A 144179-nucleotide genomic window follows, 5' to 3' on the forward strand; every position below is an offset into this window, starting at 1 on the left:
TATTGACTTATCAAGATATTAAATTACACGATTTATATGCCTGTCAATAAATCATTCAAACTACCAAAATAGTACATGTGTTTCATTTAATTTTTATTCTGTATTACTCTTTCTCAGGGGTGTATCGGGAACGGATTTGGGGGGGGGGGTGAGCCGTTCATTTCCCAACTCTCCCAGAATTTCCCGAGTCTTGAGTTCGGAAGGTGAAAACTCTAAGGTACGACGCACCTTGAGTTCGTAAGGTGAAAACTCTAAGGTAGGACACACCTTGAGTTCGGAAGGTGAAAACTCTAAGGTACGACGCACCTTGAGTTCGTAAGGTGAAAACTCTAAGGTAGGACACACCTTGAGTTCGGAAGGTGAAAACTCTAAGGTAGGACACACCTTGAGTTCGGAAGGTGAAAACTCTAAGGTAGGACGCACCTTGAGTTCGGAAAGTGAAAACTCTAAGGTAGGACGCACCTTGAGTTCGGAAGGTGAAAACTCTAAGGTAGGACGCACCTTGAGTTCGGAAGGTGAAAGTAGGACGCACCTTGAGTTCGGAAGGTGAAAACTCTAAGGTAGGACGCACCTTGAGTTCGGAAGGGGAAAACTCTAAGGTAGGACGCACCTTGAGTTCGGAAGGTGAAAACTCTAAGGTAGGACGCACCTTGAGTTCGGAAGGTGAAAACTCTAAGGTAGGACGCACCTTGAGTTCGGAAGGTGAAAACTCTAAGGTAGGACGCACCTTGAGTTCGGAAGGTGAAAACTCTAAGGTAGGACGCACCTTGAGTTCGGAAGGTGAAAACTCTAAGGTAGGACGCACCTTGAGTTCGGAAGGTGAAAACTCTAAGGTAGGACGCACCTTGAGTTCGGAAGGTGAAAACTCTAAGGTAGGACGCACCTTGAGTTCGGAAGGTGAAAACTCTAAGGTAGGACGCACCTTGAGTTCGGAAGGTGAAAACTCTAAGGTAGGACGCACCTTGAGTTCGGAAGGTGAAAACTCTAAGGTAGGACGCACCTTGAGTTCGGAAGGTGAAAACTCTAAGGTAGGACGCACCTTGAGTTCGGAAGGTGAAAACTCTAAGGTAGGACGCACCTTGAGTTCGGAAGGTGAAAACTCTAAGGTAGGACGCACCTTGAGTTCGGAAGGTGAAAACTCTAAGGTAGGACGCACCTTGAGTTCGGAAGGTGAAAACTCTAAGGTAGGACGCACCTTGAGTTCGGAAGGTGAAAACGTTTATTTTGCCAACTAGACCTGGATTTACCAACTCTTCCAAGCCTTTGGGGGGGAGTCTCCGCCCCCCCCCCCTTGGGGACGCCCTTGCTCTTTTTTCCGGAATATAAAATTAATACAGAGTGCAAAATTAGCATAATCGTATCGTCACTCTATTTCTTTCAATTCATTTGCATTTTTGCGACGACATTATAATTTGAACTGTTTTTTTTTAAAGAATTTTCAGGTTCCATTTCATCATTTTTTTCCTTTTATCTGTTATTTCGGAGATAGGGTAGAGGGTCATATATACAGCGCAAGAGAGAGGGGGGGGGGAAGAAACTTGCGATACAATCTTTTAAAATCGAAATAAAACAGGCGGGATTTCATTCTCCTTTCTCCTCTCTACAATAAAACAGTCTTTTGTACGAAAGGGGGATTTTTCCTTCGAATCTATCCAACCTGGCCCACCTCCGAGAGTTCTCCTTACTCCTATTCTTCCTTTTGTATAAGGAGAGAGGAAGCTCAAGAGCATGTATAAGGAGAGATGGAGAGAGTAGGGAAGCTCAAGAGCATGTATAAGGGGAGATGGAGCGAGCGAAGGGAAGCTCAAGAGCATGTATAAGGAGAGAGAGAGAAAGGAAGCTCAAGAGCGCTGGCGTGTCATAGAGAAGAGAGAGGGAAAGTTCAAATATGGAAAGGAAATGTTCGATCAAAATCATCGGAATTGGAAACAAATCTAAGAAGGTGGCGGGTGCGACGGGAGATCGGGGAAGAGAGCTAAATCTAGACATTCCTCTTCGCTTATAGATCTGCCGCCCTTTGAAGAGTGTTTCGCCGTAAGCCTTCGCTGCGGGGTATATTATAGAAAAGCTTATAAAAACTTGGGTCGCTCATTTCAAATGCAAAATGTTCGGCTAGTTTTCGCATCTTTTTTGGCCTTTTTGGCTGGCGCTCGCCTAGCATCTGTCGATAAGAATGCTGAACGATGAAAAAATGCGGGGGAAAACTTTTGCAAATTTGAACCAGGCTCTTTCTCTCTCTCTCTCTCTATTTTTGAGGAATTTCCGGATCCGCCTATTTTTTATTTATCCTGGCGTCTTTTCTCCCGTCGAACATCAGAATGCCAGAGCTATATAGAGAAACTTTTCGGAAGTTCGCTTCGAATTTTGTATGTATTTTTCTACTCCTTCCGCTATAGCCGCTGCTAAAGCGGTTCTCCCATTCTCTCTATCGCTGGGAAATCAAAGATTTCCTTTTCCTTTTTCTTTTATAGGCAAAAGTTTCCCCGTTTCTTCTCTCCGCGTCGAAAAAGTGATATTTTCGTTAGATTTTTTATATACATGTATAGAGTCAAAATTTTCGAATCTAGAATATGTCCAGACGTCCAATTCCAATATCCATCGATCCATTAACGATTTTTACTTGTATCATTCAATTTCTCTGTTTTTACCGAATTTATTTATCAATGCAAATACGTCGTTTCTTAAGAATTCGATATGCAAATTTAATTATTTGCAGTGTTCCGAGATTGGAAAAATCCAGTTTGCAAATATTATGGGGAATAGTAGATCTTTCCAGCTTGAACGATAAGAAGTTTACTACCAAATGTGGCAAATATATTTTTCATTGAATAATACCTTAAAAGTATAATGTTACTACTCTAAAATAAATAGTTTTAATATTTAAAACAAACTTTTTTAGCTTTTTACACGCACTATTTCTTTATTATCTACTATTTTCCACTTTTTTACACTGAACGTTTTTGAAAAAAGTTACCTTTAGGTAACACTGTCTAAATTTTAAATATATTTAATATTTTTATGTCGATTTTAATTGTCAAATGTTTACGCATAGTGTAAATATTCGAAAAATGTTTTGTCTTGAAAAGAATGCATTTATTTACTCTTAATAAGAATGACTGTCAGTCGATTGGCGGGCATCATGCTCAAATATCTTCTCGACACGAGTGAAGGGGGGAAGGAAATCCGTCACCGATGTTCGCTTCAATCGCTTCGGAAAACAACCCTTTTAGGGAACCAATTAGATAAAAGGTCTGATTGGATTTTGATTAGGGGAAGGAGGTATAAACGACAGGGTTGCCATTGTACCTGGAAAACCTGGAATTCCTGGAAAAGTCAGGGAATTTGAATATGGGTTTAAAAGTCAGGGAATTTGAAAAAATTAGCCAAAAAATTAGGGAAATGTCAAGGAATTTAAGTTCGATTGCAAATATGAAACTTTTACTAAAATCTAGGGTTAAAAAATATGGTCAGGGAAAACCTGTAAAAGTCAGGGAATTTGTACTTTTATTTTCCTTTTGGTTATAGCCAAATATAAATTCATTTAATCCGAGAAAATTTAAAATGACGTTGATAAACACGACATAAAACATATTTACATCTCATATTTGATTAATAGGCGATAGCGTAAATGGTTTTGGTCTTAGCTAACTTGTTAAAATGTTCCCGGAAATTCGTCAAAGCACTGCCAACGTCTATAACGTGCTTCCGAAATCGGGGTTGACCGTGGTCAAAACATAGGGGTTGCGTGACTTAGACTATAACACGTTTTTAACCTAGGCTAAGTCTTCACAATAATAATAAATAATACAGTCGTCGATAAATTAAGTTTAACAAATTTATCTTTTTTTAAAAACATAACTTACCACAAAATTTTATTTATGACTTTCTTTAAAAGTTAAACTTTTTAAGATTTATTTAATGAAGCTGTTCAAGTGCAAACTTTAAAGCAATTTCATAACCACGTGACTATTTTTAAAGGTTTCTACCGTTCAATGGCGCCCAAATGTTTCCCGAAAGAAATTTAACAAAGTATACCTTGCAATTTATGCAATTGCCTATTCATTATTGGCGAAAGGAAAGGTTAAAAAACCTTGGCTTTGGCCTAAAATTTAGGCGGTTGAATAAACGAAACTAGGTAGAGCTAACTCGAAATTTTACGGATAACTTAAATATTTATCTTAATTACATATTTTATAATCTCGTTATCTGAGTTACCCTCGTAACTCTAATTTTATCGTAACGTTATTACGAACATTTTCGAATGTATTTTGAGGTGACCTTCACCATTATGTACTTCATTTCATTATACCCGAGAGAAAGAGTCAAGCAAATCGAGATACGTGATTTTTGAAAAAATATCGATATAAAAATCCTCGAATTGTTACATTAGACTAACTCATTACTTAATTAAGCCATTGAAAACGTGTAATTTCACTATTATAAAAGTAGATTTACTTCTTAAAAATGTAGATTTAACCCTTAAAAATGTAGATTTAACTCTTAAAAATGTAGATTTAACCCTTAAAAATGTAGATTTAACTTTTAAAAGTGTATATTTAACTCTTAGAAATGTAGATTTCACTATTAAAAGTGAAGATTTAACCCTTAAAAATGTAGATTTATCTCTTAAAAGTGTAGATTTAACTCATAAAAGTGTATATTTAACTTATAAAAGTAAAATTTAACTATTAAAAATGTAGATGATTAATCTCTGTAAAGTGTAGATTTATCTCTTTAAAGTGTAGATTTAACCCTATGTAGATTTAACTATTAAAAGTGTAGATGGTTTATCTCTTTAAAGTGCAGATTTATCTCTTTAAAGTGTAGATTTATCTCTTTAAAGTGTAGATTTATCTCTTTAAAGTGTAGATTTATCTCTTAAAATCTAGATTTATCTCTTAAAAGTGTATATTTATCTCTTAAAAGTGTAGATTTAACTCTTAAAAGTGTAGATTTATCTCTTAAAAGTCTAGATTTAACTCTTAAAAGGGTAGATTTATCTCTTAAAGGTGTAGATTTATCTCTTAAAGGTGTATATTTATCTCTCAAAAGTGTAGATTAACTCTTAAAAGTGTAGACGTAGCGTTATTGTTACCATCTACACTCCTACAAGTTGCTTTTACACGACGGGTGGCTTAACTTTTTCTTAAGATATTTAAAACGTGCAATTCTAATTTCTCAGAACTTGGTTATTTCAAGATACGTTGTTTTTAAACTCAGATAACGATATTAGCAAAAATACACGTGAATGCCTATTTTTTTTAAACATGGTGACTTTTCTAGTTTTCTTAAAATTAAATCATTTTCCAAAACTAACTTTGGAAATACAAAAATGATATAATTTAGAATTTTGAAGTATAAGTAAACATACATTTTCTTTGAATAAACCCGTCTACGCTCTTGGCCAAATTTGATAAACTTATACAAACCCTCTTTCCTCTATTTCTACGAGGAAACTTTATATAATTTTATTTTTATTTTAATCTTTAATATAGTCTGGCGACTTCGGGTTTGTTTTCGTCAAATTAAACAAAAAAAGCGCGGGTGGGAGAGATAGGGGGATGAAATCTCTTTTGAAGTTTTGAAAGGGCGCAAAGAGCAAAAATGTAACGCGGTAGCAGCGCCAAAAACGGAAGCGGCGGCCACACACCGCTAAACGAATTCCCTCAAAAACCAGCTCGTATAAAATTGAATATTCTCGGCTCTCAATCACATTTTTGTAAATTTGCATAAATTTCTTCGACGTTAATATATTCCTGAATCCGCTTTTTTGAAAGAGAGAATATATAACACGTGAAAAAATAATAATACGTTTTCTCGGAAGCTTATTTTTTAATTCTTAATTCTTCATTCGTTTATCTTTAATGAAGAATAGGAGGTGGCTTCGATCCTTTGGGAGTTTGTTTTAAATATTAGGTCGTTAGTATTCGTAGCCTTATTGAAGAGAGCGCGCGTGGGAACAACTCCCCGACGTTATGTGTCAGAAGTTCTTTTTTCTTCCTGCATTTGACTAACTAAATTTATTCCTCTCAGCTTTCGTATTTCTCCTTAATTATGGAGGAAGTGTCTACGTGATCTGGCGTTTGTTTGCCGACTCCGAGAAGTCGTGCCGCTACAACTTAGCGTTTTACCGACTGCACGCCCGACGCGAGTTGTAATATATTTGATAATTGCGTTTTCCTTTTCTACGAAACAGCGATGGGCACCCTCGTCTCGTTTTAGACGGTTTCTCGCCATTTTGAGCGAAATTGAGCTGTAAAATTTATTTTTAAAGTGCGTAAATTGAAAAAAAAAGCGCAATTTACACCGCTCAAAAAAGGTCGAAAGGGTAAATTTTGCCGCCCAAAAAAGAGGGAGAAGAGAGTAACGAAAATTTCGACGCTCAAAATCATTAAGGAGTGAAAATGTTTCCGCTCAAAATAGGCTTAAAAGAACGATGTGAAAATTTCACTGTTCAAGAAAGCACGAAAAGAGAGGAGCGTAAAAGTCACCGCTCAAAAAGGGCGAAAAGAGACGAACGAAAATTTATCCGCTCAAAAAGGGCGAAAAGAGACGAACGAAAATTTATCCGCTCAAAAAGGGCGAAAAGAGACGAACGAAAATTTATCCGCTAAAAAAGGGCGAAAAGAGACGAACGAAAATTTATCAGCTCAAAAAGGGCGAAAAGAGACGAACGAAAATTTATCCGCTCAAAAAGGGCGAAAAGAGACGAACGAAAATTTATCCGCTCTAAAAGGGCGAAAAGAGACGAACGAAAATTTATCCGCTCAAAAAGGGCGAAAAGAGACGAACGAAAATTTATCCGCTCAAAAAGGGCGAAAAGAGACGAACGAAAATTTATCCGCTCAAAAAGGGCGAAAAGAGACGAACGAAAATTTATCCGCTCTAAAAGGGCGAAAAGAGACGAACGAAAATTTATCCGCTCAAAAAGGGCGAAAAGAGACGAACGAAAATTTATCCGCTCAAAAAGGGCGAAAAGAGACGAACGAAAATTTATCCGCTCTAAAAGGGCGAAAAGAGACGAACGAAAATTTATCCGCTCAAAAAGGGCGAAAATAGACGAACGAAAATTTATCCGCTCTAAAAGGGCGAAAAGAGACGAACGAAAATTTATCCGCTCTAAAAGGGCGAAAAGAGACGAACGAAAATTTATCCGCTCAAAAAGGGCGAAAATAGACGAACGAAAATTTATCCGCTCAAAAAGGGCGAAAAGAGACGAACGAAAATTAATCCGCTCAAAAAGGGCGAAAAGAGACGAACGAAAATTTATCAGCTCAAAAAGGGCGAAAAGAGACGAACGAAAATTTATCCGCTCAAAAAGGGCGAAAAGAGACGAACGAAAATTTATCCGCTCTAAAAGGGCGAAAAGAGACGAACGAAAATTTATCAGCTCAAAAAGGGCGAAAAGAGACGAACGAAAATTTATCCGCTCAAAAAGGGCGAAAAGAGACGAACGAAAATTTGTCCGCTCAAAAAGGGCGAAAAGAGACAAACGAAAATTTGTCCGCTCAAAAAGGGCGAAAAGAGACGAACGAAATTTTATCCGCTCAAAAAGGGCGAAAAGAGACAAACGAAAATCTGTCCGCTCAAAAAGGCTGAAAAAAGGGACGAGTGAAAATTAATCCGCTCAAAAAGAGCGAAAAGTTACGAGCTAAAATTTATCCGCTCAAAAAGGGCGAAAAGAGACGAACGAAAATTTATCCGCTCAAAAAGGGCGAAAAGAGACGAACGAAAATTTATCAGCTCAAAAAGGGCGAAAAGAGACGAACGAAAATCTGTCCGCTCAAAAAGGCTGAAAAAAGGGACGAGTGAAAATTAATCCGCTCAAAAAGAGCGAAAAGTTACGAGCTAAAATTTATCCGCTCAAAAAGGGCGAAAAGAGACGAACGAAAATTTATCAGCTCAAAAAGGGCGAAAAGAGACGAACGAAAATCTGTCCGCTCAAAAAGGCTGAAAAAAGGGACGAGTGAAAATTAATCCGCTCAAAAAGAGCGAAAAGTTACGAGCTAAAATTTATCAGCTCAAAAAGGGCGAAAAGAGACGAACGAAAATTTATCAGCTCAAAAAGGGCGAAAAGAGACGAACGAAAATTTATCCGCTCAAAAAGGGCGAAAATAGACGAACGAAAATTTATCCGCTCAAAAAGGGCGAAAAGAGACGAACGAAAATTAATCCGCTCAAAAAGGGCGAAAAGAGACGAACGAAAATTTATCAGCTCAAAAAGGGCGAAAAGAGACGAACGAAAATTTATCCGCTAAAAAGGGCGAAAAGAGACGAACGAAAATTTATCAGCTCAAAAAGGGCGAAAAGAGATGAACGAAAATCTGTCCGCTCAAAAAGGCTGAAAAAAGGGACGAGTGAAAATTAATCCGCTCAAAAAGAGCGAAAAGTTACGAGCTAAAATTTATCCGCTCAAAAAGGGCGAAAAGAGACGAACGAAAATTTATCAGCTCAAAAAGGGCGAAAAGAGACGAACGAAAATCTGTCCGCTCAAAAAGGCTGAAAAAAGGGACGAGTGAAAATTAATCCGCTCAAAAAGAGCGAAAAGTTACGAGCTAAAATTTATCAGCTCAAAAAGGGCGAAAAGAGACGAACGAAAATTTATCAGCTCAAAAAGGGCGAAAAGAGACGAACGAAAATTTATCCGCTCAAAAAGGGCGAAAAGAGACGAACGAAAATTTATCCGCTCAAAAAGGGCGAAAAGAGACGAACGAAAATTTATCAGCTCAAAAAGGGCGAAAAGAGACGAACGAAAATTTATCCGCTCTAAAAGGGCGAAAAGAGACGAACGAAAATTTATCCGCTCAAAAAGGGCGAAAATAGACGAACGAAAATTTATCCGCTCTAAAAGGGCGAAAAGAGACGAACGAAAATTAATCCGCTCAAAAAGGGCGAAAAGAGACGAACGAAAATTTATCAGCTCAAAAAGGGCGAAAAGAGACGAACGAAAATTTATCCGCTCAAAAAGGGCGAAAAGAGACGAACGAAAATTTGTCCGCTCAAAAAGGGCGAAAAGAGACAAACGAAAATTTGTCCGCTCAAAAAGGGCGAAAAGAGACGAACGAAATTTTATCCGCTCAAAAAGGGCGAAAAGAGACAAACGAAAATCTGTCCGCTCAAAAAGGCTGAAAAAAGGGACGAGTGAAAATTAATCCGCTCAAAAAGAGCGAAAAGTTACGAGCTAAAATTTATCCGCTCAAAAAGGGCGAAAAGAGACGAACGAAAATTTATCCGCTCAAAAAGGGCGAAAAGAGACGAACGAAAATTTATCAGCTCAAAAAGGGCGAAAAGAGACGAACGAAAATCTGTCCGCTCAAAAAGGCTGAAAAAAGGGACGAGTGAAAATTAATCCGCTCAAAAAGAGCGAAAAGTTACGAGCTAAAATTTATCCGCTCAAAAAGGGCGAAAAGAGACGAACGAAAATCTGTCCGCTCAAAAAGGCTGAAAAAAGGGACGAGTGAAAATTAATCCGCTCAAAAAGAGCGAAAAGTTACGAGCTAAAATTTATCAGCTCAAAAAGGGCGAAAAGAGACGAACGAAAATCTGTCCGCTCAAAAAGGCTGAAAAAAGGGACGAGTGAAAATTAATCCGCTCAAAAAGAGCGAAAAGTTACGAGCTAAAATTTATCAGCTCAAAAAGGGCGAAAAGAGACGAACGAAAATCTGTCCGCTCAAAAAGGCTGAAAAAAGGGACGAGTGAAAATTAATCCGCTCAAAAAGAGCGAAAAGTTACGAGCTAAAATTTATCAGCTCAAAAAGGGCGAAAAGAGACGAACGAAAATCTGTCCGCTCAAAAAGGCTGAAAAAAGGGACGATTGAAAATTAATCCGCTCAAAAAGAGCGAAAAGTTACGAGCTAAAATTTATCAGCTCAAAAAGGGCGAAAAGAGACGAACGAAAATCTGTCCGCTCAAAAAGGCTGAAAAAAGGGACGAGTGAAAATTAATCCGCTCAAAAAGAGCGAAAAGTTACGAGCTAAAATTTATCCGCTCAAAAAGGGCGAAAAGAGACGAACGAAAATCTGTCCGCTCAAAAAGGCTGAAAAAAGGGACGATTGAAAATTAATCCGCTCAAAAAGAGCGAAAAGTTACGAGCTAAAATTTATCAGCTGAAAAAGGGCGAAACGAGACGAACGAAAATCTGTCCGCTCAAAAAGGCTGAAAAAAGGGACGATTGAAAATTAATCCGCTCAAAAAGAGCGAAAAGTTACGAGCTAAAATTTATCCGCTCAAAAAGAGCGAAAAGAGACGAGCGGTTATTTCTCCGCTCAAAAAGAGTAAAAATATTTTGCCGCACGAGAAAAGAGGGAGCGAAAATTTCGAATCTCAAAGAAAGAGAGGTGTAAAAATGTCGCCGCTCAAAGAAAAAGGGGAAAGAGAGGAGCAAAAATGTATCCGCTCTAAAATCGCTAAAAGAGAGAAGCGCAATTTTCGCCAATAAAAAAAACAGCGAGAAGATATTAGTGCAATTTTCGCGGGTCTAAAAGAGCGAGAACAGGGGAGCTCAAAAACGTGCGGATGTTTAACAAAAAGGCGCATTATTTTTATTCTTTTCAAAGTCACACCGTAGTAGCCCGGCATTATTTATTTAAGTAATACTTTAATATTTGGTCCCTGGCAGTGAAGCCAGCGATTACTTCTAGTAGATCATTTTGTACATTTGTCCTGATGCAATAGCTATTGTAGAGATCTCCAAATTGGTTTAAATTTTAGCAGTATATCAGTTGAGAAAACCTTGCTTTGCTGTATAGTTTATTATTATTATCTAACATAATTTTGGAGTAATATATAATAAACCTTTTATGTACAATATTTTGTTTTGTAAAAAAATATGACTTGGTAAAAAAATATGAATAAATAAATAAATGCTTGGTTGTTTGGCTAAGATCAAAGAATATCAAAGAAAATATTAAAGAAATATTACTTTGTATAATATCACTTATTTTGAAATGTAATATTCAATAAGCTTCGTCGTTTGCCTAAGATCAAAGTGTAGAACCTTTTCCTATCCACGAAATATATGAGTTCGTATAATATAAGGTTTTGTGAAACGTCATCTGCCTAAGATCAAAGTGTAGCACATTTTCAAATCAGTTGCTAAACTTATCTATCTACTTTCACCATTAAAATTTTAATAATTGTGTCGTGGGTTCAACTATATTATCGTTTATGATGGTTGAAAATTGGTTGATTTCTCGAACAGATAACCGTTAAGTATCTTCGAACCTCATGACATACCATTTAAATACTATACATTTAAATAGGCGTAGTAAGTTAAATATTTAATATTTTACGACCTTTTGGTGACCAAAATGAAGAAGGGACATTAATATTGGTAATACAAAACTAAACTAAACAATTTACAAAACGTATAAAGTTACACTCGCTTAAATATTCCATTTTCGGTTTTTTATTCTAATAAGATATACATAATTAATTTTTAAAGTTTTTCAGAAGTTATATTATACAGAATCAACAGTTTGACGAAGCTGAATGTGAGTATCAAACTTTTCTTATCGCTTTTTAATGCATATTTCTAATTCCGTAATGGCGTGTTCGTTGAAGGATGGAAATAAGGGAAAAAGAAACCTTTACTGTGGATTTCCCCTCGCTTTCATTTTTTTGGGCGTCGAAGAATAAGACGCCGAGTCAGCTCGTTTATTGACTCTCTTTCGAGAAAATATTATAGTTTCGCTTTTGAATAATATAAAAGGCGGTGAACTATTATCGACGCACTCCTATGAGTGTATAGTCTCAGCGCTCATATAAATATCAAAGGAAATCGCTCTGGCCAATTGCCGCCTTTTTGTTTTCTAAATATTTGCCTCTCTCTCTCTCTCTCTTTCTCCAAGAAAGTGCCGTAATACCATTTCCCAATATTTTTATCCTTGACACCCTTCTATTTCAATTTGACGAAGCGTACCCATTTTCGCCTTTTGACTGTTGTAGACGTGTAGTTCTTGTAACCCATAAGGGCGGTGGCGCACTGGGAGATGTTAGCTCTGATCAAATGGTCCTATCTCCACCTCCGACTTCGGTCAGGTTTGGGCTGGATACTGAGCTTCGGCTCAGGCTAACGGAGAGGGTGCGTGCAAACTGGCCGCCTCGGCGGATTGGGTAGCCTGCTGTGGGGCGGCCGGCCTCCGTATGAGGGCATGGCGGTCCTGTTTCCCGGACTTTTGGACTCACACCGGGATCTCACACTTGGACCGCTGTGTGTCCGTCGTTCCCCTTTAGGAGCTCTCTCCAAAGGGTTTGACTCTTTACCTACGTAGGTAGGGTGTCGGCTGGAGTTGCTACAGCATCCACTCTTAATCCCACTGCTGTGTGCGAAGTGGGAAATGGTCCCCCCATTGCTGCACCTTCTGCTGGGTTGGTTGGCTCGCGTCTAAGGTGCGACCATCAGTAGTAGGGTTCTGCTACCCATGCTGGATTTGTCACCTGTCCGGGCTGTGGGACGCTGGCGTAGGGCACTATAATGATAGGCCTCCGGTGGTATGGTCTTTGTTACTAGGTACACCGGGCTATAAATTCTGACACACTGTAGACGTGTAGAGAAGATTTATAGTTTAAATCAATTGAGCCGATTTGTTCTGTTTATATAGTTATGTTGTTTTAAGCCTTGTTTAGATAGAAAAATGGGTTCAATATATTTAAGGGCATTATAAATCTGCTCCGGATAGTTCAGAACGTCAAATATTTCTTCTGGATTGTTCAGAGCGTCAAAAATCGGTTTCGTTATAGTACAGAGCGTGAAGAAAGTTTTACGGATATTCCAGAAAGTCAATAATGGATTCGATATAGTCAAGAACGTCAAGAATGGCTTCATTATAGTCCAGAGTAGAAACAATTGGTCCCGGGTACTTCAAAGCGTCAAGAATGGGTGGCGGAAAGTTCAAAAAGTCAAGATTCCATGGGTTTCTTATAATCCCGAACGTTAAGAATGGATTCGGGGTAGCCCAAAATGTTAAGAATGGGTTCGTTATAGTTCAGAACGTCAAGAATGTGTTTCAAAAAGTCCATAACGTTACGAATTGGTTCTAAATAGTCCAAAACGCTAAGAATGGGTTTTGAATACTCCAGAAAGTTAAGAAGGATTCCGAGTAGTTCAGAACGTCAGAAATGGGTTTCGAGTAATCCAGAACGTCAAGAAGGATTTTGAGTAGCCCAGAACGTCAAGAATGGGTTTCGAGTAGTTTAGAACTTCCAGAATGGTACCCGAGTAGTTTAGAACGTCCAGAATTGGTTTCTAGTATAGCCCAGAACGTCCAGAATGGACGCATTGTAACCCAGCCACCTGAATTAAAGGCTTTAAAAGTCGCTCGATGACTTAGGCCTAGGGTGGTGCCTTGGGTGTTAGCCTAGCTGATTATTATTTCGAGTAGTTTACAACGTTAAGAAAGGGTTTTAAGTAGTTTAGAACGCTCAGAATTCGTTTCGAGTAGTTTAGGATGTCCAGAATTCGTTTCGAGTAGTTTAGAATGTCCAGAATTGTTTTCGAGTAGCCCAGAAAGTCAAGAATTGATTTCGAGTAGCCCAGAAAGTCAAGAATTGATTTCGAGTAGCCCAGAAAGTCAAGAATTGATTTCGAGTAGCCCAGAAAGTCAAGAATTGATTTCGAGTAGCCCAGAAAGTCAAGAATTGATTTCGAGTAGCCCAGAAAGTCAAGAATTGGTTTCGAGTAGCCCAGAAAGTCAAGAATTGATTTCGAGTAGCCCAGAAAGTCAAGAATTGATTTCGAGTAGCCCAGAAAGTCAAGAATTGATTTCGAGTAGCCCAGAAAGTCAAGAATTGATTTCGAGTAGCCCAGAAAGTCAAGAATTGATTTCGAGTAGCCCAGAAAGTCAAGAATTGATTTCGAGTAGCCCAGAAAGTCAAGAATTGATTTCGAGTAGCCCAGAAAGTCAAGAATTGATTTCGAGTAGCCCAGAAAGTCAAGAATTGATTTCGAGTAGCCCAGAAAGTCAAGAATTGGTTTCGAGTAGCCCAGAAAGTCAAGAATTGATTTCGAGTAGCTTAGAAAGTCAAGAATTGATTTCGAGTAGCCCAGAAAGTCAAGAATTGATTTCGAGTAGCCCAGAAAGTCAAGAATTGGTTTCGAGTAGCCCAGAAAGTCAAGAATTGATTTCGAGTAGCCCAGAAAGTCAAGAATTGATTTCGAGTAGCCCAGAAAGTCAAGAATTGGTTTCGAGTAGCCCAGAAAGTCAAGAATTGATTTCGAGTAGCCCAGAAAGTCAAGAATTGATTTCGAGTAGCCCAGAAAGTCAAGAATTGGTTTCGAGTAGCCCAGAAAGTCAAGAATTGGTTTCGAGTAGCCCAGAAAGTCAAGAATTGATTTCGAGTAGCCCAGAAAGTCAAGAATTGATTTCGAGTAGCCCAGAAAGTCAAGAATTGATTTCGAGTAGCCCAGAAAGTCAAGAATTGGTTTCGAGTAGCCCAGAAAGTCAAGAATTGATTTCGAGTAGCCCAGAAAGTCAAGAATTGATTTCGAGTAGCCCAGAAAGTCAAGAATTGGTTTCGAGTAGCCCAGAAAGTCAAGAATTGATTTCGAGTAGCCCAGAAAGTCAAGAATTGATTTCGAGTAGCCCAGAAAGTCAAGAATTGATTTCGAGTAGCCCAGAAAGTCAAGAATTGATTTCGAGTAGCCCAGAAAGTCAAGAATTGGTTTCGAGTAGCCCAGAAAGTCAAGAATTGGTTTCGAGTAGCCCAGAAAGTCAAGAATGGGTTTCAAGTTTGTTGAGAACGTCAAGAGTAGCCTAGAATTCCAATAATGAGTTTCGAGCAGTCCAGAACGTCTAGAAAGATTTAGAGTAGCCCAGAACGTCTAAATTGGGTTTCGAGTAGTCCAGACGGCCTAGAATGGGTTTCGAGTAGCCCAGACCGTCACGATTGGTTTCCAGATAGTCCAAAACGTTTAGCGATACAAATTTGATTGCATCCTGTGGTGATACCCAAAGTTGTTCCCTCCACTTCAATCCACCGAAAAGCTAACGATATTAGAAATTGAACTATAGTGGCGCGAATCACTTCTGTGCAACTCGTGACTTGGTCGGATAGGCCTTCTTATTAATCGCTCCTTTCAGTCCTCCAAGATCGTTTCGCTTTTCATTATAAAGCTTTTCTGTTTGGCGCGCGGAAGCCTCCTCTGGCAAATCTTTTATTCATAACTTGGGTGGTAAATATAATTTCGGAAAGTGACAAAAGTTTTCCCCTATTCCACCGTCTTTCCCTCCGCGAGCCGAGCCGAGTCGAGTCCGTTTGCCAGCGCTGGTTATTAACTAAATCGACTCGGCGCTTTTATCCATACTAAACGGGATTCCCTACTTTGGAAAGCCGCGCGACTGAGATAAATACAGGGTGTTTCAAAAGGTTATGCAAAATTTTAAGGAGTTCAGAAGTATGCCCGTTTTTTCCCATTTTCCTACGATGAGTTAAAAGAGCGCCAGAGAGCTTCAAAGTGTGGCCTTCTAGCCCCTGAAAGTAGGCTGCAACGAGCGCAAAACCAAGCAGTAGGGACTTTAAATACTGTTTAAGTTTACTTTTTTTACGCTGGTTACCTCGATTTGTTTACAAAGTCCTTTTTTACCTATCACACGAACCCAAACCTTAATGTTCACGTTTCCCTGCTGCTTGAATTTGCTCTTGTTGTAGCCTACTTCCGGGTGCAAGTAGGCCACACTTTGAAGCACTCTGGCGCTCTGTTAACTCATCGTAGGAAAATGGGGAAAAAACAGGCATACTTCTCAACTCACCCCCTAAAACTCCTTCAAATTTTTCCATAACCTTTTGAAACACCCGGTATATGCATTTCTACTTCTTTTCCTTTTTGTGTTTTTGGTCGTTTTAATGTCACGCCCCCTCCCTTTTATTTAACGCGATAATAGGGCGCCTCATTTTCTTTATCCTCGCCGCCGTATTTAAGTAGACCGCCTTCTTCCTCTCAGACATTGCCGAAAGATGATCCTTCCTGCAGCTCTCTAACACTCTCCTTCAGCATAGTGTTCCTTAATTATACTTAGACACGTTTTGCTGTTCTTCTACCTTTCGTTCTTTAGCCGTCGTGCGTTTTCGAGTCCCATTTAGAATGACAAAATATCACCACCGATATACGCTTTCTTTACTCGAGTTACATTCATTTGCCGACACACGCGCAACTTTTAAAAGAACTTTGCAATTAGATAAAAGTTTTCTTGTTTCGCCTTAATGGTGTTTAGCGAAAAGGACTTCGTTGTTAACTAACATTATTTTTTTATTTAAAAATTAAATTTAAAACGAAAAGTTTGGTACGGCTGTAATTAGTTTTTCTCTCTAATGTAATATGATTTGCTGTTTTTCCTCTAATGTAATATGATTTGCTGTTTTTCCTCTAATGTAATATGATTTGCTATTTTTCCTCTAATGTAATATGATTTGCTGTTTTTCCTCTAATGTAATATGATTTGCTGTTTTCCTCTCTAAGGTAATATGATTTGCTATTTTTCCTCTAATGTAATATGATTTGCTGTTTTCCCCCTAATGTCCTAAAAGTCTTGTATTTTACTATATAATAGCGAATTTGATCCTAGGAACAGGTCACTACTTAATTGGGTATCCTTATAATTATAACCATTTTTAATCGAGGTCTAAAATTAATTATAATATTATTATTAATTAGTCATTGTAATTATTACAACTTATAACAATCATAATCTTATGGTATCCTAATAATATTCCCATTGATTTAATTAAACACGGAAATTCTTAATTTTAATCCTTTAAATGTTCAGTAATTTAATATTATATAACTCCTACATTAGTAGAAAAGCTTCATAATTAAATTATAATAATATAATGACATTAAATTATGGTAAGATAATTATAATTTCTTACTTCCGTAACGTATCTCTTTGGTAAAGTTGCCTTATTTCGTTGATGAAATTTGAGAAACTCTTTCGCGTTATATAAAATGCCCAACGAGAGATAAAAAAGTTGGAAACATTTTATCCGGTGGAATTATTTATCCTACGGTAAAAGGGTATGGAACATTCGATCGGAAAGGTGTTTTGGGAAGTGGTTTTAGTGGTTTTTACTCCGAAATTCCCTAAAAGAGGAAAGGATAAAGTAAAAATCGAATGATAATCGTAGCGAAAGTTCCGAAAGTTTCTTAATTGGATTAGGGCCCATCGGTGTAAGCTCTCTCGGCGTTCTCTTTGACATTACTTTTTGAAACGATCAAGTACATTAGCAACAACTCCCTACTCGATCTACTCCGCCTCTAGGGTGGCTCTTCTCTACCCTCGTTATTGCTAGAAACGGGAGGTTCGAAGTTCCCAACACCGCCACCTTTTTTTTCTGTTTCACTGTTTTAACTTTCTGCGGCCGTTAGACATCTCGTTTCAACATAATTTGGACGTTTAAGGGAAAATTGGAAAATTCGTCTTTTCCGAATCCCTTAGGGCAGCTTTTCCTTTGGGGCTCTACACACTCACACGTATATATATATATATATATATATATATATATATATTTAGAGGGAGAAGGTTTAACCGGAACCTTGGTCGCTAGGTGGGATCTACCGAGAAATTGGCTGATGGTTGGCCTCTTAGCTGTATACATTTCCCAAGATTTAAGTTGGGAAGTTTTCTAAGCTTCCATTTATTTGTTTCGTCCACTTGGCCTCTTCCGGCTTACTCTTTACGGGCTGCTAGTTGATTACCAAGAGCCTTTCCGTGTCGCTGTCAATCAGCCGGGTGCTGGTCTCTCCGCACTCCGCGTTGAAGGACATCCGTACTTTCATTTTCTCTTATTTCGCGGCCAGCGCTGACTCCGACGATGCTCTTTATCGAGTACTGTAATCATCGACGAATTTAAAATAAAACTACAACAAAGTGTCACTAGAAGTTTAAAATTGAATTTTATACAATAACCCAAAATTTCGGGACATTTCTTTTTTAAAAAAGGGTGCGCGTTTTATAATCTAATGTCGACGATTGCAGTTTTTTTAAATTACTCAAAGTTTTACCAATTTCATTAAAGAAAGGAGTCCATTTTATATTAAAAATAAATTAAAAATGGACTAGAAATTTCTAAAGACCAAACTGTGTTCTAAATAATTTTATTGTTTTTACTAACAATTACGAATGTTTTCGAACGTAATGTTATTTTCCGAATATTTAAAATAGTTACTGTATATATATTCTTAGAACCTTTATAGATGGCGTTAGTTGTTACCCTTATTTTGTGTTAGAGAAATTCGGAGCAGCTGTCGCCGTATAATTATGATGGAAAAAACTTTGTGCGACGGAAATTTTTAATTATAGTTGGGAAGCGAAATGGGATTGATTAAATAATTTTGATTAAATATTTCTGTCTCTAGAGGTAGAAAGGTCACTTTCTACTTCGCAGCGAGAGGAGTTCGGGTTCGAATTCCGCTTGTGGCACTGGGGGAAACTCAGAGCAGTTTCTTCCGCGTGGACTTTGCCAGTTCTTTTACTGTCTGTTAAAGGGATTTTCCACCGAATAATTCGGTTTCCTCTTTCCATAAAAAAACTTGCAGAGGTTTTTAAAGCAATAATTAGTGTAGGAATGCCAGTGGCTATCTCAGGCATGGTTTAAATTCCCTTGTATCGCTGTTAAAAGAGCCTTAGGCCTGTTGCAATGCAGGTTATAAACATAGCTTATTTATTTATTAAATATATTTAATATTTAAAATATGAATTAATTTGTAAAAGTAAAATGAACAGTGACCAGTCACATAATTAAAGTAATGCCTACGATTTTCACAAAAAATAAATCCTGGAATTTTATTGAATCAGGAAGTCTTGGAAAAATAAATTAATCCAGAAAAAGGTTCAGAAATCATGGAAACAAATCAAGAAATTGAATAAATAGTTTTTTGGAAATACTAAATCGTAAAATTCCAGAGAAATATCAAGCAATGAGGAAAATGCGTTGAAAATATTTTTACTCATATTTCCATATAATACAAATAATTGTAATTACAGGTAATTAATAAATCTAGCGCAGTATTCAGTTAATCATTACGCTAAACAGTTTATTTAATAATCAGATAGGCTAATACCCAAGGCACCACGTTTTAAAGCCAGTTAAGCTCGTTCTTGCTACAAAAGGTATTAAAGAATTTGGCAAATATAAAGAATTCATTCAATTAATTCATAGTGCTTGGAACACTTAGAGGAGTTTAAAGATCTATTTTAGACATAAGCCAACGACATATATAATCAGCTATAGGCTAATACCCAAGGCACCACCTTAGGAGTAAGTCATCAAGCGACTTTTAAAGCCATTAATTCAGGTGGCCGGGTTACAATGCCTAGGAAGGTGGTGGCACGCGAGCCAACAGCTCCTTACACTAACTATTACCATTAACCTTAACAAGTTTTTATGGAAGGGTAAACTGAAGAGTTCGGAGGAAACCTCTTAAACCAACGGGGAGAGAACTTGCAAACTCAACGCGGAAGGAGTTGTTCCGAATTTTCACCTAGTGCCACAAGCTGGGATCGAACCCGGCTCCTCTAGCTACGAGGCGAAAGTGCTAAAACCTCCGCCACCTCACACTTAGTAATTAAGAAGCGTTGTGAAAATTCATAATCTTTCCCGACACGCACCCGACGTCATCGAAAACCCTTAAGAGCAAAAAACAGCGTGGTAATGGGTAAACTGCCATATCAACTTTATTATTTTAAAATAGTTTTTTTATCTCTAACGTTATCCGTATATGACACATCGGTCATATAGCCGCTTTCCAAATTCCGCACGGTTGGCTGTTGCTATAGCTAAGGGGGAGGGGCTATTGTAAGGTGGAAGACATTGTGTATTCTAGAATTTTTTGTTCTAGGCGGGGGCGACCTATTACGGTCATCCATCAAGATCGGTTTTTTTTTCGTAAACTCCTTCCTCCAACCCGCGTACAGATCATAAACAAAGAAATTTAAAGATAATGATGGATCAAGCGATCCCGATCAACTCGGGACGATTTTATTTAGTTACTGGATGGTCATTTCCTCAGAAATTGATTTTCTTTGACGTAATCTATTTTCCTTTCAAGAGGTAGGTCTCTCTTTTTCCTATATACTTACGATCTTGGATTTCTCGATTCCATGTACGTCACCTTTAGTATTTATTGAACCTTTACTATTTATTGGACCTTTACTATAACGAAAGAAATTTGGTGACGATGACGGCCATGGACGTTAGAGGAACGGGGAATTGACACTAACATTCCACTATAGATCTGTGTCATTCTCAGTTGACACGTTTTATCCACGCTCTTTTTCTATGGAAAAAAATCCCAGAAAAATCGAGAGCATTTCTAAAGCTTCGAAGTAAACGAACTCGAGAGCCGTACCAAGAATCTATTATTGTAAGTTTCAAAATGCTGGTGGGAGAGGGTGAAAATTGCTGTATGGATAGCGTCACGTGTCACGTTTCGAATTACGTAAATTAATTTTTTTTTGGCAGATAATTCGGTTTTATAACTACGGCATTCGTATTTTTCCAAATACGCGTCAAATTTTTGAGTTACAAATCAAAGCATAACCTAATATTTTACTGTGAGCTAGTAACGGAGTGACGCCATCACAAGAGGAAAATCTCCCCCTAGCGAGGCGCTGTTAAAGGCTATGTGTGCAAAGATGGGCACTGTCATATCTTTTTTGAATCTGATACTTTTTTGATCGATTTCAGAAATATACCTTATAATTCTATCAATTTTGATACGATTTTTAACCAAAAAATTCTATACAAATTGATTGGTATTGATTCCACGGATTTTTATTGATAGAAAAATTGATCGACTAAAGTTATTCATCTTTGATTTTAAAATTATATTGAAACGTTGCCGGGTTTTTAAAAAAATTGATCGTGATAGTGATATTGGCGCCATCTTGATGATTTTGAGAGGTAAAAAGATAGATAGGCAAAACACCGAAGAAGCCCATTATGCAGTCTGTCTTGTTAATAGCTCTCAGTAAAACTTTTGCATGTGTAGAATATGAAGTGTTACACGTATGTTATAATATTATACACTTATGGGCTTACTTATGAATAATTATGTTACGTATGGTATATCTAAATACATTATTGCTATAAGTGTTCCTTGCTTTTCTCTTATTTCAAGTCCAAAAATGTCTAATCGTATTTAAACCTAATGCGTCTGTTTCGCTATTACAACCACTAAATTAACTCGTGTAATTTCCTCTACTGAACTACAGGCAGTGACGGTGCCAGAATTTTTGTCTTAGGTAGGTCAGGAACAAGATGGGCTCCTTATTTTTATTTTACTTTCTATGCTCCTTTTAATCATTTTCTGTACAATTTTAAGGAATTTAAAAGTTAACCCTAAAGGTTTTCGCTTATTTTGATTTTTTGGGCCCCCTTTGCTATTAGTTGTGAATCTCTTTACCTTGCATTAATCTTGGTTTTGCATCATATTATATTTCTAAATAATTATATTGAAAAAATATTCAAATTAGTATTAATATTTGGCTTATTCAATTTGAGTAAGTATTCTCGCGAAGCAAGCTCCTTAATTAGCGACTCAAATGGCGTTCTGTGTAGCGCTTTTTACGACTATGCCACCAAATGTAATCAAACGTTTCAAACATATAGAGATCTTACAAGATTCGGTGTCCTAATGAGATATTTAAGGTCAAAGACCATAATGTAAAGTATACTGTAGAGGGCAGCTGAGATGTATTAGCAAAAGCTTCTCAAGCGTTTGGATAAGATCGACGTGTAGTATCTGCTTTGATCGGAATATGCAGTTCCCACTCCGGAGTAAAACGAAATTGGACATACCGAGTGTTTGCCTTATAAAAAATAAAAAAGGGATCTAGCTTAAAATAGGCTAGCTGTAATTGTCGATAGTTACGTTAAAAAGTCGTAGCGCGTGTGAGCGAGTGATTATTGAATGTAGTAAAATAATATTTTAAGTAGGAGATATGTCATATCCAGTACTGTATTGTATTGATGTATATTCAATTTAAATAGTTAAATAATCTTTTCTTTAATGAATGTCTGTCTTCGTTAGAAATTTATAAAATATAAAGGAAATAGACACATTCAGTTGGTTTTTACTCGAATTATTTTTGACATTTTCCCGAGGGGTCGGACACTTTCCATTATTTTGTACGGGATTTCGTAGAGATTTTGGCGATTTTATCATTACTTTTTGAAGTGATTTTGGGATTTCAATGTTAATTTACCATAAGAGAGAGTTTAAAGATTTTGCGATTTTAGATAAAGTGTACGGGATTTTGGTAAATGTCCGGCCCCTCGCATTATCCTTCTGTGAACCGTTTTCTAGGTCAAATATTCTGGAATTTTTTATTCAAAATTATTCATTTTCAAGGCTAAAATTTCAAATTCCTTACTTTGGCCACAAAGACATACTACACTAATTTTACCTACGCTTGTAGGCTGAATTTTAATGTTTAAGAGTTCAGAATATGTTACGAAATAATTTGGGCTTAGTTTTTATCAAACTTATATATTACTTAGTATGGCATTGTATCGCAGTTTTAACACTATCCCACGGCAGACTTCACATTTTAATGTAATTCAGTTTAGCAGTATATATTTTAATCTGATAATATATAATATTTTAAATTAAAACTGATATTTTTAAACAACGTTTTAGTTACCAGTATATTATTAAAACGAATTAAAATAGTTCATTAACACGATGAACAAATTACGTTTATTTGGGTTATTAAGAATAACGTTGATATATGGATATCATTATGAAAATAATTACGTTTTATTATACGTTGCACGACCCGTTTAATTACCGGACATTGCCAGCGATAAACTCAACGTCGAGGGGTCCGACATTCAGAAACAATTGTACGATATTTGCAAATTCAGTGGAATTTTACCTGAATTTGTATATTTTAGTGGAATTTTACCTGAATTTGATTATTTTAGTGATATTTGTAGATTTGTTAAAAATCTTGAATTTTTCTATGTTTTTTTTATACAACTGTGTGAAAACGTCTTACCAACGACCTTTGCTCCCCTGTCTGATACATCGTTCAATTTTATCTAATTTCATAATTCAATAAATTTGCCTATTTTTATATAACAAACCTTCCGTGTTCCGGGTAAAGTCCACTTTGAGGCGTTGATAAGAGGAAATTGGCTCTATATTGAATTTCTTATTTCTTTTTACGATTGAATCGCGTGTTTGCTTCGAAGATTGTTAGCCTAGCTGGGTTATATCACACGTGCTCTTTGGCGAAATCTTTCCCACGTCAACTGCCTCGTCACGAAATAAGTAAAACACAGCGGGTCCATTTTTAACAAACATTATATATATTTGAACATCACCGTCGAAACCAATACAAATAGTGAAATACAATTATCCCGTTCAAGTTTTTTTATTTTACTTTCAATTTTTTTTATTATATTGTTTCCCGTATATATAAAGAAAGATTGGAAATAAATCATTTTATTTCTCTACACTGAAAAATTTCATAAATCTTCTTTTCGTGTTCGTTCAATTTTGATCTCTTTAAACCGTCTATATTATTATCATTTTTCTCTATATATAGAAATTATAAGTGTTACTTACGGTTTATTTAATAGATATTACATTTATTTGACATAATTTATTTATTTTGAATAAAAACTAAAAACGGTTAAAAATTCATTGAGCATTTTTGTGTGTTTGTATTTCGTGGAAGTTACCGTCAAGCGGTACTTCCCATTTTTTATATATATATAATCTTTTTTTTTTGAAATATTAATTTTATACATCGAAATTTATTCGAAAATCTCCCTATAGGGAAAAATTTCGGAATTTAATTTTATATTAACATTTTTTCATTGGTTTACATTTTTGTTTTTTAATTTATACAAAAAGGTTTTTATGTGGGTTTTATTGTGTATATCCGTGTACTTTACAATTTCACACTTATCGCAAGATACTATGTTTTTACATTCACTGTTTATATACTCGAAATAGGTTGATGTTTATATTTTTTTGAAGTCTTAAGGTGTTTATGTTTTTTCCAAATTATCGTTTATTTTTTCGGCACTGTAAAAAGATTATTTTTTCGAGGCACTTGAAGACAACATTATTTAGGGAGGACTTTGGTTTGACACTTTATATATCGTGGCGGGGAAATCGAATCTTGTTTGGAATTATTTTAAATTAATTACTCTCAATTAATACGATTTAGATCAGGGGTGCTAAAATTTTCAATTTTAAAGGTCGCCATTTTGAAGGTCGAGATTCCTCCTGTTTATAGGTGTTATTTTTATTATAATATTTTAATATACTTTCGAGATAAACCTTTTGAAGGTCGAGATGGCGGTTTTGAAGGTCAAGATGGCCATTTACTAAAAATCGCGATTCAGATGAACATAATCTTAACTTTCAAATTACAAAAACAAAATGTTAGGTTTATCAAATTCATAGTAAAATTTTAAAGTAAATTTTTTTGAACCGACGAAGGCTATCGTAATTGATTTTCACGGACCATTGCAGTTATCCCAATATTTAAAAGTGACTAATTAAGAAACTCGAACACGATTCTAAGAGGACAAACGTCTCAAACACTCGAACATCCAAGTATATATTATTTATGAATATTTCAAATAATATTTTTTGAAAAGTAATTATGTCGCAAAAGCACGAGCCGAGTACGGCCATGACTGAAGGAGAGACTGCAGTCGGCTGGTAAACGTCGTGGTATTTTGTTTGTAGCACCAATTGTTTCAAGAAGCCATTCGCGAGAATCGGCTTATTTTAGTCCGGATTTTTTACTTTTATTTTATCAAAAAATACTATGTCGAGCTATATATTCTTTTACAGAACGAAAAAAACAACGATCTCGAGCTAATTAGTATAGAGTTATTAGTAAAAAGACACCATTAAAGGCACGTCATAATATGATAAGCTTATATTGACCACAATGACAATTCTCTCGCTTATTATAATCGGAATTTCGCAAAAGGTTCTAGCGTCGTAAGATTACCACGATGATAGGCTTACGATTACTCGAGATAACTGCAATGGTCTATTTTCTCGATTATTACAAATAATAATTGTTATAACGCGTTCTGGTTGTAAGTAACGTACGAACTTACGTTGGGCGGGTACCGATAAATTAATTATTGGCAAATACCTATTCGTGAATTACACCAACCAACAATATTTTAAGACACATTTTTATTTTTAAATTTTGACTATATTTTGATCTGGTTCAGCGTGCTGTGGGATGTTAGTGCGTACGTAAAATACTGTAGACCGGCTAACTGTAGTGGTGACAATTTCGGCAATCTAAATATTTTACGATTGACTATAAAAGAAAAACTTTGTACATCTATAATTTTTTCATCAACTTAATTTTTTACCAATTAAATTAAGATTCGAAGCGAACGAAATGAAAAATATTGATCAATGGGGTAAAGCAATTATTTCGGATCCGAGTATTTCGACAGTCTCTTTGTTATCTTAAGTTATTGCGAAGCAATTTGTCTTTTAGTAAATAAACACGTGGAAAAATGGTCCGTTTCGTTTTTACTTTTGGAGCTATCCGCTCCCCGCCTAGTCATCCGCGTGATTTCAAAATCTGGCACTTTCCAATTGAAGGTCATCGGTGATGGTGGGCCTATTGCCCTTTCCATTCTTCTTTTTCCTCTTGCGGCCGCAACGTCGGATGAAGATGCCCATCAGGACCACGAGTACGACCAGCAGGGCGGCGCCACCGCCGATGGTGACGTAGAAAGTGGGGAATTTCTCGCAGTGTTCTCGAGCTTCGTCGAAGCCGGAAGGGCAGTGCACCGTCCCGTCGCACCACAGCTCCGGCGAAATGCAAGCACTCAGTTCCGGACACTCGTGCAAGCAGTTGACGTTGCGCAACATTTTTCCCGATTGCGTCCTCAAGAAGGGTTTGGTCACTTCCAGCCACTTGACCGCGAAGAGGCCCGGCCGTTGGGCGATGGCCTCGACGAAGAGTTTATCGTCGACGCCCGAGGTACCTTTGACGGAGGTGTCGTTGTACCAGGAGACGGAGAAGATGTCGAATTTCTGGGCCGATTGTCCTTCCTGGACGCAAACGGCGGAAATGGCCTGCAAGGGTCCCGAGGCGCCCGTGTACACGACGAAGCGATTGCCCGTGCTGCATTCGCTGTAGCTGTTCGAGCCGCGGAATTTCAGATATAGGTACTTGCCTTTGTTGGCTTCCAGCAACCAACGGCATCGCAGGGGGCCGTCTCCGGGTTGAACCGCGTGCGCCGGAGTCTGGAAAGTCAGCTCTCCCTCCGAACCGTTCCTCCTCTGGATTATGGTGTCGCACAAGGAGTGGTTGATGAACTCGAAGCGGGCCTCGAACCAGAAATGGTGGAAATCTTCAATGGCGCTCATGTAGGAAGCCGAGAACTGCAAGACGACGTTGGAAGAGACGGATTCGAAGAATGCCGTTGAGCCACCGTCGGCGTCTTCGAAACTGGAATTGCACAAGCAACCGATCGAAGTGCTGAAGTTGCTCCAGTGTTCGGTGGCCTGCAGAGTGGCCGACTTCCCGTTCTTGGACTTGAAGTGGCAACGGTTCCTGCTAGTGACGTCGTCGAAGAAGTGGCGGCACGACGGCGAGATAAGTCTGAAGCGAGTGATTTCCAGCTTAACTCGCTCTCCGGCCCGACCGACGAAGTGGTAAGCGCACGTCAAGTTCTCGCGACCACCCCGACCGTACAAAAATAAATTTCTCGGGCTCTTGAGTTCTCCTTCCGGGTGCGTCGAGCTGTGGAAGACTCGATCGCAGCCTTTGGATTCTTGCGGCCCAACGGGAATCCCGTCCAAACGCGTGTCCACGAACTCGTACCTGGCCACGAAGTTACTTTGTCGCGTCGGCAATTCTTGCGTTTTGAAATAGGTTTGCCGAATGACCATGTCAGATCCCGCCGAAAGGTAGCTCTCGGTTCCGACTTGGCAAGGCTTGGCCCTGGGTACGAAGCCGTCCGTGTCGGCAGCGCGGGCGCATATCTTGGGGGACTGTTTCTCGCAAAACGAGTAAGCGAACTCGTCGCTCAAATTAGCTCCTTGGCTACTACCGCCGGATTGGATACTGCCGGAAGACGGCGCCCGAAGTTGTTGTTGGTAAGGGTTCAATTGCTGGTTGAAGATGAAGGACGACGATTGGGAGGCTCGCGGGGTATCGTCTATTTCTAAACGGCTGACGTCGCACTTTTCAATGTTCGACCACAGATGGCGGTCCTCGACGAAGTACGAGAGGAAGTACACCCAAACGCGATCGTAGGCGTCGCGTCCTCTCAGCGTGTAGACGCAAGTCGTGTTGGGAGGGACCGTGTGGGTGGGGCTATGAATGATTCCGTCCCGTTTCAGGTTTCCGTCCAGCACGAATTCGCAACGTCCCCGCTCCATTCGCAACTCGGAGCTTTCGACGAAACGGACCCCCACGTCGATTTCTACTCGCGAGTTATGTATGAACTGAAAGGGGGCGCTATAAAGTTCGACCAAAACCTCCGGTCCGGAAGTGACGATGGCCGGTAAGGGTCCCGACCCGCAAAAGGACACCAAAAGGGGGCTGGCCGTCGTGTTACCGTCGTAGACGCGCACGGTGTCGCCTTGGCAATCCGAGGTCAAAATACGATGCGACAAAGTCCCGGACGTAGTCCTTCCGGTAAAAATGGAAACTTTGTATTCGTTCGTCTGTTGCAGGATGACCTGCGCCTTTTTTCCGCGCGGCACCGACTCTTGTTTCACGTGAAACCGGCACGTGATATTCCGCAAGTAAAAACCGGGGAAATTGGGCGAGCGTATTTTGCAGCGTTTCCGATCGCAATCCACCATCACTCGGTCGCAATAAGTGTGGGTCAGTCTCGTCCCGTAATGCTCGACCGGGATATCAACGTCGTCCGAGGACTCCGCTTCGCCGTTCGGGTCGGAGCGAGCCGGGATGACCGGCCGACGAATGAACTTGTAAGTCAAGTAGAGGCTGAACGAGTAGGTGAGTATTGAGGCCCGGCTGGGGATGACGACGACCAAGGTGACGTTTCCGCTGTCCGAGTAGAAGGCGGCGCTGCGGCCGATCATTTCGCCGCAGAACTGTCCGAAATGGGGCTCCTGCCTGCGCTCGAACAAGTTGTGGTCGGACGGCGGACCACCCATGGCCGAAATCAACTGGGTCAATCCTCGGGTCTGTTGACTGCGGAGAGAATCCGTCGGGCCCGCCGATTCGGCCAACTGAAGATGGCCCTTCTGACACACCATCGTCTGATTTCTGCAATTTAGAGAATGAGATAAAATCAAAGAATGTCGAAGTAAAACTTGCCCTCGAAACAGTTCCGCCGGCCACGAATTTTTTTTTATTTCTTTCCCTATCCGAATCATCCCCCTTACTCGGGTATTCCATTATTATAGAAGTAAAATACTGGTCTTTGGTAGTATAGCTCTCAGTTTGGCCGGTGGCGGCGTAGGAATCGAGATGCGCTGGCGTTGCCCGAATAAATGATGGAAGGGGGTCGATTTCCCGAATGAAGTCAGTCCGTGTCGTCGGAGCGTGCCCGCTTTAAATTGCAACGGCCCCAAAAATCTGCGGAAATTTTCAAAGCTGCAGCCAGAGATGAAGAAAGAGTTCGGGAATTGGTGAGAGAAAAAAAGGGTGGGAATTTAATCCCGCTATTTCTCTCTCTCGCGGCTAGCCACCCTCATCCGCGACCTTTTATCCCGAAAAGGGTTTCTCCAACTTACGCTCTTCTCGGGCCATCTCTCGGGGGGGAAAGTTTCGCTTTCCACAGAGTTATTTCTTACACCCGCAAAACTACAGGCTCCACGCTGCCACCAACTTTTTCCTCCGGACTTTATATATTTCCCCCCTCTCCCCCGTCTCTTTGTTTCGTTTTCTTCTTTATCCGTTGGCGGGTTCGTCTTCTCCTTCATTCCATTCGGTGACGGAAAGAGAGCGGATGAGGATGGAGGGGGGAGCGGAGACGCGAAAAAGGAGAGGAAAGGGCCCCCTGAACCACGCTCCAACAACTTCGTACGAGGCCGAGCCGCGTGTTGCTCGACGACGACGAGGGGGAGGGCGGAAGGAGGGGAGAGAAGCTTAGCCGAATCTTGGAAAACTATCTTAAAAGGAAGGAAAAATCCTCTCGCAGCTTTCTCGCAAATCTCCCTGGGCTGCAGTGGCCCTCGAGAAGGAAGCCGCGTCGTTTAGGCCACCTTTTCACTTTTGGGCGCCCTCTTCGGCTACTTTTTTCCTTATTTTACTAGCTAATATTCTCGGTTCGTGGAGGAAGTCATGGCGACGACGGGAGAAGTTTGTAGACTTGTAACGTCACGTTAATAAGAACTCTTAATACGTCTGAGGGAAAGCGTATCATATATATCTTACGACAAAAATTTCAATATCGGTATAGTACTAGGTGGTTTCTTTTCGCTTGTTCCGGGATTTCGGAGTAGGTTAAGAAGAGTAAGGCTATGACGTCATTTTACTCCTATTCTGTGGTGGCGAATAGTTCGAGTCGGAGTAAAAACTTTTTTCCAAAATGGCTGCCTGTGGCCTTTTTAGCAGATAAATTCTGGCTAGCAGACGACAAAATCCAATTTACTCCTTTACACCAGGAGTAAAAAGAGAAGCCCTAATACTCCGGAACAAGCGAATATTTAATGGGGTGGAGTAATTATCATCCAAGGAACAGGCGAATAAAACGTTTTAGGGTAAAAAGAGTACACTTTTAGTCCGAGAACCACCTACTAACGTTTTTGGAGCGCTTAAACTCGTGGTTCCTTCGCATACACCCTCTTATTTTTTGTAAATACGTTTCTAGAGAAAACACTAAAACATTACAATCTGAAAAATATTATTTTTAAATAACTATATATCCATACGCAATTTCTTTTCAACATTTTAGATCGTTAAATTTTAATCCGTGATGCGATGACTTTCATTTTTGCATCCCAGATATTAATTTTATTGCTTGTAGCTCCAGACGTGTTAAGAGGAATATCAGTTCCCAAACTCTTCCACTCTTGGCACGATGATTATTTTTTTAGTAACTATATGCGAATATGAATAGATTTCTGAGACGTGGCAAATCGCTGGATTCGGCAGATTTTAAGGCTTGATAAAAGATTTGGCCTCGTTTGAAATATTTTGGGAACGTCAATTCAGCGTTTCTAAGATCGATACCGAATTATGCGAATATTGTCAGCGAGGTCTTTGTCTTACGTCAGTGTTTTCGTATCAACGGCTCCATTGTTTGCGAAACACTCTTAGACCTAGTAGCAACAAACACAGCACCCCACGCAAGGAGAACGCAATCCGTCAAAAGTTGCGCATTTTCTGGCGTACAATTTTTATTGGTTAGACGTTTTAGCGCCTGCTGCCGTCGGAAGGGGAAAATTCGGAAATTGACTTCCCCCTTTCCGTAAAACGTTCAGCGTAAAGGCTCGTCCAATGAAATTTGTACGCAACACTGCGTTAGCGTGTTTAAAGGTTAGCCGCGTTCTCCTTGCGTTTGTTGCTCCTAGCTTACACACACACCTTTACGAAAATATTTATCGGATAATATTTCGTGAAATTTCATATTCAGATTAGCTCGGCAACCCTGTCCACTTTATCGCTCGCCTACAGAGTACTGAGAGTCTATTCACCTCCTATTTTGGTCAAAAATAAGGTCTTGTCGGATTGGGGTATATTTCCCCAGAGATACTGTAAACCTAATATTCCGCTTTTGTTTCTGTGACTCTCGCCCCGGGAGTCTGCCTGCCAGACAGATTCGGCTATATTTTTACGAGCCAAACTCCGGGGCGTCGAAAACAAACTTTACACAACACGCACGCCACCCAGTCGCGTCCTTTCTTACAGAAGCCGAAGCCACTGAGAAAGTTCCACCCGCAAACAACTCTCTCTGTGTCTATCTCCGGAGGGTGCATCAAGTCGACCGATTCATTTTTATTTCAGTTTGATGGTAGCCGGTCGAAGATAGCGACTGGGAAGTAAATAGGCTATATATATTTCGTGCCAGTCAGAAGAAAAAATTCTTTAACCCCTCCGAACCATATACATATCGGATTTCCGACTATATCATGGAGTCAATATTTGATCAGTACAGAGTAAACGATCATTTCACGTAGAGCCATATTTATTTGCTTAAGGGGATTTCAATTTTCTTTTCCCGTTTTACGCCTTTTGGTTAATAGCGAAAGGTACCGGTACAGACTGACGCTAATAGGTGGGGGGGGGGCAAAGGGGGGGGGGAGACACTCGGAAGGTTGTTGTTTAACACGAACAAGAATTCTTCCGTTTCGTGCTCACGCTCTTCCGCGCTGAGAAGGCAAAAGTTTTGTTCGCCAGGTGCCGGATTTCCTTTTCCGCTTTCAGAATACGCTCCCTTTTCTTCTTCAACTGAGTTGGCTGCTTCGAAGTACTCGCGAATGGTACAGTTGCTGGCAAAAAGTACTAGACAGCGAAAACGAAATTCATTTTTAGATCGTAGTCTTAGATATCTTCTTTACACGTAGGTCTCATTGAGTGCATTGCGATATAGCTAACTTCCAACTTATTAGAAGGGCTACTGAGAATGGGCTCGGGCCCCGGTAAAACAGTTATTTCGGGGCTCCAAAAGATGCGTTATTACTGGAGATAACTTTACTTTTAGAGAGGGGTCAGACATTGCAACTATTGCGTTGGGGATTTTGAATCTCAGAGTGATTTCAGAAATCAGAAACTGATTTTGTGATTTCAAAGTACGATTTTCGCATTAATTTTTGGTTTCTTAGACTGATTTTGATATTTTGGAACTGATTTTCGCCCAGATTTCAGGATTTTCAAGTTGATTTCAAGATTTTCAAGTTGATTTCAAGATTTCTAAAATCATAAATCGCCAGAGCTAGTGTACGGGATTTTTGACGAATGTCGAACCCCTCGACATTTACGCAATAGGCTGAGTATCCTCAAGCATAATGCAGTGACGTAGCTAGGGGTGTGGCGGGGGCAGCCGCCCCGGGTGCCATCCGTTTGGGGGGACACCCAACCGTGAAAAAAAAACTTACACAAACCATGGACAGTAAATTAAGGGGACAGGTTTACGATACCCTTCCACAGTGCATTTTATTCCTCCCCGCGTATCAATCAGCTCGAGAGACTCCGAGGGAGTCTTGCAAGGTCGTTTGTACCACGTGATCTTAAAATTTCAAAATGGCAATCTAACGCGGTTGATATTGTTACGTAATTTTTTGCGCTTTATATTTTAGTATATTTAATTTTGGTTTTTTAAATCAATAAAAACTATCAACTGATATTTAGTATATCATATTTAATCTATAAAAACGTGAAAAAATACCTTTTGGCGTAAAAATGTACTTCGTGTTTATCTTTTTTCTTTTTTCGAATAGTATCGTCCACTCTTAGCGATACTTGTTTTTTTTTTCAAATAACCTTGGACGACTCCCTTAGTGTGATTGGTTTACGGGGGCTAAAAACCAGGCTTTTTACCGATCCTCTAAAATCTACTATCCATGCACAAACTAGAGACTAGTAAGTAGCACACCATGATATCCACCTTGGATGTCACCGATGCTAGCTACGCCACTGGCTTAATGGCCAGGAAATTGCCAGAAGGTAAGGTGTGATCAAGACAAGGCTAGAGAAAAGTCAAGGTGCGGGTCCTAATAAAACTCAAGCCTAGGAGATAAAATTGTAGTTGAGTTCAAACCCGGGCACCGCCCCTTTTGTCTGGCCTTCAAATAAAACTAATACAAACCGATAGATCAGACACATTACACCCAGATGTGACATTCAGAACGAGACAACGAGATACATTCAAATTTCTCTGAATATCATCGAAGGGATCTTAAAGACTTGGAAGCTAAACAGATATCGAAGCGCCGCGAAACACGCCTCGAACTTTGAGGCATGGAAAGCGTCGAATATATGACATCAGGAAACTATATATACACTTGGAATGTTCATCCATTGGCATAGTGCCTGCGTGAATGCGCCTGGAGAAACGGGCGGGGCTTAAACTACCGGTCTGCCTTAGATCTAGGAGCAACAAACACAACACTCCACACAAGGAGAACGCAACCCGTCAAAAGTCGTGCATTTTATCGGGTACATTTTTCAATGGTTAGACGCTTTAGCACCTGCTGCCGTCGGGAGGGGAAAATTCCGAAATTGTCTTCCCCCTACCGGTAAAACGTTCACCGTAATGGTTTGTCCAATGAAATTTGTACACAACACCGCGTTAGCGTGTTTAAAGGCTAGCCGCGTTATCCTCGCGTTTGTTTCTCCTAGCTTAAACATTGCGAGTGTATAAGTATATAATTTCCCTGTGATTAATAGGAGCGTATTGAACTAAAACGATTAGAAAATAGTGGCACTCAATGTGACCTAAATGATGCGAAGAAATAATCAAAAAGCGTAGTTTTAATCAATAAGCGATCCGAAAGTGAATTTTTTAGCAGCGACCTTCTAGTCTATTGGCGGAGCGAGCCCAAACGAGGGATCCGTTCTTAAATGATTCATTGCCGGCTTCTTTTCATTAAGGTAATGGCTTACATCGCCATTGTTTCGGGGCTCCGCTCTCTCTCCGCGGCAGCGGGCGGAGAATTTCCTATTCATTTCTCAGCGGCGCCCTCGAGTTGCTTCCCAGCGTTCACCCGATACTGGCTGGGAAGTTAACCGAAGGGTACGAAGCTCCGCTAATGTTTAGGCTCGTTCTCGGCTTTGACTAAACCATCTCGTAACAGCCGAGATGGCGCGCGGAGAGAGACGCTTCGCATCGCGTGAGATCCGCTTTATTCCCCAGTTATGAATTGGACCAAGTTGGGCCTTCCCTCCTAAATACTCCCGCTCTGTTCCTTGATTCTCGAAGTTGAGCTTTCGGAACATCGGGCGAGGATGCGCGGGGAAGCGAGGCATCGATCCGAGCGCGTCCGCGTAACGGGCTGAGAAGCTCGAGAGTTTTCGCTTTCTCCGTTTAAACTCGTCCCGTTGTTGGCTCGTAACCGCCGCTACGAAATCGCGCCTCTTTTCCTTCCATTATTTGTAGACGTTCTAAATTCTAATAGTTGTCTTTGGCCATTCCCAAAAACCGAAAAGTGCACTTCAAACGCTTCCGTATTTTAGTTATTTGAATGAGTTTATTGCCGTAGTTAAATCAGAGGCTAAGTAACCCGAGTTTAAACGCGAACGGCTAGAATGTCAACAACGTTTCGACGAAATAGACCGTTAAAATTCAGAGAACTTCTCGGCAAGTTAAGAAAACATGTTGGAGTGTAGACGTAGCTTTTTTCCGTACAGACTGTTTACCATTCACGTTTTATAGAGTGGTACTTAATTTATCTATTATTGGCAAGGGAGAACGTCAACTGCTATTGAAAATTGTAAATACATTTTAATACGTTGTATATGAGCTGGTACCTTTTTTGTAAAGCAGGGTTCACGAAGACGAATTAAGCTTTTGGTTACATGTACGAAGATGCATAAATTGGAGTCTTCTAAAACGTTCACCATCGTTCTTCGCAAATGTAATTGTGTCGGTATTACCAAAAAACGCAGTGTTTTTAGGGAATGTTTGATCTGCGATTTCAATTTCATCTCATAGACTAGACACCCCAACAGCTTCGCGGATAGTTTAAAATTTACCAACTTTTTTAATTAACCAAAACTTTTAACGCTTTCATTCGCCATAAACTTTTTAAACGCCTACTAATTTATTATTAACGTCTGGTTTTTTATCGCCAAAATATTCCACTTTTTGTAGCTTAAAAATGATTGACTACCCGGTTCGTTCATTTTTTTTTTAAAACTTGGTCGTTTATTTTTCCTTATAAGCGTGAAATTATATTTTCTTCCTATTCTCAAAAGAGTCGAAACTCATTAGTCGTCGTCTCGAAAATGATCGTTTATTTTTCGCGATACACTTTAAAAGTTGAAAATAGTCTCATTTTGCTCTTTCCAATGTAGACGGAATTTTTCCCCGGGGAGAAATTCGCCAACTCTTCTTTTAAAAAGAAGTAACGAACTATAGTGTCTACAGCTTCCCATTTCCTAATTGATGCGGTTGGGAATAAGGAGGATCGGCCAGCCCCTCTTTTACACCCTATAGCGCCCTCTCTGGTCGGATGCGCTCATTAAATTATTAAATACCCCCTATTCTCTCCTCCCGTCTTGGCTCCCTTTTCATTCCGTCGGCGGCGTCGTGTTTTCTATTTTGGTCGACAGAGGGGGCTAGTAAACGCGAATTAATGAATCCAATAGTTCGTCCGGACCTCTCGTTCTCACTTTTCAGCGCGTGTCTCCTTCTCCTCCCCATCATTTTGCGCCGCGCGGATCCCTCTCCTAATTAAAATATGGTTTACATCGTTACCAGGGCGACGAACCGGCGATGCCTGCTTCTGGCTTCAACAGACTTTTCTCCTCCTTGTTATACCCTTCATTAGCATTTTATTCTCTATACGGTTAAACTTTGCGCGCAAAGCGGATCTCTCTCTCCTCGTCCCTATAGCGACCACTTAAACGATGCCACGCGCATTTTATAGTCCCAGAGTTTTAAAACTCGCTCCGAGCATCGATTTTACGCAATTTATGTCCTTTTCACTTGTTTGTCATTAGAGCGACAAGGCTAGTTCCCCATTCACGCCCCCCGAACTCATTATTTTACAATATTTAAGTTCGAAATGTTAGGATTAAGTTTGGCATTTAAAATCGATTCGATGATTCTAGGAGATAAACGTGCACTATAAAAGTAAATAGTCTTAAGAGTTTAAATAAGAAAACCTGCTTCATATTTAGTTTTAATTGTCGAATTAAAGTTTAAACATTTAATGAATGATCAATAACCCATTAAGGTGGAAATTTTAAACTGTCTTAAAACTTTAATATTTCACCATAATTTGATAACTTATTTTTGTTTCTGAATAAATATAGTTCTAATCAAACGTTAGGTTTAAATTGATAATTCAACCAAATATAAAACAAGGTATACAAGTCAAGTTGCTTTAAAAATTATACAGAGAATTTACACGGAAAACTTAGTTGAGGTCAGTATTATATCACAATTTGTAGGTTTCTTCAGTGGTTATTGAAAAGCGATTTAAATTTTTATAGATTAAATGGAAATTTCAGTCATATATAATAGGATTTGATAAATGGCTATCTCGACTTTGAAAATGGTCATCTTGACCTTCAAAATGGTGATATTGACTTTCGAAATCCTTAACCCGAAATATATTAAAATAATATAATAAATTAATGAAATTTAAATTAATTTAATAATAAATACGGTAGAGTGATGTTGACCTTAAGAATGGCGATCCTGACCTTTAAAATATGTATCTTTCAACTAAGGCAACCCAGGTTTACCGATAATTCGAAATTCAAACGCTACGGATATAAACGTATATTACGTGAGAACGTTTTGTAAGAATGGAACTTGTGTTTTTGTCACAGCCGATAAAACCCCATTGGGGGGTGTACTAATTTCATCGGGTATATAGGAAATAGACGAATCAAACTGCAATCTTTCTCGGCAAATGGGTCAGTGAGGACTCTATCCCCTCTAATACCTCCTATCCTTCTCGGTGGCCATCCCGGAGCCCTTATTATGGCCACCCATTTCTCCATCCACATTTCTTCCTCGAAATTACCTTAGCCTCGAGGAGAATATCGTCGGTACGTGCCCTTGTACGGGAAGGGCGCGCTTATGAGGGAAAGAGCGCTTATGAGGGAAACAGCTCCCGACCCTCTCTACAAGAACAATCCTGGTCCGTATGAAAGCTCCGAAGGACGCGAAACCGAAAAAGAAAAATAGATTTTTATAGTTTGGCGCTCTACCGCGGTACTCAGAGCGGCAGCTGCGTTAGACAGCTAAGCCTAAACTTCGCGTCCAAAACCATTACAATCGAGCCCACGAAGGAAATTGGGATAGAGGGGCCGAGAAGACGCGGGGCCACGAGCCAGCGGTGAGGATGCGAGTGGGTGAACGAGAGCGGCTGACGAAAAAATTTATTTCATGAATGGATATGGAGCGACTTAGGATTGCTCAGTCCGCTTTTCCCAAAGACTATATTTCCCTATTACTCGACTCCGAGGACTTCACGCTGGGAAGAAAATTAAACGTTTATTCGCCCCCCCCCCCCCCGGCTCTCCACCCATTTACGAAAACAGCCCTTTTTATCATTCTAAGAGAGAGGTGTACGCATCAAGCCCCCTCAGCTATACCAACGGAGGCCTGCACCGTACAATATTTCATTATTTAATAATAGGAAAGCTTTTGATAAATCGCTATTAAAATATTGGTACCCCCACCCCACGTGGCACCCGCTCGAATTCTGAGGAGTATATATATACTTTCAAATATTATTTTGTTTCGGCTGTTGTGAATTCGACTTATTAAAGCCAGGCGCTCACTGCTCTTCGTAACGTCTCCGTCCTACCTTTCACAGGCTTTTGATTCGTAACGGAGATAATGCCTCGCGGAAGGCAGGACTGATACGAAACGGAGAGCCAGTAGGCGCCTAGCCTTACGTGTGACCGAGGGGCGGCTCACTTCGACGATTAAAATTGCACCCTAAACTAAATTCGACTAAATCACTATTAAATCGAGTTAGTGATTAAGCCGATAAATCACGATTAAACTGATTAAAAGATTAGCTCGTGATTAAACAGATTAATTTTTGATTAAATCAAGATTAGAAACATTAAATCAATATTAAAAACATTAAATCAATATTAAAAGATAAAATCAATATTAAAAGATAAAATCAATATTAAAAGATAAAATCATTATTGAAAGATGAAATCATTTAAAAAAAATAAAATTGTGATTAAATGGGATTAAAAATTTAATCGCGATTAAGACGATTTGATACATTTAATCAGATTAAATCCGATTAAGTATCACACGTGACAAAGATCAAGGTTTGATTTAAATCTAGCAATAACGTATATGACAAATCTACATTTGTTTCAACTAAACCTCTTCAAAGTGACAACGCGAGATTGTTTGTTTATGTAAGTAATTGAAGATGCAGAATTATAAGGGGTTTTGAAATTAAAATTTCAAAAATATTAAAGTTTTATACGGTTTTGTTTATGCGACTGTGTTTAGCAATAGACAACATTAACATCCCATTAAAATATATCAGAGACATATTCGCAGTTTCTCTTGGCATCTCAACTTCAGGATCTTTTTAATATATAATCCTTTCATGGAACTTTATACTAATATTTATTTCAGTAAAGAAGAACACACGACGACAAAATCCGTGTTTGGACAGCGGTACCTAATGCAGATAACGTAAATAGCCTACGGCGCATCGTGTACCCGGCTTTACCTAAAATTATATTAAAGCACTGCCTAAATTTTCAATAGACGTATAAGATTCCAGCTTTGCTAACTGATTTTGAGGAAGCAAATTTATAGAAGTTTTCTGAAATACTATTACTTCTTTACGTTCAGATGGCACCACCGTCAGCGAAAGATAATTTAAAAAGAGAGAGCATTGAGTTGGGAATATTAATCTAGAGGTCCAATCAAAACGTCGGATTTCAGTATTTCGCGAAACAAGTTTTTAAAAATAAGAATACTGTCGTCTGCTCCCATCGGCGTCCCAAATGACGAGAAAACGTTATCATTCTACCCGTGGCGCCGTCTATCTCTCAATGGTTCGTTCAAATAAGACGCGTTTTCAAGCAAAAAGATTTTTTTCTTCAAAATAATGGATGGCGCCACGGGTCATATGATAACGTTTGCTCGTCATTTTAGAGCAGACGGCACATTCGTATTTTTCAAAAACTTGTTTCGCGGGGAGCAGATTTGATTGGACCAAAATAGGAGTCTTGTTTAAGAATGAAATAAGGATGCATTTGGATTACGTCTTATTTAACAAATAAATAAGTGGTTTTTGAATAACCCTTAACAAATTCATAATGGACTCAACAATTTCTTATTGGTATAAGTTAGCTCTAAATCGCATAAATTAGTTCAATCCTAGAAAACCAATTAATTTCAAGAAAATATTATTTGAATGTTCGCTCATATCAACGGCGCCCCATACATAATTTGGTATAAAATCCAATTTGTTTTAATTTTATAGGTAGGAATTCGAAACCAAAATATTAGTATTGCTCCTTTAGGTTTCTCGCCAAATAAGAAGATCAACGGCTTGTAATAGTTATTCTAAATGAGTATCTAATTTTGTAGGAGATAAAAGTTCTTTCCAGCTGTCAACACACACATTTATTGATTTAGAAAGATATTAAAATTTAATTACTGTTTAAATGAAGGCTAGATTTGCTGTCATTTTTGCAATTTCAATTGAGACTGAAATATGCATTATTTTTGCAGTTTGAATTGACACTAACAAATGCATTATTTTTTGCAGTTTAAGTTAAGACTACAATATGCATTATTTTTCCTGTCTAAGTTGAGACTAAGATATGCATTATTTTGCATAAAATTGAGAATTAAATTAATATAATATTTGCAGTTAGTAATAAGTTTAAATAAGCCTAGTAATAAACGCTTAAATTTAATCTTAAACAAGCCTTCTTTTTCATCTTAAACAAGACTAAATTTAGAGGAGGAATATCAGACTTAAATTAAACTGATATTAACCGTTATTAGGAGTCTTAAATAAGAATCTCCTAGAGCTGAAAGAAATTTAAAATAAGGATGTATGTGGCAGTTTCAAAGAAGTCTTCGACAAGTTTTATTTTTTGCTAACTTGTTTGAAACTTAAACAAAACAAAATATAGCAATCTTAAATAAGTCTCGATTTTCACTCCAAATAAGAATGGATTAACTGTGAAACCAGGATGTATTTGAGACTGTGGCAGATTAAAAGGAGTCTGTTTTAATACTAAAAAATACAACTTAAATTTTGGTTAGGGAAAGTATGTACGAATTACGTCTGACTTAAAGATGTATTTGGGACTGAGGCAGTTTTTTTTAAGACCAACAAATACAGATTAAATTTTGGTAAGGGACCCGACGTTTTGATTGGACCTCTAGATTAATATTCCCAACTCAATGGTTTATTGCGGGCCTCGTGGTCGTGTATTCCCACCTAACGAAAAGGGGGAAGGAAAAACGGCACAGGCACGCGCCTCAATCGCGTCGAAAGACGTCAATTTTAGGGAACCAATGAGATACCAGATTGATTTTTTTAAGTGGAAGGAGCTTAGTTTACGATCATGAGGAGTATTGGGAGCCACGATCAAATTCGGGACAACATAAGGTGGTTTCTGGTTCCGGGATTTCGGAGTAGGGTAAGAAGAGTAAGGCTATGACGTCATTTTACTCCGATTCTGTGCTGGCGAATAGCTCAAATCGAAATAAAAACGTTTTTCAAAAATGGCTGCCTGTGGCCTTTTCAGCAGATAAATTCTGTCTAGCAGACGACAAAATACGATTTTATCCCGTACACCTTATTTTCAGAAGATTTTAAAAAATAGCCCTAATACTCCGAGAACAGGCGAATAGTTTATGGGGCATATTAATTATCATCCCCGGAACAGGCGAATAAAAAGTTTTAGGTTACAAGAATACACTCCGAGAACAGGCGAATAGTTTAAAGGGCGCACTAATTACCATCCCCGAAACAGGCGAATAAGTCGTTTGCAGGTTAAAAAGAGTACACTTTTAGTCCGAGAACAGGCGAAAAGAAACCTATTAATATAGTAAACATCCTAAAGTATAAATAATTACATTCTCAATGGCATTTAAACCGACTGAAACTGGATTTTAAGATCTTGAGTGACCGTGCTTCTAAATAAGCGTAGTGATTTCCAGGATTCAATATATTCCCCCCGTTTTCGTAACCTTTCCGTGACGGTTAAGTTACGTAGATGCATTAACCACGTATCTTAAGTCAAGTTCATTATAATTCCACTAAGTATACCGTAGAGACGGCTAAGGGAAAAGACAACGTCTTTAACTTAGTCGTTAGTGACGATCGATACGTCGCAGACTTAACCTAACCCTTCGCTACGATCTTCGCTTTCAACTTAACACCCCGTCCGATCAATCGATAGAAGAGAGGAATCGATGAAATATTAACTGGTCTTTTGTCGCGACAATAGCGAAAACCTTATTGCGTCGGGATAATTGGTCCTTGCAATGCTTTAAACGGCCATCCATATATCGACGTCTACATTCGATACCCCCCCCCCCCCCTTGGTAGGAGGTTGTCGATAAAATGGAAGGCAAAATTGTTCAGTGGCATATAACGCCAGTTTTAAGTTTCCCGCGGCCAGGAGGTGGGGGGGGGGGGGGGGATGATCTGAATCGGAAACTTCAAAGGATCTTAGATTTCGAATAACCCTAATAGTAATATTCTCTCTCTCACTCTTCGGGTTTGTTTACCTTTATATTTTCGTCGTTTTAGGGGAATATATTGAATCGGGTCTCGTATGGGTTGGATTTGGTCGGGGGGGAGAGGGGTTTACCTTCCAACTTCGAGAGTGCCCGTTTGAAAAGAGAGAAACGTGAGCTCGACAATGTCGCCGTAGTCTCCACCAGCGGCCACGAAATTGATGTTACAGATGAATGGAGGGTAGCGTTGAAAGGGTTCCGTTAGGCGCAACGGGTATTTCTGGTTCACTTCTCCGTAAAGCGTCCGGTTACAATCTGCACGAGCCAAAGAAAAAAGAGAAATTGAACTTCAAACAAGGAATATTCTACTTTTAAATTAACGCAAAAATTCGGGGTTTGAGATCGAGTGGAAAAAATTCGCTTTCACTTCGACACTCGTTATTTTTTTATTCAGTTAACCAAACGTTATTACCGGTTGTCGCCATATATAGGTACAATTTGTGGCCGACACGAAAGTTGATATTAACAGATGTTTATAATAAAGTCTCTAACTTCATATTTTGTTAAAAATGTGTAATAACTTGTATTTAGATACTTTATCTCGAAGTGGTTTCATTATAAACTTCTGATATTAGTTGTAGCATAAGTATATAATAATATTCCATAAGTTTGTCACTTTGGGGAATATTTTACTGAGAGCTAGTAACGGAGTGACGTCATCACATAGCGAGACGCTGTCAGCAAGTGGACGTAAAACGGCAACGAAGCCCGTCTTGCGAATAGCTCTCAGTAAAACTTTTGCGTGTGAAGAATAGGAAGTGTCACACTTATGGTTGTAGTTATAATATAAAGGTCAGTGGATAACCAAACAGATGAATTTCCATCAACTTTCCGTAAAAATCTCTCGGGAAAAGGTTAGTTTTACTCTGGTCAGGATGGTATGAGTGTGTTGATGGACTTACTGGTGCATCCGAAGGGCTCGTCGGAGTTGTCTCCGCAATCGTCGGTGCCGTCGCAGAATCGACTGGAGCCGATGCAGTTGCCCCTGTCGCACAAGAATTCGGCCAGTCCGCATCCGTGGGAGGCGGTGTGTCCTGTCCCCTGAGAGATGGCGCTCAAGGGTGGCCCTTGCAGATGCCCCGGTTGTTGCTGCGAGCGGGATGGCGGTAGCCAGGCGGCCAGGGTGATGGCGAGAGAGGCGAGCAGAAGGTAGTCTCGGCCCCATCCCATCTTGCGACGACCCCTCGCTGGCGGTCGCGGAGTGCCGGGTTTCGGGGGCACCGGGTCAGAGGTCACATGCGAAAGAAGAGACCCTCGCCGTACAACGCTGGTCGGATTCGGCGGAATCGGGCTGGCTTACTGGGCTCTCCCTCTGCGGAGAGTGACGGTGCCTTTAGAAGATCAGTGGCGCGTGTCCGTCGTCCGATCAATAAGCTGGGATTGCGTCCCGGGTCGATTCCTCCTCCGGCTCCGATCGAGAAGAGTCGAGTAATTGTTTCTGCTCCACTCGTTCAACTCCATTCGAAATGGAATCTGCAAATTTTTCCACCTCAGATTAATCGATCTCTTTAATAGTCATTAGGCCCCACTCCCCCCCGAACATTCCACTTTCTGTTTGTTGGTTAGAAACTAAACAAATCGATACCCTTCTTAAACGCCCTTCTATGGTCAGAAACACCGCCACCGTTATAGTGTCGGCACCATAAAATTCTATTAGGCCTAATGGGAATTTTTGGCGTCAACACACGCCGTTGTGGCGTTTTGGCCCAAGTGAAAACCAATCTTAAAGCGGGTTTTCACTTGGTCAGAAACGGCGCCATGGTTAGTGTCGACGCCACAAAAGTTATATTAGGCCTAACGGGAATTTTTTGCGTCAACACTTGTATAGTCGTGGCGTTTTTTTCCTAGTGAAAACTCAAGCAATCTTTAAGCGGGGTTTCACTTGGTCAGAAACGCCGCCATGGTTAGTGTCGACGCCACAAAAGTTATATTAGGCCTAACGGGAATTTTTTGCGTCAACACTTGTATAGTCGTGGCGTTTTTTTCCTAGTGAAAACTCAAGCAATCTTTAAGCGGGGTTTCACTTGGTCAGAAACGCCGCCATGGTTAGTGTCGACGCCACAAAATCATATTAGGCCTAACGGGAATTTTTTGCGTCAACACTTGTCGTCGTGTCGTTTTTTTCCCAATTGAAAACCAAACCAATCTTAAAGTGGGGTTTCACTTGGTCAGAAACGCCGCCACGGTTAGTGCAATAAAATTCTATTAGGCCTAACGGGAATTTTTTGCGTCGACACTCACGTCCTGTTTTTTCTCAATGATACCGCAACGTTTACAACGCGACTTGTTTGAGTTTTCTATTGAAAATCAACCTTAAAGATCTTTGTAAGTCTCGTTATACAATAATTCGCTCTAACTAACGAAGTAGAGAAGAACCACCTTGGTCCCTTTTTTTTTTTCAATTTTGACGTTGGCCATCAGACTTTGTAGCCTGTCATGGTTACCAGGGAGATAAGTATATAAGAAGGCGATATCGTACGTTAACAGCCCACCCTCTTTTATTCGGTCAACGCAAACTTTATCTAATCCAATTCCTTACGACCTCGTGTCGGGTAACCGAAGGTCGGTGGCAGCTTGTTGAAAGCTTTTTGCTGAGGCTGGTTTTTGAAAAAAAAATGAACTGTTTTAGGAAAAGGGATTTTGCCGAATTATTCTTAAAGGGGCGGAGAGAGGGAGCGAAAGGTGGAAGGCGTCGGGTTTTAGGAGGGGTTAACCCTAAAAAAGGACACGTGATGATGGATGTAGAGTGTCCTGGCAACAAAGGGGTTTCCACGTGATTTATGCCTTTGGCCAACAGCGGACTCCCTTTTCTCGCCGCCGCCTCCGGATGAAAGAAAACGTGCACCGCGGAGACGGGAAAAATCCGCTCGAGCAGATTTTTTTGGTGGCATCTCTTGTCATCATCGCCGGAGGAAATATTTCATGGATGTCTTTTCTTTGGCCGCCGACGACCTAAATGCTAGACAAGCAACCATTGAAATCCCAACCAACCCCTTTTGCCTCTCGTAAATACGGCCACGATAAATTCTCTACAACTCCAAAGTATTTCGTACATATTTTAAAAGGCTATTCCACTTTCTGCCAGCGGTTTAACCAGTTTATTTCGAGCAAATATTTTTGTTACTTTTACATTCAGCGTATAGCGTTACGTTTTAAAAATACTAAAGGTAATTTAAGGTGTAAATTAAATACTATCCTAAGCCTATCATAAGGTCCCCATAAGCAAAGTTCTAGGCAAATTTTTGACGATCACATACCCGTTATTAAGAGGTAGGTATTCATAATCTGCACCTCCTAGTGGCATTTCCCCAAATTAATTTCGCGCGTTGCATGATGAATGCGCAGAAGGCGTGCGCGAACGTTTTTAAACTTAGAACCACGCGGGAGTAATACCCGCCGCGAGCCCTTAGCACCGTAGCCAAGACTTATTCGCAATAGTTGATTTTATCAAATAAAAAGTGGTCTAGCTCAACTTGATAAAATTAATACAAATAAAGGTAATTTAAGGTGTAAATTAAATACGATTGATACAACAATATCAGACCTTGTTGGCACGGTTGAGGACGCGGTAATTACCACTGGTGTCCATTACATAGAACCAAGTGTGGTACGCGATACATTATCGTTATTAATTTAGCGGGGCTTTTATCCTAATTTGACTGAAACTAAAAACGAAAATCTTCGGGAAGGGAGTTGGGTACGAGAAAATCTGTAGTTTTCTTTTGAAAATAAAAAGATGGTGTAAAGTGTGGAGAGGAAAGAAGAACCGGACGAGAAAGGCGCCAAACTAGGAACACAAAAGGCGAAAAAAGACAGAAGTATAAAATGTAAAAGGTGGCCCGAACTCGAGAAAAAAGCAGAAAGAGAAAAATAGGACTAGGCCTAATGATGCCAAACGGAAACGAACCGAGAGAAAAAGTTGACCAAAAAGCGGGTCATTAGGAGTAGTACTAACCCTAAGCCCTCCTCTCCTTGGCCCCGCTCTACACTCGACGAGGAACCCACCAGAATGTACTCGCGGAAGCTGAACGTTTCGGGTGGGTACCATTTGCCGATGGAACGACGTATTGTACCAAAATCATTCGGTTTCGGATTCCGGGTCCGACGGAGAACCAAATTGCCTCGAAAGATTCTGCCCGTTTTATTCCGGTATGGAGCATGTCGCGGATGATACGAATTTTTATTCACGCTTCTCATTTCGGACGGGGACAAGCGTGGATGCGGTCGCTTCTTTTGAATATGCATCGTTTCAACTTTGGCAGGGTGCAACCATCCGATAGACGAATACGAGGGGATAGTCCGTTTCCCTAATGAAATTTAAATGACGCTTCCGATCGAGTTATTTCGTATATCCATGCACGCGTGCCGGGATTGATTATTTTTTATTTTTTCTCCCCACCCGTTGCAGTCCAAAACATACATGTATATGAAAAATATACGTGTCCGTACGCTGGAAGAGTGTGTTATTTCCTGATTTCCCTCGCTTGTATTTATATACCGGTGTGTATCTTTCGTGTTAGTTTTCCCCGGACGCCGTCGTATCGCTTTTTTCTCTTGACGGCTACGAAGCCAAAGGTTCTTTCGCGAGCTCTAGTTTTAAATTCAGAAGGTAAACTATGTTGGTATTATTTATTTATGGCGTTTCCTACTTTGCTGTACGCGTTTTCGTTATGTCGCCGTTGTTTATTTTTGGCTCACGTTTTGGAACGAATAAGGTTCTTAGGTCTCGTCTCAGTCATTAAATTCAATTTAATGCTGCTAAAAGGATAATTTAATGTAAATCCTCAAAATTCAACACAGTGAATGAATAGTTCTTTCTATAAAGTAACGCGGCGTTCTTGTTTTAATGTGGCTCTTACCAAGGTTTATATAAAGCTTTTCATATCAAATTTGTCCTCAAAATTAAGCTCGCAAATAAAATGCTTCTCGTTTATAATAAAACCCTTAACATGTGTTTGCCATTATTCCCTTTTATTTAAATCTGAAGGAAATATAAAGAAATGCAATTTTTTTGCCGAGGCTTAAAGAATACGCTTTAAAATCGCAAAAGGGAATATTACACTTCGACATTTTTAGGAATTCCGGATTTTAAAAAGGTTTTAAAAATTAATATAACGTCGACTGGACCTTTGGTTTATTATTCATTGAATATTTAAAACGCGAACGAATTAACCCAGAAGAAAACCATGAACGCTAACTTTAAAATCTAGCGGAAGCTCCGATTTAGCGTTCGCGGCGATATCTAACATCTATTAGGTATATTAAACCTTTGAAAAATACAAGTTGGTTAACCATCTCTATATAAATTTTGCTCTTACGAATATTTCTAGCGCGCGTGCAAATCGCCCGTGCGAAGGATATACTAATAAAGTTGTGTCTTGTGACGTAAGAGCGACTATTTAACAAGTTGGGCAAAACCACTTTTTACACCCAATCCTAGGAGATTTGTGCGTATTAGTTTCATGTACTGTGTCCGCCGCTGACGCCGCTGGTGTTAGCACGATTTCTCGTGGTACGTTAGAGGTACCAGGACTAATAATACGTCAATCGAATGGAAATATCATGCCCTCACCGGGATTGTTAACATTTGAGAGATCGAGCCCCCGGAAGTGGGGCATTTGCACATTTTAGTAATTGTTGGCGATTTAATTTCTAGCGATTTTCGACTTCAAATGCGCATACCTTTTTTAAATTAAGACCGACTCTGTTGTATATTATATTTTTAGTTAGTACTGAATATTTCTGAACTACGTTTTAGGTTGCGTTAACCAATTTTAATTTTAAGTGAGATTTCTGGCCAATTCGGGGGACCCAACCGACTCGCGTACTCTCTATAGAGACTTGGAACTCCGTAGCTTTGGGCATGGCCGCCATTGTGGTCATATTTTTCTCCCGACGATAAAAATTATTGAAAAAAAAAAACTGTGACGTAGCACTGCCAAGTCCCTATTTGAACGTCGTACCAATTGATACAGGCGCCATCTAACTCCCAAAAAAAAAAATTCGTTCGCGTGTCGCTACCTCATTTTGAAAACCAGGTAACTCAAAAAATTCGATTTGTTTGGAAATCAATTTAAATTAATGTGTTTGCGTTTCGCTAACTTATTTCCAAAACCAGGTAACTCAAAAAATATTTTCCGATAAAATTCCTCTTGTTAATGTACAAGAAGATTGGAAATTGGTTTAAATTTAATATTTAAAATATAGTTAATACATCGGGAGGATTGTGTGTACTTAAATATCCGTGACATCTCATTTTATAAACTAACTATGGAAACGATATCAGTGTATAAGTGTTAAAAAAGGTTACAATTTTGACCAAAAGCTGACTCTGGCTTTAAATTACCTAGCGTGTTAAACTTACAAAGGCTATAGCCTCTCGCACCCGTAATGGGACCTTTTTTAAAATTCCGTACTCCATCGCGAGTCTTACTACGCCTAAAAGCAAAGAGCGCGAAATATATCACCCTATAATGCGGCGCTAAGTTTTTGTTGGTGGGCGCGTTTCTGCCCCTTTACGACGGCGGCGACGTAATTTTCCAAATTGTTTCTGAGGGCGCGTTTCTCGTGGGTTTCAGCCGTAAAAATCTAACGAACGTACGAAGAGACTCTTCGTGGAAGGAACGTCGAGCCAAAGTTCACGCCTAATTAAATCTCTCTGTTCCACCAAAGTTTATTCCAAAGAAACAAGGTCAAAAGTTGCCGCGAAATAACGCTTCTGAGCGGTAATGAGACACCGCGCGACGCGGATCAACTCGCTGTCCTTGTTATTTCTCTCTTTCTTCCGTGTATGTTTCTGGCGCTTAATTGAAAACTGGTTTTAAAAGCCTTTAACAGGCACTCCTATTAGGACTTTATCCTCGTCAAAGTTTTCCTTCGCTTTGTTTTCTCCGGAAAAGATTGAATTTTATTAAATGTTTATTTCAAATTGAAACCTATTGTATTGGAAATATCTCTTTAAAGCTTGTAGTGTTCGGAATTGTTCATTCATTATCCACAAATTTTCCGATTTATTTAAAAAACGTTGGTATAAAGAATATCATTTTAACTTATTTAATTATGTTTTTTACGCAACCAAGCATTTATTTGAATAAAAGTGGTATTTATTTAAATAATTGTTTGTTTTATTTAAATAATAGGCTTATTCACTTTCGATTATTTAAACATTTTACAAGATTTATTCAACTATAACCAATATATTGGTTATTTAAATAAATATTATTTAAATATAGCCGTGCTTATTTTATTCACATGGATAAAAATTAATTGACGGCCGAACACTAAAAGCTTGCGTGTGTAAAATTATTTTAAAATTTCAGCAATGTGGTTTAGGTGGACAGGTACATTGTTGCCACAGTTTTTTCACAATCAAATTCCCTGACTTTTCCAGGTTTTCCCTGACCATCTCCGGAGATTTTCCCTGTCTTACTTTGTGCCAAGATTTGGTATTTTTTTAACCTATATTTTAGAAAAAGTTTCCTATTTGCAAACGAAATTGCATTCCCTGACATTTTCCTGATTTTTATACCCAAATTCAAATTGCATGACTTTTCCAGGTTTTTATACCCATATTCAAATTCCATGATTTTTCCCTGATTTTTATACCCATATTCAAATTCCATGATTTTCCCTGATTTTTATACCCATATTCAAATTCCATGATTTTTCCCTGATTTTTATACCCATATTCAAATTCCATGATTTTTCCCTGATTTTTATAGCCATATTCAAATTGCATGACTTTTCCAGGTTTTTATACCCATATTCAAATTCCATCACGTTTCCCTGATTTTTATACCCATATTCAAATTCCATGATTTTTCCCTGATTTTTATACCCATATTCAAATTCCATGCTTTTTCCCTGATTTTTATAGCCATATTCAAATTGCATGACTTTTCCAGGTTTTTATGCCCATATTCAAATTCCATCACGTTTCCCTGATTTTTATACCCATATTCAAATTCCATGATTTATCCCTGATTTTTATACCCATATTCAAATTCCATGACTTTTCCCTGATTTTTATACCCATATTCAAATTCCATGACTTTTCCCTGATTTTTATACCCATATTCAAATTCCATGACTTTTCCCTGATTTTTATACCCATATTCAAATTCCATGACTTTTCCCTGATTTTTATACCCATATTCAAATTCCATGATTTTTCCCTGATTTTTATATCCATATTCAAATTCCATGATTTTTCCCTGATTTTTATACCCATATTCAAATTCCATGATTTTTCCCTGATTTTTATAGCCATATTCAAATTGCATCACTTTTCCAGGTTTTTATACCCAAATTCAAATTGCATGACTTTTCCAGGTTTTTATACCCATATTCAAATTCCATGATTTTTCCCTGATTTTTATACCCATATTCAAATTCCATGATTTTTCCCTGATTTTTATAGCCATATTCAAATTGCATGACTTTTCCAGGTTTTTATGCCCATATTCAAATTCCATCACGTTTCCCTGATTTTTATACCCATATTCAAATTCCATGATTTATCCCTGATTTTTATACCCATATTCAAATTCCATGACTTTTCCCTGATTTTTATACCCATATTCAAATTCCATGACTTTTCCCTGATTTTTATACCCATATTCAAATTCCATGACTTTTCCCTGATTTTTATACCCATATTCAAATTCCATGACTTTTCCCTGATTTTTATACCCATATTCAAATTCCATGATTTTCCCTGATTTTTATACCCATATTCAAATTCCATGATTTTTCCCTGATTTTTATACCCATATTCAAATTCCATGATTTTTCCCTGATTTTTATAGCCATATTCAAATTGCATGACTTTTCCAGGTTTTTATACCCAAATTCAAATTGCATGACTTTTCCAGGTTTTTATACCCATATTCAAATTCCATGATTTTTCCCTGATTTTTATACCCATATTCAAATTGCATGACTTTTCCAGGTTTTTATACCCATATTCAAATTCCATGACTTTTCCCTGATTTTTATGCCCATATTCAAATTCCATGACTTTTCCCTGATTTGTATACCCATATTCAAATTCCATGACTTTTCCCTGATTTTTATACCCATATTCAAATTCCATGACTTTTCCCTGATTTTTATACCCATATTCAAATTCCATGACTTTTCCCTGATTTGTATACCCATATTCAAATTCCATGACTTTTCCCTGATTTGTATACCCATATTCAAATTCCATGACTTTTCCCTGATTTGTATACCCATATTCAAATTGCATGACTTTTGCAGGAATTTCAGGTTTTCCAGGTACCATGGCAAGCCTGAGGTAGATCAGAAATGTATTTATTTCTTGTATAGTTCGAGTGCTTAAAATAATTTTTGTATTTTTGATGAATTGCAAGTTCTTTATTTTTATATTAAATTTTATTTTAAATTAATGTTACACGTAAAATTGGTTGAAAATAAACTTGGCCTACTTTTGACCTACAGGCGCCTGTAGAAGTGCTCGACTTACAAGACATCACTCGGTGTTCAGAGAGAAGTCAACTTGTAGGGACGGAAACAGTTAATGCGTTTCTGAACACTCTTCTCATTTATTTTTAAAGAAGACCGTTTTTTAGTCGACGGGCTTGTGCAGTTATTAATATATATATATATATATATATATATATATATATATATATATATATATATATATATATATATTATATATATTGACCGACGAGAACGTGATATATATGATGATCTATCTCTTTCGGCTAACCTAAAACTAACATTTTCTTTCGATGTCGTATCAAAAGGCGAAAGAGGTAAATGACTAGCGTATCCAACCCCTATGGATAAAGACGAAGCCGGAATGACGTGAAGACCTGGATCCTTCTTCTGAGTTTCCCCTACTGAGGCAAAAAAAAAAGGATAAACCTACTTTTCTTTTAATCGAAGCTCTTTTACGAGCGATTTTGGCTCCGTTTAAAATCTTCGTCGTAAAAAGTTTTCTTTTACAGTCGCAAGATGGAGTTATAAACGACCTCAAAGTCCGTTCACTCTCGGCCGCGAATAGACTTTACCGGCTTTTGGGCCTTCGTACGGAATCTCGGAGGTATACCGTAGCAACCGTGGAATGAATGTTTTCGGGGGAGTTGAGGGCGGGGAAGGAGTTGGGATCGGGAGAAAATGATCCTCTGGGCGGGTTCAACGCCCTCGCGACGACCTTGACCTACATTTGGGGTGTGCTCGGCGCTCCATCTCTCAATCCCCGGGCTTCCCATCCTTTAGGTTTTCATCCGGACCAAAATGGAGAAAGAGCCGTTTTGTATAAGAAAGGAGAAGTGCGCAGCGAGGATGAAAATATTCTAATACGTTCCCCCGCGACCCATTCTACACAGCGGCGCAACAAACACTCTTTTTTCTTGCGCCATTTTCGCGGAGTCGCGTTCACACTGAAAAGGGGATATTTTTACGCGGCCCCTGAACTCGTTGGAGTGCCACTTTATGATATGTAATAGACGCTACGATTCGCCTGGCTAGACAAAAAAGTTAGTTGCAATCCATACTCAAGTCAAATAAGATCAATAGACTCTTAAAGAAATCCCTTGCGGCTAAATACAAACCGTCAACAATAAGGATTTTTAAATTGAAAACGCGTGAATCTCGATAATATTTTTTTCGTCGCACGTGATAATAAAATCGAATCACGCGGGCTTAGCAATATTTATCCGCATTTGTTTTAGACAATAAGATTATCTTTTCCGAACCAGCGCGTGCATATTTATACAATGCAACCATATATATAAGAAATGTAGATAAAGGTCTAGATAAATTTTGGGGCGTCTAAGCCTAACATAAAATACGGAATTGACACCTAGCAGACACCGACGAAGGCACGTGACCAAGAGCGCGAGCTCTCTTAGCATTTTAGTACTAAGCGCTTGATCTTTCCGCAGGCCGTAGTCTTTAGACACCATCTGTTGGTGACTTTTAGTATAATTTTAAAGCAGGAGACAATGGCTCTCGCGACGATAGCACGAGCTTTCTTACCGATAGATAGCGCCTTATAAGGATAGCCTGCAGAAATTACGCGTTTCTGCTAGCTGTCACCTCCGTATTCACTCCCTTTGAAATATTTTATCTACACCTTTATATACGTTTAATATATCTATGAATGCAACCGTTGAAGTTTTTCAAATCAATTTCTTTATAGATCTATTAGGTTTGAAATTTACTTTATTACTGGATTTAAATTTTTAAACGCAAAAAATGACGCTATGATGAGCATTGATGCAAAACAATCTTAGTTAGGCTTAAAGCTTGGTTTCCACTAGGGCGCGTTATAGTTTTTCCAAAAAAAAAATATTTCATTCCATGATTAGTCTAATATATTGTTTCCAAATTTAAATAAAGCTGCATTTTCGCCTCATTTTTTTTAATCTTTAAGTAAAACTAAACCTCTAGACTAGTTTAAACTGATTTACAATGTAACACTGTTAATGTTTTGTAGTATGTTTACTGTTATTAGACATTACAAACCCTTAATAAAGAAATTATGATCCAATTTTTTATTTTTCCGATTTTCGGAAAATTTTCCGCATTTTATTTTTCCGGAAAACTAACAAACTCTACCATTCGCGATACGGTATGATAAGCATTCCAAGTAGAGGTATGGATTCCCTCGCGTTTTAACCGCGTAGAGAAAATCGCATTATGACGTTATGCTTGGTTTCCACTAGCGCGCGTAAAAACGTTGCGTGACGCTCAGTGACGCTCGCTAGTGGAAACCAAGACTGATATTTGGGCTTGTAGACGCAAAAAATCTCCGTTTGAAAAATTAAATTTTTCAAGCCGAACTAATTTACTAAGAACCTGAAACTGCAGCTTATAGCTCCAGTGTTATACTGTTATACCTACGCCCCATTTAAGGCTCCATCTTGATTTAAAGTCAATAACGCCATCTCTTGAAAACAATACTAAACATTATTTATAAGTATTATTATATGAATTAACTGTTCTAATTATATTATTTTTTATTTTGTAATATTTTAGTAATAGCATTTTAATTACATTTCATTTATATTATTTTGTTTTTAATTATTATGTAATGTAATTTTAATAATTAATAAATAATAGTATCAAGGGGTACTCGTTTTAATCTAAATATTATCATTAAAGTATTCCCAAAAGTATATTGAGAAGTAGTTTATAAATTCTTTCGATTTCTGTCAATAGATGGCGGCATCTGACTTTTAACAAGAATAAATAAAAAAAAATTGTTAGAACTACAATTCTCCCTTACGTTAATCGGTTCTTGTCGCGGATTTTTGGCCCTTATAAAGACAATATAAATATAAGCGACGTGTCCTAGCTCTACGCAGCGAATCTCTGAATTGGTTTTATTTAATTCAAAATTAGTAAGGTAGCTTCAGACCATGGATACGAACGTAGCCTCATTTCTTAACAATCGCCCGTAACGAAGGCGGAGAACTTTGACGTCACTGAAGAAATGCTCGCTCTTGGTTGCAGCGAAAGCTAATCGTGACCCAACCCGACCGCGCCTTCCCTGCTTATCGATTCCTCAAGTACTTTTCCTCGCTAGCATCCTAGTCTCTAGAGACACACTCCTCATCTCCTTTAGAAACAAGGAGGACATGCCATTATCGGGTACCCTTCCAATTATCTCTATACTATAAAACATCAAACGAATTCGCGACCGAAACGAGTCTAGGGGTACGTTCAGTAACGCAAATCTGGGAAAAATCGGTTTTTACTTGATGTGCGCTTGTCGTCGTAGACGTAGGAAGTTTCTGAACGGTGTTATTTCTAGTTAATAATAATAATAATAATAATAATAATAATAATAATAATAATAATAAGCTAGGCTAACACCCAAGGCACTACCTTAGACCTAAGTCATCAGGCGACTTTTAAAGCCATTAATTCAGGTGGCCGGGTTACAATTCGTAGGAGGGTGGTGGCAAGCCCTTCATGGCACGCGAGCCAACAGCTCCCTACACTAACTATTACCGCTAACCACCTATGGTCTGCATCCGGTGTTATTTATAGTTAAAAGGAACCACCTATGGACTGCATCCGGTGTTATTTCTAGTTAAAAGGAACCACCTATGGACTACATCTGGTGTTATTTCTAGTTAAAAGGAACCACCTATGGACTACATCCGGTGTTATTTCTAGTTAAAAGGAACCACCTATGGAATGCATCCGGTGTTATTTCTAGTTAAAAGGAACCACCTATGGAATGCATCCGGTGTTATTTCTAGTTAAAAGGAACCACCTATGGACTACATCCGGTGTTATTTCTAGTTAAAAGGAACCACCTATGAAATGCATCCGGTGTTATTTCTAGTTAAAAGGAACCACCTATGGAATGCATCCGGTGTTATTTCTAGTTAAAAGGAACCACCTATGGACTACATCCGGTGTTATTTCTAGTTAAAAGGAACCACCTATGGAATGCATCCGGTGTTATTTCTAGTCAGCGCTGTTTTTAAAGATGGCGGCTATAAATGTTACGGTGCTGGAAAATCAGAGGGAGCGAAAAATATTATTTTCAGTAATTAATGAGTTGGTAAATGACTAAATTGTTGACGGAAATATTATTTACAGTTAACGGTATGGTCTTTTATTAAAAAAGCGAAAACAGCCTTTGCAGTAGCTGAGGCATTCCAATTATATGATAGGCCTTTCACCAAACAACTACAGTATAATTTTAACTCCTCCGCCAGCTAAACTGTAAACACCGACGCGTTTGACGTCAAGAAATAAAAAAAAACCATCTCGATGAGAAGGTTTTTTTGATGGGCATCGGATGCCCATCGTGATTTCCAATCGGAAACGCGAAAAATCGTACAGTAACCAAATGTTGGCATCGATTACTCATCGATGTTTTTGATGAGTGTTACTGAACGTACCCAAGGTGGCGCTGCTAACGTCTGCTATTGTAGAGCGAAATAAGCTGGGCATTACCACGGAGGAAATACAAAAAAAAGTAAAATTTTAATAAAATGCAACTATTACACTTTTATAGTTTCTCATTAAATACCACTAATAAGCTAAAACCCTTACGCTACTGGTTACGAAACGCTTGTAGCATTTACTAAAACTATATCTATCTAGTTATCGAAGACAACCAAAAGAGGGCGTAGCGATAGCTTTTTTCGTGAATCCATCTCCCCCTACTTCTAATTTAATTCGTTTAAAACTTGTAACATCGTGAGTTTAGTTGAATTTTTTAAATACATTTCGTATGAAAAATAGTTATTTATGAATATTATTACGTAGACAAAAATAGTTATTTTTTAATATTATTACCGTAGAAAAGAAGTAGTTATTTATGAATAATATTACCGTATAAAAAAATATTTTTATTAAAATTATTAGAGTAGAAAAATTGTTATGTATTAAAATTATTAGAGTAGAAAAATTGTTATGTATTAAAATTATTAGAGTAGAAAAAATTGTTATGTATTAAAATTATTACAATATAAAAATTATGAGATTTGTATTTGTATGATATTTATTTTCAACTACTTAAAACACTTAAAAATAACACTGAAATATAATGAAGAATATTTTTACTCCGACTATACTGAAGATGGCGCTACACAACACAAGGCAGTTTTAATAGCGGGGATCGACGCATGCTCCATGTCACGTGTAAATTGGAACATGCGTGCCGTTATTTAAATGAAGGGGGAAAGCTCCCTAGTGTCGTGTAGCGCCATCTTCAACGTAGTCGGAGTAAAAAAAATATTCCTCATTAATGTTAAAATGTAAAACAATTGTATTGGACGTAATTAATTAATAAGTTGATACTTTTAGCTTGTTCTGGAACAAACGATGTAAACTGAGTAAGATGAGGTGATAGCGTAACTCTTCTTACCCTACTCCGAATCCCAGAACAAGCTAAAAGTATCCACCTAATCTAAATGTTAAAACATTTCCAATCCATGGCATGGAAATATTTCAAAAATTAGTCTTTAACGAAAGGGTCTCATGGATAATATAACACTTTTCATTACTTAAAGGAAAAGTCCAGGTTGGGTAAAACTTGGGTCTATTTGAAAGATCATGTTTAAATATACAAAAAATATCAGTCGCAAAATTGTATCTTTTTTTATGAGGAGAAATTAATTTTTAAACGAGCCAAATTTACCCGCCAAGCGAGCTGCCATTTTCTTTCGCCTTCCCTCCGCAGACCGCACTCGGAGCACGCGCGCGGGGAACAGAGCGCTGTTAAAGCCTGTTATAGCGCAAAAAGCGCGTGATTAATGTCCTAAAACGTCACCCCGAAACAAAAAATGGCAGATCGCTTGGCGTTAAATTTCGCTCGTTTAAAAATTAATTTCTCGTCATTAAAAAAAGATACAATTTTACGATTGATATTTTTGAGTTTATTTAAACATGATCTTTCAAATACCCCCAAGTTTTACCAAACCTGGACTTTTCCTTTAACTTTTAATAATAGTTGCTAAAAAATCTAAACGTTCCGAAATTGATTCCTAAATAAAATCATTAGATATATTAAATTAAATAAAAATAATATGTCCGCAAATTACACCTCTTACATATGACTATTGGTTATTTTGGATTTTTTTGTCCGCAAATGGCACGAAAATTGACTTGTCCGCTAATGGCACGTCCGCAAATGGCACTAGCCCAATTATTTAATAGTATTGACGAATGACGATGTGACATCCTAAATTATTTAATAGTATTGACGATCTCACACAATACTTATTTTTACTGTCTTTTAGTGTTAACTAGTCATTGAGCGTAACGCGCAATTGCATTGGCCATTCCGAAATATAGTCTCGTACAAAAAGGGAAAAGGGGTTCAGCGGAAAGAAAGGAACGGGCATCCATTTTTTCACCCTCTCAAGCGCAGCGTGGTATCCTCGCGTCCCACTCGTCTCTGCAGGAAAATCAGGGCTGAATAGTCCTCCTCCCGTTTACGGAGTTGACGGCTCCATCATCAGATTTATTTGTTCTACAACCAGCTGGTATAGCCTCTTTTATACTGGCGTCACGCGTACTGTACCATATAGTCCCGTCGTGACACGCTATGGCCGCTGCCGCTATAGTGTGGGAGACGAAGCAGACGCCTACTGCAGTGAACGACCTCTTTCGAGAAGGGAGGACTCTTAGGCTACGAAGGCGTCCTTGAGGAGAGAGGCGAGGAAGACAATTACAGGGGCCCTTTTTCGTTCATCTTGCGCTGCTGGGAAACCGGCAGCTAGGGGATTTTTCCAACAACGGCCGCGGGAGAATGCGTTTCTTTCCCCTCAGCCCACCCTCGCTTTCCAAGCACGCTTCCATCCTCTATCTTCTTTCGAGTTGGCGCTGTGTCTTAAGAAGGAGGGAAGGAAGAGCTTCCTTTTTTGCCTCCCATCAAAACTTCCTGTTGCCGTCTCTCTCTGCAGCAAACGATTTCTTCTGGCCCATAATGGCCATAATTGAATTGAACTATCCCCTTCTTCTAGCCCGTTGTTGTTCTGTCCGGAGCCTGTCTGCTGGCGTCGTTCTTTCTCGCAGCCAGTCTAGTAGGCCATCGCCGCTGCCAGCTATCATAATTTCCATCTCGAAACTACGACCCGATAAATGAAGCTGACTGCGAAACCCACCCAACAAGCCGATTCGAAATTGCGGTTGCGGTTTGCGGCTCCCTTTAAAAACTGGCCCTTTTTTGGAAGCCTTCGATACGCGAATAAGCGCGTGTCTGTTGTAGTTATGGTTTTGGAGTGCAATATTATTTATTTGGAACTTTATTTCATGCCCGTTGTAATTTTTATCGAGATCTTTAAAAGGTTCATTGGACAAGTAAATAAATTTTATTTACAACGCGCTTATTGTATTCTCTTTTAATTCTGAACAAACTATAAGTCTTAATTTATCTTCCATAAGTGTGCTATTTAGTCAAAACAATTACTGATAGTTAACTATACGTAGAATTGACTTAATATTCATAAACACTTGTTCAGGTTAACGGTAATAGTAGGTGTAAGGAGCTGTTGGCCCGCGTGGCATTCGGAGCTTGCCTCCACCCTCCTATATACGCATTGTAACACGGTCACTGGATTTAAAGATTTGGGCTAGGGCTCGGTGTTCGGATAAGAAATTTTCCGTTCATTTCTTTTATATCCATATCCAAAAATTATCCGAATAAAAACTTATTTGTTACATATTAAATCGTATAATAGTCCCGAATAATATTCATAAATAAACAGTTAATCGAATTTTTTATGATTAATTGAAATTTTGGCGGTTAATTTATCCGTTTCTCTGAACTGTAATTTGGGCCTAAGGAGGTGCCAAAGCTGATTATTACTATTATTAATATTTTAAAGATAAGCGCCTGTAGTGCCAAAAATTCGCAACTTCAAAACAAATGATCCAAAGCCGATCCCACGCCGGCGCACCATGACTACGACGCCAAAAGCCCCTATTATTGGTACAATTTCGCGCGAAATTGATTGGTCCAGTCCAAATTTAGGTCGCATTTTTCAATTGATTCTGTTTCCTTAGCGCCTAATAACCAAGTCTGAAAACCAACAAAATTTGGTGGTCATTCACTAAAAAACTAACACGTGGAAAATATTAAACTTTTAAGCATCTAAACCAAATTGCCAAGCTACGCGATATGTAGTCTGATCAACGACCAACTTCAAATCATATCCATAATTTAGCTGTATTAAGCGAGTAGACCACGGTCTAATTTGATCTCAAATACCAGACGACCTAAAGTCAGCCAATGTTCAACGCTCAAGGCACAGCGCTCTACAAAGTCAACAATATCCCTACCGCAAAATTATTACCAATTTGCTAATTGGAATTCCAATATACATCTATAATTTCGTGTATTCTGGAGCCTTAAATATAATGAGATTGGTATTTGACGAATGAAACCAGCTAATCATGTAGGAAACGACAAATACCACCGCCATCTACTGGATTTTGCGGTAATTATAATTTGACTCTCTTATTGCTAGTGCAAGTAATGATTTTTTAAGTTGTTCTTTTAAGGTTTTAATTGGAAGCTCTTTTTTGCAGTTCGTGCAACTGTTTTTGTAATAATACATGCCTCTTTTGTCTGCGCTACTATAAAAGCCAATGTACGCGCAAATTCTTCAATTTATTTCTGGCAATTTAGTTCGCCAATTCTGTCCACTAGGTTCCCTCGTATCTGGACCCCGTTGCCTAGGCAACGACCAAGTTTCGTTAGTCAAATACCAACTAAAATATATAATAAATATAACATATAACATATAACATAATATATTGTAATAAAATATTATGTAATATAATGCAATGTAATAAAATATTATGTAATATATTGCAATGTAATAAAATATTATGTAATATAATGATGTAATAAAATATTATGTAATATAACATTATGTAATAAAATATTATGTAATATATTGCAATGTAATAAAATATTATGTAATATAATGATGTAATAAAATATTATGTAATATAACATTATATAATAAAATATTATGTAATATAACATTATGTAATAAAATATTATGTAATAAAATATTATGTAATATAATATTATGTAATATAATATTATGTAATAAAATAGTATGTAACAAAATATTATGTAATAAAATATTATGTAATATAATGCAATTTAATATAATATAATATAATATAATATAATATAATGTAATATAGTGTAATAAATAAAATTTGAAACGCATTTTACGATTTTCATAGTTTTTTAATGAAGTATTTAAGAATAACAAAAGTAAAAATTATGACACATATTTTATTAATTAAACCTCCGGCTTGTATAACTTCCTAATGAACTTAAGAACCTCGTATTAATATCCTGTGCAAAGTGCTTATAATAATTTTTTCCTAAAGGTCCTTTAGACGCGTTTGACGTTTCAAATTAATGTGCACGTAGAATCTAGTACACTTTAAACGTTATTTGTTGTCCTTTAAAAAAACATTTAGATTTTGATTCCATACCCCCACACCGGCGAGGGCCCCCAAAGGAGCCAGTCCGGGTCTGAACGTACCCCTCCTTTGTGGGGAGGAATTCACTGGCCTTTATAATAACGTAGGCAAATCTACACGCGGTATTAAATTCGCTTCAAGGAACCACGGTTTAATTCCAATCATCTCCCATTAGATAAATAGGCGATTTTAACGGTCTATGTAGACCAATTAGGTAGGCCATAAATTCCACTCTATAAAATGATCGTGTTTCAACAGTATGTCAACTGGTAAATTAAATAATGTAGTACATATTCGAACAGTCGAAGATAGCTCTCTCCGTTTTATATTTCCTATAAATAGACTACGAATTCGTCCTCCTTTTTGAGCGTTTCGGTTTCCATCGTAAGCCGCGACACACGCTTGATTAGCATCGATTATATAACCCGAATCTTCGCGTAATAGAGAAGTTAAGCGACGAACGCGAACCTCCAGGCTTCAGGGGTACGTTTCACCCGGCTAACTTGGCAGCGTTGCCGAAACTCTCCGCGGTAATAATAGACTCGGTGGTGTAGATAATAAATAAAGTAGCGGGAGGGGGTGATAATGGGTCGTGTTTGGTATTTTGATACCGCGTTCTCGTACCTATAACTCTCCGTATTACGTCGTCTGCGCCATTAGGGCGCTGTGTTGACGCTGGCGGGCCCGAAGAAAGGGACGAGTAACGCGAGAACAATGGAGGGCCCCCGCGCAATTAATAATCCCTATCTGATTTCAATTACGGGGCCCGTAACGCCAGACCTGGCCAACCAAACCGAATCCGACCTCCCTCCCCGCTTTTAATAGGCCTAACCGAGGGCTGGGGTGTCTCACGCGATCGAAACGTGCCCCGTTCTGTATCGCGTGGAGGGGGCGAGCAGCGTTGCCGGCCCCGGGCACGTTCGCCCCTGGCGCGGGGGCTTAACAGCTTTACCGGGAGTAAAGAGGTTTTGTTTTCCAACTCCATTACCGTCTTCCTACGCTACGAGCATTTCTTATTTTATGCCCCAGCCCCGCCAACCGACTAAAATGGAAACTTCAAATGCTTTTCTATAGATTCTAATGTTTAATAAATATTTCGTTTTAGTTTATACGTTAATTCTGATATACATAAATTTAAAGTTATTTATTTGCATTCAGTAAAAAAAATGTTTTGTCGAAATAAGTAATATAAAAAAATTATAACGTAATTATTCTTGATCAAAAAAATATTTGATAGTGAGTTAATTTGAATACAATTCTGCATGCTGTTATTATAGAAATAAGAGAAAAAACTTTTTTAAATTTACATATATTTTATAATAATTATGATTAAAATTTATATTAAAATATTATGAAATATATGCAAATTTGATGAAGTTTTACATCTTATCTAAAGCCAAATAAATATTTATTAAATAAGACTACAGGCTTTAAAGAACATGCTAAAAATTCTACGGTAATATTAACAAGAGTGAAAATATAACATTAAATTTGTTTACGATGCAATAGGTGACTTTCAAAAGCATTATAATTCAAACTCAACTGCAAATCTTTTCAAATATAAGTTACGATATTTTTCACATAAATATAGATTATAATAAAGCCTTATAAAAATAGATGATAAAAAAAGAATATTTTATATAAAAAAATCCTTTGATCAGGGACATAAGTTTATCTCAATCCCTAAAATATTGGTCAGGTAGATAAATACTACATTTTCATTTCCGACTTTTATTTTTGTGGAAATGTAAAAATATATCAATTTATAATAGTGATATAAAATAATATAAATCCTTGAAAATCAAAATACAATACTTGTCTCGCATTTCTTCCTTATTTTCATATAGTTTATTTCTCACGGGAGGGGGTAGAGACTCGGCTGTTTATTGATTTAGGGAAAAAGTTAAAGCTTTCTTGAAAATCGATTACTTTAAAAACGATTGGCCTCCTTCGTTCTCTTTATTTCTTTAGTTTTTCTTTCCTTTTTTACCCTTTATGCCCTAAAAAGCGAAAATGACTTTTTGTCCCCTCTCTCTCTCTCTCTCTCTCTCACTCTCTCTCTCTCTCACTCTCTCTCTCTCTCTCAATCTTAAAACGAATAAAAAATATCCTTATACTATTGAAAGCAAACCCCCGATTCGAATTATCCCCTTCCTTTCCAAAGCCCGAATCCGCCGAAGATTCTTTTCAGATATATAAATTCATATCATCGACGAGCGAATCGGCTAAAAAATGAGACTGGATTTTTTGGAAACTCGTTATTTTTATTTCGTTGGAAGTTTATCCTATTTATTCTTAAAAAGCCTAGTTTATGTATGCTGTTATATTTATGTAAGATAATATACTACGCTATATCTTTAGATGTACTTTTTTTATCCTTGCCGAGGCTTAGATACCTCGGAGGATTTTTAGTTGATTTCTTAAAATATATAAAAGATTTTGAATATATTTATAGAAGTTCGTCTGAAATTTGTAGGAAGTTCTAGATTCCTTCATTTTTAATTCACACTTCCTGGAATTCTGGAAAGCATTCTTATCATTCTTGTAGACGAGAGTAAAACTGTTGTCAGAAAGTTTCGCCCATTTACCGAGAAAACAATTTTAAGTTTAAGAATTTTTAGATTTACCAGGAAATATCCAACATAGGATGCACTCAGAATTTTAAATCGAAAGAAATATCGATTTCTTTGTGGGTATGGGGCAAAATAATCCAAAAGGAAGTCTCACAAATTAAATTTTAATATATTATATTTAATAAGGCGTTTTTTTACATTTTGTGTCAAGAAGATTAAGAATAATTATTTTTTTTATTTTCCCCTGGAAGTAGCGCGTTTGTCTGAATAAATTTTAGTTTTCCCTCTTTCAAAGTTGATATCTTTTACTTTTTTCACATAATTTAGTGTTCTATTTTTTCAGATCAACGGTCGTCTTTTTGTGTCAAGATTAGCTAAGAATTATTTTTTTTAAATCGTAGTATATCCCAATAGGTAAACTAAAATGATAGATTCTAGATTCTAAAGTACATCTTGGAGTTTTTGAAACCGATTGCAATCCACTATCGCTTATGGTCATTTATAAATGTTTAATACACATAACATTTTAAGACATTTATTAGACCCAATGTTAACGATAATCAAAATAATTATTTTTGGAAATCCGGGAATCCACAAAAAAATAGAAAATTTGAGAATTCCGAATAAAAATGGGAATCTCGAGTTTCTCTTACTTTTTAAAATCAACTGTGTTCGATTAAATTTAATTTAGATGAGTGCTCGCGTCCAAATTTGTCTAAATTATTTTCTGTTGAACAATCTAGAGCGGACAAAGCAGGAAGTGAACGAAAACATTTCCATCTAACTTATTTTAAATCCTACCAAAAAAATCAATACCGTATTACAAAATAATACTTTAAAAACTCAATTCCCAACGTGAAATTCGAACAGAAATTGTATGGAATGAATCCGTTTCTGCTTAACTCTATCTCTACCAGAATTTTTATAACCGGAAAAATATATAGCCGTATATATTTATCAAAAGACGGGTATTATTCTCGGGGTATATCTCGTCGAGATTCGCTACCCTAAATCTCAAGCGTGTTTCGTTTTCAAAGTTCGCAAATCCTCCGTTAAACAACCTACATTTTTCTTCTCCCTATTGCAGTACCATCCCCCCCGCCCGCGAACAGCCCTGAATGTAGGAATAAAGAGAGTGAACAGACCAAAAAATGAAATTACTCTACAAGCTCAGCCCGCTTCTATATATTTCGGCCTCATCGCGAAGACGGATTTAGGCTCGCCCCATTTTGGCCGCTTCCATTTCTTTATTTTTTATCAGTGGCGAAACTATGGAAGTTTAAAGAAAAGGCGAGAAAAAAACTACGAAAAAAAGTGAATTTGATAGAATTGGGTGAAGTGGGAAGAAGACTATCAAGCGCGTAGCTCAGTTTGTGAACATATCTTGGGTGGCGCGAATTTTTAAGAAGCCCAGTTTCTTAGATGAAAATTACTTTGTACCGAACCGCGGGGTGTTCGTTACCCGCATGAGGGTTTAACATCTTGTATATATAATTTTCTTTAAAGAGACTACGCGGTTCTTACGGAACTTTGAAAGATCAATTGTAATTGAGTGGTTTTCGAAAGACGTGGGCGAAAATATAACGGGACCTTATTTAAACAAAGTTGATTAAATACTGGTCCGCGAAAGTTAATCAAGGTTCGAGTGCAATTAAAATTGGACTGTTTGACTTTTCGGAGATTTTGAGTTCACTTCCCGACTGTTATTAGCGAAGCTTCATTTTGGAAATTGCTCTAGTAAAAAGCAATGATTATTTAATACAAACAATTTGGTTCAAGGCAGAATATCGTTCGGTTCATTTGAGATACGTTTTGTTGATTTGGACCGTAATTTTTGGGGGCCCATATCACTGAAACGAAGCGTTGTATGGCCCATGTTCATTAGTAATACAATAACTTTAGTCAAAACTTTGGCCAAACTTCGGAAAAATTGCTACCGGGCTGAATTCAATCAATCAATCAATCTTATAGCAGGCACCTTAATTTAGCCATAATATACAGGGTGGAAGCCTCAGCCGTGGTCCAGCTCCGGTACTTCTCCTAGAACACCAGAGTACTGCGGGTGGAACACTTCTACAGGCGCTGGTAGGCCAAAAATAAACGAAGGAGAACACTTTAGCGCCTGCTGCCGTCGGAAGGTCCAAATTTGGAAATTGTCTTCCCTCCCGCCCGTAAGACGTTGAGCGTAAAGGCTCGTCCAATGTAAATTGTTCACAACACTGCCTTAGCGTGTTTAAAGGCTAGCAGCTAGCTGCGTTCTCCTTGTGTTTGTTGCTCCTAGACGAAACGCGAGCCAACAGCTCCCTACACTAACTATTACCGTTGACAAGTTTTTGTGGAAATGGGAAACCGTAGAACTTGGGGAAAAACGTCACTAACCAGTGGGAAGAGTATTGTTAAATTTAGCTCAGAAAGAGTGGTTCGGAGTTTCCCCCCAGTCAAGCTGGGTTCAAACCCCACTCCTCGTCATCACAATAAGAAAATCTCCCCCTAGCGAGGCGCTGTCAAAGGCTACATGGGACGCGTTAGCAAGCGGACGCAAAACGGCGACGAAGCCCGTCTTGCGAATAGCTCTCAGTAAAACTTTTGCGTGTGAAGAATAGGAAGTGTCACACTTATGGTTGTAGTTATAATATAAAGGTCTGTCTTGGGAATAGCTCTTAGTAAAATGTGAAGAATAGGAAGTGTCACACTTATGTAAAAATATCATACACTTATGGTATAACCAATAACCCTCAAAGAAAATCTCCAAAAATAGAGAAACACAAACGATGGACTTTGTAAATCACGAGCGTCGCTTTCAATTTCGAAATTCAACTCTCGTAATTTAGTAATGTTATTTTTCCATCGGTATGTTAAAAAAGGTTTAATGTTCTGGCCGCGTTATTTTCTGTAAGTACGTAAGTCTCCCTTTTCAACAAAAGCTTACATGATTTACTCATTAGTTACGTATAGTTTTATCCGCTCCGAAGTCGTAATTCCCGAACCGCTCTCAGCCAATATCGAGTGTGACGACGGGCTGAATACGCGTCCCTATTTTAATTAGTACGAGAGAGGAGGAACAAACGCAATTCTCTCTCTGTCCTCCGAAACTGGCTATTCTGTTTGGATTAAATACACACAAAGGAAACGGGACTTCGTTTTAAATCTAACGAGTTTGACTTGGCCGGACAAATAATTTTCGACGCCGAATATTTGGAAGGGGTTCGTAATGTTTTCCTATTGATACAAGCCTCCATCGCTGAGGACATTGCGAAAGAGATCAACCATTGAAAGGGATGTTTGACTGATCCCGGGTCGGTTTCTTCGCGGCTCGGGACGCGAAAGCCGGCTAAGCCTCGTCCGCTTATTAATACTTTACGTTCGGAATAACGTTTTGATAATTACGTTTAAGCTATCTCGATGTCCGCGCGTGCCACCCCTCGCGGAAGCTGGTAATGACTGAAGATATACTTGTCGCGTATTAGAAGAATGTTTTCCCATTTGGTCGAAACCACCTTTGGCCACCCCCGCTTCGGTCCGTTTTAATTACGAGCATGGTCGCTCATTACACACTCTTCCACGTTTTAGTGTTGTAACTATTACGCTGGAATTTCAATGGTTTGGATCGTAATTAAATAGAGATAATGCTAATTCGAAAACGTCCGTGTTTTCGAACTTTATAATTAGGAAATTTAATGCGCGACGCTCTTGTAGAAATTAAAAGCCTAGACTGTATAATTAAGTGATTTTGAAGTTATATATTTGAATTTTTTTGGGAGAGGAAAAATTACGGGAATATAGATATACTGAGAATTTACGAGATTGATTTCCTGGCTCTCTATCATGATCTACTACCTAAGCTCCTCCCTAAAACGCGAGACCTTCCATTTAACCAATTGTATTACGCCATCTAGTAGTGGTAGTTGGAACGTTTGATATTATCTTTCGAGAACAACGTGTATCGGAAAGTTGAATTTCATCTATAATTTTATTAGTGTAACTTTAATTAAAGTTGAATATAACGAATTAATGTTTTAATTTATCTTGAATAGCAAAATAGTTTCTATATGTGAAGAAAAAATATTTTAAATCACCAATAAATTCAATTTTATAAACCTGTCAACTCTTAAATTGATAGGAATGCCTAAATCTATTCTCGAAATTGGTGAAAAACGCCTGTAAAAGTGTTCCACACGCCTAACACCCGTGTTCAGGGAGAAGTTGATTTTTACGGTTTGACCTACTAACGCCATCTATTGAAGAGGTAGGCGAATTTTAATTTTACAATTTAAACGAAATGTAAATTTTGCATATAGCGCTGTTTGGACAAAGTTGACACCGTCTGTCATCGAGAGGACACACACTGTCAAAGAAAGAAGTAAATGTCGCGACGCTCGAGGGCCACGTGTGAGCGGCGTATCCGCTCCGGGGTCGACCTTGAATTCCGGCGAAGAAGAAAATGCGCGCCTTAATGCGCTCAGGGTGGAGGCGTCTATGGAGAGACTAGCCCGTGCGCGCTTGGCCGGGGTGGCGCAAATGGCAAAATCGATAGCGGAACGCTAGGACGGGAAATCTATAAGATAACGCGCCAGGAGCCGCTAAAAATTCTTCCCTCCATCTGTAGATTTTTTTTTGAGAAAAAGTCGGCGGCGGTGAGTCGAGAGAGTGGGGAGGGGAGGTGATTTGTTGACGCGAGCCTCGGCTCTGGAACCGTAAAAAAGCGGCGTACTTACGAGAAATCTGAAGAGGACAATCCAGTCCCGGCCGCTCGATCCATAACGTTACGCGTTCTTTCTCTCGCTCCGTACGGTTAGATTTGAATCCCCCCATCGACTGCTCCTTATCGGGGTTGACGGTTAGCCGAAAGGACCGAGATAGGGTGCCAGTCTGCGTCTTCCGGGACGTACTCGTCGCGTGCTCCAACCGGGGCCATTCAGTCCGCGGTACGATACGCGCCACTGGGTCAACGCTGGCGCGCGCTATAGAGTATCGGCCTAATATCTACCAGTCACTCTAGCCGTGGTTCCATTCTCGGAGAGCGAACTATCCGAGAGGGGGGGGGGGGTTCTTTCATTCTTCCGCCTTCCGCGATATATCGTGGCCTGCTGCGGATAAAATAGGTATTTCTCTTTTTCGGGGCAGCGTGTTTCGCGCGCGACTGGCGGAAGGATTCCGTTTCCCTTCTATTTCATCGGAGAGGAAAAAAACCATCCGCTCTCTCTCCTGTCGTCCGGAGGGTTGCGCGGGGGTGGCAGAACCCCCCTCGGAATTGGATCGAACGTGTATGGCAAAGTCCGCGATATAGTCTTCTTTCCTACATCGATTCCCTTATGCCTACATAAATAACTCGCATTTACTTTTCCATTGCTTTTTTGGCTCGTTTTTCAGTCGACCGCTTTCTAGCAGTCCAGGCCCTACAGCTGATGTAATTGTTACGGGCCTTGCCGTCCCGGCCGTATAACTTAGGAATTTATTACAGGCCATGCCGCGCAGGCTGCGTAACTGATGTAATTGTTACGAGCCATGCTACCCAGGCCGTATAAGATATGTATTTATTACGGGCTATGCCACGCAGGCTGCGTAAGTGAACTGTAATTGTTACGGGCCATGCTACCCAGGCCGTATAATTGGTGTAATTGTTACGAGTCATGCTACCCCGGCGGTATAATTGGTGTAATTGGTGTAATTGTTACGAGTCATGCTACCCAGGCCGTATAATTGGTGTAATTGTTACGAGTCATGCTACCGAGGCCGTATAATTGGTGTAATTGTTACGGGTCATAAGGCCTAGGTTGTATAACTGATGTAATGGTTACGAGCCATACTACCCAGGCTGTATAACTGATGTAATGGTTACGAGCCATGCTACCCAGGCTGTATAACTGATGTGATGGTTACGAGCCATGCTACCCAGGCTGTATAAGTGGTGTAATTGTTACGGGGATTGCCATCTAGGCCTTATAACCGATGTAATTGTTAGGGCCATACGGTCTATCTGGTATAACCGATGTAATTGTTAGGGCCATACGGTCTATCTGGTATAACTGATGTAATTGTTAGGGGCCATAAGGTCTATCTGGTATAACTGATGTAATGGTATACGAGCCATGCTACCCGCGTCGAAAAACCGAAGTAATTGTTACGGGCCATTCCACCTAGGCTGTATAACTGATGTGATTCTTACTGTCCATGCTACCCAGGCCGTATAACCCATGTAATAGTCACGGGCCATGTCACCCAGGCCGTACCGATCAAAGACTTTGCATGTACGATAAGCTAAACTCTTTTGAATTATACAACTAAACTATGTAACCAAGAACATATATAAGTCTCAAATTGATGTAATAATTAGCAATCTGACTTTTGCTACATGTAAGTGTTATTTCTTGCCAAAATAACTATGGACTCTACCAAATATTTTGACGAATTATAAAATTAATTATTTACATTCAGATTTAATTATTGTTGCACGAACTATATTAATATAATTTTAACTAATTATACACATTGCTCTGAAGAAAAAAACATGAAAGAAATCGTTCTTACGACCAATACTATTAGTAAAATGGATTGTTTCCGTTTGAGATATGATCTTAGATAATGGACCAGACTGTAGCAGATCGGGACTAGATCATTCTTGATAAGAATCGTAAATGATTAATATAAATTGAAAAATATAAAGGTTTATATCAGGTTTATACCAACACAAATGCAATACGCTCAGACACGCCTTCCTTTTAGAGCCATCTTCCAACTAAAATTCCAAACGCCTTTACCAGCTTTTTGCGCGCTCAACTTGTATCGTACGAAAGTAGACTATCAAGAAAAAGGTCCCCAATTGATTGACTAAAGTCCCAGGGCTTCCTTCGAGAAAAATGTCCGATACACGAAACAGCGAAGACCATTAGCACGTGGCGCAGTTCCCGATAGTCGAATCTTTCCAACCGCGTCCTTACGAGTGCAGCCGTAGTATGAACAAGAGTCGATCTTGTTTACCAGTTTCTTTCTGGTTTTTTCGCTTGTCTTTCCGTTTCCAAGTTGAGTCCCCAAGATTGGGTTAGATTGAAAAGATCGCTTGTTCGACGTTCTCCTTTTTGTTTTAAATTTCCCCTCTGACTACCCCTCCCGTCCCGCAACCATCCCGATCTTGAGCTTCCCGAGAGTGCCTCCTCCTATGCGCGTTTCTTCGTCTGGCTGCGTTTTTTCGTTCACGCGTGTTCCTTTGGCTGTTATTCTCTCTTCCGATCCCTTTGTTTCTTCGGCGGGGACCCGGAGGAGGCTGGAAGGGGGGGCCACATTCCTCGGCGCGGGAGGGACGCTACAGGATGATATAATTAGTTCGACTCAAATATCCGTTACAAAGTTTGACAAGACGGCGGATGAAGGGTGGGATGGGAAGATGGGCCCGGAACAGACAGACCGAGACCAGAAGAGGAGGGAAAAAAGTAAACAACTCCTTTAATCAACTGGGACGTTGCAGTCCCTTCGAATTCCGGCTGAGAAAACTATTCCGGGATCGCCTTCCTTCCAAACGTATAGCGCGAAGAGAGAGAGGGGGATTCGGGATAGAGTGAAAGGTTTATTTAACAGCGGCAAAATGACTAGTGCTAACGCGGGAACTTTGCTATAAAAACACTCCGTCGACGGGAACCCTCCCGTATAGCCAACCCATGTACATACCGGCGGCAATCCTGATGGCGCGGGGTTGTAAGCAACCCGGGGGTTTACGTGCGCGCGGCTTTGACCTTTTTTTCTATACCTTATACACGAATGAGGGAGAGCTGGCGATAGTAAAAGGATTCTGGACGCTCCGAATCTGGAACAAATCGCCAGGTTTTGACCGTCGTTGGGGGTACTATAACCCCAACGAAAACAACTAGTGGAATTACATTCCCCCCGGTACCCCTACTAAACCGAAGCCGGTTCGTGGCCCGTCTTTTCCGAGTTCGAAAAGAGAAACTGCCCGGGAATGAAGGTTAGCTTTCTATAAATCCTTTTTTCTCATATTAGACTCTTTCCCCGCGATCATCGACTCGCTAGTCGAGGCGAAGCCGGACGATCGGGTATAAACTGTGTTTCTAAAAATGACGGAGAAAGAAATGGTCAACGATCGTGGAGTTCAACGTGGTCGAAATAGATTTCCCACTCGTCTGCCCCATCGCGGTTAAGCCTTTTTCTGGGTTCTGCCGGCGAGAAGTCGCGAAAATGCGCTCTCATTATATGCCAGAAAAACTCTTTTTATCCCTTCTAGTAGTTCCGGAGCGGGAGAAAGAATTTGGAGCTGCGGAATCTAGACGCGAAAGTGAGAGCGAGAGGAATCTAGACGTAATTAGTGGGCGGTTCACCGGGTTTTAGCTCGCGATGCTCTGATCAGATCTCACAGCGTGTCCTTTTTAAGTCTTTTTGGAACGTGATGGCGTCTTTTGTCCCGATTTCGAACCCATTTTGCCTGTTAAGTTGCAACTCGAGCCGTAGTTGGAAAGTTCAAATACAAATCGAAAATATTTTTGCGTCTCAATAATGACTATTTTCTTAATACCAGAAGCAAATGAACCGAAGTTATCAGACTGCTATACTCCCACATGTTGAAGACGTTTTACTTGTGAACTTACATTTTGACCTCAAATTATAAATTTTGCACGCTCCTAGGCCGAAAAAACGTTTTTGTTTTTATGAAAGCATTTTTTATACCCACAATTCCCAAGTGCAATTTATCGCGTCCAAAGACGGGGATGGAAGTTAGTTTTTATTGACTCGATTTTCTCAGTTTCATAAGTAAAACGCCCTCCGATTCTGAGCGCTATTTCGATAACTTCGGTTCATTTACTTCTGTTAATACTGCCATAAATTTATAACATGTCTATCTAGGCCTTATAGCAAGCTTCATGCAGATTCTATTTGGTGTGAATTTCCGCGCCAAACCATAAGTCTATAATATTGTTCCACAAGTTTGTCACTTTGGGGAATATTTTACTGAGAGCTAGTAACGGAGTGACGTCATCACCAAAAGAAAATCTCCCCCTAGCGAGGCGCTGACAAAGGCGACGTTTGACGCGTTAACAAGCGGACGCAAAACGGCGACGAAGCCCTAACGCAGTCTGTCTTGTGAATAGCTCTCAGTAAAACTTTTGCATGTGAAGAATAGGAAGTGTCACACTTATCTAATAATATTATACACTTATGGCACACCGAATGACGGCTCAATGTTAACCGCAGTTATAACTTTTCCTAACCACCTTAATTATTAAAATTACGCTAATTAATCCATTTTCTGGATGTAATAGTTTTAAAAACTCGTTATATGATGAATTCTTTCAACATTTGCGATACCGTTCTTAACAAAAAGGAATTCAATCACTGAAAATCTTTATTTCAATTCGCAAATAATTTAGCAAATTATTGTTCAACTTGAATAAAGTTACGTTCCAAAATAGTCTCTATAGTATTGATTGAATTATTTCATCCTCTTCTACAACCCTTCTCTTCGTAGCTGATGACAAAATTAGTTGGCTTCGTGCGGTGTTTGTTAATGGCGGGGCGTTCCAAAATGTAAGACAACAAACACTCGATCGATCGATTGGAAGCGTATTTTCGATGAAGGTCAAATGCCCTTCGAGAGTTGAATTTCGTCAGCAAGCCGTTTTCTATGTTTTTCGGGAATTCGGACAATTTCGGAGACTGATGGTGACCATCAACGGAATTCTCAGCATCGGAAATTTCCCCCAATTCACAATCGCCTAAATTGGAATTTTGGCCCTACAGCCTCCAAATTGTAATTCTCATTTAGTGGTCCAGATTAATGTTATACGCGTAGTTTAGAGGATGTAGTGAGTAGGACCTGTACAGCGTTGAGCGTTCGGCTCTAGTACTAAATAAGCACGATCGGATTGGGCGATTTTGCTCGCTTTTGCAATATCGTCTTAAGGATTTGTCGCTACTTGAATGCCACAATATCGTAACTCGTGTATTACAAATTTTGGGGTAAATAATAATCAGCTAGGCTAATACCCAAGGAACCACCCTAGGCCTAAGTCATCGAGTGACTTTTGAAGCCTTTAATTCAGGTGGCCGGGTTACAACGCGTAGGAGGGTGGTGGCAAGCCCTGCAGGCCACGCGAGCCTACAGCTCCCTACACTCACTATTACCGTTAACCTCAACAAGTTTTTATGGAAGGGGAAACCGAAGAACTCGGGGGAAAACCCCTTAAACCAGTGGCGAGAGAACTTGCAAACTCAACGTGGAAGGAGTTGTTCCGATTTTTCACCCAGCGCCACAAGTTGGGATCGGACCCGGCTCCTCTTGCTGCGAGGCGAAAGTGCTAACCACTAAATAATGACGTAAGTAACGTAATAAGAATAAGTATGACATTTTTTATTCTCCCGACACTAATATTTCTAATAATTGCCAAAAGCGTATAATGAATTACGTAGCTAAGTACTGAGAACTCGCCTAAATTTCTTACTGGGCTCAGGTAGTGTCAGATAAGGGTGTCCTTGAAATCGCTTCCAACAGTAATGATAACGTTTACTTTGTATAAATAATGATATATTATATAATTGGTAAATAAAGTTGACTGTTTAGTAATTAATTTATAATTTGGTACTTAAACGCAATCACTTCGAGACAGACTATCATTAACCAAAATCGTTCAGTGTCATACTTAGTAACAAAATGTTCCTTATGATACGGGTAATTAGCTGAAAAAATGTGTTCATTTCGGAAAATTACTCTAAATGCAAGAATCAAAGAAATTTATTTAAAAACGTGTTATCATATTGAATTAATTGAAATTACCATATATAATAATAATATTTTCAGTTGCATAACATGTTTACTTCGAAATTACGTCATTTCTGCATTGTAAAATCTTAAATGTTCTGTATCAAATTGTAAAATAAGCTAATTTTGCAATTAACAAAAATTTAAATTTAAATTCATATTTTAAATGACGGCCTAAAATTAACACTAAGAATATCTCAAAGCCATAAAAGCCTTTTTAATTCAGAATTTTACCTAAAAAGGAAATTTTCGAGTTACTATATAGACGCTCTGAGCTACTTTCCAACGCGAAAGCCTCTAATGACGTGATAGCCACGATCTTCCATCCTAATTTACGGGTCCTTCGTATTATAGCTAATGCCGTTTTCCATTTCATTTAACATTATAAAGTTGTCGTTTGTGACCATAGAATTGGCATTTCTCGTTGTGGGTTGAGCCCAAGGTTCGTAAAAAAGGGAACTATAAGGTTGCCTCGATCGCGTGGTTTTTTATCCAAATATTACGGGTTTCACGTTGCTATGTAAAATCGTGACGTCACCCAGATGAGATCGTATTGAAAATCAACGGAGGCTCATCTGGATGACGTCATCAATTTTAACTCGTACAGATATTTTTTCAAACATCTTCTTGATCGAGACCCTCTTGGGTTGAGCCTACCTATAGACCTCATCAAGTTTTTAATTTTATCACCTGTTTAATTAATCGCAAACTTTTCAATCTTCACAAAATTGTTTTAAAAATTATTTACAGCTCGTCTCGTTCCATAGATTCATCCAAAAAATTAAATTAGTAAAATTTGCGGACTTTTGTTCTACGATTTCATCAATTTAAATAGATTTTTGTACCAAATCATCCTTGACTTTCAATAAAAACTACATAAGTAATACTTGCGAAAGTAGCAAGTTTTAAATCATTACCTTCTTTTGGCAAATAATGTAACGTCATTAACTATAAAACCCACTAATTGTCTGTCACTTAGCCAAAACTAGTAAAAAGCTATCTTGATAACTTATGAATATAAGGTTTAAAAATAGTTTTACATCTCCAGTAAAGGTTTAAACTAAAAAAAAATTACTAAGTATAAGTATAAAAATATAAGTATATAATAATATTTATAAATTACCGTTATTTGCCCAAAAATCACGTCAAAACCAAGTATATGCCAAATATATGTAGTTTTACCACGTTTAGTAAAACCTGCTAAAATTGTAAAATAAATGGTTTCAAAATTGGTGTACTATTATTTTGGGTTGGCAAATCATATCTCATTTAATTGGTTATATTAAAACTTCGACTCTAGTTACACAAACTAATTATTAACTTAACTGGTTTCACTATGGGAATAGGGCTTTTTTCGTATTTATCGAAATGATCTTTTTACGAAATCTCCAAGATTTATTTATTGATTTGAACGGCATGTATCATTGAATAACTATCGAAATAAGGATAGTTGAGGACATTTCGTACAGCAGAGTGAGAAGGGACCTCTTTGGATAATTTTGAGGTCGTTGAATTTGTTTTGAGAGGAAAACGACGCTAGCGATGAGAGAAAATAGCACTCTCCGGGATAAATTTGCATTTTATTCGTTGGAGAGCGGCCGAAAACGGACTTTGAAAGTTGCAATTTGCCGTCGTTCCGAATTTGGCCCGTTCCCCGCGAAGTTAAATTCGAGTGGACCATCGCGAGCCCGCGGATTTGATACCGTCGTCTCCGCGTATCCGATACTAACGAGCCTTTCCTTCCAATGACCCCACTGTCAGATAAGAACGCCCATCGAATGTATCTCCGAACTATCGTTAAATGACGCGGACTTTACCCCTTCTCCTCGGTTCCGACTGGATTGTCAAGTGACCTTCGATCTGGCTCGGCCTTCTCTAGCATCCGAAAAGGAAGAAGCGCGTGTCAGCCCGAGTAACATCTTTCCCCTCTCTCTCTCAGACTCTCCTCCTCTGAGAATCTTTCGCTCTTGGTCTTCCTTTTTATCCACCAACATCCCCCCCCCCTCCCTCCCCAAGCTCCCGACTCTCATCCGGGCTCTTTTCGAACCTAGGGACTCGATTAAAAATACATTAGTGAATTTTTTCTCTCGGTTCTCTTGGCTGTAAGGAGATACGCTCTTCTAACCCTCTCTCTCTCTCTCTCTCTCGTTTTACTCTTGGATGGAGAGAAATTTGTTTTTAATAAATCGTGACAAGTTTTGGCGCCCCCGCCCCCTATCTTCCTCGAATAAATTACCCCTCGCTAGAGGGAGCCACTATAAAGGGCATTCTACAAAATGAGACATTCCCTTTTCAAATTCGTTCAAGGGGGGCCGCTGAGTACCGATCGATTTTTATTTAAACAGATTCGGCCCATTTAATCGATTTTGTTAACTGGTTGTTCTCTCGATTAATCCCTTTTGTCCCGTGCCTCGATTAATCGATTGCATTGTTTTTTTAAAATGGCGTTTAATTTCCATTATTTTAACGGTACCATGGACTAAATATGTAACGGACTCACATCCTTGTCTCTAAAAAGTACTCCTTTATCGGGAAGTCACGTTTAATTGTAGTTCATTTCGGGCACACATCGATTTCTAACCAGGTCACGTTGTGATAGTTGAACAAACTTGTAAAAGGGTTTCTAAATCAGGTGGTTAATGTGCAGTAGAAATCCTTTCGATTTAAACTAAGCCTACCGTGTTAAACATCCTAGAACAATAATCTCCTCGGGTTATTGGTAGGGGTACATGGCGGTATGTATAAAATGAATTTTGGCTTAATTAACTTAAGTAAAAGTTATCAAAACATTTTACGCACCAAAAGAAATGGTAGTCTTTTTAAACGTGGTGTTGATATTGGAAACCTTGCCAATAGGCTTTGTGCGTAGTTAAAATTTTGGTCACAAGTATCCCCGCCTTCTGACCGAGTTTAATTGAATATATGAAAACTGTCTGTTTGTTCAAAATTATCTCTGTACAACAGCTGTGAACATTGAAATTCAAAAGTCATTGGCTATTTCTTCACATATTTAGTTGACGGATATTAAAGCAGATGGCGCTATATTTCCTTAACTTCAAGCCTATACGCTATCTATTATTAATTAATTTGAATAACTTTTCATCGCAGGATACTCTAGAAAATAGTAAGCTTAAGTCTACGCCTCGGAACTTTCCAATGTGCAAGGGGCCCCTATAAAGCTCAGCCTATGGGCCCGAAACTTGCCAAAAGGTTAGATCTAATAAATCTTAAGCCTATGGCCACGTATCTTGCCGAAAGGTTTAGGGGGCCTAATAAATCTTAAGCCTATGGCCAAGTATCTTGCCAAATGGTTTAGGGGGCCTAATAAATCTTAAGTCTATGGCCACGTATCTTGCCAAAAGGTTTAAGGGTGCTTATAAATCTTAAGCCTATGGCAACGTGTCTTGCCGAAAGGTTTAGGGGGCCTAATAAATCTTAAGCCTATGGCCACGTATCTTGCCAAAAGGTTTAGGGGGCCTAATAAATCTTAAGCCTATGGCCACGTATCTTGCCAAAAGGTTTAAGGGTGCTAATAAATCTTAAGCCTATGGCAACGTGTCTTGCCGAAAGGTTTAGGGGGCCTAATAAATCTTAAGCCTATGGCCACGTATCTTGCCAAAAGGTTTAGGGGGCCTAATAAATCTTAAGCCTATGGCCACGTATCTTGCCGAAAGGTTTAGGGGGCCTAATAAATCTTAAGCCTATGGCCACGTATCTTGCCAAATGGTTTAGGGGGCCTAATAAATCTTAAGTCTATGGCCACGTATCTTGCCAAAAGGTTTAAGGGTGCTTATAAATCTTAAGCCTATGGCAACGTGTCTTGCCGAAAGGTTTAGGGGGCCTAATAAATCTTAAGCCTATGGCTGCGTATCTTGCCGAAAGGTTAAGGGGGCCTAATAAATCTTAAGCCTATGGCCACGTATCTTGCCAAATGGTTTAGGGGGCCTAATAAATCTTAAGTCTATGGCCACGTATCTTGCCAAAAGGTTTAAGGGTGCTAATAAATCTTAAGCCTATGGCAACGTGTCTTGCCGAAAGGTTTAGGGGGTCTAATAAATCTTAAGCCTATGGCCACGTATATTGCCGAAGGGCTTAGGGGGCCCAATAAATATTAAGCCTATGGCCACGTATCTTGCCGAAAGTTAGGGGGCCTAATAAATCTTAAGCCTATGGCCACGTATCTTGCCAAAAGGTTTAAGGGTGCTAATAAATCTTAAGCCTATGGCAACGTGTCTTGCCGAAAGGTTTGGGGGGCCTAATAAATCTTAAGCCTATGGCCACGTATCTTGCCAAAAGGTTTAGGGGGCCTAATAAATCTTAAGCCTATGGCCACGTATCTTGCCAATGGTTTAGGGGGCCTAATAAATCTTAAGCCTATGGCCACGTATCTTACCAAAAGGTTTAGGGGGCCTAATAAATCTTAAGCCTATAGCCACGTATCTTGCCGAAAGGCTTAGGGGGCCCAATAAATATTACGCCTATGGCCACGTATCTTGCCGAAAGTTTAGGGGGCCTAATAAATCTTAAGCCTATGGCCACGTATCTTGCCAATGGTTTAGGGGGCCTAATAAATCTTAAGCCTATGGCCACGTATCTTACCAAAAGGTTTAGGGGGCCTAATAAATCTTAAGCCTATAGCCACGTATCTTGCCGAAAGGCTTAGGGGGCCCAATAAATATTACGCCTATGGCCACGTATCTTGCCGAAAGTTTAGGGGGCCTAATAAATCTTAAGCCTATGGCCACGTATCTTGCCAAAAGGTTTAGGGGCCTAATAAATCTTAAGCCTATGGCCACGTATCTTGCCAAAAGGTTTAGGGGGCCTACTAAATCTTAAGCCTATGGCCACGTATCTTTGCCAAATGGTTTAGGGGGCCTAATAAATCTGAAGCCTATGGCCACGTATCTTGCCAAATGGTTTAGGGGGCGTAATAAATCTTAAGCCTATGGCCACGTATCTTGCCGAAAGGCTTAAGGGGCCCAATAAATATTACGCCTATGGCCACGTATCTTGCCGAAAGTTTAGGGGGCCTAATAAATCTTAAGCCTATGGCCACGTATCTTGCCAAAAGGTTTAGGGGTCCTAATAAATCTTAAGCCTATGGCCACGTATCTTGCCGAAGGGCTTAGGGGGCCCAATAAATATTACGCCTATGGCCACGTATCTTGCCGAAAGTTAGGGGGCCTAATAAATCTTAAGCCTATGGCCACGTATCTTGCCAAAAGGTTTAGGGAGCCTAATAAATCTTAAGCCTATGGCAACGTGTCTTGCCGAAAGGTTTAGGGGGTCTAATAAATCTTAAGCCTATGGCCACGTATATTGCCGAAGGGCTTAGGGGGCCCAATAAATATTAAGCCTATGGCCACGTATCTTGCCGAAAGTTAGGGGGCCTAATAAATCTTAAGCCTATGGCCACGTATCTTGCCAAAAGGTTTAAGGGTGCTAATAAATCTTAAGCCTATGGCAACGTGTCTTGCCGAAAGGTTTGGGGGGCCTAATAAATCTTAAGCCTATGGCCACGTATCTTGCCAAAAGGTTTAGGGGGCCTAATAAATCTTAAGCCTATGGCCACGTATCTTGCCAATGGTTTAGGGGGCCTAATAAATCTTAAGCCTATGGCCACGTATCTTACCAAAAGGTTAAGGGGGCCTAATAAATCTTAAGCCTATGGCCACGTATCTTGCCGAAAGGTTAAGGGGGCCTAATAAATCTTAAGCCTATGGCCACGTATCTTGCCAAAAGGTTTAGGGGGCGTAATAAATCTTAAGCCTATGGCCACGTATCTTGCCGAAAGGCTTAGGGGGCCCAATAAATATTACGCCTATGGCCACGTATCTTGCCGAAAGTTTAGGGGGCCTAATAAATCTTAAGCCTATGGCCACGTATCTTGCCAAAAGGTTTAGGGGCCTAATAAATCTTAAGCCTATGGCCACGTATCTTGCCAAAAGGTTTAGGGGGCCTAATAAATCTTAAGCCTATGGCCACGTATCTTTGCCAAATGGTTTAGGGGGCCTAATAAATCTGAAGCCTATGGCCACGTATCTTGCCAAATGGTTTAGGGGGCGTAATAAATCTTAAGCCTATGGCCACGTATCTTGCCGAAAGGCTTAAGGGGCCCAATAAATATTACGCCTATGGCCACGTATCTTGCCGAAAGTTTAGGGGGCCTAATAAATCTTAAGCCTATGGCCACGTATCTTGCCAAAAGGTTTAGGGGTCCTAATAAATCTTAAGCCTATGGCCACGTATCTTGCCGAAGGGCTTAGGGGGCCCAATAAATATTACGCCTATGGCCACGTATCTTGCCGAAAGTTAGGGGGCCTAATAAATCTTAAGCCTATGGCCACGTATCTTGCCAAAAGGTTTAGGGAGCCTAATAAATCTTAAGCCTATGGCCACGTAACTTGCCAAATGGCTTAGGGGGCCTAATAAATCTGAAGCCTATGGCCACGTATCTTGCCAAAAGGTTTAGGGGGCCTAATTAATCTTAAGCCTATGGCCACGTATCTTGCCAAATGGTTTAGGGGGCCTAATAAATCTGAAGCCTATGGCCACGTATCTTGCCAAAAGGTTTAGGGGGCGTAATAAATCTTAAGCCTATGGCAACGTGTCTTGCCGAAAGGTTTGGGGGGCCTAATAAATCTTAAGCCTATGGCCACGTATCTTGCCAAAAGGTTTAGGGGGCCTAATAAATCTTAAGCCTATGGCCACGTATCTTGCCAATGGTTTAGGGGGCCTAATAAATCTTAAGCCTATGGCCACGTATATTACCAAAAGGTTTAGGGGGCCTAATAAATCTTAAGCCTATGGCCACGTATCTTGCCGAAAGGTTAAGGGGGCCTAATAAATCTTAAGCCTATGGCCACGTATCTTGCCAAAAGGTTTAGGGGGCGTAATAAATCTTAAGCCTATGGCCACGTATCTTGCCGAAAGGCTTAGGGGGCCCAATAAATATTACGCCTATGGCCACGTATCTTGCCGAAAGTTTAGGGGGCCTAATAAATCTTAAGCCTATGGCCACGTATCTTTGCCAAATGGTTTAGGGGGCCTAATAAATCTGAAGCCTATGGCCACGTATCTTGCCAAATGGTTTAGGGGGCGTAATAAATCTTAAGCCTATGGCCACGTATCTTGCCGAAAGGCTTAAGGGGCCCAATAAATATTACGCCTATGGCCACGTATCTTGCCGAAAGTTTAGGGGGCCTAATAAATCTTAAGCCTATGGCCACGTATCTTGCCAAAAGGTTTAGGGGTCCTAATAAATCTTAAGCCTATGGCCACGTATCTTGCTGAAGGGCTTAGGGGGTCCAATAAATATTACGCCTATGGCCACGTATCTTGCCGAAAGTTAGGGGGCCTAATAAATCTTAAGCCTATGGCCACGTATCTTGCCAAAAGGTTTAGGGGGCCTAATAAATCTTAAGCCTATGGCCACGTATCTTTGCCAAATGGTTTAGGGGGCCTAATAAATCTGAAGCCTATGGCCACGTATCTTGCCAAATGGTTTAGGGGGCGTAATAAATCTTAAGCCTATGGCCACGTATCTTGCCGAAGGGCTTAGGGGGCCCAATAAATATTACGCCTATGGCCACGTATCTTGCCAAAAGGTTTAGGGGCCTAATAAATCTTAAGCCTATGGCCACGTATCTTGCCGAAAGGTTAAGGGGGCCTAATAAATCTTAAGCCTATGGCCACGTATCTTGCCAAAAGGCTTAGGGGGCGTAATAAATCTTAAGCCTATGGCCACGTATCTTGCCAAAAGGTTTAGGGGGCCTAATAAATCTTAAGCCTATGGCCACGTAACTTGCCAAATGGCTTAGGGGGCCTAATAAATCTGAAGCCTATGGCCACGTATCTTGCCAAAAGGTTTAGGGGCCTAATAAATCTTAAGCCTATGGCCACGTATCTTGCCAAATGGTTTAGGGGGCCTAATAAATCTGAAGCCTATGGCCACGTATCTTGCCAAAAGGTTTAGGGGGCCTAATAAATCTTAAGCCTATGGCCACGTATCTTGCCAATGGTTTAGGGGGCCTAATAAATCTTAAGCCTATGGCCACGTATATTACCAAAAGGTTTAGGGGGCCTAATAAATCTTAAGCCTATGGCCACGTATCTTGCCGAAAGGTTAAGGGGGCCTAATAAATCTTAAGCCTATGGCCACGTATCTTGCCAAAAGGCTTAGGGGGCGTAATAAATCTTAAACCTATGGCCACGTATCTTGCCGAAAGGCTTAGGGGGCCCAATAAATATTACGCCTATGGCCACGTATCTTGCCGAAAGTTTAGGGGGCCTAATAAATCTTAAGCCTATGGCCACGTATCTTGCCAAAAGGTTTAGGGGCCTAATAAATCTTAAGCCTATGGCCACGTATCTTGCCAAAAGGTTTAGGGGGCCTAATAAATCTTAAGCCTATGGCCACGTATCTTTGCCAAATGGTTTAGGGGGCCTAATAAATCTGAAGCCTATGTCCACGTATCTTGCCAAATGGTTTAGGGGGCCCAATAAATATTACGCCTATGGCCACGTATCTTGCCGAAAGTTTAGGGGGCCTAATAAATCTTAAGCCTATGGCCACGTATCTTGCCAAAAGGCTTAGGGGTCCTAATAAATCTTAAGCCTATGGCCACGTATCTTGCTGAAGGGCTTAGGGGGCCCAATAAATATTACGCCTATGGCCACGTATCTTGCCGAAAGTTAGGGGGCCTAATAAATCTTAAGTCTATGGCCACGTATCTTGCCAAAAGGTTTAGGGGGCCTAATAAATCTTAAGCCTATGGCCACGTAACTTGCCAAATGGCTTAGGGGGCCTAATAAATCTGAAGCCTATGGCCACGTATCTTGCCAAAAGGTTTAGGGGCCTAATAAATCTTAAGCCTATGGCCACGTATCTTGCCAAATGGTTTAGGGGGCCTAATAAATCTGAAGCCTATGGCCACGTATCTTGCCAAAAGGTTTAGGGGGCCTATTAAATCCTAAGCCTATTGGCGCTGAAAATGGCCAAAAGGTTAGAGCACCTAATGAATCTTAAGCCCGGAACTTGGCAAAGGCTTATGGGTCCCAATAAATTTCAAGCAAAAGGAGCCCGGAATTTGCTAAATGGTTAGGGGGTCCTATTAAAGCTCAAACCTAGCGACTTACAATTGTGGGGCAGAACACAGCTTTATACGTATCGTACAGGGGCGTAGTAATCGGGGGGTGGGGTGGGCAATGCCCCTCCCAAGAATTGTTCTGGGAGGGGCAACTAATATTATTGCTCCCTACAACTTTTTGGTCAGTTGAAATCTTCGAAAGGCTCAAATTCTCATTTTAAAAGCATATAAAGCTTATAGAACCTCATCTGTGTTTAAATTTCAGTCTTTTCCCGCCAATTTACATAGTAGTAAACAGTACACATGCATTCGGAGAAGCTACACTCCATTAAAAATTCAAAACCATTCTCCAGACCCCTTTTCGTTTCTCTTTGCCCCCTCCAACTTCAAGAACGTTCCTACGCCCCTGCTATCGTAGTAGAAAGTGTTCCACCCCAAAATTACATTGATTGGATTAATATAGGAGGTTGAGATTGTTAGTGTAGTAGTAAATCTGAAACTGATTGCAAGAACTAAGCTATCCATTTTAACACAATGATCGTTCGACTATGATCGATTAATCGAAACCTCTCCAATTTGATTAAAACGCGCCTGGCTTTAATATAATTAAATTGTTGGCGCAAAAATCGATATATATATAGGTATTTATAAACTTAAATATTAGCTTAAGTAACGTAACAACAATAAGTATGACAATTGGAAAAATTATTATAAAAATGTTTCCAGAATTATTGCGCAATCATGATCTAGTTATCAGCGCATCATATTCCCCCCTAGCGTCGAAATATGCCCAAGACCATAAGATACTACTCAGTTTGGTTTGCTAGTCCAAGTCAGAGCTGGGCCAGAATGTTAGTGTAGAACAAAAGATCAAAAATAGATCAAAAAATATACTTTCCCAATTGATCGAATTCTAATTTTGCAAACCCCATTGGGTCGAATCCTAATTATTCGAAAAAGTAATATAAAATTGAAATCTGTTTATTTCGTTTGGATAGGTTAGGTTAGGTTAGGTTAGGTTAGGTAAGGTTAGGTGTGATTAGGTAAGGTTAGGTAAGGTTAGGTTAGGTTAGGTTAGGTTAGGTAAGGTTAGGTTAAGTAAGGTTAGGTGTGAATAGGTAAGGTTAGGTTAGGTTAGGTTAGGTTAGGTTAGGTTAGTTTGGGTTAGGCTGGGTTAGGTTAGGTTTCATGCTTTCACTTGTGAGCAAACAAAATGTCGGTCGAATGGGACAGGCAGTCGAATGGGATTCGGTTGAATGAGAATCGACCCCATGGGACAAAAATCGTTAAACAGTGGCGGATACCGTAAAAACTCAAGGGGGGGGGGGGCGCTAAAAGACATCTTGAGCTATGGGTGTAATAAAAAATCATCAAGTCACATGCAAAGCTAGAAAACTTTATTAAAACCTAAGCGAGTACAACTACTTGACTGACGAATAAATTGCGTGTAGATGGATATGCGGGCGGGCGGTGCGGGCTGCGGGGTGTTAAAACCATCACACTTATTTTTATTACGTTACTTATGATATTAGCCATATAATAGTGAATATTTTATTTTACCTTAAAGGTCGTTGTTGTTGTCTATAGTATCGGGCATCATTCCTTCGGATATATTGTAAACATTCCTGGGAGGGAGTCTGCCCGCGCCTCGTTGCGAGATAAAGTTTTATAGGAAAAGGGGAAGGATCAGGATAGGCAAAGAGGATTTTTCGGCCCAGTAAATATTGGAGCTTCTGCAGAAAATATTGATCAATGCCCGCGTGGATGATATTCAGCTCTCCAGTAGCTTTTTTTATTATTTTATATTTGTTCACGCTTGCCCTTCGTATCTGAAATATAAGGCCAAGCTATTTGTGGATGGATGCGGAGGAAGCTATGAGACATAGATGGAAGGCTGGAATATCCCCAGAAGCGTAATTCCTGGGAAAGCCAATTTTGCATTCCGTCTGATAATACGTAACAATGTAAGGCAGGGCGCCGATATAGGTGAGGTCGCGAGTAGATTCCTGAGCTGCCTTCTGGTGGTATGCGTTCGGATATTCGCTTATTTCAAAGTGGTTACACCTTCTATAACCCCCACCCTACTTCCTTATTCTCTTCCAAATATATTGATATTTAGACTCTATTTCTCGAATATAAAGTTTCGAAACTCTAACGTAATATATTACCGAAATACCCACTCGTATCGTCGTATAACGGTTGGTATTTTCGGGGAACATTTTCGGACGTTGGTAATAGTTGGCGCGCGTGGTATGAAGGGCTTGCCACCATCCTCCTACAAGTTGTAACCTGCATGGTCGTTGACTAGTCTAATAATAGTAATCATCAGTTAGGCTAATACCTAAGGCACCAACTTAGTGACTTTTAAGGCCATTAAATCAGTTGGCCGGATTGCAATGCGTAGGTAGATGGTGGCAAGCTCTTCATGTCACGCTAGCAAAAAACCTCCCTACACTCACCATGAACTCTAACCACAACAAGGTTTTATATCGCCCATATAATTATTATTATTATGTCTATAGACGCTTCAATAAAACATCTTCAAAGAAATTGCCCATAAGTAATATTTCCGAGAGCCAGGACCTGCAAGTTACTGTTTATATAGTGCTTGTTGAAATAATATAAACTTTTCACTTGTAAGGAATACAATAGGCGTTCACTTTTAACCAAGTAGCTTTTTTTTTTGATATATTAAGGCTTTCCATTATTTTAATAACCAGTGACTTGCACGTGCTGGCTCCAGGAAATATTACTTCTAGGCCATTTCCTTGAAGATGTTATATTGAAGCGCTTATTGAAATGATAAATTTGATCTTCAATTTCAGGGTGCAAATTGACAGAAAGTTATTTTTTTTTTAAATAGAGCTAATACCCAAGGCACCACCTTCGACCACATAAGAAATGTTGCTTGTGCGTGATCAAGTAACAGGTGGCCGGGTTACAATGCGTAGGAGGGTGGTGGCAAGCCATTCATGCCACGCGAGCCAACAGCTCCCTACACTAACTATTACCGTTAACCTCAGCAAGTTTTTATCGGAAGGGGAAACCGAAGATCTCGGTGGAAAACCCCTTTAACCAATGGGGAGAGAACTTACAAACTCTACGCAGAAGGAGTGGTTCCGGATTTTCAACCAGTGCCACTAGCTGTGATCGAACCCGGCTCCTCTTGCTGCGAGGCTAAAGTGCTAACCACTCAGCCACAAATTGGTCAAATTGTTACTTAGGGTTGTCAAGTTTCTACTACTATTGGCTGTGGATTGGATGAGCTATTGAAACACTGAAATTCAAAGTAAATTCGATATTTAACTTCGATTTAGTAGAGTTTAAGCCCGCACTATGACGCAGTGGCGTGGACAATGGATTTGGTTTCGTGTCCAAACAATCCCTTGATTGGTCAAACTTTTCGTCCCATTTTACCAAACACGCTATGGCGCGTCTTGAACAATTCCTAGCTACCCCAATATTAAGTAATTCTTCATCAACAAACGCCACAGTGTTCAAATTGCCAAATGTGTACGCTGACCCAAGATCGCTTATGCCCCACTTTCTTTGAAATCACGGGCCATTATTGCAAAGTGGGCCCAGCGAACGAGCGAGCTAATGCAATTCGTAAATAACCTCGCATTTGCCTTGACATTTTTCGTTGCAATTGAGATTCTTTTTCGCGTCCATTTTGCTGTTGAATGTTTATCCTTTATGAAAGCAACTCGTTGTGGTGAGGCTTAAGCCGTCGCTGACAGCGAAGAAATAAACGCTGTTCTTTATAAGGCGATGATTTATGGCTAATGACCGGAAAAGTAACGGTTCTGATATTTTTGGTCCCTTTCCGCAAAGGGAGTCATAATACAGAAAAATGGCCATTGAAAATACCATTAAAATCTCTAGTTTTTTTAGCCTTTTCATAATTTAGAAAGTTATACTTGAATGTCCACTCTACGGGGAGCAACCCCAGAAATGACCCATGCCGAAAGAAGTTTCGTCCTTAAGAGAAAGTGTCCATCAGGCAAAAATTATTGTATGGCTTGATGTTATTTATATTTAGACGCGTGTAAGTTTGTTCAACGTCAACAAAAAATAGCTTTTGATTATTAGTAGTTGTCCAGATGAGGGTGGCTATCGAGGCGCTTACTTTACCCCCTTTTTGAGCCTTTCTTCGAATTGTCATTCGCATCGGGGTTACGTGACTGAAGGGGTCCCCAAAACCTTCCACATTATTACAGCGAGGCGGTAATCTTAGACGCGAAAGAGAAGAAGTGGGGGGTCTGGGGTAGGCCGCCAAAAAACATCATTTATTACGGGAAAGATTAATGTTCTTGTTTGGAAATTTATGGAAGCTAACATTTAACTTCCCTCAGCTTGCTTGACTTTTAGGACAGTTTTTTCGTGGTGCTGGCTTATTTATAAAGTTTCTCCTAATCTTTGCCTCGCTTTGACCGATAAGAAAAAATAAAGAAATACTTACAAGTACGACTACTAACAAACTTTAATTTGATTCCCAAAAACCAAGGGAAAAACAAGGAAACAAGTTCGGTTAATGTCTTTTGCATCTCGTTTCTCTTAAAATCATTTGAATTTTCGGGGTGGGCTGCAGAATAAAGTGTTTCGTAAAGTGGGAAGATATACCCGAGTCACTATTTGAAATTCAGAATTTCAGGCCGCAGTTTTCAGCGATACTGTGGACCTTTAAGACACTCCTGAACTTGCTTCACTAACAAGGAGACGACCCGAGGTGTAACACACCGATTTGGTTCAAATTCGGGGGTTTGGTAGACCTTCATGTAACTTGAAACACCCTAAAGGGAAATGTCTCCATAGGCAACCGTTTTGCCATGGCAACCAAAAATGTTTTTGACAATACAAAATGGAAATTTTCCTATTGAATATAACATGGGAATCGGACGAAATGTAAGGGTACCCCTGTAAAGATTTTAATCAACTTCGAACTTTTTCATTATTTTCTATTTTTAGCATTTTCAAAAATTAAAATTTTTTACAGGGGGTACCCTTAATATATGGGAAAATTTCCATTTTGTGTTGTCAAAAACATTTTTGGTTGCCATGGCAAAACGGTTGCCTATGGAGACATTTCACTTTAGGGTGTTTCAAGTTACATGAAGGTCTACCAAACCCCCGAGTTTGAACCAAATCGGTGTGTTACACCTCGGGTCGTCTCCTCGTAACTCTCGTTGGAACTTGTAATGCATCGTCAGGTTGTTTTGTTAAACACCCACATTTGGTGCCACTTGTGGGGATATCTATACTTATAAAATCGATCAAGTTATGTTGTTACATATAAGTTTACGCTAACATGATAAACGTGTCCCACACGTGTGGGGATATTTATATATAAGACTATCAATTGATATCGTTTGCTCATTTTACCCATTATCATAACATTTAGACTATGCATGGGAACTACCATGATAAACGTGTCCCATACATCTGATAATTTTTGCTCTATTTTTCCCTTTTCATATAATTTCCTACCCTGATAACAGTGTCCCACACGTGTGGGGTATCTCTATATATAACCATGATCGCTGTTAAGTGGCGGTTCACGTGGGAAACATGTCCCACACGTGTGGGTTCCAACAAGTATATTGAAACTAAATAAATTGAATTGTCGCTTTTTTCCACCCTATTTGGTCGCACCAATCAAACCAACCATTCAATCCGATTTTCGACTCATCTGTCTTCCATTTTCCCAAACACGGTAAAAAGGCTCACGACTACAACATGACTGATCTCATAAACCGCGACGCGCAAATGGGGTGAAAGAGCAAAAAAGGTTTCGGCGTACTTAAGTTTACTTTAAATCATCTTTCAGATAATGATTTTTTTCCGTTGGTGAAGCGAGAGGATATTTCGGGGGTTAAAGGCGAGGCGAGGGTGCGGGGGGTGCGTGGCGCGCGAGCTTTAATCTCGGATGTCCCATCTATAACGTTAAAGTAAGAAAAATGAGTGGCAACTCCATCATTATTTAAGCTTCAATCCACAACGAAAATGATCTTTTTACGATCCTCAGTTTCTTTTTTGGCCTTCTTCTTATTCTCATCATCAGGACTGCGCTCTTATTTTTAGACGGAATATTATAAGTCGCCGCGAACGGGGTGGTCCAGTTAGAAAGGGCGCTCGCCCCGGGAGCCCCAGCCCCCAGTGGGAGATGAGGGAGACTCGCTGGACTTAATTACGCGTATCGCTCTTGCCAGATTTTGACGTATTCCGTCGAGTCAACTGCGACTAATGATACGGCGGCCGTGTTGGGAAAGCGAAATTATGATGAAGAGAGGACGTCAGTGGAAGGTACGATGGCGGGGATTCCGGAGATTGACGAATTTTAGAGTCTGGTAAACACGCCGACTGGCGAGACTTTACAAACATTTAACAATCGTCGCGTTTCGAGTTGGCCACGCGTAATTTTGGACGGGCGAAGGGGTTCTTCAGTGTCAGGTCGCGTCGGTTCCGAATTTAACCGGGACGCGAGTGGTTACCATGGATACGACCGTGTACGGGGCCAATCATCCCCCGCTCGAATTTCCTCCTGACTTGATCGAGTATTAATGTCAATCACGCGATTGGTCTTCGTCTACGCTTATTATAGTCCGGCTAGCGTTCGTTAAGCGGCTTTGGGTGCACCCTCGCTTTAGAAGCCGGCTCTTATCCCGCTCGCTCTAATTTCGTTATCCAAGTTGATTCTCGTAATTGTGAAGACGTCGTTCGCCATCCGTTAACGAATCCGCCGCCGACGTTCGATATCGGCAAAAGTGAAAACGTGAAGAGGCCCGGCTTCGTTCCGGGCCCGAACCCCGTCACCCGAATTTGCGCTCTGGTGGCCCGTCTTTCGTAGATCGGGGTGGACCACTCGCTACGGTCAATAGCGTCTATATTTACTCTCCCTAAAATATTCGGCGTTCATTTTTCGCGGTGCCGGTAGGCGAGTTATAAACGCGATAGAGTGGTTAAACCACCGACCAAATACGAGTACGGGGAACTTGTAGGAGTCTAGAAGTACCTTTGCGCGTACAGCCTGCATCGCCTACAAGTTCTTCCTACACGTTTCCGCTCCGTTTTCTAGAACTGGCTTAACCTCTCTAATGTTTGATACAAATATTTAATACCAGTTGTTTAGTCCGGATTTTGGTGGAGCAAAATTTATTAAAAAATAATTAAACTATAGACAAATTGTGACAATGGAGTCTACAATATTTTCCAGTTATGAATTGCCGCAAACAAATATAATACGTTCGACCTAAAGTAAATAATATATTTCTTAGAAATAAGTAACCTGTTAATGTTATTTGCTGGAAACCTTCGCGGGTTCAAACTGTTTTTTCGAAATATTTATGGAACAAATATTTTTGGGGAGCCAAATAAATCTTTATAAAAACTTATCTTGGAAATATCAAAAAATAAAATAAAAAATTATAATCAGCTAGGCTAATACTAAAGGCACCAACTTAGGCCTAAGTCACCTAGAGACGTTAAATACCATTAATTCAGGTGGCCGGGTCATGCCGTGTAGGAGGGTGGTGACCAGTCATTCATGCCACGCGAGCTAACAGCTCTGTATACTCACTATTACTGTAAACTTGTTTTTTTAATGAAAGGGGAAATTCGAAAAACTCGTGGAAAACCCCTTTAAAATAAGGGTTATAAATAAGTAAATATCGCAACGTGATTTTTCCATTTTCCATGATGCGGTGAACGTTTCCTTGTTTTGACGAGAAATTCGTGCCTATTCCTTCAAATCGTACGATTCCCCTTTGTTAACCTCCACATTTACATCATTTAAACGTTTGGGTAAGGACACGGTACCAGCTAGGAGCAACAAACACAGCACCCCACACAAGGAGAACGCAACCCGTTAAAAGTCGTGCATTTTCTCGCGTACATTTTTCATTGCTTAGACACTTTAGCGCCTGCTGCCGTCGGAAGGGGAAAATTCGGAAATTGTCTTCCCCCCGCCCGTAAAACGTTCAGCGTAAAGGCTCGTCCAATGAAATTTGTACGCAACAATGCGTTAGCGTATTTAAAGGCTAGCTGCGTTCTCCTTGTGTTTGTTGCTCCTAGGTACCATTAACCCTAGATTGTCCTAATTGTATTGGTAATTGTCATATGGAATTCCGCCTTTCACTTCCGGGTACAAATAATTAGATTTTTACTTCGCGAAATATCCTCTAGATGGCGACGGTCTTTTATAGGATAGGCGACGTCAGTCGACACAGACGACTGCCTCTTAACGGATTTTTGTAACCCAAAAAATAACCTCGTATAACACCCGTTAATTATTACGGCTTTGGATAACGTTTTTCGTAACGGAAAATAGATGGAGCCACCGCCGTTCGTAAAAAGAATACCTTCAAAAATCGGGTTCTCTTTCCGAGTAATTTCGCGCGTCGCTTTTCTTGTTGCTTCGTCCTTTTCCAGTCGTTAAATATATGAGAAAATAATGGCACCGTCGGGGAATAGCGGAACCTTGCAACCGTTCACTCATTGAGCTATATAATCAAGTTCTTCTTTCCATGGCGGAGGTCGCTTCCGGGGATGCTAAGGAAATTAGGCCGCTTTTTTTAAACGTCTGTGGTTGGGTTAAAGACACCGATCATATAGCCTCCCCCCCTCCACTCTTTCGTGATGTCATCCACCGGAGAGAGAGCTAGGAGACGCTAGAATTTCACCACGTGATTTTTTTAGAGGGGTCGGTAGGTTTCGCTCCCGCTGTCAGATGGCGTTAGTTAAGGATGTTTTTTTCAGCTAGCTCTAGCTATAGGAGAGACGTTAGCCTGGGAGAAGAGTCAAGTCCCGTAATTAATGCGAATCTAGAGTCGTTAGGACGCGGCGTACTTAGTGGAACCATTTTCCGCGCGCAGAAACATTGAGGTCGCCAAGAAAGTTTTTCTTTTAATATTGTTTTTTTTATTCAGTCGATTTTTTTTATATTTTAGGGGGTCCGTCTTTATCCACGATCCGGGTGGAGGGTGGCTTAAAATAAGAGATGAACTATTCCTCCTTGAGAAGGAAAACTTCAAAAATGAGAAAAGAAGAGCTCTCTTTCATTCTTTTCTTCGCGGGGAGTTCTTCCGTCGTCTCTCCAAGAGCGCCACCCACACCACCTCCACCCCCACCACCACCACCGCCACCCCCACCACCGAGTTCTCTCGCTCTCCTTTTTTCTCTTATTCTTCGTCGTCGTCTTTGAAAAGATTTTGGCCGCGTGCTCTCTTGAAAAATATCTCTCTGGTCGAGAGTTCTCTGCCGTTTCATCAAAGGGAACGGGGGAAGTTTACGCTAGGAAGGTTTCAAGATGGCGGCTGGGTTGCGATTATAGAGACGAGGACGTCACGTGAAAGTTACCTACAGGGTTCGCTTCGTCGATTTCTATTTGATCCACGAACCTCATTTGGGTCTAATATCGTTGTGATTTGACGGCTTAATTTGCAAGCTTGGATGAGCCGTTAAAGCTAGCGTGAACGTCTCATTTTCCATCTCTGCCCCCAGGTTTAGCAGACGCTTGATTTAACTGGCGCTAGATGCGTTAAAAACCTGTCTAAGCGTGTATTTTTTAAATCAATTTCTACGGTCTTTAACGAGAGCAAGCCGTTACTACTGCATATAACAATACTTTTTGGAGATAAGTATAGGTCTCGTTTGTTCAAACCCGGACCCCTAAGCTGAACAGGCCCCAGTAATTCCTACATGCTCCCCCCCCCCGTCTCTTGTTGGGCCTGCCCATGTTTAGGGTTATATTTATTTTGTTAATTATTAAAACCGAAAATCATGCATTTTAGAGACATAAATGATTTATATTCCCAATTCTTCTTAATATTAAATTCCAGAGATACTTATGGAAAATAACGACGAATGCATTATACCACTCTCAGGTGGCCCTCAGTGCACGCTCAGTGCACGCTCAGGGCATTCTCAGTGCAATCTCAGTGCAATCTCAGGGCAATCTCAGTGCAATCTCAGGGCGTCCTCAGTGATCTCTCAGTGCAATCTCAGGGCGTCCTCAGTACGCTCTCAGGGCCCTCTCTATCATTCTAAAGTAATCCACGTTAGAAATTTTCATAGGTCTCCGAGTTCATAAAAGTACAGCGTTCTTAGGAACGGCGTTGTTTCGTGTTTACTTAAAAAAAATCCCGTATTTACAAAAATAAAATAAACTATTTTGCGTTTTAAGACGGACTGAGAGAGAACAAATATTAGAATTTCGAAAAATATATCTTCAGTTCGCGAAACAGTACTAGGGCCAAATCAATCATTGTAAATATGAACCCGACTCGTCTGTGACAAACATAGATTCTTCAAAAATATATAACAGGCCAAAGCCTAAACTGGCAAACTTGCAATGTCTTGGCATAAAAATAAGCCTGTTCGCACGTAACAAAGTTGGCTAGGTGAAAACTATAAGGAAATACTATATATATATATATATCGAAGATAATATATCAACATCGGAGGCTGGTATTCAAAATTCCGAGAGCATATATATACACTTCAGGGCTGCTGGTTTTATTCAAAAATACATTCAATCTTCTTACCTCTACCAGGCCGACCTATATAGATAACGTAGAAGAGGAGGTTTTTTTGAAGGATCACTACCCTGTTTTTTTCACGGAATTTCTAGTATATAGCAAAAAACTATAGGACAAAACTATATATGAAAAAGATCTTTTCAAAATCAGTATGAAAGGGGGAAAATGTGGACTCATGTATATATAACCTAGCCTTACTTTTTCTACTTACTAGAATAACCTGATATTGACTTTGAGGAACCGTTATTTTTAAAAGCGTGTTTTTGCGCTTAGAAAATATTACCTTTCGTCAAAGAAAATAAAGGTACGTAATAGAATTTCTACAAACTTATTATATTTATATATTATCATATTTAACTCTCCCTTTACCCGTTCTACCATCTGGGGTTAGGATGGGCGGGAATTTGTGAGTTTTACGTAATCATTTAAGCCAATCAGGGAGGCTATTCTGTAAAAATCAAAAATGACAAAAAAATATCGATCCGTCAAAAATGGCAATGCGTGTGTGGAGAAGGGGTGGATATCGAAATATCAAACTATTGATTGTGTAAGTTCCAGTTTAAGTAGTGGTAGTATGTTACGTTTTATCCGGTATTTTAGTCAAATCATAAACTAAATACTAAATACATAAAATACCTGTATATTTTTGGTGCCCATGGCTTAAATTGGCACCATCGAAGCATTTCATTAAAATCACTTACGAAGGCATTACAGACAGCAAAGATTTTGAATTAGACCAATACTACCGATAGTTTGATATTTCGATAGCAGCCTCTTCCGCACACACGCATTGTCATTTTTGACGGATCATGATATAATTTGCCATTTTTGATTTTTACAGAATAGCCTCCCAATAATGAGCCGTTGACTCGATCTAAAAATCGTTTTCGGAATTGAGTGAAGAAAATTACTCGTGTTTCTAAGAAAAATATCTGCACTACTACGAAATCAGTGAATAATGATAAATATAGGTATTTGCAGTTTATATTTTTATCTGTTTTCGTTCAATCGAAAAGATGTATGTAGAAATTTTAGAAATTAAGTTTCCCCAAGAAGCCTTGGAAATTAAAACAATTTTTGCACAGCTGCGCATGACCAACGTCATAATAACGATGCTAATAATAATAATAATAATAATAATAATAATAATCAGCGCGTTAGGCTATATTCCTCGCGAGTGTAGCGAGCGCTCGTAGGCTTGTCAAAGTAAGAGACTGTGACGTAAGAGCAACATTTAAACGAGAAAAGAACTATTATTTTTTTTTTTAAATCACGAAATGGGTAATTTGGACCACATTTAGGAGATTTTTTTGTTTTAGGTGGTCAAAAATAATTTCTGTTGCCATGGCGAATCAAATGGGTAGTCCAACGTCTCCTTTTGGGAAATTTCATATCTCGTATAAGTCTACATTACGCTCGACTTTGAACAAAATCGGCAATAAACGCCTAGGGTACTCCCCTTGTTAGTCTCATCAAGAATGTATTTATTTATTCGCAGGGATCATGGTCGAGAGAGGGGGAAGGCAAAACGTTACCGATACGCCCTTCAATCGCTTCGGAAGACGTCAGTTTTAGGGAACCAATGAGATACCGAGCTAATTTGACCTTTTCAAGGGTGAAAGTGTTTACTCTTTGAGCATGAGGGGGATTTAGACAAAGGTACACAGTTAGAAAAAAGGGTTTGATTATAAACCCCCAAGGTTCTTAAAAAAAATCCACAAATTCAAACCCTCCAAAACCCTTTAACGGAAATTTTCAAACCCACAAGGCTTCAAAATGAGCACTTTTATGATTATAAATTGAAGCATTAGAAACCCTTTAAAAATTTCCTAGGGTTTGCAACAAAACCCCGTAAATACAGACAATCGACACAACACGGTTTATATTTAAACTCTTTTCAAACCATTTAAACACTTCCTAGGGTTTGTATTTATAGATTAAATTAAAATTAATTAATTTAATGTACGACTTTATAACAAACAGGCGGGCGTTTTACCACAGAACCACCGAAAGAGGTATAATTGCATCCATGTTTAGAGAAACCATTTTGGATAAAGTCCGTCTTCCTTTACGTTTTATGAAATTATTATACGGCTTGATAACAAATTTTGGCGTAGATGGCGTGAGATAGTTTAAAACGTGCAGGGTTTGAAAAGGGTTTTAAAAAGTGATAAATTATTATTTATTTTCGATAGGTTCTTAAATTGGAATCCTAAGGGGTTTCCATTGACCTATAGGGGTTTCTTTTAAACATTTAAACCCTTTTCAAACCATGCAAGTTGCCAAAACAAACCTTAAGGGTTTATAATTTTTTCCTAAACCTTTTTTAAACCCAAAGCAAACCCTAATAAAACCCATGGAAACCCTTTTTTCTAACTGTGTAATATTGAAGTCCGTACCCTAGATTTGAATTCACTATTACCGTTAACCACTACTAGTTTTTATGTAATGTGACAATGCGTAGGAGGGTGGCGGCAAGCCCTTCATGTCAACAGCTCAGTACACTAACTATTACCATTAATCTCATGGAACTTGAAACGGAAGAGCTCGAGGGAAATCCCTTAAACTAGTGGGGAGAGAACTTGCAAACTCAACGTGGAAGGAGTTGTTCCGAGTTTTCACCCAGTGCCAAAAGCAGGGATCGAACCCGGCTCCTCTTGCTGCGAGGCGAAAGTGCTAAGCACTCCGCCACCCCACGAAGCGATGACCCACTTCTGGCACGCGACCACCGAAAAATTGGCCTCCATCGGTTGCTGTACAACGATATCTGTAGCCAATTACCGTGGGTAAACGCCATTGACCACGCGCGAGGCAGTGAATTCAAATCTAGGGTACGAGCCAGGCTGGACTTAGAGATCCTGGGCCCATAGGCAGATAAGGAGTCTGGGCCCCCTTTTCACGCGCTGCATTTACTCTTATCCCTGGAACTAGGTTGTGCCTGAATTTCCCTGATTCAGCGAAGAGGTCTGAGCTCTACGGATATCACTTAATAAAAGCTCTTAACAATCGTCGACTAAATACGCGATAATTACGCAACATTGTGATTTAAGGCTGCGTCGGTAAACTGCCAGGCAGAAATTTTGGTAATTTTAAAACAAAATCTTCTACCTAGGAGTTTCTCCAATATAAATTACGATATATAAATATATAGATTTATGCCTTCGAATACAGTAATTACGGTCACTGGAGGGCCCCTTCCAAGGATGGGCCCCTAGGCCACGGCCTAGGTTAGCCTAGGCGGAAATACGGCACTGGGTACGAGGTCTAAAAATCGTCTCGACTTAGTCATTCTCCCGAAGTATAAATATATCTATTCTTGGTTATATGAAAAAAATATGGTTTTCCATTTTCAGTGTTTTCGCGTTTGGCGTGGAGCAGATTCTCTTTGGTTAGTCGCGTAAAAGGCGTCATTGTAAAGCGACTAAGACACTGATAGGATTACGAGCTGAGCGGCTTCGACTTTGTTTCACGCCTGAACGCCGCGAAAAGGAGCAGAGTGGACGCGCTTCGGCGCCGTGGAAACAAATTTGGAAAGGTAAGGAATACTCGGAGGTAAGAAAAAAAGTCAATTTCTTTTCTCTTTCATTTCTCGCGATTAATAATTCAACAAGTGTGTTTCGATTCGACGCGATATGTCAATTGAAACGGATTTTCCTTTTCGTTTCGAATTAAGAAATTGATTTTACGTAGAGCACGCGGACACTTTATGCAAATTGAAATAGGAATTTTTTAATATCGCGATTTTGGTCGCCATTTTTCTGTTTCTTTGAGCGGACGAATAGACTTCAAAGCCTCCAACATTATTAATATTAATAATATAAAATTATTTTACTAATCCCAGTCTTCACAGTTTTGTTTTTCTACCGTGGTTAAATTTTATGATTTATGATTTAATCACGGCCAACTTTGATCACGCGCTGTTCGCGCTACTACGGCCAACACATTCGTCGAAATTCCGCGAGCAAGGTTTTTCCCCCTATAAACTGTACTATAATGTGTAGGAGTTCAGCGCCACGCTCGGTGGTTATATTGTCTTCAATGTAAAAACTATACTAAAAATAATAATCCGCTAGGGGCGCTGACGTCATACACATCTTTTGCTCATAGGTTAACACAAAAACGTCAACGAATGAGATGGCCGCTGTAGCGCGAGAGATGCGCGAGAAATCAAAGTTGGCCGTGATTTAATAAGCTCCTACGCAACATTTACGTACAATCTTCCAAAAATGTATGGTTATATTCCAAGTGTACTGATCGATTTAACGTGGTCATAGGTTATAAACTTTAACCTCGAATATCTTAGACAACAGATAGATAATTAAAGTTTGAACACCAGAACCACACAGTTCATAGTTAGATCTTATTACGTTAAAAATTTAATTTAAATCGATTAACGTTTACTTTTACTAATTACTATTTAATTACACACACTATCCAAGGTATTTTTGTGTATTGGTTTCACGTACAGTGTAGCCGATGCCGCCTATTCCACCATGTCGTACATAACGCTTTACCAGTTAGGGTTATAAATTTCAACGATATCTATAGTTCGACGCTATATTTACCGGCCTCGGTATCTTAATATACATTTTTTAAATCTGAGCCCAAGAAGTTAATCGTTTTTTCATTTTAGTGGTTTTTGTCGATTTTCGCCTTAAAATCTACATACTTTTTTTAATTAGGAGGGACTTGGTTGAATATTATATTTTAGTTAGTACTGATCATCTAACTCGTTTGAGTTTTGCTACATTTCCAAAACCAGGTAACTTGAAAAGTTCTTCTTCGATAAAATTCCCCTTGGGTTTATTAAGTTAATGTACAAGATGATTAGAAAAATTGATTCAAGTTTAAATTTAATATTTAAAATATAGATAATACATCGGGAGGATTGTGTGTATTTAAATGTCCGTGACATCTTATTGACTCTAAGATCTATTTGATCCGAGTTTCACGCCTTTATTTAATGCTCGAAGACCTATTGGTACGAGTAATTCGTAACTTTCGTAATTACTTTAAATTTGTTTAGGGCTTAGCTTTTGGGCCCCTTTTAATTATGGTCTTTTCTAATTTTTCGCGTAGTTTATCTAACTTCAACTATACCTACGACGATGACAAATATTTATCCATTTAATTCCGTGATAAGTAAAGCTTCACTACATTATTAAATTTTTATTTCAATCAATTTTGACCTTTGCTTTACATCCAACGACTCGACCTGTTCTACTGGTTTGCTTTTGCGGTGGTTCTATTTACACGTGGTCTGATGCGTAATTTTGCTGACAAAACCAACATGCTGAAGGAATCAGGATAATACTAGAATACAAATGGGTAAGTTAAAACTAGCTTTCTCATTCTGGTCATGTTTTCATCAACGTTTAACCCACTTTGATTGTACAACGTAATATTTCTGTCAAATAACGGCCAGTAAATAACTGTGGGTAAAAATAAATTAATTTCATTCCAGCTTCGGTAAGCCCTTCCCTTAGCGCGGAAACTCTACCTAACGCCGACTTCTAACCTCACTGGTAGGTGACGTATAGCGAAACGGAACAGTCGACAAAACACGATTAATCCCGAATAAGGAGTGTTTTGGCTCCATCTACTGACTAACGGGAAAAATTCTGACAAAACGAAATAAAAGACGCGGTATGGCGCCACTCTCGTTGGCTATTATATACATGTACGTTCACGGAGAATAGCCATAAAGAAAGTCCGGTTGGAAAGCGGGCAGTAGGAGGATATTTTTATTTAGATCGCCGTAATATTTCACCCCAAACACATAATAAGACTTATTCTTGTTGCGTGCCGCCAGTCCCTCTCGCTAGGCGGAACCTTTTCCTTAGAAACGCTCGATTAAATAAAGCAGCGCCACCGATGTAATGGCGGGAAGGGGGAGAAACTCTTCTCTTTTTAAGGAAAAAATATTCCCATCCTCTTTATGACCCTAAATAAATATCAAAGATGTTAAAGGGGGGGCAGCAATAGCCAGAAACCCCCCCCCGCGCCAATTAAGTAAAAAGGCCGAACGGAGAAACACTCGCGAAACCCAAATGGTCGAGAGATCATATTTTTCCTCCACCGCGCGTTTTGACAGTCCGAGATCGTTTCCATGGCGACGACCAAAGAGTTAAAGGCTTACGGTTACTAACGCCATTCCCTCGTAGCGGCGTTGAATATGGTTATTCCGCCGCTTCTATCTGTTATACCAAGAAAGTATTTAGGTAACCACGAACGTACGAGCTTGCTATCATGATCTAATAACTAAATTCGTCTGTTGAACAAAATCCCTGCGGTTTAATCAATTGTATACCGCCATCTAGTATCGCTTTTAACAATATTTTCTTTATCTTTCAATAAAAAATTAAGTCTTAGGTACGAAAATGTTCTGAGGAAAATGTATTCTTAGGTACGAAAATGTTCTGAGGAAAATGTATTCTCAGGTACGAAAATGTTCTGAGGAAAATTTATTCTTAGGTACGAAAATGTTCTGAGGAAAATGTATTCTTAGGTACGAAAATGTTCTGAGGAAAATGTATTCTTAGGTACGAAAATGTTCTGAGGAAAATTTATTCTTAGGTACGAAAATGTTCTGAGGAAAATGTATTCTTAGGTACGAAAATGTTCTGAGGAAAATGTATTCTTAGGTACGAAAATGTTCTGAGAAAAATGTATTCTTAGGTACGAAAATGTTCCAACAAGAAATGTATTCGTAGGTACGAAAATGCTCCAACAAGAAATGTATTCGTAGGTACGAAAACGCTCCAACAAGAAATGTATTTAGGTACGAAAATGTTCTGAGAAAAATGTAGTCTTAGGTACGAAAATGTTCAATTAAACTCCTAATTTAGTTCATATAACAAAATAAAGTTGAATAAAACGATTTAACGAGACGTTTTGGTTTTGATAGAATTTTATTTTGGTTCAAATACCTATTCTTTGAACTGTCCGATGTGATTTTGACTAAAATTTTAGATATTATTTAAATATTTAACTAAAATTAAATATTTATATTTTCCAAACAACTTATTAGGAGAACGCCATTAGATGAAAGATTTATTTTATTTAGTTATTTAGTTTATAATTAGGATTTCAATTAAGTTCCTTCGTTACTTTTTAAATAATTATTAAAACCGGATTTTTAAATTACAGTCTAGCCATTGCTCCTAATCACTTCGGTTTTATGTAATTTATCTCTCGAGGAAACGCGTATAATTAGTTACGGAAAATTTCGATTCCGCTCATAATTTAGGTCGTGCAATTTTAATTAAAGTGTTGGTTGCACGAAAAATCGATAGTAATAAAAACGAATTAATGCGGGTTTGTTTTGAAACCCAGGACGTTCTCTTTCCAAAAATTTCATTGTCGAAACAAATTTCCAAGCCTAAGTGTGTTAACTTTGAGTCCGAAACTGACCTTTTTCGCTCCCCAAAATCCTGAAATTTTCGGCGAATTTTCTCCTCCGTAGCACGATCAATTTGGGGCAAATCAAAACTGTAGTTTTATTCCTAAAATAGAAGGAACTGAAGTGGAGGGATTCGGTTTACTTGTAGAAGTTTTCAAACCAGAGGTTTTTAATCATAATATTAGGCTTATTATCGAAATAAAAAAAAATTTACGCGGCGCGCGCGTCCCGACGTTTTAATAAGAATTTACAAGGAGCCTTCGGTTTCATATCGTTTTTCTACTACGTAGGCTTGTGTATGCCTATTTCAATTACTACCGCGTAGGACTTTTTCCTGGGTGTTAAATCAACCTGCTTTTAATCCCAGATGTAAAGAAATGTATTACAGGCAATTAGCCAATGATACGCTTCGCATTTTCTGACGTCATGGGTGCCGAGAAGTCAGGAAATTCGTCGAAAAACTCGATTTCCACCATTTCGACTTCTTTTTATAATAATTCAAAGACCACTCAACCGATTTTGATGACATTTTCTGTACTTGCTATAAAATGTTTGCTCTTTCTAATGAACCATTAATTAGCCATAGCTAAAATTTCGTGCAACCAACACTTTAAGTATTAATTTAGCGATTTCATTTGTTATTAATTAATAAGCTGCTAATACGCGCTACAACATAACATCTGATATATCTGATTTCACAAATGTAAGATTAGTTTATCCACTATAAATATGGAACTTTAAACAACCTTTTAAGTATTAACAGAAAGTTATATATGTATACACTACGAATGTCTAAGGATGTTTGTGGTGGCCCTGATGTTTCCCATAGAAACAGCGTGGTTTGCAACGGATATTTCGCTCGCAACATGCATGCTAGTCTAACTTTGGCTGCTAGTCTAACTTTGGCTCCTAGTCAACGTTAAGCCTTGTCTCGAATAGAAGTTAACTTAAACCTCTTTGGCTCTTTTTTAACCCATCTAGACCAATTTCCCGAAGTTCTCAGTAACTTCAATACGCTCTTGATTACACTTAGGTTTTTCTTAAAGGCCTAGGTTTTCTTCTGCCTCTCACCCTTTAAATTTTTGTTTCCTTCCAAACAAATACCCTGGTGGTAGGCCAACGTGTTCTGCGGTTGGCTTACCACCAGGGTATTTGTTTGGAAGGAAAGTAAATTTTAAGGGTGACAGGCAAAAGAAAACCTAGGACTTATCGTCATTTTACGCTTACGACTAAATTCTATGAAAATATTTTTCCATCTGGTAACACCGCGCATCATACCATTGCTGCGAATAAAATGAAATCGACGAACCTGCCCCTATAAATGGCGGAAGGAGGGGGTATGTAGTACATCAGTTGACCACGAAAGTCTCGGTTTCATAAATGAGATGAAAAAGGCAAAGAGAGGGAACTGGAGTGATGTAAGCGATGAAGGGAAAATAGCCCACGGCATGAAGGGGAAAAAAGTTTTATTTCTATCGCGTTTCTTTCTTGGGGGGGGGGGGGGGGGGTAGGAAGGGGGTCAAAAGGGGGAGGAAGGCCCCCTCTTCCGGCGACGACATTTTTCGTATGCGGTCGCGGCTGCGGGTCATCTATTTCGTCCGATGAGATACGCGTTCCTCCGGCGTCGGCACCTAAGGACTCTTCTCCGCTTCGTCCTACTGCTGGAGCTACGACATTACTGATTGTGATATGTACGTATAGATATAACGAAAGCCTTTTTCGCCGAGAAAGAAAAAATGCCGAGAGACGGAGCAAGATGTAGAGAGAATAAAGACGCGGGCTTATGAGCTTGCTGGAATATTTTTCATCTCTATTCACTTTATTCGTCCTTCTTTCGCTGTACGCCAGCGCCATCTATGTCTTTCTTTATTCTTTAAAACTTTCAAAAGGAGGACGAAGGAGAATTCGGACGCTTAAGTGAATATGGAGACTGATTTTTATTATTTCCAGCCATTTTTCTCCTCTTTTTCTCGTGGATTTTTTCCTTTCTACCTTACACAAAAGGGGTGACGCGTTCGAGGATCATCTGGAAGATTTTTCCATTACAATAATGATAGTTTACGTCAACCCCGTTTCCTAGCTGGCTCATTTTTATTTTTTTCAATCGTTTAAACGACTTTATTCGCCTGATTTATTCTAGTCTCATTTTGGGTTTCCCTAATCGATCTATATTCTACGTGTATAAAGGAATATTTTGAGTAGGATAAAAAAAACTCAAATTTGTAGATTTTTTTATTTTGTGTACAAAGATTTATTAATGTTAATGTTACCTTATTTAATAGTGTGGAATTTAGTTAGGGTATGGAATGGCCCGGGATTTTATATCAAACTAACTCCGTATATTATCACATATGCCAACCGTTTTACGCCTAAAGGATTCGTATCACGATAATGGACTAACAAATACCAACCTGAGAAAACGGAAAATGTCCACTATTTTTTGGCCTGTTATAGGTCTTTTGAAATGCGCTTCAAAAAGATATTACAAGGAAATCGAATAGTTACATATTTTCGCCACGAATAAAATATACTAAAGTAAAGCTATGCTAAATGTGACTGAAATAAAATACTGTTTAGTAGCTACTAAATTAAATAAACTAATTGATTAACCTTAACGGCAATGTTGACCTACTTTTTACCTCACTTTTAGAATTCTAATTGAATTACAACTTTGAAGTTTCAAAACGACGCGCATTTGAGAAAGAATGTAACGAGAAAATTTTCCTAATCTCTAAAATTAAAATTGCGGCATTATTAAATTTACCGTGATGGACCGAGCTCTAAATTTCTCACTTAGATTAGAACGAGAGCCTTTGTAGCGTACTTTTAATAAGATAAGAAAATATTTCGACTGTATAGCGTCGGCGGCGTCTTTACGATAAAGACTTTATCCCGATATAAAGCCGTAGGAACGCCAGCGATAAAATGGCTACGAATGATAATTTCTAGTAAAATATGCCAGTAGCCTCCGAAACAAACCTACCTCGCTATCTAAAAGCGTTTTCTGCTTAATTGGAATTCGAAATTCCGTCTCTAATCTGAATTTCCCTCCAACCGAGAATGAGTGGCGGTATGCGGGCGGTCGGCTTACCGATAGGAGTCCATACCACCCCCTGGTCACCCTCCATATCTAGCTTATAGGGAATTGAATATTGTTATTCTTGTAACACAATTTGGAGAAAACGTAAGGTAATGACGAAGGTACGCGTGCGAGTGGGTTTGATTATAGCGGCTCTCTGTCTGTCTCTCTCTCTCTCTCTCTCTCTCTGTCTCTCTCTCTCTCTCTCTCTCTCTCTCTCTCTCTCTCTCTCTCTCTCTCTCTGTCTCTCTCTCTCTCTCTCTCTCTCTCTCTCTCTCTCTGTCTCTCTCTCTCTCTCTCTGTCTCTTTCGCTTTAATTATTAACTAATTCGGGGCTTCCCTAATTGAAATTGATTGCCTATATCGACAGAGGTTCGGCCAAATTTTGCTTGATTCGGACGACGGAGATCGGCCATAGGTAGGTAGACGAGAGTCGCGAGAGGCGAGTGTTAAATCCGAGGTTTTCGATGGAATTGGGGGGTATCTCGCCCTACGCGGCGTGGTATTATCCGGGAGGGGGAAGGTCTTTTGGCCCCTTTATCTCCGGCTAAGTAGATTTGTCCACGCGCTATTACAGTTCATTACGTTTAGAGTGCAGCGGAGGGCGTTCGTGTTTCTACGTTCCATTAAGCTTGCTTTTCTCTCTTAGTTTCAAGTCTATACGCGATAGATTAAGTTCTATTAAAGTGTACGGGGGGTGGAGATGAGGGCTGGACTTAGGAGGTCCAGATTGTACTTGTCAACGTCTAAATTCACTCCGAGACCGTGATTGAGTGTGACTGGAGAAAAGGTTACCCGGATCTCCACTTAAAATGTATCTTCCGTAATTCGCTTTGTCTTGGTTTTTGCCCGCATACCGGGGCCTGGTTTTCCCCTTTATCTAATTCCGGAGAACGTCAGCTCCACTTAACCGGGAGGCCCAAGTTTTCCCTCTTTGCAAACTCTAAATGGCGAGTACATTTTTTCATCGCTTGACGCGTTTTACGTCAGTGTATAATATCACGCGAAAGGATTTGTGTATTAATTTTGATTTATCTCCCATAGGGCGTACTTCAATATTTTCAGCGGACCATTGAACTTCCGGTAATATTAGGATTTAAGCCTTGTCCATTGTAATATCATATACACCTAGCTTTATAACCTCTAGATTCATTTTAAAGCTTTGTTAAAGCTAGAGTTGCTGTTGCGCTTCCATATTTTCTATTTTCCATTTAGAGCAGCGCCACGGTGTCGGATATTGGAAAGATTTCCACCCAAATATTAAGCGTGTTCTTCATATTTGGGTAAAATGTTTCGCCATTCTCTCGACAGGAGCGATGTCGGACGATGAAATTTTGAAGATTGGGACTTACGCTTATGATTCAGGTCCCTCAGATTATGTCTGCGGTCCATAACCGAATTACGGAAAGAAGAACCAGGACGGCATATAATAGCTTCGGCGTTATGCTATTATAATATTTCAGGCTCCATCTTGATTTTAGGTCTAAGGCGCCATCTCTTGAACGGAGAAGTAAACATTTTTCATAAATATTATTATTTTATTAAATTTATTAAATTTTATTAAATTAAATGTTATAAATTCTTTATATTTCACACCGAATATAAATTAAATTTAATTCATATTATTGTCCAGTTTTAATTTATAATTTAAATTTACTAACTAATTATTAGTAGAAGGATTTAACATTCTGGTTACAGAATTTAAAAAAAATATATTTGGAAGTAGTTATAAATATCGAAAAATTTAAATTTGTAATACTAGCCCCCCCCCCCCCCGAAACGTATAATCGTACGTACAAATACTTAATTTTTTTACTTTTTTTTGTCAATGACGTGACCCCCCCCCCCGAAACAAAATCCTGGCTACGCTACTGGCCATAAATACAAACAAATTGGTAGAATTACGTGAAAATTAAAACTGAATCGTTTACAAGTTTTTCCTAGCGTAAATTGATTCTTGCCACGATCAGTATGATCCACCGCTACTCGGTTTATATCAACCCTGATTCGCGTGCAAAAGTGTTTGCTACCTCCCCTAACATATTACGAACCTTTACATCGATTGTACGTGTTACAAAAATTCATCAAGATTCTTGATGATTCTATAACAAATAGCACGATAATCGTCTTTGACAAGCATAATCTCGACCGTCATTTTCGGAAAGCAGACTGTCCCTTTTTTCCGAAGTCGCTCATTTATCCCGCCGGGCGTCGCTAACTCTCTCTAAGCAACCTATTTTTTGTCGACCGTCGTATGATAGGGGGGGGGAGGGGGGAACTCACGCTGCCGCGGATTGAAAGCATCAATTTTATCCAGATTTTTTCTCTCTCTAATCCTCTCAAAGTATAATCGCGGCAATGAGAGAGAGATTATATTGGAGAGACCCTGCATGAGCGCGGCCTACTTAATTCCCTTTAAAGCGACGGCACGGCCTACGCTATATATCTAGGAGGCCCTTTCATTCGCTACACATCACTTCTTCTACACTACTCTTACTCTCTCCTCTCCGAAACTAACTCGATCGCTACGAATTTTTTTTCTGCCGATTTCTGGCTTTTTTTTTCTTTCCACGGCTCGCCGATAAGAGGCGCTCTTTATTTTTAAATTCTGGAATCGAATCTAGGAATACGTGTGGCCGAGAGATGGGGCTGGCTGTCGGGGGAAAAAAAGACCCAAATTAAAAGCCCTTCTTTCGCCTTCCTCACTGTATACGACACGGTCGCCATCTATATTAAATGGGTCGAGTTATAACCTGGTAGTTAAGAATAAAGTATTTTTTACGCCTTGTCCGTCTTACGACGTAATGGCGGGTGATCTCGTAAGTTCTTTTAAATGTTTAAAGCGATTGCGAAGTATTTGGGAGAGATAAAGGCCTAGGTTTAACTTATGGCCTTATATAGTTTTAGCGCGAGGCAAGCCGCCGTTGCCTAGTAACTGGCCTTTGTAATTAACCCGAGTAGATAACCGTATTAATTCCATGTTGGGACGCCGATTGCTTTTAATTATTCAATAATTAGTCTCATAAATCTCAATTTGCGGGAGACCTGCTTGGAATTTTAAAATAGGTTGCCAAAACTGCGATTAATTGGACGAGTAAGCGAAGATTTCTAGTAGACTACAAATATTTCTGGGTTTGTTTGGGCGTTTTGTATTGACCCTTAATTTCTCAAAAAAGGCTTAAAATTTTAGTAATACATCAATTAATATTCCTGTATAGTTTTTGATGTAATTCTGAAAAGATAAATAAAATGTTTTTGTACAAAATAAATGTTTTCGAATAAAACATTTTTATATGTAAAAAAAGCGTCTTCGTCGGTTGGTCGAAGATCAAAGTGTAGTAATTATTTATGTTTTAAATGTAGTATATTTTCGCATTAACAAAATCAATGACTTCGTATTTTCATTAGACATATTGCGTTTCTTAGTACTTTGACTAACAATGTAAGTTCAAAGTGTAGTATCTATTTGCAACAACAAAATAGAGGACTTAGTATTTTTTTAATTTAACAAGCTCGTTAGTAATGTGATTAAGATCAAAGTGTAGTGTCTTTTTTAAACCGCTGCTAAAATTGCATCGTTTTGTACGATTCGTACTCGCTCGTAGATTCAACTGAATCCTAGTTTGAATATTTAACTTATTAAAATAAGATAAAACCCCAACCGCAACGCAATTGACCCAGTTTAAAGTTTTTATTCAAATTTTACCTTAGCGCTATCGCGTTTTACGAAATCTGTATTGTAACCGTTGGCGCACTTTATTTGATAAATTGGCATAGTTATATATAAAGAAAAAGCGCATCCCTCGACGGGGTATTTCGATAAAATAGCGAGTTTTTTTCCCCTTCGTCTAATAATTTTTTCCCCGCTTTTTCAAGTTCTTTTTCCCGCTCATAGTTTCTGGTAGGGGGCGCTGCTCTTATCTTTCTCCTAACAAGAACCTGGGCCTATAAAAAAAGTGAAAAAATTGGGTAGAGGGCTTTGCCAAAAAGAGTAGGAAAGTGTAGCGGCCAACATCAGCGATAAGAAATTTAGTGCGCAGTTCGTTCACTGTATAAAACGCTTTCTACCGCCAAAGTTCAGATCAGGTTTGCCGAGAATATTCGAGCTTTTAAAAGAGTGAAGAATAAATACTTTTAAATCTAGAAATTCCTGGCGTCTACGCTACCTTGTAAATGCCAGAAGATTTTCGCCATTTTTTACTTGATTAAATTCTCGATGTTTCATCTTTAACGGAGAGCTCTTGACAGATACTCCAAGGTCTATTTATGTTTAATTAACTGTTAAGTAGAGGCCCTACAAGAGAAGGGGTAAGCCGCTACTAGTTACCGGGGCCCGTGCATCCTATGGGCCCGGGGTTTGAACAAACGTGGTTTAATTATCCCTGGTTTCTCTCCGAAAAAGTATAGCTATCTCCAGCAGTAATTTCTTTTTTCGGTTCCGGAATTTATATTGTACCGGGGCCCGGGCCCGCTTTCGGTGGGCCTGATTAAATACTTATCGTACTGAACATCTATCCGTTTTTGTTTGATTCAAGAGTGACGTCACCTTTGAAAAATATTCCCCAGTAATGGAGTCGATTATTAAAGCTACCGCTATGACGTGGAGCTATTTCAAAAACGGCATAACTTTGGAATATCTGCAAACGGAAAACCGAGAACGTATTTAGAGTACTAAGAACGTACTTTGGGTCAAACTGAAATTTGCGAATAGGAAACAGTAACGCCATCTATCGGGGAGTTCGTTTAAAATATTTTTCTTGTCATGATAAATACGAATCTACCAACTATTTTGCTATTTATGAGAAATTAATTAAATTGGTAAATTTCTACTTAAGTTAATGTTATGCGAACTAAATTAATAGTTAAATTGAACTTTTCCGGATAGCTGTTACCTCTAGATCGTGGTAGCGGTTTTGGTAGGTCGAATTGAATGTTCTCGGTAACTTATATAGGTTCTTGGTACAACTCGAACCTTTTCTATAGTGTTTGTTAACACTAGTGACATATACCAGGGTAAATTATAACAACCTTAATTAACAAACTACTCTATCAAATGAAAAATTAGACAAAAATTCCCGAGTCCAGCAGACGAATTCAAAACATCTAGTTCGATTTTCTAAATATAGATGGCACTATATACAGACAAAAGTACATACAGTATTTCTTCGTGAGAAGTATCCAAATATGTTATTCTCTCTAAACAAGTAATCACTGATTTTTAAAAATAAGTTTCGGACGAAAAGATAAATAAGTTTATCGGCTCTAGCCCTAATGACTTTGTAAGACTATGGTTTATAAAAGTATGGTTTATAAATATCCCCAAGCAGTGTAAATTTTTATATTTTACATCGTTAGGCTGACTAATACAGTCGGTAAATTTGCAGAACTCGCCGCATTGAAAAAGTGCCCCAGGCCTGTGAAAGTACAAGTTTCATTTGTACTTATCTTGTAAAATATAATAAATTTCTTCTATCAACCAAATATTCGATAATATATGATTACTATCTTCTTACGGTATAATATATTATAGAATATATGAAGGTCCGGCCTAATCTCGTTTTAAAAATGAAAGACTAATGAATGAAAGGTTCATCCCGTCGATTCCCGTGTATGCTTAGAATGTTTGGATTTACTATCGCTAGTCTTGAAAGTGTATCACCTGGTGCCGGTATTATTTATCACGACTAATTAGTGGGATTAATATGGAAATTCATCTTCGTTTCGAAACGCGACATTCTTTGGAAAATTCGAAAAATTCGCAGTATTTTATTAGTACCTTGGGGTCCTAAAAATAGAATTCCCGGAATCTCTGGAGAGGTCATTAGGTGATCTTAATTAACGAATTCTCAAATATTCTACTAAAATGCACGAAAAAAGATATCAAGTTTATCCTTTTAATTAGTTAATATTCCCCACGGGAGTATATTTATTTTGTGGTTTTCGTAGAAATTGTAAATTGTTTATTGGGTAGTATACCGGAAAATGATGTTAGAAGAGCCTTGAAGATTTCAAATATTTGACGACAAACAGTAAAAATGTTTCAATGAATAATATTGCTTTTACTAGCGCTACACCAAAACTTAACGGTAATAGCTAGTGTTGGCCTGAAGGGCCTGCCACAACCCTCCTACGCATTGTAACCCAACCACCTGAAGCAAAGGTCTTAAAAGTCGCTAGTGTTGGCAAGAAGGGCCTGCCACCACCCTCATACGCATTGTAACCCAACCACCTAAAGCAAAGGCCTTAAAAGTCGCTAAATTATTGGTATTTGAGGTGGTGCCTTGGATGATGATTATTATTGTACGCGTTCTTGGCAATATAAATACGTTCTTTTCTAGAATTTTAGTTCGTGAAGATACTTGGCTAATTTGAATATTTTTTGGCTCTCTACATTAAAAGATATTTCGTCCATTATGACTCGTTCCTAGAGTCGAAACTTGAGTGAAAATTTTGGGGACTCCGATGAGTACCTTTAAATTTTGGAAATGTTTAATTCATATAGATATTTTTTAGGCTTTTCATCTTCGACATCCACAACAGACTGCGAAATTTGAATAACTTGAAAATAAAAGCAGGCGCAAACCCGTCTCCCTTTTTTGGCTTATCATTTTATGGTAAACATTTACTCCCCCCGAAGAAAAAAATCTTTAAAACAACATCGCGAAGAGATCGAATAAGGACGCGACGTCTAGATCTCTCTTCGGAGAGTGAAGGAGTAATTCCGAAGTGGGCTTCTCCGCTGGAAAAAAACTAAAAGAAAGGAATGGAAAAATCATTGAGGGAAAGCCGACGTGTAGGGAAAGGGGCTTACGTCCGTTCCGTGGTATAAAAATGCCATTAACGCGTTCTTAAGCCTAATCGAGTTTTGTCGCTAGATTTCTACCCGGCCAAGAGTGTCGTCTGCTGGCGTATATACTCGGCGCTGCAGAGATTTATGGCAGTCGCTGAGAGGGTAAAAAGGTGGTCCGTCACTCTTCCTCGGCCCGCCGGAAGTAGAGAGGGCTGAAAGGTGCCTGGGACAAGGGTAACGCTTTATTGATAGCCCCTGAATTTTACACCCTTCTTATCTGGACACCGGTCAAGCGAGATATACGGGAGCAGCCGTCTCCGGTGCTACTCGACTGGAGTGCGTACCCTCTCCTGACCCCGGCTGATTATTTATAATCTTTCAAAGGGTTATTATTATTCTTCGCTTCAGTCGTTCAGCCAAGACCGAAAAAATCACCGCTTTTATCTTCTGAATTCTCTGTTAAACAGTTTTATTATTGCGTTAGAATTTCTCAAAGCCGTGGTCAAATTCACAGTTTCAAATTCACATAGGTGTTTAAAATAAAAATGTTGGTCCAACCTTTCGTGGCAAAATTTTTTGTCTAATCTTTTTCATAGTCGGATTCCTTGCTTTATTACAGCGGTTCGAATATGGTAATAAAACGGCAATGAAATGGAATTATAATGGTACTAAAATGATATTATAATAGTACTAAAATGATATTATAATGGTACTAAAATGGTACTAAAACTGTTCTAAAATTGTACTAAAACTGTACTACCACGGTACTAAAACACTACTAAAATGGTACTAAAACTGTTCAACAATGGTACTAAAACTGTTCTCAAATGGTACTAAAAAGGTAATGAAATTGTATTTTTATGGTACTAAAATGGTAATAAAATGTTATTAATGGTATTAAAATGATACTAAAATTGTAATAATATTGTACTTATGATAATTAAATATTACTAAAATAGTAATAAAATGGTACTAAAACTGAACTAGATTGTTACTAAAATGTTACTAAAATGGCACTTAAATGGTACTAACTTATAGTTAGCGAATGCAATTAAGAAATTAATAAGGCCATTTTTGAATTTTCAATCATAGCAAGGGGAAAATGATGCCACTTTGGCATATACCAGATGGCGGTACAGACGGATGTTTAGGGCGTTTCCATTCCGTGAAGTAGAACATCATGGCAGCGATGGAAAATGTTATCGTACATAGTTCTCAGTTATTTCTACGCGTTCCTGATTTCGTAAATGTATTTTAGGTTATCGTTAAGAATTAATTTTCGTTAACGTTAATGTATTCATCGACGTAAATATTAATGAATGTGTAATACGAAATATTTCCACAATTTTAAACTTTTCATCTTTTTAAAATTTAATGCATTCAGTTTTATGAGAGCGAGTGGAACAATCTGAATAATTTTTTATTAATTTAAAATCGAGACGAAAAATAATTCATTTCCCTTTTAGCGATTATAAATTTATGAATAGTAAGGATACATTTCGCCGTTTTTATAGTGGTCGGTAATCGTTAATTAACTAATTTCCAGAAGAAGAAATAAATAAAAATTGAATGAGAGAAGCGATAAATTAGTGGATTTATTGTAGGTTGTATTTTTAATTCATTTCCCGCCTTTGAATGAGCCGGTTTATTCGGTAGAAATTATGTTTTCGGTTGTGAAGCGAAGACAACAGCGAATTAAGATAAATTTATCGTTGATCAATTGAAAGAAAAATTTAATTATAAATTTGACGTTAATAATTTACAGAGTAAAAATTAATCAATAAAATGTTGATTAATATAAATTTGACGTTTTATAGTAAATGTAATAATTTACAGAGTAAAAATTAATCAAGAAAATTTTGATTAAGAGTGGTGGTAAATTAATTAATTATATTTCTATTCTAGAGAGCAAACAGAGCTGATGGGGTTGAAAATGGGTCTAGGGAGAGAGCCAACAGGCCTGGAGGTAGGTATCAAAAATATACTGTAGACCAATTTCCCATCTATAGAAACAACACTAGAGTTTCATTGAGTTTGTAACAAAAATTCCGGCAAATAAAAAAGGGAACCTAGATCTCCGTTTATCGGTCTTCGTACTCCAACACCCTTTAGCTATACGGAGATAACTATATGATTTGGAACTGGCTATGACTATGACTATACCAGGAAGGAAGAAGAAGAGACAGTCATTCTTGTCCTTGTCGATAGTGATAGGGGCGAATCATCGGCGGCTGCGAAAAAGAACGACCGACCATCCCACCGACCGAAAAAATCCAATTACAAACAAAAGAAGGCGAGGAGAGGCGCGCGATTCCGTTGGCGGGGTTAAAGCCCCCAGTTCCCCTTTTTTTAGACATTTTCAGCGGGAGCATTTTGGCCATCAGGCGCTGGCCGCTCCTATCACAGATAGAAAAGCTCTATTTATTTTTTGCTACGGACACTAGAAAAGTTTATTCTATTTTTCTTCACTATAGACAATTTCCTTTTATTTTTGCTAACGTTACATTTTGCCATAAAGCTGTTTTCTACATCTATATTTAATATTAATTACTTTTACTATTTGATCTATATCTCTTTTAAAGATGTTGATTGTATATGTGACTATAGAGCTCGGGGAAACGGATAAATTAACCGCCAAAATTTTAATTAATCATAAAAAATTCGATTAACTGTTTATTTATGAATATTATTCGCGACTATTGTACGATTTAATACGCAAGCAATAAGTTTTTATTCGGATACTTTTTGCATATGGATATAAAAGAAATGAACGGAAAATTTCTTATCCGAACGCCGAGCCTTAAATGGTTATTTTGGAGTTTGACCACACACTACAGCCTTCCTTTGCATGTTATCGTATTAAATTAAATTGGGGTGTACAAAAATAATCGAAAGAAAACCAGAAGTAAATGAACCGAAGTTATGAGACTGCTATACTCCCCATGTTGGGGCGTTTTCCTTATGAAGTTAAATTTTAACCTCGAATTTGAAATTTTGGCTGCTTCTAGGCCGAAAAAAAAAACGTTTTTGTTTTTATGAAACCATATTTTTTTTAATAGCTATACCCACAATTCCCAAGCGCAATTTATCACGTCAAAAGACGGAGATGGAAATTAGCTTTTATTTGACACTATTTTCATAAGGAAAACGCCCTCCGATTCCGAGCGCTATTTCGATAACTTCGGTTCCTTTACTTCTGAGGCAACTGATATAAATTTTAATAATGATTATTTTTATCCTCAACTGATTATCTGTAAAAACATCACATCAGTATCAAACCTAACTTTAATTCCTAATATTTTTATTAGGATAAAACCAGTTTAGTACCAATGAAGACTTTCTTATTGATTTAATTGGCATTAAATAAATTATTATCTATCTGATGGCTGAACAAACAATTCTGGACGCCATAAAAGGCGAGATAAATTCTTTAGCAAACGTTACGAAGGCAGAGCCAACGGGGAAAAGGTCCGTCGCTTCGTGCTTCTCCGGAGTAGAAGCATCCGTGGGCAGCCGCCTTAAAGGGGAGCATCCGAAATTTTAGTCAATACCGGGCTAGAAAGGACGTACTTTTCCTCCCGGGTTCTTCCTATTAGGTACCCGCGCGGAAAAACTAGCGTTTACGGAATTTTAAAAACGACAATTTATACAGAGGGCCAGTTTCTTTAAACTAAACTTTGTTTTTTGTTAAAGGAATAAAATTCCAAAATCGAGGATATGTAAATATAAACTAAACGAAGTTTGTACACGAGGCTGCTTTTATTATCTAAACGTATTATATGGTAATTCATGATACGAGTAACGAGTCGAAAGAATCAAAGCAATCTGATATATTTCCCTACCTTTTATTAGCGTCGTTGCGAAGGTATTTCGGTCGGAGTGTAGTTTATCGGTGGCTCGGGGCGTTTTCCGACGGTGACACCGGCAATAGGTGTGTTTAAGAAAGGCTTCTATACGAAATTAGCCCCTGGCTTTGACGTACGAGGATGAACGAAAGTTTTTTTCTTACGTCGCGAAGAGGTTTACTTTTTTCCTCCATCGGCGAAAGAGCTATCTGCGTCAGTCGGGGTCCGGCCTGGGCTGACGAACTGTTTTCAAAGGCGACACGAAGCCCGAGTTCAAAAAACCGAAACTTCTATTGACATTCTAATATTTTCCGAAAAACGAAACTGCGTAAATGTCAAGAGATGATACCTTCGAGCTCCACTTCAAATGATACGAAATTAAATATAGAACAGTTTCGTATTTATCAGAAACCGTATTTAGAATATCCGAGTAGTCATTTTTCTTTTTCCCTTAAATCAGCGACATTAACTCGTAATGTTGTTCGTTTTAAAAATGCCCGTTGATTTAATCCCTAAATTTTCGGAAATCCGAGATTCGATCGACGTCACGAACGGCGGGAAAGGCCGACTAGCAGCGGCGAAGTCCTGTCACAGACTGAAGCGATTCTCCGCCACTCGCCTCCGCCGTATCTGGCTGCAGCGCCCTGGCGCGGCGCTCCGTTCGTATTATATCCCGCACCGCCGCTAGATGGAAGCACCGTCTAGAGATGATCGGACGGAGAGGGAGGCTCAAGAGCGACGCTCCTCTCGCTCTATAACGCTTGTTGAGGGAAAGTGTATACGTAGTGATCGCCGTGTGTCGCTGCTGACTTTGGCTGGCTTCGGACCCCAGTTATTTCTACCCCCTTCTTGCCCCCCCCCCGTGTCCCCGTCCCAGTGTCCTTCCATCCGAACACACTTTCGATTCTCTCTCTCTCTGTACTCTTCGGTGAACTGTCGCGTTGCCATACTCGCGCTTGTTATAGAGCCTATGGAATTATGATTTATTTTTAAGTAAAACGTATGTCAAACGACGCTTTCGTAGATTTCCGTTATACGTTTCATATACAGGGTGTTTATAATGTTATGCAAACATTTTAAGGAGTTGTAGGGGGTGAGTTGAAAAGTATGCCTGTTTTTTCCCCCATTTTCCAACGATGAGTTAAAAGAGCGCCAGAAAGCTTCAAAGTGTGGCCTACTAGTCCCTGGAAGTAGGCTGCAACAAGCGCAAAACTAACTGAACATTGCCGGAAACCCGTAGTCGACCTACTTCGTTCCTATTCTGTAAAACGAACAATACGTTTGTAACGAACCAGTCGCGGAGAAGTTCAAGTAAAAAATTAAGTAACTTACCCAGAATATGCCTGTCTCACGTAATCGACGATAGACATTGGTAAAAGTCCGTGAGACGGGGATGCGCCGGTTCAAGTACCATTTCTGGTAGAGACGTTGAGCAGCCAAAGCATTGCCATCCGCTTGTCCATAAAAGAAATGAATATCCGCCAGTTCTTCCGAAGTGAACTCCATTGTTGCAGTTTGAAAGTGATGAGAAACCGCGATCCATCACGACTTTAAATACTGTTTTTGTTTACTTTTGTACGCTGGTTACCTCGATTTGTTTACAAAGTCCTTTTTAACCTATCACACGAACCCAAACCTTAATGTTCGCATTTCTCTGCTGCTTGGTTTTGCGCTCTTTGCAGCTTACTTCCAGGGGCTAGTAGGTCACACTTTGAAGCTCTCTGGCGCTCTTTTAACTCATCGTAAGCATACTTCCCAACTCACCCCCTACAACTCCTTAAAAATTTTGAATAACTTTTTGAAACACCCTGTATAGAAGATAGGATGGCTTCGTCGACTTTTCTGCTGGATTGGGAATAAATACGGCGAGGTAATTTCGCGACGGTTGACGAGTGTAGTGTGTCACTTATTTTTAGATCCAAACTGCTCCTTTTTCCCCGCGTTGATATCATGAATCACTTCTCCCTTCATATTTCTTGATTGATTTTTTTTATTCCCCCGTCAGTTTAAATTAAATGCTCGGTTTAACGTTTAGTTTCCCATTCGCTTTAGACTAATTACCACTTAATATCGACGCAAATTGCCGAGATTATTATACCTCTTTTTTAAGGTTGATTCGAATTCAGGTGCTCCACTAACCTTGATACAAATGGTTTGAAATATAATGTTGGGAACTTGGGCCCTCAATATTCTTAGCGCTTACGTATATTTCAAAATTTTAAAATAATTTTGGAATAATAAACATCTCTGCTACAGACTAAGAAAGTTAAACTAAAAGGATCCAGATTGCATATTGAAGTTAGAATTTCCCATTTCTGACACCCGTATTAACTGGCGCTAGTTACGTCAATAAACAATTTTCAGCTCGTGTTAACAGACGATTTTTGATTTATAATATACTCAATTTAAAATATTATATTTCAATAATCACTCGTTTAGTTTAGCATTATTAATTTTTAATTACGATAAATTTGGTTTTCAACACCAAGAAAATAATTTGAAGTAAGTAAATATTAAGTAAGTAAATATTAAGTAAGTAAATATTAAGTAAGTAAATATTAGGTAAGTAAATATTAAGTAAGTAAATATTAAGTAAGTAAATATTAAGTAAGTAAATATTAAGTAAGTAAATATTAAGTAAGTAAATATTAAGTAAGTAAATATTAAGTATGTAAATATTAAGTAATTATTAAGTATAAATTAAGTAATTATTAAGTATAAATTAAGTTATTATTGAGTATAAATTAAATAACTATTAAGTATAAATTAAATAACTATTAAGTATAAATTAAATAATTATTAAGTATAAATTAAGTTATTATTAAGTATAAATTAAATAATTATTAAGCATAAATTAAGTTATTATTAAGTATAAATTAAATAATTATTAAGTATAAATTAAATAATTATTAAGTATAAATTAAGTAATTATTAAGTAATTATTGAGTATAAATTAAGTAATTATTAAGTATGAATTAAGTAATTATTAAGTATGAATTAAGTAATTATTAAGTAATTATTGAGTATAAATTAAATAATTATTAAGTATGAATTAAGTAATTATTAAGTATGAATTAAGTAATTATTAAGTATGAATTAAGTAATTATTAAGTATGAATTAAGTAATTATTAAGTATGAATTAAGTAATTATTAAGTATGAATTAAGTAATTATTAAGTATGAATTAAGTAATTATTAAGTATGAATTAAGTAATTATTAAGTATGAATTAAGTAATTATTAAGTATGAATTAAGTAATTATTAAGTATGAATTAAGTAATTATTAAGTATGAATTAAGTAATTATTAAGTATGAATTAAGTAATTATTAAGTATGAATTAAGTAATTATTAAGTATGAATTTAGTAATTATTAAGTATGAATTAAGTAATTATTAAGTATGAATTAAGTAATTATTAAATAATTATTAAGTAATTATTAAATAATTATTAAGTAATTATTTAGTAACTATTAAGTAATTAAGTAACTATTAAGTATTTATTAAGTAATTTGGAAGTAATAATGAAGTATACATTAAGTAGTTATTATGAAGTAATTATTATGAAGTATACATTAAGTAGTTATTATGAAGTAATTATTATGAAGTAATTATTATGAAGTAATTATTATGAAGTAATTATTATGAAGTAATTATTATGAAGTAATTATTATGAAGTAATTATTATGAAGTAATTATTATGAAGTAATTATTATGAAGTAATTATGAAGTAATTATGAAGTAATTATTATGAAGTAATTATGAAGTAATTATTATGAAGTAATTATGAAGTAATTATGAAGTAATTATTATGAAGTAATTATTATGAAGTAATTATGAAGTAATTATGAAGTAATTATTATGAAGTAATTATTATGAAGTAATTATTATGAAGTAATTATGAAGTAATTATTATGAAGTAATTATTATGAAGTAATTATTATGAAGTAATTATTAAGTAATTATTAAGTAAAAATTAAGTAATTAATAAGTAAATTATGCTTCAATCAGGGAACACTTAAGTGTTCCCTGCTTCAATAACGTAAAGATCCTAGATTGATTCAGAGTGAACGCTTTACTTGAAAAAAAATCCCTCAAAGTAACTGGAAAATTTAAAAAAATATATAAAACAGCCTGAAGGTAAGTTTTAGTCGGTCTTTCCGTTTTGAAGTAAAGTGGCTTTTGAAGCTCCCCAATTTCGGCTTATAAGTGGGGAAGAAGGTAACAAGTACGGCGTAAATAAGAGAAGGAGAAGTGGCTGAGGGGAAGTCCGGGCCGAGTCTTTTGTACGAAGCGCCTACTTTGATCCGGCCCGCTGCAGGTTGCGCGTCTAAAATTGATGGAATGTTGGAAATGGTTTTCCAATCAAGAGCCGCCGGCGCCCCCTCCTGCCCTTCCTCGCACCTATTGCTTTTCTTTCGCCATTTTTCATCTCGTTTTTCCGCCTCTGATTCTCCGCCAGCACCAGCTAGCACCCGCATTACGCCACGATTGGAAGAACAGCGCGCCAGAGTCAGGAGGATGCGTCGGGTGTCTGCCAGGTCGGCTAGGAATAAGGAACGAAGTTGCCAGGTAAAAGCGACCTCCCCAACCGCCCAAATGCAAATGCAACTAGCCCAAAATAGACAGATTAAGCCAGCACCAGACAACATTCAGAATACGCGTAGGAAGTTCAGGCTGTACGCTCCTACAAGTTCTACGTTCACGTATTCGAGCACTGGCTAGACCTCTCTATTGTCGCCCGACGTTTAAAATTATATATTTTTAGATTTCAACATTTCTGTACACAAAGGAGCCTATTTTAAGGATTAACATTAAAGAAATATATTATATATTTTTTAAAAGAAACCCAAATTCTAACCAAAAATAACTATATTACTATTATTAAAGATATTTTCGAAGCTAAATCTATTTTACGCGTATTAAAAATTTATTACTGAAATTTTAAACAAAGAAATGGAAAGATGTTAAGATTAAGAAATCGTCCACAGATTTATTTCCCGCGTGGTACTTTTAAAAATAGCCAAATTGCGCGTTTTCCACGAGCAAGTGGCAGCTCTTATAAGGAATATGAGTGGGTGAGAGAGAGAAACTTCTTCCATAAGGCGATTTCCCAGGGGGGCTCCACTCGCTAACCATCAGCTCTATCAATTATGCAGAGCTCATACTCCTCTCCGTATGATCTAGCTCTCTTTCTCAGCCACGCGCCCAAAGTGAATAGACTGCATGTATGTATTATCCGGCACTCTCTATCTTGCTACGAGAAAAAATGTGGCCCTATTGCATAGGCCGCTCTTCGGAATCGATGGGCTGCGTGGTCATCCATACGTCAGGCCATGGATTGATACCTTTCCAAACACTATATATCTTTTATCTAATAAGAATAAAACGTCTTATTTCTAATCCGTAATATTATACTTATAGCCGAACCTTTTCCCCAGACTCTCGCCATTTTCCAAAGCGTGCTATTCTTTGCAGATTAGTATTCATTATTTATCTGAAAGGCAGATCATTTACTTGATTATTAAGACATATCCTCCGAAGGATAAATATTGCATTTTTATCGGATAGAAATTTAATCCAAAGCTTTGATTGAATTTTTAATCATGGTTATTAGGATAACCCATTTTTAAACATGGTTATAAGGACAACCCATTTTTAAACATGGTTATTAGGACAACCCATTTTTAATTATGGTTATTAGGAGACTCCATTTTAATCATGAGTATTAGGATTATCAATTTTTAATCATGGTTATTAGGACAACCCATTTTTAATTATGGTTATTAGGACAACCCATTTTTAATTATGGTTATTAGGAGACTCCTTTTCAATCAAGAGTATTAGGATTCTCAATTTTTAATCATGGTTATTAGGATAACCCATTTTTAAACATGGTTATTAAAACAACCCATTTTTAATCATGAATATTAGGACAACCCATTTTTAATTATGGTTATTAGGAGACTCCTTTTTAATCATGAGTATTAGGATTCTCAATTTTTAATTATGGTTATTTGGTCATTTTGTTTTAGTTCGTGGTTATTCGGAAAATTCATTTTTATTAAATCTTCGCATTTTTAATCATGATTACTTGGTAACTCCACTTACATTTATAATAATAATAATAATAATAATAATAATAAAAATAATAATAATAATAATAATAATAATAATAATAATCAGCTAAGCTAATACCCACCACAGGCCTAAGTCATCATGCGACTTTTAAAGCCTTATTATTAGTAGTACATCCCCAATTTAATCATTTTTATGAAGACACCCCATTATTTATCATGCTTATTAGAAAGCTCCATCTTTAACCATGATCACGAAGATATTCCATATTTATTACAGATTAATAGAACACTGATTTGGTATTGATAGTTATAAGAACACCATATTTTTTATTACGATTATTAGTACACCATTTTAAGTCATGAATACTATCTATCCAGGGTTAATATGACACAACATTTTAAATAATGATTTTTAGGACACTCCAATTTTATTCCCTTCGAATGGTCATTAGGAATTTAGAATACTCCATTCTCAGTCGTAATAAGAAGGAAACTCCATTCTCAGTCGTAAATATTAGGGTACTCCATTCTAAGTGGGAATTATTAGGATACTCCATTCTAAGTCGTAATTATTAGAAAACTCCTTTATCAGTCGAAATTATTAGGATACTCCATTCTCAGTCGTAATTATTGGGATACTCCATTCTCAGTCGTAATTATTAGGATACTCCATTCAGCTCAGTCGAAATTATTAGGATACTCCATTCTCAGTCGTAATTATTGGGATACTCCATTCTCAGTCGTAATTATTAGCATACTCCATTCTCAGTCGTAATTATTAGGATACTCCATTCTCAGTCGTAATTATTAGAAAACTCCTTTCTCAGTCGAAATTATTATGATACTCCATTCTCAGTCGTAATTATTAGGATACTCCATTATCAGTCGTAATTATTAGAAAACTCCTTTCTCAGTCGAAATTATTAGGATACTCCATTCTCAGTCGTAATTATTGGGATACTCCATTCTCAGTCGTAATTATTAGGATACTCCATTCTCAGTCGTAATTATTAGGATACTCCATTCTCAGTCGTAATTATTAGAAAACTCCTTTCTCAGTCGAAATTATTAGGATACTCCATTCTCAGTCGTAATTATTAGGATACTCCATTCTCAGTCGTAATTATTAGGATACTCCATTCTCAGTCGTAATTATTAGAAAACTCCTTTCTCAGTCGAAATTATTAGGATACTCCATTCTCAGTCGTAATTATTAGGCTACTCCATTCAGCTCAGTCGTAATTATTAGGATACTCCATTCAGCTCAGTCGTAATTATTAGGATACTCCATTCAGCTCAGTCGTAATTATTAGGATATTCCATTCAGCTCAGTCGTAATTATTAGGATACTCCATTCTCAGTCGTAATTATTGTGATACTCCTTTCTCAGTCGTAATTATTAGAAAACTCCTTTCTCAGTCGAAATTATTAGGATACTCCATTCTCAGTCGTAATTATTAGGATACTCCATTCTCAGTCGTAATTATTAGAAAACTCCTTTCTCAGTCGAAATTATTAGGATACTCCATTCTCAGTCGTAATTATTAGGATACTCCATTCTCAGTCGTAATTATTAGAAAACTCCTTTCTCAGTCGAAATTATTAGGATACTCCATTATCAGTCGTAATTATTAGGATACTCCATTCTCAGTCGTAATTATTAGGATACTCCATTCTCAGTCGTAATTATTAGAAAACTCCTTTCTCAGTCGTAATTATTAGAAAACTCCTTTCTCAGTCGAAATTATTAGGATACTCCATTCTCAGTCGTAATTATTAGAAAACTCCTTCCTCAGTCGAAATTATTAGGATACTCCATTCTCAGTCGTAATTATTAGGATACTCCATTCTCAGTCGTAATTATTAGAAAACTCCTTTATCAGTCGAAATTATTAGGATACTCCATTATCAGTCGTAATTATTAGGATACTCCATTCTCAGTCGTAATTATTAGGATACTCCAGATACTCCATTCTCAGTTGAAATTATTAGGATACTCCATTCTCAGTCGTAATTATTGGGATACTCCATTCTCAGTCGTAATTATTAGGATACTCCATTCTCAGACGTAATTATTAGGATACTCCATTCTCAGTCGTAATTATTAGAAAACTCTTTTCTCAGTCGAAATTATTAGGATACTCCATTCTCAGTCGTAATTATTAGGATACTCCATTCTCAGTCGTAATTATTAGAAAACTCCTTTCTCAGTCGAAATTATTAGGATACTCCATTCTCAGTCGTAATTATTAGAAAACTCCTTTCTCAGTCGAAATTATTAGGATACTCCATTCTCAGTCGTAATTATTAGGATACTTCATTCTCAGTAGTAATTATTAGAAAACTCCTTTCTCCGTCGAAATTATTGGGATACTCCATTCTCAGTCGTAATTATTAGGATACTCCATTCTCAGACGTAATTATTAGGATACTCCATTCTCAGTCGTAATTATTAGAAAACTCTTTTCTCAGTCGAAATTATTAGGATACTCCATTCTCAGTCGTAATTATTAGGATACTCCATTCTCAGTCGTAATTATTAGAAAACTCCTTTCTCAGTCGAAATTATTAGGATACTCCATTCTCGGTCGTAATTATTAGGATACTCCATTCTCAGTCGTAATTATTAGAAAACTCCTTTCTCAGTCGAAATTATTACGATACTCCATTCTCAGTCGTAATTATTAGGATACTCCATTCTCAGTCGAAATTATTAGGATACTCCATTCTCAGTCGAAATTATTAGGATACTCCATTCTCAGTCGTTATTATTAGGATACTCCATTCTCAGTCGTAATTATAAGGATACACCATTCTCAGTCGTAATTATAAGGATACTCCATTCTCAGTCGTAATTATTAGGATACTCCATTCTCAGTCGTAATTATTAGAAAACTCCTTTCTCAGTCGAAATTATTAGGATACTCCATTCTCAGTCGTAATTATTAGGATACTCCATTCTCAGTCGTAATTATTAGAAAACTCCTTTCTCAGTCGAAATTATTAGGATACTCCATTATCAGTCGTAATTATTAGGATACTCCATTCTCAGTCGTAATTATTAGGATACTCCATTCTCAGTCGTAATTATTAGAAAACTCCTTTCTCAGTCGTAATTATTAGAAAACTCCTTTCTCAGTCGAAATTATTAGGATACTCCATTCTCAGTCGTAATTATTAGGATACTCCATTCTCAGTCGTAATTATTAGAAAACTCCTTCCTCAGTCGAAATTATTAGGATACTCCATTCTCAGTCGTAATTATTAGGATACTCCATTCTCAGTCGTAATTATTAGAAAACTCCTTTATCAGTCGAAATTATTAGGATACTCCATTATCAGTCGTAATTATTAGGATACTCCATTCTCAGTCGTAATTATTAGGATACTCCAGATACTCCATTCTCAGTTGAAATTATTAGGATACTCCATTCTCAGTCGTAATTATTGGGATACTCCATTCTCAGTCGTAATTATTAGGATACTCCATTCTCAGACGTAATTATTAGGATACTCCATTCTCAGTCGTAATTATTAGAAAACTCTTTTCTCAGTCGAAATTATTAGGATACTCCATTCTCAGTCGTAATTATTAGGATACTCCATTCTCAGTCGTAATTATTAGAAAACTCCTTTCTCAGTCGTAATTATTAGGATACTCCATTCTCAGTCGAAATTATTAGGATACTCCATTCTCAGTCGTAATTATTAGAAAACTCCTTTCTCAGTCGAAATTATTAGGATACTCCATTCTCAGTCGAAATTATTAGGATACTCCATTCTCAGTCGTAATTATTAGAAAACTCCTTTCTCAGTCGTAATTATTAGGATACTCCATTCTCAGTCGTAATTATTAGAAAACTCCTTTCTCAGTCGTAATTATTAGGATACTCCATTCAGCTCAGTCGTAATTATTAGGATACTCCATTCAGCTCAGTCGTAATTATTAGGATACTCCATTCTCAGTCGTAATTATTAGGATACTCCATTCTCAGTCGTAATTATTAGAAAACTTCTTTCTCAGTCGAAATTATTAGGATATTCCATTCTCAGTCGTAATTATTAGGATACTCCATTCTCAGTCGTAATTATTAGAAAACTCCTTTCTCAGTCGAAATTATTAGGATACTCCATTCTCATTCGTAATTATTAGGATACTCCATTCTCAGTCGTAATTATTAGAAAACTCCTTTCTCAGTCGAAATTATTAGGATACTCCATTCTCAGTCGAAATTATTAGGATACTCCATTCTCAGTGGTAATTATTAGAAAACTCCTTTCTCAGTCGTAATTATTAGGATACTCCATTCTCAGTCGTAATTATTAGAAAACTCCTTTCTCAGTCGTAATTATTAGGATACTCCATTCTCAGTCGTAATTATTAGAAAACTCCTTTCTCAGTCGAAATTATTAGGATACTCCATTCTCAGTCGAAATTATTAGGATACTCCATTCTCAGTCGTAATTATTAGAAAACTCCTTTCTCAGTCGTAATTATTAGGATACTCCATTCAGCTCAGTCGTAATTATTAGGATACTCCATTCTCAGTCGTAATTATTAGGATACTCCATTCTCAGTCGTAATTATTAGAAAACTCCTTTCTCAGTCGAAATTATTAGGATACTCCATTCTCAGTCGTAATTATTAGGATACTCCATTCTCAGTCGAAATTATTAGGATACTCCATTCTCAGTCGAAATTATTAGGATACTCCATTCTCAGTCGTTATTATTAGGATACTCCATTCTCAGTCGTAATTATAAGGATACACCATTCTCAGTCGTAATTATAAGGATACTCCATTCTAAGTGGTAATTATTAGGATACTCCATTCATAGTCGGAATTATTAGGATACTTCATTCTCAGTAGTAATTATTAGAAAACTCCTTTCTCAGTCGAAATTATTAGGATACTCCATTCTCAGTCGTAATTATTAGGATACTCCATTCTCAGTCGTAATTATTAGGATACTCCATTCTCAGTCGAAATTATTAGGATACTCCATTCTCAGTCGTAATTATTAGAAAGCTCCTTTCTCAGTCGAAATTATTAGGATACTCCATTCTCAGTCGTAATTATTAGGATACTCCATTCTCAGTCGTAATTATTAGGATACTCCATTCTCAGTCGTAATTATTAGGATACTCCATTCTAAGTCGAAATTATTAGGATACTCCATTCTCAGTCGTAATTATTAGAAAACTCCTTTCTCAGTCGTAATTATTAGGATACTCCATTCTCAGTCGTAATTATTAGACAACTCCTTTCTCAGTCGTAATTATTAGGATACTCCATTCAGGTCAGTCGTAATTATTAGGATACTCCATTCAGCTCAGTCGTAATTATTAGGATACTCCATTCAGCTCAGTCGTAATTATTAGGATACTCCATTCTCAGTCGTAATTATTAGGATACTCCATTCTCAGTCGAAATTATTAGGATACTCCATTCTCAGTCGTAATTATTAGAAAGCTCCTTTCTCAGTCGAAATTATTAGGATACTCCATTCTCAGTCGTAATTATTAGGATACTCCATTCTCAGTCGTAATTATTAGGATACTCCATTCTCAGTCGTAATTATTAGGATACTCCATTGTCAGTCGAAATTATTAGGATGCTCCATTCTCAGTCGTAATTATTAGAAAACTCCTTTCTCAGTCGTAATTATTAGGATACTCCATTCTCAGTCGTAATTATTAGACAACTCCTTTCTCAGTCGTAATTATTAGGATACTCCATTCAGCTCAGTCGTAATTATTAGGATACTCCATTCAGCTCAGTCGTAATTATTAGGATACTCCATTCAGCTCAGTCGTAATTATTAGGATACTCCATTTATAGTATAATAGAACTGACTTAGTACACCCCATTTATGTTAATATAACCGTCTTAATACACCCCATTTTTAATCATAGTTATTAGAACAACCAAGTTTTAATAATATGTGTTAGAACAGCCCAGTTTTTGATCATAGTCATTAGTATGATTCGTCCCACATATTTATCCGATACACTGGGAAAAAAAGACGGAAATCCATCAAATTCCACGTTTGAAACCTGTATAATGCGTCCAATTAGATACCTAACAATTTCCACGTTGTCGCTTAAAATAAATTTCAAAAATACATTTTGAAACTTTACGTTCGTCTAGCGTACACACTATCAGCATATTTTCGCTCGGGAAAAATTGCGCGAGAAACCATATTGTAAACAATGTTGACGTGAAATATGGAGGCTCGACGAACTTTGTTGGGGGGCAGAGCGCCAATGTCGCGCGTGGGTGTTGCTCCTGATTTTCGACGCGAAGGTTTTCCACTCTTTTCGAAAAGAGATGATTTAGAGAAGATAACGAATTTTGGCTCCCCAGCCAAAATATTTCCGCGCTGTTTTTTCCTCGCTCGCCGTCATCCATCCTCTATGAATTAATCCGGTTAAGTAAGAGAGCGAGGTTAGTGGGAGCTGGGAGGACCTGACTTCGAGACGCGACTGTCGGATTCATATCGAAGCGAAAATGACGGCTGCTCCCTTATTTTTAGAAGAGACACCGCGCTTGCCTCGATTTGCAAGAACGCTCTAAATGTCCAAATCACGTTTCTGAGATATTACCATTTTCCTTCACAGTATCCTAACTGTTTTCCTCGTAATATCACGAAATAATTTAAATTATTCGATTTATGGCTTATTTACACCATCCAACATTTTTGGTGAGCATAGTTTTTGACTCGGGTTCGCCAAACACGGTTCATTTTCAAACGCCAGGTCCGCGTAACGATGTCGGGATTCAAAATCTTTAACTGACTACCATAACTACTACAAAAATGATCATTTGAAATCCTATAAAGGTGGGCAAGATTAATATTTCCACTTAATCTTGGCCAACAAAAGCGTTTGTTACATGTATTGTATAAACATTTAAATTGTTTATTTACATGAATTTTATAAATATTTAAATATTTTATTTACATGTATTGTAAAACTATTTAAATATTTAATTTACATGTATTGTATAAATATTTAAAAGTTTAATTTACACGCAATGTATAAATATTTAAATATTTAATTTACATGTATTTTATAAACATTTAAATATTTAATTTACATGTATTGTATAAATATATAAATATTTAATTTACATGTATTGTATAAATATTTGAAAGTTTAATTTACATGTATTGTATAAATATTTAAAAGTTTAATTTACATGCAATGTATAAATATTTAAAAGTTTAATTTACATGCAATGTATAAATATTTAAATATTTAATTTACATGTATTGTATAAATATTTTATTTACATATTTTTTAAATATTTAATTTACATGTATTGTATAAATATTTTATTAACATATTTTTTAAATATTTAATTTACATGTATTGTATAAATATTTTATTTACATATGTTTTAAATATTTTATTTACATATGTTTTGAATAAATATTTTATTTATACATGTTTTACACATTAAATTTAAATGTGTGGCTTATTTACGATGTACATCGTTTAAAAATGTTTATCAAACCAGGCTACAGTAGACCATCTATCATTGGAAGACGACACTTGCGTTTGACAAATCTGTGAGAAAATTGAATAGCTAGTGATAGCAGATAAAGAGGCGTAGTAAGGGGGGCAGGGGGGCATACGCCCCGGGTGCCGACGTTCAGGGGGGCGCCAAAGAGGTGCCTAAAGTATTAAAGTGGATATTGGAAACTTGAAAAAATTTTAATATATCAATTAAATTAATATTTATTTTGTTATTGATAATAATTAGGTTTCGTTTAAAAACAAGGAATTTTATGGTGGAAATTGGGGCCGGCGTAGGTGGGGGGGCGCAAATTTTGGAGTTTTGCCCTGGGCGCCAAATAACCTCACTACGCCACTGAACAGATCACGAAAATCTGTTCCTAATTCCGGAAAACCATAAATTTATCCAGCCCGGATGGCGGAAAATCATAAATGCCTCTGGTCCTAATTCCGGAAAATCATAAATTACTCTGGTCCTAATCCCGGAAAATCATAAATGTCTATGGTCATAATTCCGAAAATCATAAATGCCTCTGGTCCTAATTCCGGAAAATCATAAATTACTCTGGTCCTAATCCCGGAAAATCATAAATGTCTATGGTCATAATTCCGAAAATCATAAATGTCTCCGGTCTTAATTTCGGAAAATCATAAATGTATCCGGTCCTAATTCCGAAAAATCATAAATTTATCCCGTCCTAATTCCGGAAAATCATAAATTTCTCCCGTCCTAATTCCGGAAAATCATAAATACCTCCGGTCCTAATTCCGGAAAATCGTAAATGCCTCTAGTTCTAATTCCGGAAAATCATAAATGTCTCCGGTCCTAATTTCGGAAAATCATAAATGCCTCCGGTCCTAATTCCGGAAAATCGTAAATGCCTCCGGTCCTAATTCCGGAAAATCATAAATGTCTCCGGTCCTAATTTCGGAAAATCATAAATGCCTCCGGTCCTAATTCCGGAAAATCACAAATGTCTCCGGTCCTAATTTCGGAAAATCATAAATGCCTACGGTCCTAATTCCGGAAAATAATAAATGTCTATGGCCATAATTCCGAAAATCATAAATGTCTCCGGTCCTAATTCCGGAAAAACATAAATGTATCCGGTCCTAATTTTGGAAAATCATAAATGCCTCCGGTCCTAATTACGGAAAACCATAAATTTATCCAGCCCGGATGGCGGCAAATCATAAATGCCTCTGGTCCTAATCCCGGAAAATCATAAATGTATATGGTCATAATTCCGAAAATCATAAATGTCTCCGGTCCTAATTCCGGAAAAACATAAATGTCTCCGGTCCTAATTTTGGAAAATCATAAATGCCTCTGGTCCTAATTCCGGAAAATCATAAATGCCTCTGGTCCTAATCCCGGAAAATCATAAATGTCTATGGTCATAATTCCGAAAATCATAAATGTCTCCGGTCCTAATTCCGGAAAAACATAAATGTCTCCGGTCCTAATTTTGGAAAATCATAAATACCTCTGGTCCTAATTCCGGAAAATCATAAATGCCTCTGGTCCTAATCCCGGAAAATCATAAATGTCTATGGTCATAATTCCGAAAATTATAAATGTCTCCGGTCCTAATTCCGGAAAATCATAAATGTCTCCGGTCCTAATTTTGGAAAATCATAAATGCCTCCGGTCCTAATTCCGGAAAATCATAAATGTCTCCGGTCCTAATTTCGGAAAATCATAAATGCCTCCGGTCTAAATTCCGGAAAATCTTAAATGCCTTTATTTCTAATTCCGGAAAATCATAAATGCCTCCGGTCCTAATCCCGGAAAATCATAAATGTCTATGGTCATAATTCCGAAAATCATAAATGTCTCCGGTCCTAATTCCGGAAAATCATAAATGCCTCTGGTCCTAATTCCGGAAAATCATAAATGCCTCTGGTCCTAATCCCGGAAAATCATAAATGTATATGGTCATAATTCCGAAAATCATAAATGTCTCCGGTCCTAATTCCGGAAAATCATAAATGTCTCCGGTCCTAATTTTGGAAAATCATAAATGCCTCCGGTCCTAATTCCGGAAAATCGTAAATGCCTCCGGTCCTAATTCCGGAAAATCTTAAATGGCTTTAGTTCTAATTCCGGAAAATCGTAAATGCCTCTACTTCTAATTCCGAAAATCATAAATGTCTCCGGTCCTAATTTCGGAAAGTCATAAATGCCTCCGGTCCTAATTCCGGAAAATCATAAATGTCTCCGGTCCTAATTTCGGAAAATCATAAATGCCTCCGGTCCTAATTCCGGAAAATCACAAATGTCTCCGGTCCTAATTTCGGAAAATCATAAATGCCTACGGTCCTAATTCCGGAAAATAATAAATGTCTATGGCCATAATTCCGAAAATCATAAATGTCTCCGGTCCTAATTCCGGAAAAACATAAATGTATCCGGTCCTAATTTTGGAAAATCATAAATGCCTCCGGTCCTAATTACGGAAAACCATAAATTTATCCAGCCCGGATGGCGGCAAATCATAAATGCCTCTGGTCCTAATCCCGGAAAATCATAAATGTATATGGTCATAATTCCGAAAATCATAAATGTCTCCGGTCCTAATTCCGGAAAAACATAAATGTCTCCGGTCCTAATTTTGGAAAATCATAAATGCCTCTGGTCCTAATTCCGGAAAATCATAAATGCCTCTGGTCCTAATCCCGGAAAATCATAAATGTCTATGGTCATAATTCCGAAAATCATAAATGTCTCCGGTCCTAATTCCGGAAAAACATAAATGTCTCCGGTCCTAATTTTGGAAAATCATAAATACCTCTGGTCCTAATTCCGGAAAATCATAAATGCCTCTGGTCCTAATCCCGGAAAATCATAAATGTCTATGGTCATAATTCCGAAAATTATAAATGTCTCCGGTCCTAATTCCGGAAAATCATAAATGTCTCCGGTCCTAATTTTGGAAAATCATAAATGCCTCCGGTCCTAATTCCGGAAAATCATAAATGTCTCCGGTCCTAATTTCGGAAAATCATAAATGCCTCCGGTCTAAATTCCGGAAAATCTTAAATGCCTTTATTTCTAATTCCGGAAAATCATAAATGCCTCCGGTCCTAATCCCGGAAAATCATAAATGTCTATGGTCATAATTCCGAAAATCATAAATGTCTCCGGTCCTAATTCCGGAAAATCATAAATGCCTCTGGTCCTAATTCCGGAAAATCATAAATGCCTCTGGTCCTAATCCCGGAAAATCATAAATGTATATGGTCATAATTCCGAAAATCATAAATGTCTCCGGTCCTAATTCCGGAAAATCATAAATGTCTCCGGTCCTAATTTTGGAAAATCATAAATGCCTCCGGTCCTAATTCCGGAAAATCGTAAATGCCTCCGGTCCTAATTCCGGAAAATCTTAAATGGCTTTAGTTCTAATTCCGGAAAATCGTAAATGCCTCTACTTCTAATTCCGAAAATCATAAATGTCTCCGGTCCTAATTTCGGAAAGTCATAAATGCCTCCGGTACTAATTTCGGAAAATCATAAATGTCTTCGGTCATAATTCCGGAAAATCATAAATGTCTATGGTCATAATTCCGAAAATCATAAATGTATCCGGTCCTAATTCCGGAAATTCATAAATGCCTCCCGTCCCAATTTCGGAAAATCACAAATTCCGGAAATTAGTAAAATTGAAACACCGTTATGGTTGTTTTATTGTTGAATAAAAACTTTTCGTCGCTCATTGGGAAACCAATCCCTTGTCGTATCACAGCAATATAAAATGCTAAATTGAAACTGACTCCAAGTTCGAAACCTACGCCTTTGAAATACCACAAAACTAAATCAAACTTTACAGAAGTGGAAAATGGTCGTTATTGCCCTTTGGCGAATTTAGTCAACGAAACTAGTGAAACTTCTTTGAGACATCACGCGGAGAGCGCGTTTCCGCATCTCGAAGAAACGCTTCTTCGCCAACGAAAACAAGCAACGAGTGCGCTCTTAGTTGGCATCCGGCTTTTTTCTCGCAACTTTCGTGGGATGGGGTAAAACAAACTCGCTTTGGGACACGGCTGAGCCGGAGATCAAAAAGACGGAGAGAGTGAAAATGATTCAATGTCGCCTTTCATCACATCTGCTTCGCTTTCCCAAAAATTCGAACTCTGGTCGTTTCTCTCTCTTGTGAAAATATCCCTCTTTTAGCCACGTTCGCACCCTGAAATCTACATTGAAATCATTTTTACTTGTACGAAATCAAGAGAATCTAGTTGCGTAACGATAGCGCGAAAGGGCCTTCTTCAACTCTGCTTTTTTCGCTTTAGTCGGTCGCATCATCCGCGATTACCTCCGAAGAGTATTAATAAATCGTCTATTTCCGTTCCATAAAGATACACTCGGGGAAAAATGGAGCTCGCGTCTCGCCGCTAAAAATGAGTCTCAAACCAAAAATAGTCGTCTTGCGCCCATTTCTTCGATTGCGGAGTGACGGAAGAAATTATATTTCGATGAAAGGAATACTTTCCAATTATCGCTCATCATTTTCATAATTTAGACGAATAATTTAGACTAAAATATTAATCAAAGTTAAAACTGCACAATTTAATTTTTAAGGGTAGAATTTTTCGGATTCCACGCGAAATAGCACTCGTTAGTTTCTCTTATAAATATTTTTCTGTCGACTATCTACATTTTTATAGAGGTCTACAGAAAGTTTCCCATTCATCCTAAAGAGTGTTTTATAAATATTTTTATAGAAAAACGTAGAATATTTTTGCCAATGACTATAGAAAGATGACCAAAGTTTCTATAGATTCTATTAAAATGTATTTTCAATATTTTCAATAGAAATATGATCAAAGTTTCTATAAATTATATAGAAATGCATTTTCAATATTTTTAATAAAAATATAATAGACGTTTCTATAAATTATATAGAAATTTATTTTAAATATTTGCAATAGAAATATGATACACGATTCTATAAATTATACAGAAGTGTATTTTTGATATTTCAATAGAAATATGAAAGACGATTCTATAAATTATGTAGAAATGTTTTTTCAATAGAAATATGACAGACGTTTCTATAAATTATATACAAATGTATTTACAATAGAAGGATGATCAAAGTTTCTATAAATAATATAGAAATGTAATTTCAATAGAAGGTTGATCAAAGTTTCGATAAATTATATAGAAATGTATTTTTAATAGAAGTATGATCAAAGTTTCGATAAATTATATAGAAATGTATTTTCAATAGAAATATGATCAAAGTGTCTATAAATTATATAGAAATGTATTTTCAATAGAAATCCGATTACAGTTCTATATAAAGATGACCAAAATTTCTATAAACTTTTTTATAGATTACAGTTCTATAAAATTTTAATAGAATGATGACCAAATGTATATAGATTCTATATAAATGTGTTATTTTTGTATAAAATTTAGATAACAGTTCTATAGATGTTATATAGAAATATGACAAAAGTAAATAGATTCTATATAAATGTGTTACTTTTATATAAAATTCCGATTACATTTATATAGACGTTCTATAGAAAATGTCCAACATTTCTATAGGTTCCATAGAAATGTGATATTTTTGTATAAATTTTCGATAACAGTTTTATAAAAAATCTATTGAAAGATGATAAAAATTAGTAGAGATTCAATAGAAATGTATTAATTTTATATAAAAAATCGCGATAAACGTTTTAAAGAAAGATGACAAAAAATTTATAAATTCTACAGAAAAGTATTATTTTTCTATAGAATTTCTATAGATATTTTATGTAAGGGTTGGCTCTCGCCATTCATTAAAGATAATCTTCTCTCGTTTCGCTTAGCGCTGAATACTACGCTCAAAGATCCCCTTTGATATTTCCCGCCCCAGAATTTATATATAGCCGCATTCCCGGCTCTTTTCTTCCGTTACTCTCGCGAATTGAAGTAATTGGAACTTTGGAAACGGGAAAACCTTTCGCGTATTCGTATAGGTAAGACATAAAATGATTAAAGGTCCCGCTCAAAACAAACGGCTAAATTTCGAAGTTTCACGAATTATTGATATTGTTTTGGTCAAAGTTAAAAATATTAGTTAGTTAGTCATTACTTTGTTCCAAATTTTAAATTTAAAACAACTAATAATGTTCGAGATTATATTCTATTTATATCTTATTGTGTAATTATATTATTTAAGGTACTATTATATAATTTCAAGGTAATAAATTATATTATTTTAAGGTACAATTATATAATTGTAGGGTACTAAAATATATTATTGTAAGGTACGATTATATTATTGTAAGATACTGTTATATTATTGTAAGATACTGTTATATTATTGTAAGATACTGTTAAATTATTGTAAGATACTGTTATATTATTGTAAGATACTGTTATATTATTGTAAGGTACTAAATTATATTATTTTAAGGTACTATTATATAATTTCAAGGTACTAAATTATATTATTGTAAGATACTGTTATATTATTGTAAGGTACTAAATTATATTATTTTAAGGTACTATTATATAATTTCAAGGTACTAAATTATATTATTTTAAGGTACTATTATATAATTGTAAGGTAGTAAATTATATTATTTTAAGGTACTATTATATAATTTCAAGGTACTAAATTATATTATTTTAAGGTACTATTATATAATTGTAAGGTAGTAAATTATATTATTGTAAGGTAGTAAATTATATTATTGTAAGGTACGATTATATTATTGTAAGATACGGTTATATTATTGTAAGATACTATTATATAATTGTAAGGTACTAAATTATATAATTGTAAGGTACTAAATTATATTATTTTAAGGTACTATTATATAATTGTAAGGTAGTAAATTATATTATTGTAAGGTAGTAAATTATATTATTGTAAGGTACGATTATATTATTGTAAGATACGGTTATATTATTGTAAGATACTATTATATAATTGTAAGGTACTAAATTATATAATTGTAAGGTACTAAATTATATTATTGTAAGGTACTAAATTATATTATTTTAAGGTACTATTATATAATTTCAAGGTACTAAATTATATTATTTTAAGGTACTATTATATAATTGTAAGGTAGTAAATTATATTATTTTAAGGTAGTAAATTATATTATTTTAAGGTACTATTATATAATTTCAAGGTACTAAATTATATTATTTTAAGGTACTATTATATAATTGTAAGGTAGTAAATTATATTATTGTAAGGTACGATTATATTATTGTAACATACTGTTATATTATTGTAAGATACTGTTATATTATTGTAAGATACTGTTATATTATTGTAAGATACTGTTATATTATTGTAAGATACTGTTATATTATTGTAAGATACTGTTATATTATTGTAAGATACTATTATTTTATCATTAGGTATGATTATATTATTGTAAGATACTGTTATAATATTGTAAGATACTATTAAATTATTTTAAGGTACTATTATATTATTGTAAGATACTATTATATTATTGTAAGGTACTATAATATTATTATAAGATACTATTATATTATTGTAAGATACTATTATATTATTGTAAGATAATATTATATTATTGTAAGATACTATTATACTATTGTAAGATACTATTATATTTTTGTAAGTAACTATTATACTATTGTAAGGTACTATTATATCGGTATTAGTAAATTATTATTTGATTATATTATTCCATTGTGTTTTTTTATAAAAATAACAATAATAATAATAATAACCATAAGTATGAAATTTGTTGGTTTACCCGTACACTTTTCTTGCTGCCTCCGTTCTTAGTCACTGGCAAATTACAAGAAGAATTAACAAATCTATAATCCGAAAATTTAATACGAATAAAGACAAAAAAACAATGGTTTCGATTCAATAATTCATCATTATTTTGCAAAGATAGCGTTAAATTTCGCTCAAGCAAGCGGAGGTGATTAGTTCAAGGAGTCGCTACCAGGTGGCGTGATTGCAATATTTGTTTCCAGCCACCGTAAATAAATGATATAGGAAATAAAATTATACTATTTTCATACTTATCGTTCTTACGTTACTTATGACAGAACTAGAGAAAATTGTAACAGTTGGATATCACCTCGGCAGTCGTGGTTCGCTGTATATTCCGGCAATCGCATTCGAAGGTAGTTGAATTTTACGACGGTTGAGATATAGTCCGGCTTACAAAATACGCGGAATTTCCTTCTCCAAGTGGAGAATGAAGGATTCTTGGAATGGGATCGTGGTGGATGGCTTCTGGCTGGATCCTGTCTCCGCGACCTCGGATCGTAGATTATTGTCATTCGTCGTTCGAACCGGAGAAGGAGAGAAAATCTCCGGAAAATAAACTACAAAATCGACTGGGCGAAATGGCCCCATTTTTGAAGAAGGGCCCCTGCAGAGAAGATTTATTTTTCGTGCGTAGACGCCTGGCCACCCACCCACCCACCCCTTTTTCTGTTTAAAAAAATCTTTGCCGCTATTTTTGGGTGTAAAATATCAGCTGTCCCCCCATTTCGTAAAACATCCCGAGCTCGAGAATTCGATATTTTTCACCCTTTGAATATCAAACGAATACGCTGGCCTCGTTCACATTTTACCACGACCCAAAGTAACAAAAAAAACCACCCGTACACCACTGACCTCCATTTCTAAATAGGTGAATACCTTTCTTAAAGGTAACGGTCCATCATCAATTAGATCTTGGTAAAAGTACACCGGGGCAAGTCCACCTAAATTCCGATACGTAGCTTTTAGTGTGATGTATTTTTGACCAATTTTAGTTAAAAATAACTGCTTATATTTGCTACCCTAGTAGGTCGACCATTTTAGCTACATTGATTGGGTTTTGCTACAGAGCGAATAAAAAATTATTTAATTGAATTTTTAAAAATTAAACTTACAGATATAGTGAATGAACTTCAGCTTTAGCACCATTTTGGATCGACCATTTGGTAGAATATCACAATTCTGATCTTGAATTCGTAATCACGGACACCATAAACCTTCAAATACCAAGATTTATATAAATAGGCAACCATATTAGATCAGCCATTTTGAATTTCTAGTTTTTAATATCGCATTCGTAATCAGCAGCCCAAAATACTCATTGGTAAACAAATTTAGGATGAAACTAATAATTAAGTAATTTTGGCCACATTTTTTGGAAAATTCCCCACTGTTGACCGGTTCAAATGGTCAAATGTTTGTCATAGATCTTGGGGAAAATGAATGGTTTGGTTTGATTCAAGACACTCTCATTGAAGCGAAGCGTCCTTATGACCGGCTCACATGGTGAAATGTTTGTCATCAATAGATCTTGGGAAAAGTGAATGGTTTGGTTTGGTTCAAGTCACTCTCATTGAAGCGAAGCGTCCTTATGACCGGCTCACATGGTCAAAAGTTTGTCATCAATAGATCTTGGGAGAAGTGAATGGTTGGATTTGGTTCAAGACACTCTCATTGAAGTCAAGCGTCCTTATGACCGGCTCACATCCGTTTTATTGTTATCGCCCACTTAAACAAATTTAGGATGAAACTAATAATTAAGTAATTTTGGCCACCTTTTTTGGAAAATTCCCCACTGTTGACCGGTTCAAATGGCGAAATGTTTGTAGTAAATTAGATCTTGGGAAAAGAGAATGGTTTGGTTTCGTTTAAGACACTCTCATTGAAGCGAAGCGTCCTTATGACCGGCTCACATGGTGAAATGTTTGTCATCAATAGATCTTGGGAAAAATGAATGGTTTGGTTTGATTCAAGACACTCTCATTGAAGCGAAGCGTCCTTATGACCGGCTCACATGGTGAAATGTTTGTCATCAATAGATCTTGGGAAAAATGAATGGTTTGGTTTGGTTCAAGACACTCTCATTGAAGCCAAGCGTCCTTATGACCGGCTCACATGGTCAAATGTTTGTCATCAATAGATCTTGGGGAAAATGAATGGTTGGATTTGGTTCAAGACACTCTCATTGAAGTCAAGCGTCCTTATGACCGGCTCACATGATGAAATGTTTGTCATCAATAGATCTTGGGAAAAATGAATGGTTTGGTTTGGTTCAAGACACTCTCATTGAAGCCAAGCGTCCTTATGACCGGCTCACATGGACAAATGTTTGTCATCAATAGATCTTGGAAAAAGTGAATGGTTTGGTTTGGTTCAAGTCACTCTCATTGAAGCGAAGCGTCCTTATGACCGGCTCACATGGTGAAATGTTTGTCATCAATAGATCTTGGGAAAAGTGAATGGTTTGGTTTGGTTCAAGTCACTCTCATTGAAGCGAAGCGTCCTTATGACCGGCTCACAAGGTCAAAAGTTTGTCATCAATAGATCTTGGGAGAAGTGAATGGTTGGATTTGGTTCAAGACACTCTCATTGAAGTCAAGCGTCCTTATGACCGGCTCACATCCGTTTTATTGTCATCGCCCACTTAATAGCGTGACCATTTCAATGAACCAAGGACATACCCATAGCAAGGCCCCTAGACTTCAAGCTCCTTTGGGCCCATCAACCCCACAACATCTCTCCCCATTGTAATGCATGGGCTCCTGTTTGGTCCCTGCTCTTTATGGGCCTCTGAGTTTCAGCCTTATGGATAATTCGCCACTGGTCGCACCCACGAATAAGCTTCAAATTTAGGAAGTGTTACACTTTTGAGAGTTACGTTACTTTCACTCTTACCCTCTTAATATTGGGACAGACGCCATTGTATAATTGTATATTGTAAGAGAAGTATGTGGTACAGACGTTACCTTTACCCTCGCAAAGCTCCGCGCGTCGGAGTCTCCTCCGTCCCTATGAAAGACGAGTTTTGTGGGGCGAATAAAGGAAATGAGTTTCAATCAGTTCCGTGGAGCACCTTGAATAAGAATGAATGAATCTCATTTCTTGGCGAAGGTGCAGCTGGATTCCGACATAACGCCGTTAACGCGTTCAAATGTTCTCGCGAGATTTCTGTCTCGCTCTCTGTTGCGATGGTGGCGAAAAATATGGCAGAAACGTAATTTCCGACCACTCACTGCGTACATTGTCAATTTCGCTTAAAATATACGACTCGACTCTCTTTTTCCGTTGCTTTCGTTAGCAATGAAACAAGAGGACCACGATGGGTCACAAATAATAGTTTCACAACAGCTTGCCTGAAGAGTATAGGTACAGTTGGGCAATTGTTAACATCAGAAGTGTAAATATTTCCAATATTAAAAAAAATCCTCATTTTGCAGGTTAAGATTTTAATTAACTTTAGAGATTAACCTTCTGAAGATCTAAATGAACTTTCTAAAGTTCGAAATAAACCTATTGAAGGTCGAGATAAACCTTCAGAGGTGGAGATAAACCTATTGAAGGTCGAGATAAACCTTTAAAGGTGGAGATAAACCTATTGAAGGTCGAGATAGACCTTCTGAATGTCGTCATAAACCTTTTGAAGGTCGAGATAGGCCTTTGAAGGTGGAGATAAACCTTCCGAAGGTCGAGATAGCCTTCTGACGGTCGAGATAAACCTTCCGAAGGTCGAGATAGCCTTCTGACGGTCGAGATAAACCTTCCGAAGGTCGAGATAGCCTTCTGAATGTCGTCATAAACCTATTGAAGGTCGAGATAGGCCTTTGAAGGTGGAGATAAACCTTCCGAAGGTCGAGATAGCCTTCTGACGGTCGAGATAAACCTTCCGAAGGTCGAGATAGCCTTCTGACGGTCGAGATAAACCTTCCGAAGGTCGAGATAGCCTTCTGACGGTCGAGATAAACCTTCCGAAGGTCGAGATAGCCTTCTGACGGTCGAGATAAACCTTCCGAAGGTCGAGATAGCCTTCTGACGGTCGAGATAAACCTTCCGAAGGTCGAGATAGCCTTCTGACGGTCGAGATAAACCTTCCGAAGGTCGAGATAGCCTTCTGACGGTCGAGATAAACCTTCCGAAGGTCGAGATGGCCTTCTGACGGTCGAGATAAACCTTCCGAAGGTCGAGATAGCCTTCTGACGGTCGAGATAAACCTTCCGAAGGTCGAGATAGCCTTCTGAATGTCGTCATAAACCTATTGAAGGTCGAGATAGGCCTTTGAAGGTGGAGATAAACCTTCCGAAGGTCGAGATAGCCTTCTGACGGTCGAGATAAACCTTCCGAAGGTCGAGATAGCCTTCTGACGGTCGAGATAAACCTTCCGAAGGTCGAGATAGCCTTCTGACGGTCGAGATAAACCTTCCGAAGGTCGAGATAGCCTTCTGACGGTCGAGATAAACCTTCCGAAGGTCGAGATAGCCTTCTGAGATGTCGTCATAAACCTATTGAAGGTCGAGATAGGCCTTTGAAGGTGGAGATAAACCTTGCGAAGGTCGAGATAGCCTTCTGACGGTCGAGATAAATGTTCTGAAGGTGGAAATAACCTATTTAAGGTTGTGATTGTAAAAGTTGAAAAAAGGTTCGGTTAGAAAATTAGTATTAAAGCAATAGGCAGTGTCATACTTTTGTTTTTTATATTACTTATGGTGCTACTGTTTATAACGGCAAGGCTACCGACTTCTACCAAACGACTCCTTTACTTGGACTGAGCGTATATTGACTGTAGTAACGCAGAGCTACCGGACGATTTGTCAACGGCGGCGGTATCGGCGTCGTGCACCATTAGTTTTACACTTGCCTCTACTAGGTTCGTGTAAAAGTTAAAAAAAGCGTCCACATTTCGTACAAAGTCATCCGCATTATCTAAAGGAAATGAAAAGAGTTACGTCTTTGAGAAACAAAGAAATTACGTTTGCTGCTTTTTTCCTTAAACGGAAAATGTGAGCGACACAAAACCGGAAAATTTTGAGTCGTTCTTATTCCTTAATGCTTTCCTAGGGCCTTACAATTTTCTTCTCCCAATATTCACCCTTTCACGGTTTTGTATCGGAAGATCGCGACAACTCCCCGTCCCAAAAAATGTCGTTTTTATTCGAAAATCCAACAACAACAGCCTACGTTTCCATTGTAAATCGTGATTTAGAGTGTCTGGATATATATTTTTTCGGAAGAAATGATTTACCACATTTTATCATCTCTTTCTCGGGCTATTAAATCTTTGGCCTACTCAGTGGGGGGACGAAAATCCACAAAATAGGTATGTCCCCCGAGTACGCCATCCTACGAGGCCCCACCCCGACCGAGCTGTCTTTATCCGTACTAACGACTTCGATTTAGCCTTATAAACTTGGAGTTGGTCTTCGTCGCGCAATTGCCAAAAGGGAGAAGGCGAGCCGGAACCACGCGTGGATGTCTCCTTATATACCGTTTCGTCTGGCAGCGCGGATGGACTTATAATAAGTATCAAACGTCGAGGACGTTAGCCAGCTTCGAACGCGCTGCCGCCTAACAACGTGAACGGAGACTCGCAAGTTGGGGATGGATCTCTCAGTGAAGGAGGATGCTGGAGATGAGAGAGAGGAGAAGCGCGAGAGGGGATGGATCCCGAGCGTCTCTATCTTCTCCGCGGCCTCTTATCATTGAATCATCCGTATCCTCGCTATTCATAGTCATTGAGTCGTGGCGACGGACCGATGGCGGATGGGGTCCGAATAGAAGACCCCCCACACCGCCTCCCTATTCTATGGCTACCCAACATTTAGCCATACCATCTAGTCCTCAAGGCGAAGAGGGGCTGGTTGTGTAATCCCGTTTCTCCCTTCCACCCCCGTCCTGAAATTCTTTGGTCAGGTCTGTATCTTTTAAAGATGCCAATTCCAAAGACGGCGCGGTTACCCGCTATTGGAGGACAGAGGCGCGCTGTTCCGGAATATCATTTGTACAGCAAGCTCTTTTCACCGTACTCGCTGTACAAATGTTGTACTTCTGCTATAAATGGAATAGCCATCTCCCCTCCCGCTATCTCGGACGCGAGGTGACTAGTCGTGTTCGGCTCCAGACTGAATGTCGGAGGGGTATTCGCGTTTCTTTGCCCGCCTTCCTACTTCCCTTTTTCTGTCCATGCTCAGTAAACGGTATAAAAATGTTCTACTTTCTAACGCGGGGTCGGTAACAGTGTATGGGAATCTACCCGTCCGCGTATCATCGAACATTTTCTCTAATGGCTACGTATCCAGTAGCCCAGAAAAGCAGAAGGATTGCTCATGTTGCGTTACCCGTACGGGCGCTTTTATCCTGAATGTATACCTCTCCTCGTACAGCGAAGTGCGGCGGGTGGAACACTTCTACAGGGGTTTTAAAGTCTATTTTTGGCCTATTGGCATTTTGTTCAGTAGTTTAAATCTATTTTTAGAGGGGCGGGTACTACGTCTTTTGTCTTTTTTAATTCAAATTACATTCCTAAACTTAAGTACACTAATTAAAATAGTGTTTAAAATAGTTTCGACAATTTGCACACACAATAGTTAATACATTTTAGAGAATTAAAGCGAATATAATACTTATAATTGGAACTACAGAAATGTTTCTTGTTTAAAATATTTCGTTGCTTTTCTGCCTATTGAGAAAGATCAGAAATATTTGAGCGATGTTGAGAAAGATCATCAATATATGAGTGGTATTGAGAAGGATTATAAATGTTTGAGATATATTAAGAAAAATCATAAATATTTGAGAGATATTGAGAAGGTTCATAATTATTTGAGAGATTTTGGGAAGGATCATAAATATTTGAGAAATATTGAGAAGGATCATAAATATTTTAGAAACATTGAGAAAGATCATAAATATTTGAGCGATATTGAGAAGGATCATAAATATTTGAGAGATATTGAGAAGGATCATAAATATTTGAGAGATATTGAGAAGGATCATAAATATTTGAGAGATATTGAGAAGGTTCATACATATTTGAGAGATATTGAGAAGGTTCATAAATATTTGAGAGATATTGAGAAGGTTCATAAATATTTGAGAGATATTGAGAAGGTTCATAAATATATGAGAAATATTGAGAAAGAACGTAATACAGAAATACAAGGGAAATATTAAAAATGGAAATCATAATTTAGTTATTTATTTTCGAATTGGCTAGCCCCACTGCGTACGCTTTGCAACAACGATACGGCAGTGAAATACTTCTATTTAAAAAAAACCATTTACGTGTAGTTAAATGTTTTCATTTTTAAAGTACCATTTGTACCCTTAATTTTACGCAGAGAGAATTTATGTACAAATTACCACGTTTATATATAAGAAATAAAACTTACTAATAAAGAACTGCACGCGGGCAGAAAGAAAGGAAAAAAAACTGTCGTTAGATCTAGAAGAATTCGATTTCCTTCATTGCTGTCTTTATATAAGTAGAAAATCGTGTGTCAGTAATGAAGCTCTTTCGTAAGCCAATGTGCCATCCTGTTCTTTCCCATTATATATTTCAGGTCCTCCCCACCGCCCACCCTTTTGTACCCCTGGCGGGGAAAAAATGAAAGAGAAAAGGAGAGAATATTGAGAAGAATACTCAGAAGGAAGTAAGGAAGGGAATAAATCCGAGGAAACTATATTTATCAGCCATTTATAGAAAACTAATACGTTGCAAATCGAATTTCTTCACCCATAATGGCGGCAGGGAGGTAAGGCAGGCGAGGAGAGAGTAGAGGGGTATAATCTTTCTTTCTCTTTTTCTTTTATATCCAAGCGTATCGATTTCAATTGAAAATCCGGGATATCTAGTTTTTCACCAGGAGAGTGTTTTTTTGGGGGGGTGTCGTTTGATAGTCGCGAATATTAGGGGTAAGTTGGGATTAGAATCGGAAGGCGGCGACGGGGTACAGTCCGCGCTTTAACAGCCGAAAGGAGGTTGTTCGGATAGGAGGGCTCGTGTTTAACCCCCTCCGAGGCCAACCCCTGGTTTTTGGCCTAATCTGTTAAATATTTCCTTCTCTCTTCAGTCGATTATGTCGGGGACTGGATTTTTGTAGTGATCGATTTGCCCGCTAGGAGGAGCGTTTTGCAAGGAGGAAGTTTATTAAGAGAGAGAAAGAAATATCAATCAAATTGGTTTGATATTCTTTCTTCCGTCATCCTTATTATTATTGAACGGTGATTTTGTTTTGTTATAGAGATGTACCTTATTTCCGGTAACTCGCGAAGGAATTGGTTACTTCTTTTCTCCATTTTTTGGGGGAAGGAGTTTTCAACTTAGCCCTTTTGTGAGGATTATCGAATCGACCTCGTTGATGGTTAATTAAAGCAAGTGATCGCTTAAGTATAGTACCTAGATGCTACGATAGATGTTGTCTCCGGCAGCTCATCCAACCT

General features: G+C 38.1%; 1 protein-coding gene across 1 annotated transcript; it reads right to left on the reverse strand.

The window, feature by feature from the left end:
• Positions 1–24901: 24901 nt before the first annotated feature.
• LOC149932190 (uncharacterized) lies at positions 24902–114956 on the reverse strand. The gene is made up of 4 exons (XM_090156368.1): positions 114373–114956; positions 42252–42822; positions 41424–41604; positions 24902–28244 (listed from the first exon to the last, which is right to left on the reverse strand). The coding sequence occupies exons 2-4, from the start codon at positions 42517–42519 to the stop codon at positions 25568–25570; spliced, it is 3126 nt and encodes a 1041-aa protein (XP_090012494.1). The 5' UTR covers positions 42520–42822; positions 114373–114956; the 3' UTR covers positions 24902–25567.
• Positions 114957–144179: the final 29223 nt, after the last annotated feature.

Source organism: Leiobunum rupestre, chromosome 8 (assembly GCF_980474605.1).
Source record: "Leiobunum rupestre chromosome 8, qqLeiRupe1.1.hap1, whole genome shotgun sequence".
Lineage (NCBI taxonomy): Eukaryota > Metazoa > Arthropoda > Arachnida > Opiliones > Sclerosomatidae > Leiobunum > Leiobunum rupestre.

Excerpts from the sequence above, each read along its gene's own strand:
- LOC149932190 (XM_090156368.1), bottom strand. The coding sequence starts at position 42,519 with ATGGGATGGGGCCGAGACTACCTTCTGCTCGCCTCTCTCGCCATCACC. Across the intron at positions 41,605-42,251 it reads CGAGCCCTTCGGATGCACCA|ATTGTAACCGGACGCTTTAC; the intron begins GTAAGTCCATCA and ends TGGCTCGTGCAG. Across the intron at positions 28,245-41,423 it reads GGCACTCTCGAAGTTGGAAG|AAATCAGACGATGGTGTGTC; the intron begins GTAAACCCCTCT and ends TCTAAATTGCAG.